General features: G+C 44.6%; 7 protein-coding genes and 2 long non-coding RNA genes across 18 annotated transcripts; 3 read left to right on the forward strand and 6 right to left on the reverse strand.

Annotated features, from left to right (window-relative positions):
• Nucleotides 1-260: 260 nt before the first annotated feature.
• Nucleotides 261-27,780, reverse strand: LPO (lactoperoxidase). Of its 5 annotated transcripts, none has more exons than XM_077852534.1 (13): nt 27,702-27,780; nt 22,796-22,873; nt 21,595-21,682; nt 16,990-17,150; nt 15,749-15,866; nt 14,931-15,060; nt 14,048-14,254; nt 12,305-12,629; nt 10,520-10,680; nt 3,350-3,602; nt 2,219-2,392; nt 1,099-1,336; nt 261-908 (listed from the first exon to the last, which is right to left on the reverse strand). In XM_077852534.1, the coding sequence occupies exons 2-13, from the start codon at nt 22,869-22,871 to the stop codon at nt 701-703; spliced, it is 2,139 nt and encodes a 712-aa protein (XP_077708660.1). In that variant the 5' UTR covers nt 22,872-22,873; nt 27,702-27,780; the 3' UTR covers nt 261-700. The 5 variants fall into 5 exon arrangements, with proteins under 5 accessions (XP_077708660.1, XP_077708661.1, XP_077708659.1 ...); XM_077852535.1 differs by lacking the exon at nt 27,702-27,780 and adding an exon at nt 26,706-26,918 and having other exon boundaries at nt 21,595-21,677; XM_077852533.1 differs by lacking the exon at nt 27,702-27,780 and adding an exon at nt 26,706-26,917.
• On the forward strand, nt 15,665-42,692 carry LOC144286282 (uncharacterized). Of its 3 annotated transcripts, XR_013354324.1 has the most exons (5): nt 15,665-16,026; nt 16,846-21,386; nt 24,188-24,346; nt 32,152-32,381; nt 41,549-42,692. It is a non-coding gene; the product is annotated as an uncharacterized LOC144286282 (long non-coding RNA). The 3 variants fall into 3 exon arrangements; XR_013354322.1 differs by lacking the exon at nt 16,846-21,386; XR_013354323.1 differs by lacking the exons at nt 16,846-21,386; nt 41,549-42,692 and adding an exon at nt 37,274-38,021.
• A 4,406-nt stretch (nt 42,693-47,098) lies between these two features.
• Nucleotides 47,099-64,154, forward strand: MKS1 (MKS transition zone complex subunit 1). 4 transcript variants are annotated; one of them, XM_077852541.1, is made up of 19 exons: nt 47,099-47,251; nt 47,637-47,746; nt 48,657-48,730; nt 49,377-49,532; nt 50,754-50,851; nt 51,042-51,170; nt 51,433-51,537; nt 52,184-52,292; nt 52,841-52,897; nt 54,844-54,886; nt 55,142-55,207; nt 56,803-56,873; nt 57,189-57,258; nt 57,352-57,459; nt 58,154-58,287; nt 58,790-58,872; nt 58,949-59,046; nt 59,158-59,219; nt 62,553-64,154. In XM_077852541.1, exons 1-19 carry the CDS (start codon nt 47,172-47,174, stop codon nt 62,643-62,645), a joined length of 1,746 nt encoding a protein of 581 aa, XP_077708667.1. In that variant the 5' UTR covers nt 47,099-47,171; the 3' UTR covers nt 62,646-64,154. The 4 variants fall into 4 exon arrangements, with proteins under 4 accessions (XP_077708667.1, XP_077708668.1, XP_077708669.1 ...); XM_077852542.1 differs by having other exon boundaries at nt 48,660-48,730; XM_077852543.1 differs by lacking the exon at nt 62,553-64,154 and having other exon boundaries at nt 59,158-59,818.
• EPX (eosinophil peroxidase) lies at nt 60,048-70,156 on the reverse strand. Its single transcript, XM_077852540.1, has 13 exons — nt 69,941-70,156; nt 69,740-69,833; nt 69,336-69,511; nt 69,048-69,165; nt 68,795-68,924; nt 67,786-67,992; nt 66,259-66,577; nt 65,446-65,606; nt 64,820-65,075; nt 64,021-64,191; nt 61,549-61,786; nt 60,759-60,971; nt 60,048-60,455 (listed from the first exon to the last, which is right to left on the reverse strand). Exons 1-12 carry the CDS (start codon nt 70,065-70,067, stop codon nt 60,770-60,772), a joined length of 2,199 nt encoding a protein of 732 aa, XP_077708666.1. The 5' UTR covers nt 70,068-70,156; the 3' UTR covers nt 60,048-60,455; nt 60,759-60,769.
• Nucleotides 70,157-76,739: 6,583 nt separating this feature from the next.
• Nucleotides 76,740-87,086, forward strand: LOC144285292 (uncharacterized). Its single transcript, XR_013353609.1, has 3 exons — nt 76,740-76,847; nt 86,114-86,200; nt 86,813-87,086. It is a non-coding gene; the product is annotated as an uncharacterized LOC144285292 (long non-coding RNA).
• LOC144285291 (olfactory receptor 4D2-like) lies at nt 84,326-85,506 on the reverse strand. Its single transcript, XM_077850434.1, has one exon. It carries the CDS (start codon nt 85,480-85,482, stop codon nt 84,538-84,540), a length of 945 nt encoding a protein of 314 aa, XP_077706560.1. The 5' UTR covers nt 85,483-85,506; the 3' UTR covers nt 84,326-84,537.
• An 8,677-nt stretch (nt 87,087-95,763) lies between the features above and the next one.
• On the reverse strand, nt 95,764-96,708 carry LOC144285293 (olfactory receptor 4D2). The gene has a single exon (XM_077850435.1). The coding sequence runs from the start codon at nt 96,706-96,708 to the stop codon at nt 95,764-95,766; it is 945 nt and encodes a 314-aa protein (XP_077706561.1).
• A 10,056-nt stretch (nt 96,709-106,764) lies between these two features.
• LOC144285294 (olfactory receptor 4D2-like) lies at nt 106,765-107,921 on the reverse strand. The gene has a single exon (XM_077850436.1). The coding sequence runs from the start codon at nt 107,919-107,921 to the stop codon at nt 106,977-106,979; it is 945 nt and encodes a 314-aa protein (XP_077706562.1). The 3' UTR covers nt 106,765-106,976.
• A 9,467-nt stretch (nt 107,922-117,388) lies between these two features.
• LOC144285295 (olfactory receptor 4D1) lies at nt 117,389-118,330 on the reverse strand. The gene has a single exon (XM_077850437.1). The coding sequence runs from the start codon at nt 118,328-118,330 to the stop codon at nt 117,389-117,391; it is 942 nt and encodes a 313-aa protein (XP_077706563.1).
• Between the last annotated feature and the right edge of the window lie 23,170 nt (nt 118,331-141,500).

The raw sequence follows: 141,500 nt of genomic DNA on the forward strand, positions 1-141,500 counted from the left end.
CCCTGTTTGATCCCTTATAGCACCCCACACCCTCTCCTTTGCCTCTCTATGGCCATCACTTCTTTCCCCAGGAGCTCTTTGCCTCCTCCTTTTCTTTGAGAACTCCAAAATCTCACCAAACCATGCCTTCTCAACCCACAGACCCATGCGCACAACATTTTAGTGGTAAGACATGTCTATATAAACATCTAGTGATTAGTTGGCAGTGGTCCCAAGGTCTGCCTTCTGGAAAGGAATGGTGTCATGGCCACCATTCTGAGTCAATCATTAGATGTTTATTGAGCACCTGCTGTGTATGTCATGCTGGGTGGCAAGGATACTCCAAAGCAGACTGAAGTTCCTGGCTCAGGGAGCTTACAATTTAGTTTGAAAGAAGAGGAGGAAAGATAAGAGTGCAAAGATCATGATGGCTTCAGCCAAGACTTGTTGCAGGGAGAGGATGGGTGACATCTGCAGACAGAGGGGATGGTATGGGAGCAGCAGGATTTGGGTGGAAGAGCTGGAAAGGCTGAGGCGCTGGCCTTGGGCTCAAGCGAGGTACGCATCTGGAGAGTATAAAGAAACTCGGCTGAAAAGAAGGGCCAGTGTGGGGAGTGGAGCTCTAAGGCACTGAGTCACTGAGCTTGCTCTTGCTTGAAATGACATCAAGGACCAAAGGGAGCACTACTGCACAGTGTGGGAGGTTGGGAAACCTGGGCCCCTAATCCTCCACCGAGGCCCAGGGTGAAAGGTCCAGCTTGTCAATGGCTGAGCAATCCACAAAGCCTTCGGGGTAGTTGTTGGCCTGGAATGGGTCCCGTGGGACCTTGGTGATGTGAGTGTTGTCGCAGACAAGGCGCGAGAAGGATATTTTCCGTAGAGCGTCCCGCTGCTTCTCCGTGAAGACCCCAGGGTTCTCCCACCAGAATCTGCAGAGACAGAAGCAGGGTCTGTCCACACAGCCCAGCTGGACCACCCCCATCCCCTTACTGTGCCACAGGGGAAGGAAGGAGGTCACTGGGAACACTCTGAGGTCTGGACTGGTTCTCACATGAGACTTTGGGACACCCATGGAGAAGGGTCAGCTCTTCCTGGCCCTCCTCATGACGTCTCACTTGCCTGTCTCCATCACGAATCTGCTGGAACTGCTTTCCCAGGAGGCAGGCCAGGAGAGATCCCACCCGGCCCCTCTCTACCTGGGGCTCAGCAACACCCCCAACCCAGATGTCGATGTTGTCAGGGGTCCCATAGAGATCCAGTAACTTCTCAGCCAGCCTCCTGTTCTTCAGTACAGCATCCAGCTCCTTCAGGGTCTGGGGCTGTGGGAGGTCACAGAAGCCTCTCCAGGAGTTGTACCCTAGGGCAGAGAGGTGGAAGCTGCCTCATTTCGGGGGCTTCTCATCCACAACCCCCCTAGTGGACATACTGCTCCAGCTCCATCAGTCCCAGAAAGTCTGGACTCGGGGCACCTGGGTGGCTCAGTGATTGAACATCTGCCTTTGCCTCAGGGCGTGATCCCAGGGTCCTGGAATCGAGTCCTGCATGGGGCTCCCCTCCGGAAGCCTGCTTCTCCTTCTGCCTACGTCTCTCCTCTCTCCGTGTCTCTCATGAATAAATAAATAAAATCTCAAAAAAAAAGAAAGTCTGGACTCATACCCTGGGACAGGGTAGGCAGGGCTCCATTGTTTTATACTTGTGGGACTTAAGGCTTGAGAGGGCTAGCAGGCTCTATGGTGTTTTCTATGGGTCCAGGCACTATTCTGAGCACTGTACAAATATGTAAACTGAAGAATAGAGATGTTAAGTAACTTGCCTAAGGTTACATAATTAGAAATGGCACAGCTGGGATTTGAACTCAGGCAGTATGGCTCTTAATTGTTACATTAAATTGCCTTTCGTGGGTATAAAAGGAAGGTCCAATAGTCATTGGTTTCTCTTTCTCTTCTCCTTTCTTAATGTTTATCTGGGCTTTTAAACTGGTTTTACAAGTCAGTTGTTGGCCCCCCATTCCTTTGAGGAGTTCCAAGATGGTTCTAGATATGTACTACTCTTATCCCTGCATTAGAGAGAATGGAAGAATTCCATTTCACAGACCAACAGAATGAATTTTTAAAAATTGGCATCTCTGTTTTCTGTTTTAGAATTGGTCAGATCCCCGGGGTTATCGAAGAGAGTCCCCAGGAACCCCAGAAAGTAACTAAAAGTTCCCTGAGCCAGGCAGGCCTGCAGGCCCTCTCACCAGGCATCCCATGGTCCCGGCAACGCTGGATGTTGATGGCGGCCAGGTCAAAGCCATGAATCTTGTGAGTTGGCTGGAAAAGTTTGTTGCGCAGCTCTCTTGTCATCATTTTATTCTGACTAATCAGCTTGGAATTCTTGGCTAGCAGGCCCCTGATCAGAGGGTCAATTCCACCTGCAAGGGAGACCCAGAGACCATCCTGGGGAGGTGGGTAGGGGGAGGCCATCTTCCACTGCTGGCTCCTTCCCCCACTAGAGGATTCCTCTCAAGCTGGGAGCCAAGAGAGAAGAGCCAGGGGCAGCCTGCAGGGAGCGCTGAGGTCGAGGGCAGTCTAGACTGCTGCGGAGTGGGGACGGGAAGAAAGGGGCATTCCTGGGACCTTGGCAGGAATAGAAGTAAGCTTCAGGAGTTTTTTTGAGCTCTAGCTCAGAGAGTCGGCTCCTTCTCTTTCCATATGTTCCCCTGAAGAACTCTGAAGCATGGGAAGAGGTAGCAGAAGTCTACAGAGAATGCCTGTGACTCATCAGGCCTTAAGTAAAGCCAGTTTCAACACAGCCTGGCCCAGGAAAAAGGGGGGCCCGGCCCAACCTCTGGCACTTGATGGAGGTGGAAGGACTTAGAGGAGGCAATTGCAAAAAAAAAACCCAATTTATTTACCAAACCCATGAATTCTTTCTGCAAGGGTCAGAGAAGCCTGTGGCGGGGAACACCCAGGTACCTTGGAGGTCAGAAGAGAAGAGAAAGAATAATAACTAAAATTTATTGACCACCTCCTGTGAGTTAGAAACCATTGTAGGGTGCTTTCCACATATACACCACTAGTGTGTATGGTATCATTGTACGCCCTAGTGTGATAGGTATCATTGTTGTCCCTGTTTTACAAATGAGGAAACTAAGGCTCAGTGAGGTGAATTCACTTGCCCCTAGTGTGATAGGTATCATACGCCCTAGTGTGATAGGTATCATTGTTGTCCCTGTTTTACAAATGAGGAAACTAAGGCTCAGTGAGGTGAATTCACTTGCCCCAGGTCACACGGGAAGTTCCTGGGGTCTGATTTCTATGGCAGGCTTCCCTAGAAGCAGGCCGCAGAGTGAGACACTAGGTGACAGTGCTTCCCTAAAAGCACGTACCGTCTTTGACTATCCTCCAGGTGTTAAAGAAGAGGGTGTGCAGGGGAAGCTCTGATTCTGGACCCCATGGTTGATAGTTCTCATCCAGGCGGGACAGAGTGGAGGGGACCTCCAAGTGGCCAAAGCGGAAGGCAAAGGTGAAGACATTGGAAATTCGGGGGTCAGCAGATTTGTTATAGCCTTGGTAAGGAGGGATCCACTTCTGCATCTCATCACCGAGCACCATGGGTAGGTAGTCCCTAAAGGTGGTAATCTGAGGGCAGAAACATGTCATGAGCAAAAGGTGTAAGAAACACTTAAATCTCTGCAGAGTGAGGTTGGAGGAAGCTTCAGTCAAGAGGGATGAGTAGCCAAAAATCTAGAAGGGCAAATGGATAGCATATGTGCCCATTTCCCTTCCTGTGACCATGGCAGACATTGGCTAATTGATCATGACATTCTTTCGGCTGGTTGGTCATCATTCATCTCAACACAGGCTTTACTGATCAGTCATTTGAATTGGCACTAGATTGTCATCTCTGCTCTAGGTTTATGACTTTGAAGCTAAAGTGACAGTCCTTGTATGTCACTTTAACATAACGATGTCACATCATTCAACTTCTCCTTGAGGTCCAGGGCAAAAGAAATGACAAACTACAGGAATGATTCACAGGGTAAATTCACCTAATCTCCAATTTTGAAACAAATGGTGCACCATGGAGAGAGCAGTTTGGGAGTCTGTTTTACTCAAAGAGATGAACTAACACACATAGAAAAAATTTTGAAAAAAATAATGGCACCACGTAACGCAGTAATTATATTAATTTTTTATTCTTTCTAATCTTTGTCTATACAATACATATCTTTACACACTTCTAATCCTAGAGAATATATACTTTTGTATTCTGCTTTTTCACTTAAAGTTTCTCATGTCTCTACCTAGCTCACAATTATTATGTAGTTAAACGTGCATAATATTTGATTGCATTCATGGATCCTTCTCTTACTGTTTTACTTTTAGGTTGCTTCCAATTTGTTCAGCAGCATAGACTGTGGAGATTTCCTCTGAGTTTCCTCAGAGACAGAAACTTGCCTCTGGCCATAGTGGACTGGCCCAGCTGCAGCACCAGACCAAGCTGGTTAGTCAGATCTCATGCTCAGGAATTCAGATTTTGGATGCAGCTATTCTAGACTGTGTCTGATGGTGCTTGGTCTGAAGGGACAGGTGGGGCCATATGGGTGATCGTTCCCTACCATTTGTAGAAAAGCAGAGAAAATCTGTCTGAAGACAGAGACAGAGAAACACAGAAAGAAGGAGAGAGAAAGAGAGAGAGAGAGAGAGAGAGAGAGAGAGGAACAACAGAGAGTGGAGAAAGGCATGGAGAAAGAGAGACAGAACTGCCCTAATTCCAGATGGTTTCCAGTCTCTGGCTCTACCCCTTACTTAGACCCAGCTATACTGCCTGCCCTGTGGTTCCAGGAGAAACCTGTATCTATTTGACATATGTATAGGATTGAACCAACACTAAACATCTGAACTAGCCTGAATGGGCATTTTTTTCTTATAGTCCAATAAGCCTTGTTATGGATGGAAGTGTGTCCCCTTCTAAAGTCATATGTTGAAGTCCTAACCCCCATTGTGATTGTATTTGGACATAGGACCTATAAAGAGGTATTTGAGGTTGAATGAGGTCATAAGGCTGGGGCCCTCATCCAATAGGCCTGGTGTCCTATAAGACGAGAGAGAGACACCAGGGAGCTGCACACACAAAGGAAAGACCATGTGAGGACACAGAGGAAAGGCGGCAGCCATCTGCAAACCAAGGGGAGAGGCCTCAGGAGAAACCAAAACTGCTGACACCCTGGTCTTGGACTTCTAGCCTCCAGGAGAAAATAAATTTCTGTTGTTTAAGCCACCCAGTATATGATATTTTATTGCGGCAGCCCAAGCAAACTAATATAAACCTTAATTCATATTATCTTTACTTTTCATACTTTTCATTCTTTGGATGATTTCCTACAAATATCTCCAGCAGCATGATTTCTAGGTTCAATTAAAAATAATTATTGAATTATGGAGATTTGGAGAAGAAATAGATGGAGATCTATCTCTTTGATGATTAAAACTATGTCCATGGGGCTTCTGGTTCTAGAACAAGATGGAGGAGACTCATTTTTCCCTAATCTTCTATGCTAAATATAAATACCCCCCCCCAGGAAATTATTTGATAGACAATATAAATAGACTTCCAAAGCTAGAAAGAAGGTGGATTTACTGGTGACCTCAGGGCATGAGGAATGATTGAGCTACCAAAACATTGAGCTTCTATTTGTCCCCAGACTGGGTACAGGAGAGGCTGGCAACCTGGAACCTTCAGTAGGAACAGACAAAAAGAGCCAAAGAAAGCCTATTCTTTCTCCCCAAAGGACTGGGACAGGAGGAGCCCAGCAGAGCCTCCGTGGAGAGCCCCCCAAATGACTCCACAACCCAAGCCCTTAGCCATTCCAGCCCTCGATCCACACCTCAAGCTGGCAGGTGGTCCAACATGACTACAACGGTGGTAGCAGTGAAACTCCATGTCTCTCTGTTCTTCAATCAACAGCATATAGAGACAAGTGCAATGGCCTCTGCTCCCCTAGAAGTTTGCCCAACAACAGAAGGCAGCCAGGAAAATGCCTTCCTGCCTTGTAGACAACATTAGTAGGCACTGAATGGGAACCCTAGAGGTACCAGAAAGAATGAAGCAGACCAGAATAGAATTGCAAGGACTCAGGAAACTAAACTGTCATTGGAACTAAAGCCCACAAAGGTAATTACTAAAATGTCTAGGATGTAATTGAAAATCACTCACCACCAAGAACCAGGAAAGCCACAGTTTGAATGAGAAAAGATAATTAACTAATGCCAATACCTACATGAATCAGGCACTGAGGTTATCTGATAAAGATTTTAATGCAGTTTCATAAAAATTCTTCAATAAATATGTCACCTTGAAACAAAAAACAGACCATGTCACCAAAAAAGTAGAATTTATAAAAAAGAAATGCTGAAATTATAGAACTGAAAAATACAAACTAAAATTAAAAACTTATTAGGAACACCCAGCAGTAGCATGGAGATAACAGGGTAGAATTGAAGATGGATCAATAAAATTTACTCAACCAAAGCAACTAGAGAAAATAAACAAAACAAACACTTCAAACAAACCAGAACCTCGGGGGTCTGTGGGACAATAACAAAAAGTCTAAAATTCCTATTAATGGAATCCCAGAAATAGAGGGGAAAGGAGTAGGGCTGAAAAAGTATTTGAAGAAATAATGCCTGGAAACATCCCCAAATTGGTGAAAGACATACACTTAGAGATTCAAGAGGATGAATGAATACCAAATATAATAAACCCAAAGAAATCTACTCCAAAATGCATTATAATTTCATTTCTCAAAACTAAACACAAGAGTCTTAAATACTGCCAAAAAGAAATGACACATTATCTATAAGTGAACACAATGTGAATAACGGGGAGCTTCTCATCTGAAACCATGGACACCAGAAGAAAGAGGCACAGCATTTTCCAAGTGCTGAAAGAAACCAGAAGGAAGAGCAAAGTAAACCCAAAGCAAGCAGAATAGGCTAAAGAAGAAAAGTCATATTAATGAAGACAGACCATTTGACAGAATTCAACATCTATTCATGATGAAAACTCTCCATACACTAGGAACAGAGCGGAATCTCCTCAACCTCATAAAGAGCATCCACACATCCACAGAAGATTTACAATGAACATTACACTTAATGGTGAAAGATTGAATGTCTTCCCTCTAAGATTAGAAAGATGAGGATGTCTGTTCTCACCACTCTTATTCAACACTATACTGGGAATTATAGCCACTGAAACAGGGCAAGAGAAAGGAATTTTTAAAACATGTAGATTACAAAAGGAGAAATACACCTGTCTTTATTTATGGATGACATGATTGTTTGTGTAGAAAACTCTAAGGAATCCACAGAAGAACTCTTAGAACTGAGTGAGTTCAGCAAGGTCAGGACACAGGATCAGCATACAAAAATCAATTACATTTTTATACACTGATGAACAAGTAGAAACTAAGTAAAAAATGTAATACCATTTATCACTCCTCCAAGGAAAATGAAATGCTCAGGTGTAAACCTAACAAAAGATGTACAAGGTCTGTATGATAAAAATTGCCAAATGCTGATGAAATACAGCAAAGAAAACCTGAACACCTAGACATACTGCATTTATAAATTGGAACACTCAACATTGTAAAGATGTCAGGTCTCCCTAAATTTTAATGCAATTCCTATCAAAATTTCAGCAAAGTTTTTTTTTTTTTTTTTGGTAGATGTAGATAAGCTTATTTTTAAAATATATAGGAAAAGGAAAAGACCTGGAATAGTCAAAACAATTTGGAAAAAGGATAAAGTGGGAAGAACCATGGCTCCCAGGATAAGTCTTACTGTGTAGCCATAGTAAATACTGGGGCTAGTATAGGAATAGACATATAGATTAATAGAACAGAATAGATAATTCAGAAATAAATTCATATAAAATGCCTAAACAAAAAAAAAATGCCTAAACACTTTATGATAAGGGAGCAAAAGCAATTCAATAGAGGAGGGATAGCCTTTTCAAAAAATGGTGCTGGAGCAGTTGGATATCCATAGGCCAAAGAAAAGGAGCCTCACCTTAAACCTTACACTTTATACAAAAATTAATCCCCAATGGATCATGGACTTAATTGGAAAACCTAAAACTATGAAGCCTCTAGGAAAAACTAGAGAAAAGATCTAGGACTAGAAAAAGAGTTCTGAGACTTGACACCGAAAGCACAACCCATGAAAGAATACCAAACACAATAAATCCAAAGAAGTCTACTCCAAGATGCATTATAATTAAATTTCTGAAAACTAAACACAGAAGTCTTAAGTACTGCCAGAGAGAACTGATGCATTATCTATAAATGAACACTAAAAAAGAAAAAAACGTATTAATTAGACCTCATCACCATTAAAAACTCTTATCCTACAACAGATTCTGTTAAGAGGATGAGAGATTGGGGACAGATATTTACAAGTCACATATGTGACAGAGGACTTGTAACTTGTATCTAGAGTATATAAAGAACCCTAAAAACTTAACATTAAAGGATAATACATTTGAAAAACATGAAAATACTGAAAATATATGAACAGATATTTTACTGAAGAAGATATACAGATGACAAATAAGCACAGGAAAATATGTTCGACGTGATTAGCCATCAGAGAAATGCAAATTAATACCACAATGAAGGGGTGCCCGGTGGCTCAGTCGGTTAAGTGTCTGCCTTCTGTTCAGCTCATGATCTCAGGGTCCTGGGATGGAGCCCGTGTCAGGCTCCCTGCTCAGTGGGGAGCCTGCTTCTCCCTTTACCCCTCTGCCCCTACTCTTACTCACTCTCTCCCTCTCCTCTCTCTCAAATAAAGAAATATTTTTAAAAACCCACAATGAATGTTGTTACTACATACCTATCAGTAAGAGTAAAAGAAAAACCAATATGAGGGGATGTCAGGGTGGCTCAGCAGTTGAGTGTCTGTCTTTGGCTCAGGTCGTGATCCCAAGGTCCTGGGATCAAGTCCCACATCTGGCTCCCCACAGGGAGCCTGGTTCTCCCTCTGCCTGGGTCTCTGCCTCTTTCTCTCTGTGTCTCTCATGAATATATAAACAAAATCTTTAAAACAAACAAACACAATGATGACAACAAACAATGGCCAGGTTGCAGAGACAACTGGGTCACTCATACACTGCTGGTGAGGACATAAAATGGTACAGATACTCAGGAAAATAGATTGGCAGTTCCTTTTATTTTTTTTATTTTTTTTTTAATTTTTATTTATTTATGATAGTCACACATAGAGAGAGAGAGAGAGAGAGAGAGAGAGAGGCAGAGACACAAGCAGATTCCATGCACCGGGAGCCCGATGTGGGACTCGATCCCGGGTCTCCAGGATCGTGCCCTGGGCCAAAGGCAGGCGCCAAACCACTGCACCACCCAGGGATCCCTGGCAGTTCCTTTTAAAACTAAAAATGGACTCTCGATATGACCCAGCAATTGCATTTGTGGGCACATATCCCAGAGAAAGAACAGCTTATTTTCATGTAGAAATGAATACACAAATGTCCACAGCAGCTTCATTCCTAATGGCCCCAAACTGGAAACAATTCAAATTTCCTTTAATGGGTGATGGTTAAATAAACTACAGAATACTACTCAGCAACAAAAAGGAAGGGACTTTACACCTGCAACAGCCTGGATGGACCTTGGGCAATTATGCCAAATGTAAGGAGCCAATCTCAAAAAGATACATATTGCATGGTTTCATCTACCTAACATTCGCGAAATAACATAACTGTGCAGATGTAGAGTAGATCAGTGATTGCCAAGGGATAGGGACCTGGAAGGGGAAGTGTGGATGTGGCTATAAGAAGGTAGAAGGAGAGAGTCTTGTGGTGATGGTGGAGTGAAGTATCTTTATTGTGGTGGTGGTGGTTACATGAAACTACCCAAGTGATGACACACACACATACACACAGACACACACTCACCCCCATACACACATACACATACACACGCATGTGCGCGATTGCATTTCTAACTGGTGAAATGCAAATAAGACCTATGGTCTGTGTCATTGTTAATGTCCTGCTTTTGATGTTGTACCAAAGTCATGCAAAACATTAGCACTGGGGGAGGCTGGGTGCATGTACTGTTTGTTTGCTTACAACTTCCTAAGAATCTGTACTTATTTCAAAATAAAATGCTTAAAGAATATGTGCATGGTTAATTTTAGTTAGTCAATCAGGCAATCTACTATAGCAATGGACTATGCCTGTGACATGGGGCTTAGGTGTAGAGAATTTATAAAGAAGCTAATCCAACCGAAATAACTCACCTAGCTGCTATGCAACATTCCCAGGAGTGATGGAGACTGATCAATATACAAATAATTCTCCAACACTCTGAATCCAGGGATTCATTTTGGGGCAGAGAAAAGCATGAGACAGTGGAGGAGGAGAAGGGGAAGTGGAGGTATGGAGAATAGAGAAGATAGCTAGAGGTGTGATGACAGGCAGAGCCAGGGGCGGCAGCCAGGTGGGCATGGGAGGCAGTGCTCCTGGGCTTCCATACCTGCACAAAGGCCCCCAGGATCTTCCGGGCTTCCTGATAGAGCTTCTCTCCATCCCACTGAGGATTGAGTCTCTTTAGTTCTATTACCAGCCGGTTGTGCTCCCGGAGAAAGAGAGTGTGGGAAGAGGCCAGCAAGATCTGCTCCGAGGCTCGGGAATCTCCTGAAAGCCCAGAAGGCAGGAAAGTTGGTTCCCCAGGAGCAGCCTCAGAACCCAGTAAGCTGCACAAAAAAATAGATGACAGTGTCCCCGAGGGGCCCTCCCCTAAGGCCTCCTTCCAGTTTACCTAAGGTGAATCAAGTGGAAAGGGATCGGGGTTGGGATTCATAGGTTTTAATCTCCGCTCCACACACACTATATTTTCAGCTGTGTCACTTTGGACAAGTTCCTTGGCACTTCTAAGCCTCAGTCTCTGTATCTGTGAGAATGGGGATAATAAGGCTGACCACACAAGATTGCACTAAAAACTAGAGATGACATTAAAAAGTAAAATTTTGCTAATTACAATCCCAACTGCCCTCTAAAGTGGGGCAGTAAAAAGAAAGAGGGCCTTTTTGTGTGGAGCAACTTTGAAAGTTTTAGGAATGCAAGTTTGAGGACAGGATCCTGGGTAGGGTCGAATTTCTCTGTGTAATAATGGAAGAAGAATCTAGAGACGGGGAGGGGGCCAATGTGAGAGAGAGGAAAAAGGGGAAGAACAGGGTCAGTTAACTGGCAGAAGAGCAGATATTTCACAAGGAGACATCTTGTGTCTTCTAATCTTCAGGAAAAGTCTATTATATTCACAAATGCTCGGCCTTAGTGGATACTTTTGTGGAAAACAGGAAAGGGTTCATTTTTGTATCTGGATTGATATGAGATATATGTGAACACAGAATCCAAGAGATCTACCCAAGAGATCTGAGCCTATGAACTGGCTTCCTGCCATGTCTGGGCTGGGCAAGGGGTTTGTCCTGCAGAGGAGATTTTTGGAAGAGGAAAGGTCTCCAGAAGCCGAAGGCATGAGGGCAGACCAGAAGGGCAAGGATATAGGCCCCCAGAATGAACAAAATTGGGGAGCTTTGGTTGTGCACAGGTTGTACGGAGTAGGGGCTTTGTGCTGAGTTTATGAAAAGCCTTAAAAATATGCATTCCTCTTAATCCAGAACTTCCTTCTCTAGCAAGTTATCTTAATAAAATCATTAAAAATGAGTGGAAAGATTCATCAAGAAGGATGTTCATTACCGAAAAAACCACAATAAATTACAGAAAAACTAGGAATGATTTAAATGCTTCCAAGTAGGGTTGATAAAATAAATTATGATAATATATGTCATGGAATACCAGGCAGCCAGTAAACATCATATTGTAGAAGAATAATTAACGATGTGATATATTAAGTGACATCAGGTTATAGAACATAACTGATAGTATAACCCCCCCATTACATAAAACAGTATAGAACTATAGCTATGATTTTTAAAAAATCCTGGAAAGATGGGCATTAAAAATGTTAAGAATGATTATCTGTGGGTGGTGGGGTTTTGCGGATTTTCTTATTTGTGTATCTCTGGACTTAATCTTTTTTTTTTTTTTTTTATAGGAACACATGTACTTAGATTTTGTATTCATCTGGGCCCTTCTGACAATCCTGGACCAGTGCCAGAGGCAGTGGGGGCTTGGTGTGCGTTTTTTTCCGGAAGACAAATGAGAAGAAGCAGTGGTAAAGCCTCCCTGGAAGCTGCCTAGTAGCCTCCTGAAGTTTTTCTGGTCTCTCTCTGCTCCTGTGGTCCCAGCCTAGACTCACCTGCCAGGAAGCAGGGCACTCGGGCAGTGGTGTTGATGAACTCACAGGGGCTTGGCTTCTTGACGTCAAAGGGCAGGTAAGCCAGCCCATGGTCATGGACCTCCTGATTCACAGCCATGAGGCCCAGGGGGCTGCTGAGGTTTCGAAGGCGGTTGGCCAGGCTGGGCTCAGGACCGTACACAAGGCTGGCATCCAGGAAGGAGGTCAGAGCGTTAATCTGATCTCGAGCCAGGGACTGGTAAGGTGGAGTGGGGCAGACGAACCCAGCTCGGAAGAAAGGCATGCACTTGCCTTGAGTCCTCAACTTGGGGTCATTGGGAGGGAACTGCGGAGAGATCAGGGGGTAGGTGACTGGGTGGAGGTGGCACAGTTGGAACCTGGCAACCTCCCCCTAGGGTGGGTCTGGATACAGCGGCAAAGATGCTGATGGAGCCCTCCTGGGACCCTGGGACCAGACACTGACTCCAGATGCCTCCTGCTGATGCTGTATATCCTGGACCACAATGCCCTGAAATTCATTACATCCTATTATGTAAAAGGGTTGAGGGGAATCATTCAGTCTTTCATAGCAAAAGTTCCACATTTTTGGTGAGGAGGGAGGCCTGAGATCCCTATTCAGGGAAGCAGGACGTGAGATAGGAAAGGCTTTGTTAGTAATTATTAACAGGGATCCCTGGGTGGCGCAGCGGTTTGGCGCCTGCCTTTGGCCCAGGGCACGATCCTGGAGACCCACGTCGGGCTCCCAGTGCATGGAGCCTGCTTCTCCCTCTGCCTGTGTCTCTGCCTCTCTCTCTCTCTCTGTGACTATCATAAATAAATAAAAATTAAAAAAAAAAACAGCTACCATTCACTTATTTTGGATCTAACATGTGCTGTGTGTTATCCATACCTTCTCTCTCTTTGGTCCTCAAAAATCGTGAGTTAGATAATTCAGTCCCATTCTACATGTGAGAAAATTGAGGCCTGGAAAGGTTAAGTAATTTTTCTAAGAACTTAGAAACTGGAAGGAAGATCTATGGGATTCAGATCTCGATGGACCTCAGTCCACAGCTCATGTTCTTTATACCACAGCACATAGCCCTGATTTGTTTCAGTGAATAAATCACTAATTGTAAAATCCACAAATAAGAAGAAAACAGGGCACCGTTGCATGTTCTCTCTATTCCTGCTGGAAATCCCCGCAAACCCCTGTTCTCACTCGGATTCATCCATCAAATTGCTGCTCTTTCTGGGAGTAGCCTTCCCAGACTTCAGGGTGACTTCCCAGACAGCAGTGTTTTACAAATTTCACTGTGTATAATACTAATCTCCTGGGGATCTTGATATAACATAGATTTTGTTTCCTAGTGTCAGGGATGAGGCTTGAGGTTTTACATTCCTAATAAGCCCCTAGGTGATGCCAATACTGCTGGGCCAGGCACATAGAGGATCCTCCCCAGAGTTTCCCAACTTTGCCATTAGTGATTACTTGTCCATTTCCTACACAGGCTCTTTGTCTTTGAGGGAAGGAATGGTGTCTTTGCCACCTTTGAAACCCCAGTGTTTAGTGCACTGCCTGGCATGAAGTAGATAATTAATGTCCATTTATGGAATAAATGGATGGGTGAATGAATGGATGGATGAGGTTCAGGAAGCTGTCAACTCAGCATTGGAGATCTCTCACGAGACCTTGGCTGCCCAGCTGGGAATGTCTGCTCCTTCGGGGAGGCATGGAGTTTGTCACTCACCACGGCAGGGGCCTACCATGATGGGGAAGCAGTTGTCTCCTTGGACACAGTACTTGTCACACTGTGCTTTGGAGTACTCGCTGCTCCCCAGCTCCGTGTCGGGGGCAAAGTCCAGGTCATGGTCCACAATTTGACCCCACTGCATGAAGAGCAAGGACCTGTTTTGGTCCAGAACACCCCTGTCATTCAGGGAGTCTATAATCTTGTTGGATACCTCACGGGCCTAAAGATGGAGAGAGAAGGGGAGGAAGGATTGGAGGAAAAAGTGCTTTGAGGAGTCATACTCGCCTGCGGTTTATTGTGTACCGAGGGTATAACAGGTACATTTAATCCTCATGACAAGTTTGTGAGGTGGGTGGCATTACCCGTATTCTGTAGGTGAGGACACCAAGTCCTTGAGAGGCCAAGCCAATTCCCAACAGTCGTGCAGCTACGAAAGGGGTAGGGATGGGCCTGAACGCGGGTCTCTGTGACTCGATGGCTTGCAAGGCCAGTGCCCTTTCCACCATGGATCCTTCTCAAGTGTCACCGTGTGCCAGGTGTCTGGCATTGGAGAGGGGCTCCGGGGAGAAGCTGCCAACTCAGATGAGGCCAACAGATAGGACCTCCGGGCAAACAGCAGCTGAAGCACCCCAGGGGCTGGGGCGGGGTAAGCGCGGGCCGGATGGGGCAGGGAGGCCATCTGCCCCGGAGACCCCAGGGTGTCTGGCCGCGACCGCCACGTGGCCGGCCTCGGGGCTCCGGGCTCCGGGCTCTGCTGCCCTCTAGTGGCACTTGGGGGAAATGTCCAAATGTCGCTCTCGCACCCCCGGGCCTCGCACCTACTTCGGCTCCGCTCCGAGAGCGCCCCCGCCCCTTCTGCTCGCGGCTCGCGCCCACCCCGGGCCGCGCGCGCTCACCAGCGGGAGGGGGAAGCCGTTCCGCGTCCTCCCCGGCGTCCACCCGAAGGGCAGGGAGAGCCCGTCCTCGTACTCCGCGGGCAGCCAGCGCGCCAGCGCCCTGTTGGCGGCGCCCAGCGCGGGCTTCCTCCTGAAACCCAGCAAGACCCGCGCTCAGCCTGGGCCGGCGCCGCGGGCTACGCTTCTCGGCCGAGCGGGTCCCGGCGGGGCGGGGGGTCCGGGGGGCACCGGGGGGAGGAGCGGAGGCCTCCGCCCGCGGGAAGGGGCGCGCAGGGGGCGCCTCTCAAATGTGGGGTTTCTGAACTGCGCGCGCTGTGAAGGCGCCGGGCCGCGCTGCGGGTGGGATCGGGGCCCTGCAGGGGATGCGGCAGTTGGCGGGGGCCGGTCGGTTACCGGCTGCCTGTGGTTCGGCTGTGGTCCTGGATCCGGGGATCCAGTCCCGCATCGGGCTCCCTGCTCAGTGGGGCGTGTGCCCCTCTCCCTCTCCTCCTCCCCCACTCATGCTCAAGTGCTCTGTCCCTCTCTCAAATAAATAAATAAAATCTTGGAGGAGGAGGAGGAGGAGGAGGAGGAGGAGGAGGAGGAAGAAGAAGTAGTTCCGGGAGGGTTCCGGGAGGGTTCGAACAGAACGGTTTCGGTGGGCCCCAAGCCCGGGAGGGTAAGGCAGTGGCAGTTCTGCCGGGAAGCCCCGGGAAGCCCGGAAGCCCCCCCCCCCGCCCCCAGCCCCCCCACCCCCACCCCCACCCCCCACCTCGGTTGGGTTGGACAGGGCTGGGTGAGCGGGTGGCTGCCCGCCGCACCTACTCATGCCCACTCACCTGTTATTACAATCTCCTGTGATGGTTCGGTAAGGACTGTCCTTGTCACATTGCACCACAGCAACAGGGGCACCACAGCCCACCTCCCAAGACAGTGCAGTCAAGTCCAGGTTGGGGTCTGAAACAGAAGGGGTTGAGTTCTTTCTCCATTCTGGGGCACTGGCGGGAGGCAGGAAACGGAAACCAGAGGTGAACTTAAATTTCTTGGAATACATGTCTCTGTTCTAGTTTAGCCAATTCTCAGGTGACGTCTTGTTCAATCCTGACGACTCATTAAGGTAAGAATTTTAATCCCCGTTTTACAGATGAGAAACTGAGACCACAGTGCTGGAGAGACTTGCCCAGGGCCATACAGATAGTAATTGTGAAAGTCCTCAGAATCGTAAATGATTCTTTGTTTATCAGGTCATTCAATTCATGAGATCTTTCTTTTAGAATGAAAATACCCCCTGAAAGGTTAAGCACCTGTTAGTATGAATTAGTTTGATAAGACAGATTTTCTTCTAAAGCTTCACTGGCATCTAAACTATCAAGCAAACAGGAATCTAAGGAAGATGTTGGGAAGGAACAGAGAATTTGCCCACGCAGGAATTTGCCCAAATCCTAGGGAGTTATCTTTCCCGACTTGATGTTTTCTCAGGGAGAACCTGCAGCCTCTTCCTCTGGTCTAGACCAAACCCCTTCCTTTCTGACCCTCCAGGAGCTGTGACATTTGGTAGGGGTGGGAGTGGAGGGGTTGGAGGAGGTCATGATCAATCCATTAGTTCATTGTTTCAGCTCCACATTACCCCAAACTAGATGGAAATCTCATCTCCTGTGACCTAATCCCAGTAAATCCCCCTGATACAGGTGGCTTAAATGTCTCCTTTATAGGCGGTAGTGGTGGCACTGTGGTTTGGGACAGGGAGCCCATGTTTATTGACTTTAGTACTTCCTCTGGACAGAGGCCTTACAGATGGCATTATACAAAGAGCATGAATATCTCCTCATTTGGATTTGGCAATGTGACCATGCTGGGCCTGCGTTCGTTTCTCTGCAAAAAAAAAAAAACGTCCCATGCTGGCACAGCTGTCCTCTCTGCCCTCCTTGCTCTACAGGTCTGCGATTCTGAGAAGGGAGAGCTGAGAGTGCCCATCCCAGGAGGTGCTCCTAATAGAGAATGCAGTTTTTGGAGGCCTCCATTCTCTCCTGCAGGGAGATGGCCCTTTCCTGCTGTCAGAGGGTCAGTGGGTTTTCTGTACCTGTGGCATTGGTCAAGGCCACAATCTGCCTTAGCCTCTTTAAGGACTCCTCCCACACCTGCCCGTTGCGGATGGCTGTACGTGCCCGGCCTTTGGCATGTTTGAGGTACTCCGAGAGCTGTCGAGTGGTGGGCCCTTCGGAGCTCATGGCAGTCTTCAGCCTGCAGTGGAGAGCAATGGGAGAGTCAGGACCAAGCCCTCCAGCTCCAACCCTGTGGAAGAGGTGTGAAGTGACAGGTGTCTGGGGAGGAGCCGCAGGTGTGTGTGTGTGGGGGGGGGCGGGGGGCAGCACGCAGGAGACAAGCACGCCCTGTGCTCTTTTCTCACTCTTCCCCCTAATGCCTCTGGAAAATCTCTTCTGGGAGGAGGAAACATCTTTATGTGTCTGGTTCTCAGGGCAGGCAGATGAAGGTGAGCACTTCCTGAATTAGAATCAGAGGCTTGGGGCTCCTGGATGGCTCAGCAGTTGAGCGTCTGCCTTTGGCTCAGGACATGATCCAGGGGTCCTGGGATTAAGTCCTGCATCACACTCCCCACAGGGAGCCTGCTTTTCCCCCTGCCTATGTCTCTGCCTCTTTTGGTGTGTCTCTCATGAATAAATAAATAAAGTCTTAAAAAAAATTGGAGGCTTGTAGCTGTGCTGGCCAGGTCAGAGTCAACTGGGGAAACTTAAAAACACCCAAGCCCTGGATATACTGATACAGACTAAGGAACTTCTAGAAATAACAGGCATAGTGGGCCTGTAGTTATTCCATTGGAAACATCCTTAATTTCATCTGGCCCTAGAATTAGCGTGAAGTTTGCTTAGATGTGGGCTGTAGCATCATGCCTCTTGCTGGCCATTTTTGGGGCAAGATGTTCAGCCTTTTTACTCTTAATTTCCAATGTGTAAAATGAGAAGCCCAAATCCCTGCTCCTAAGAAGTTTGTGACAACACAGAGTGCTTATTGCAAGTTGGTATCAGAAAAGTCCCCCCATGAGAATCCCCCACCCCATCCCTGTGCCTCAGTCTCCTTGGGTGGAAGAAGAAGGGTTCTGTGAGATTATGTCTATGGCTCTAGACTCTGAAATGTTGGAAGTGGCTCAAATTCTCACAAAATACAGCTCTATTTTGAGGGTACCATTCACTGGCTGCAATACCTGGCCTGTCACTATGGATCAGGTTCTTAGCTGTTCCAAGAGTGAGATGCATGATGTCTCAGCTAAGGGACTTCCTGGGCAAACGGGACAGGCATAAGGACGACTGTGATGATTGCGCTCCAATCAGCAGGCCTACCCCCAATCAGCCTTCCCCAACCACAATAAAAAAGAACCCAAGAAAAGAAACCAGACTGTCTTTTGGCTGCTGTTGCAAGAGACAGTATGGCCCAGTGGCCCAGAGCACTGTGCTGTCCAATATGATGACCGCTAACCAAGCATGGCTATTTAAATGGAACTTCATTAAAATGAAATTAAATTTAGTTCCTTATTGGAACGAGCCACATTTTAAGTGCTCAGTAACCATAGTTAGTGGTTCCTGTATTGGATGGCACAGATATAGAAAATTTTAGCATCACACAAAGTTCTATCAGCTAGCAGTGGCCTAGAGTTTGAGCTTAGTAAGCAAGACCGTACCCTGGCTGTTTTGACTCCTGCCACTTACTAGTTGTGTGCCTCTGCGCAAGTTACTCAACTTCTCTGTACCCAGTTTCCCTATCCATAAAATGAGGATAAGGACAGTAACCTTAGGTTGAACCAGGCTATTTGATCATTTCACCTCAACAACAAGCTATTTCATGTAGTTGGAGTCAGCACTTCATAGGATTTGGGGGAGGAAGAAATGTAAAGCAGCTAGAGCTGCATCTGGCATAGAATAAGCACTCAGGGTATGTTAGCATCAGCACCACCATCCTCATGAGCCAGCACCCAAAGGGTTCCCCACCCCATAAACAAGGTGAGTTGTTGGGCCTTGTAGGGCTCCATCTGGAAGGTCCCATGCAAGGTTTCTCATGCTGCCTTCTGTCCTTCTCTGCCCTGAGCTCTGTGTGGCTCTCCTGCCGGAATGCTGATTCCCTGGAGACTTACCTCCTACTTTGCTCAGGGTTCGGCTCCATGGGGGCAGTCAGGGTTTGGGAAGAGGTCTTTATCCATCTCCCTACCTCCACCCTCACGCTAGCCACCATCACCTCTCATTTAGACAGCTGCCACAGCCTCCTGACTGGGCCCTTGCCCTTATTCCCATTCCTTTCCCCATCTCCTGACCATGCCCCACACAGCTGCTGCGGTGAACTTTTTAGGAGAGGCAAACCATGCCACTCTGATTAAAACACTTCATCGACTCACCCTGGGACCTGGATGAATCCATCAGTTTACTGCACACATGCTCCTATGTGCCTTCACTGACTCTGTCTAGTTCCAAAACATTTTCATCACCCCCAAAGGAGACCGCATACCCATTAAGTAGTCATTTCCAATTTCTCCCCTGCTTCCCACCTCCTCCCCACACCCATCAACCACTAATCTGCTTTCTGACTCTATGGCCCTCAGGATCCATCTCTCTCTTTCACCTCTATGTGCTGCCCCTCGCCTACCACTTCCACCAGCATTGGCCTTCTTTCTGTTTCCCGAGCCCCCTAAGCTCTTTCCTGCCTTTGCACCTTTGCCTTTGCCCCTCCCAGACCCTGGGATGCTATCCCCCTGGCTCTCCTCACGGCTAGCTGTTTCTCATCCTCCACCAGGCTTCCTTGATCCCTGACCTAGAGTAACTGTTTGCTCTGTTTATTCTCTTCACTATCCTGTTCACAAACCATGACTCTTTGGATTGTTTGTGTCATGTAATGAGATGTTAATGTGTGATTCTTTATGTCTTTGTGAGGCCCCTAAGTCCAAGAACTAACCAGTGGGGATGAATTCCAAAGTGGGGCTGGTCATCCTGTACACAACCTGCAAAGGAGGTGATGAACACTAATTTTGTGGCTTTTACTGTATCCCCACCTTGGGGCTAGAAAAGGATTGAAGTTAAGGAGGGAAAGAGATTTTTCATTTGGAGATGGTTCCTGAAATGCCAGGCACTTCACTACTGCCACCATGGGGCTTCTTCTGTGCTTTAATTCTGGTGACAAGGATCTCAAAAGGAGGGCTTGATTGTGTGTCCTAGAGTCCTGGCCAGTGGTTGATATCTGCCCAAAGAGCCTAAAGAAGTGCTGTCTGGCACTATGCACCTGATAGAATTTGCCAGACAGGGCAGCCCTGGGCAAAATCCACATATCCTCTGGCAGCAGGGCCAAGCTTTTAGTCTTCTGAAGCCTGCTTAAAAGAGACCTGGCTCAAGAGGGTATAGGGAGGTGAGAGAGTAAGCCAGATACTTCTAGGCTAAGGGTTGGCAGTGTAAGCTACTGGCCAGAGACTTCTCTGGGTCAGGGAGCTGGCAGCAGAATCTCTGAGAGAGCTGACAAGTGCCCAAGGTGGGGAAGAGCTTCTGATTCCCACAAAGCACTGTTATGAGGTGACTTAGACCTTGCTCTCTGGTATCTCTCCTCCCTTCCCCAGCCTAACCCCTAAAGAATCAGAAGCCTGTGCTGAGGGAAAGGGAGCAGCCCAGGAAAGAAGGATGAGCCGACTGTGCTCCCTTTTCTCACTGAAGCCTAACATAGCTTTGAGCTGAGGGAGGCAAGAAACTCTGGGCTTTGCCTTCTTATGCTGACATTTGAATTCCTGAAAGGACACTGTTCTTTGGACTAGAAGTGACCAGAGCACATATTGTCATCTAAAAGTCAGGATAAACAGTTTTGGGACTGCTTAAGAGTTCATTCAAAGGCCAAGGAGGAAGGAAGCCTCCATTCTAGTGCAAAGGGACAGCAAGAGGAAGGAATAAGGCTGCCTTCTGCTCAACACAATGGTTATTCTTGTTTGTCTGGCTTTAGCTGGATGGGCTTCCTGAGGGCAGGGATGCAGTCTGCATTGCTTATTTTGGAGATCCCAACCCCTATATGTGATTGGACGGTGGCTCACTCTGCTGGTGACCCCTGTGGGGGTCACCAAGCACCCTTGGATCTTTTTATGGGGTTGGGGTGCTGTGTCCCTAGCTGCCCTGGATGCAGCTGCTGAGGACTCACACCTGAACCCTACTTGTGTGATTACTAGCCAATCCTTGCTTAACTTCCTCCTTCGACCTCTGCAACTCACCCCCTCACTTCATTTACAGCTTTCCTGAGAGCACTTCTTAATAAGTCACCTGCACATGAATCTACGTCTCAGTTTCTACTTCTAGGGAATTGGACCTAAGTCAGTCCATATGAGTTGAATGAATGGAGAAATTCTACCTACAAGCTTTTTGAGACTGAAACGCATGACCCCGGGAAACATTCGGCCACATGGAAGAAAGTGCTTATAGGATTAGATCAGACATCTTCTTCGAGGTGATTTACAGGCTACGGATTTTAGGACTTGTGGGATATTACTCTGAGGTGGGGTGGTGGTAGCACAGCTTGTATAACTGCTTTGCTCACTGGCTTGTCAAGGCTGGCCTAGATGTGCTTGTCATTAGCAGGAAGCCTAGGAAGGGAGGTATGCTCTGTGTGTGTGTGTGTGTGTGTGTGTGTGTGTGTGTGTGTGTGTGTCACATACCTGGTCCGGGATTCCAGGAAGGCCTTGTTGACTTCGACCTTGACCTGACTCACAGCATCAGAGATGGCAGCAATCTTGGTGGTCTGTGCTTGGAGGGGGAGGGACAAGGAGCAGAGTATCTGACACCCTTCCTTCGAGGTACTCTCTGCTTCTGTCTCCCTCTTTCTCAGCCATTCCCTCCACCTCTCAAATCTAAGCAGGCAGAAGATTGAGATTAGGACACATTCACAAAAATCTTCAAGGAGAAAAAGCACAGAATGGGAAGAATGCTCTCCGATCCTCCTTAAGATGTCAACATTGCTCCTCAGGAGTCCACTAGAATACCCAGGGATAGGATTAAGCTGTGTGACCATTCAGGTTGATTCGGGCTACTGGGCTGCAGGGATCTTTCTGGTTCTTGATGAGGTAGTTGCTTAAGCGAGTCCATCAAAGGGCTTAGCTGATCAGGGCCCTGAAGTAGAGAAGGGGATGGTATAGGGTGGAGGCAGGATTTCTTGCTTTCACTTGCATTGGAGTCTGGAGCATGGGGGAGAGGCAGGATACATTCTCTGAACAAAGGAAGTCTACTGGGTTAAATGGTGTCCCATCAAAATACATGTCCAGCCAGGACCTCAGAATGTGACCCTATTTGGAAATAGGGTCTTTGCAGATGTAATTAATTCATAGGAGGTCATAAAGGCACAGGATCAGCGTGAGCAAGAGGAGAGGACACACAGGATACACACAGAGAAGTGTGTGAAGACAGGCAGAGATTGGACTGATGCAGCCATAAGCCAAGGAGTGTCAAGAATTGCTGGGGCCACCAGAAGCTAAGAAGAGGCAAGGAAGGATTCTCCTCTAGAGCCTTCAGAAGAACAGGACCCTGCTGACACTTTGATTTTGAACTTCTAACCTCCCAAACAGTGGGAAAATAAATTTTTGTTGTCTTTTTTTTTGTTTTGTTTTTTAAGATTTGTTTATTCCAAAGAGGGTAGGGGGAGGGCCAGAGAGAGAGGGAGGAAAAAATCCTGAAGCAAAATTCCCACTGAGCATTGAGATCAACGCGGACTCTATCCCAGGACCTTAAGATCATGACCTGAGCCGAAATTGAGAGTCGGCCACTTAACCAACTGAGCCACCCTGGTGCCCCTAAATTTCTGTTGTCTTAAGCCACCCAGTTTGTTATAGTAGTCCCAGGAAACCTATACAGGGGGACACTTACCATTTGTGACCAGTGCTGCAGCCTGGAGCCAGGTCAGGGAAGCTAAAAGAGCTGGGAGATGGAGAAGGACCCGCATTGCTGAAATGAGACCCAGGATCATGTGTAAGCCTTGTAGAGCTCCAATGGGAGCTCTACAGAAAGGGATAGTAAAGCAGAGAAGGCCCAGGGAACAGCAGATGTCCTCATATTGGAGCAGAGAAGGGGAAACTACAATAACCAAGTCAGCATCTACCATCTGTGCAGACCCATGCTAGCTACTGGCAGATGTGTAAAGAGGCAGTGCTGGAAGGGAAAGAACTCAGGCTTCGGGGTCAAGAGGTCCTGAGGTGTAGTTCTGCATTTGCTATAATAATTAGCTCTGTGGCATCAGGCAGGTTACTTAACATCTCTTGTCCCCTGGCCTGTCAAGTGAGGGGGTCAGACCAAGTGATTCAGGATGTCTGATTCTGCCCTGACAGCCTGTGACCTGAAATCCTGCACCCATCTTGTCCCAGGTGTGAGAAATGCTGTTACCAGACCTGGAGCATGTCTTTGGAGTTCTCCTTCCTCCTTCCCCTGAGGATGTGTTGCATCAGACACTCATCTCCTCCCTTCAGAAACCAGCAGGAGCTTCCCACTTCCTCAAAGAGCCAATATGGGAGCACAGGAATGAAAGTTACAACAAAGCTCAGGGTTCCCCCGAGCCCACAGCTGTGTCCCAGTCTGCCAGGAGAGATTCCAGCACTTAGATTAACCACTTCATTGTGTGTTTTAACCCTGGGCCTAAATCATCAGACTAAAATTCGTGCAGCTTTTTTTGCTGATAAGAGGCTTTGGGGCTTAGAGTGTTCATGAGGTTTGGTGGAATAGAACCAAAATATCTTTTGAGGAGCTTCTACCTCCAACCCAGGGGAGCACCCATGGCATGCAGATGGAATGATCCTGTCTGTGCTTAGTCTGTGCTCTTGACAGACATAGGCTCTTGACACTTGTGAATCTCTTAGATTTCACAAGTGAGTACAGATTCTCCCTTCCGTATGCATTCACTGGTTGGATTCCAGAAACACCCCAAGAAGAACATCTCAGACTGGCTGTCCCCTCTGTATCTATTAGAAGCTTCCTAAGAGAAATTATGGTTCTGGATCTTTGCCTGAGAGGCCACCCAGGTGGTCTTCTGGACACCCTCCGGATACTCTCCCCTTGAATTAGGCCAGCCCAGAAGAGAACTGTGTATCTAGAGGTAATTTCAGTCCACACTCCCCCAGTCTTTCCCTCTGTCCTTTTATGATTCCCTTACCAACTTTTATCTTGTATGAATATATAGTTTGTAAGCTAACTTAGAAAAAAAAGGCAAAGTATAAATATATACCTTTCTGGCCAAGATTCTTCCTGGCACTTTTATTTTTTTTCCAGGAGGAGTTCTCAAATAATTGGCCCTCAGTGAGATCCTGTCTTACACTTCTATGACCCCAAGTAGAACCATAATCCTCCTCTTTGTGACTTGAGGAGACCATTGAGCCAGCAGAAATCTGCCCTTTCAGGAACACAAAGATGATGGCTTTGGAGTAAAAGGTATTTTTAAAAATTCTGGTAAAAGCTTCTAACATAAAATTTACTATCTTAACCATTTTTAACCATCCAGTACAGTAGGGACAAGTATATTCACATTGTTGTACAACAGATTTCTAGAACTATTTCATCTTGCAAAACTGAAACTTTATACCCACTGAAGACCAACTCCCTTTTCCCTCTTCTCCTAGCCCCTGGCAACCACCATATCATTGATTTTTAAAGAGGGCTGATGGCCGCACAAGTATTCATTATACTACTCTTTCAATGACTAATAATAGATTAAAAACAAAAAGTAAAACGTTAGTCTATGGAAAAAAGGCATCATCTGAGATAGATTGAGGAAGAAAAATATAGCTGAAGACATGACAGTTGAGAAATCTGAACAGGAGAAACAACTTTGATGTTCATTTGTCTTCTTTCCTTGGAATCCCCTTTATACTCCCCTCAGTGGGAAGTAGGAGAGGGACCTCAAGGCCAAAGCCAAATTATTTTCCATGTCTTGGCCAACTTCCCTGGTACATGTGAAGGAAGGATGTAGGACAGAAAGCAGAGCCAGGCAAGCAAGTTCATGCCACTGCCCTGGAAAAAAGGTGTGCTAAAAGATCCTGGAGGATCTTTGGACCTTGTGGGGACACTGTAGCTGGAGCCAAGCAGAGCAGAGAGTGGAGGACATTGGGCTTCAGAGTGTTAAGAGGCCAACAAAAGGTTTCTTTGATGTTTGGATATTTATCAACATTCTTATCATCATGCTAAATGAAGAAATCATTTTCCAAGCCCTTTGGAAGCCTGGAAACTTCCTTGTGGCATGAAGCATTATCTGGAGACAGAGTCACAGTCTCTGCCTCTCTGATGGCAGGCTGGTCCATAATTCCTTGCCTCCACTCACACTGTCTTATGCAGAGCCCTCCCTGCTTGATGTACTAGTCATTCTTCAACAACCAGGCCAAATGCCACCTTCTCTATGAAGTATAGCAGATTTCTCCAAGCAAAGTTAAGTCATTCATTTTCCTGTCCTGCCATAGTACTCTAGTCATATCACATATCACTGTTTTCATGTTCTATTCCCCTATCAGACCCTGAGCTCCCCAACAGCTATTTACTTTTGTTTTTTCCCATGCCCAAGCCTATTGTTGGTACATAATAGGTGTTGGGTATATGCTGAATGAATGAAACTCCAAAGGCAGAGAAGTTCAGCATCTGGAGGATGCAGAGGGTGAGGGTTGTGATAGTCCCTTAGCCCACACCTTAATGTGCCTGCTATTCACCTGGGACTTTGTTAAATGCACATTCTAACTCAGAAGGTCATAGAAGGGGCTGGAGAGCCTGTACTTCCAACAGGCTCCCAGGAGATGCTGATGCTGCTGGTCTGTAGACCACACTCTGAGTGCAAAGGCCTACCAGAGACTGGCTTTCAGATTTGCTGAGAAGTCACCAAGACAGGCTGCAGGAACACCTGAGAAGGAAAGGAATCAGTAGGATTCTTTTCCATAAGTGACAAGAGCTCTTTGAGGGTGGTGGGTGAGCCAGCAGGAAAACCAACAAACACACCATCATCCCTTGAGCAGCTCCAGGATCAAGAGGAAAATAGTGAACAGAAAATACTTATCAAGATCTTTTCAGAAGAAACAATCCCCCACCTCAGCCACAGGGTTTGGGACACCCAATCACATAAAACACAGTATGATTCAACCTTCATTCTTCCAATGTGAAACCCATCTAATATTGCTCCAATTCATATGTCTTATGGAGATTCAAGTGTCTGCAAGGGCACTGAAAACACCTGGGACTAGACATTCAGGGCTAACTAGATGTTCAGATATGCTATAAATAGCAGACATTCGATGCTGGAAACAAGATAAAAATCTGAGAGCCCTGGCTCAGCAAACCCTTAAAACACTGCAAAGTTTTCACTGTAGTTTAGAATAACATGATAGCACATTGGTCTCAAGAATGCCATATGGAGCATGTGGCATTCTTGAGATGTTACTATTCTGTTACTATTTATCTGTTACTATTTATCTGTTACTGTTACTATTTATCCCCAACTCTGTGTGTTATCTCTTAGGCTTCAGTTTCTAAATGGACGGATGAGAGGTCCATGGTACTTTCTAGCCCTAAGAGTTTATGATTCTGTGCCTGTTTTCAGACTCAGAAAAGCTGCCTTGCCCCTCAATGGATTTAATCACATTCTCTCTTATGCCAAACAGGGATGAATTGCCATAGTGGCAGCCAAATCTGGCACCAGAAAATAGCCAATGAAGACAAATTCAAATGCAGTAGCAAGATTCTGAGAAGCCTTTAGGAAATTTCATCATCAACTTTGCAGAAGTCAGGAAAGATTAAAGTTAATGAATCTTACCTGCCAAGTGCCTTGGCCTCTGGTGGCAGCCAGCAGAGTTGTTCTGCTTGGAGGAGCTGGTGTTTTATAGCTTCCACCAATAATTTATTTCTGGGAAAGGCCCAGAAGGAAAGATTTTGAGGGGCTAATGTGGCTAGGAGGAGACATTCAGGTTCAGCAGGAAACACCCTATGACTCCAGGCAAATGCACAAGGAAACTGCGGTGATTGGTTGATGCAATATCACTGACTGAGTAAGTAGAACCCCTTCTTCCCATTTGCAAGGTTAAATACATGGTCTGCTGTAGTCATGGAAGGCAAAACTCCAAACTCTGAGCATGCTTGTTCCTCTTAAGCCCTTTGTGGGATCTGAATAGCTCTTAAAATTAGGAACAATTGAATGGCTCTCTTCCCCATTCATTTATTCACTGCCCTTTGATCATTCCCTTACTTTTCATCCTACTTTGTAGGAGCAGATAGATTTGTCTTTTTGGATTTAAAGCAATTTTAAAATGCTGACTTTTTTTTTTTTTGTCAAAATTTCAAACTAGTGTCCCCTTTTTGGCCACCAAAGAGGTGAGAACTCTGGACTTGTTGCCAGAGTGGTAGATTAAGTCCCTGCTTCTGTCATTATATGGTTCTGGGCAAGTCATTCCATCTTCTGGTATGTCACATTCTCTAGTTACAAAATTTATAGTTGGTTTAGATGATTATTATGAGTCTATGACTTCATGTCTTCTATAGTGTGGCCCATTAAAAAATACCAATTATCTGAGATTCAAAGCCCAAATATGATATTATATACTACCCCTATCCCCAATGAGTTTGAAATTTCAAGTTCATTAGATCCACACAGGAAGGAAACAGGAAGGTTCGGAGAAAATAAAATTTCATCCCATTGTAGTTTACAGACAGACAATTTAAAACATAAGCTCTTTATGAAATTATACCTTGGGTTGAAACTACTTTGGGAGACTGTCAGAAATTCAACAACCAAACATCAAATCCCTGGGTTTACCTTCCAAAAACTGATATCCCTTTTCTCCAGCTGATGGAGTGTAGTCAAAAGCTGCTCCTCTTGTGATTTGCCCAGGCAAATGAACTGGGAATCTCAGAAAAAGGCAGCTGTCCAGGAAACATGAGTGAGGGACATCAGCCTCCTCTTGTTTTCTTTGAAAGACATTTCTGCTTCTCAGCCAAGCATTGCTTTCTTTTTCTTTTTCTTTTTCTTTTTCTTTTTCTTTTTCTTTTTCTTTTTCTTTTTTTTTTTGACCATTCTCTGAACTTTGGAACATGCTTCTTAAGGCTCTTGCTTCTGAGTTTTATGCTTTACGGGTTAACAAAGCAGTGTCTTTGGATGAATCCTGACCTAGTTGATTTTAATTGATTCGAGATGGAACTTTCTTCTAGAAAACCTGTGGGCTAACACCACTTTCCTATGTGCAATGTACAGTGAACTTCTGGAGTCAGGGTAATAGCACAAGTCAGATTTGACTATCTCTGGGCCTTTTTTTTTTTTTAAGCTTTTATTTATTTATTCATGAAAGACACACAGAAAGAGGAAGAGACACAGGCAGAGGGAGAAGCAGGATCCCTGCATAGAGCCTAATGCAGGACTTGATCCCAGGACCCCAAGATCACAACCAAAGCCAAAGGCAGACACTCACCACCGAGCCACCTAGGCACCCCTCTCCCTAGGTCTTGATCATCTTATGACAAGATATGATATGTCCTAGGCCTGACCTTTTTTGTAATGGGCAAGTATGGGGCAGTGTCAGCTACAGACCACTATGGTCCTTCCTTTGTTTTTGGCACAAAGTATACCTGGAGGCAGTCACAGTGGACATATAGCTGGCTTGTGGCTAATTTGTGTTTTTAGAACTTAGCTGACATGTGATGACATATTTTCATGGACTTATCTCAATCTAGGTAAATCTGTTTAGCAGAGTTAGTTATCTCCCTATTAGGGAATGGCAAACTGGACTGAGAAATGGAGACAGGAAGACAGGAAGTTTGGTAGAAAGCTAAAAAGGCCAACGATTCTCTTATATAAGCACAGAGATTCCAAGGTATTTTAGTAATAGAGCAGTAGCAGTTGGGAAATGAAGATAAAGTCCATCTGACCTCAGACATAGTTGGCTCTCCTTTATCACCTTCCAGAATTAGAATTCTGTTTTGTTTTTTTCATTTTAAAGATTTTATTTATTTATTTATAAGAGACATAGAGAGAAGGCAGAGACACAGGCATAGGGAAAAGCAGGCTCCCTGCAGGGAGCCCAATGTGGGACTCGATGCTGGAACTCCAGGATCACATCCTGAGCTGAAGGCAGATGCTCAACTGCTGAGCCACCCAGGCATCCCCAGAATTAGAATTCTGAAGGCTGCATACAAAATCTTTGGCTGACCAAAGGAACACTCATGGTCAGTGACAAAGTGGCCACTCTGTTTCTATGAGGTGATCATGGCCCTCACCCTGTCCCATGGCCTCCCCACATCCCTATGATTTCAGATACCACCTTCCTTGGAAGCCTAGCCAGTCCCTTCCTCAGCTGTCTGTTTGCACCCATCTCCCAGTGTCTTGGCTGTCATTCAGACCTGAGCAGGTTATTTTTTTTCTTTCTTGGCTAAAATGCATTTCCTTTTGTTATTTCTCAGAACACCAAACAGACTTCTTGTCCCCAGCATGGCTCTGTATGCGAATGTAAGTTTTTTTTTTTTTTAAGATTTATTTATTCATTTGAGAGAGAGAGAACACAGAGAGGAGGGGTAGAAGGAGAGGGAGAGAGAGGATCTCAAGCAGACTCCCTGCTGAGTATAGAGCATGATGCAGGGCTCTATCTCATGACCCCACGATTATGACTTGAGCTGAAATCAAATCTTAACCGACTGAGCCACCTAGGCACCCCTCCATATGCCAATGTTTACCCTGTCTGTGCCTCATCCATTTGTTCTGCCTTAGAGAAGGAGGAACCCAGGTACTCTGGTTTAAGCTATCCTGGCTTCTAGAGTGGGGTAGAGATGATTAAGCTTCTCTGAATGCTGTCTCTGGGCAGCATGGGCCCTTGGGAGGGATGGCACATTGTCAGGCAGCCCCCTTCAGAGCAAGGAGGGATTTGTGGAAGATAAAAATGTCTGGGATAATTTGTGTGCGTCCCTTAGCAGGCTTCATTGTCTCTCTAAGTATTTTGTAGTGGAGGATTCATTGGATTTTTGGTGGTTCCTGAGATTGACATAATATAACCCTGAATGGCAAACTTAGTATCAATGAGTTTTTCTAACTAGTCACAGCACAGCTGAGAACTAAAGGGCTGGGTCTTGTTCAGGGCCTTCCCAGGAATCTGGTGGAGTGGGAAGAATATTATCCCTTCTTTCTCTTCATCAAATGAAAATCCTTTTTTTCTTTTTCTGTCAAGGCCATTCTCCTATTTCCCACTAGTGTTCTATCTCTCCTTCCTTCCTCTTAATCTCTTGTCTTCTTGGATATTCATTGAGCACCTGGCCTTATGAATGTCTCAGTGTTTTTTTTTTCCTCTTCTTACTCTCAATCTTCTCTCTTCTTAGCTTGCAAATTATGAATTTTGGTAGGTTTGCTTGAGATGAAAAAGGCATCAGATCTGTTCCCTGCCTTGGCAGTGTAATGTAGGGATAAGGCTAGGAGAAACCATAGATCTAAGAGTTCAGCCAACTCAGTATGCCCCCAAATAAATCCAGTATGGTTGGGGTAGAGATGGGGAGATAAGCTAACTGTCATATATGTCATGAATAAACTCAGGATCAGGGCAGCCTGGGTGGCTCAGTGTTTTAGCACCACCTTCAGCCTAGGGCATGATCCTGGAGACTCGGGATCGAGTCCCGCATTGGGATCCCAGCATGGAGCCTGCTTCTCCCTCTGCCTGTGTCTCTGCCTCTCTCTCTCTCTCTCTCTGTGTGTGTGTGATAATCATAAATAAATAAAAATTAAAAAAATTAAAAAAAAGAACATGCACACACATACACGAAGCATGAAGGAACAAGTGGAAAAGTAAGGAGCACTGGAGTAAGACTCAGCAAGCCAGGTTCTAGTCTTAGCTTGTTGACCTTGGGGAAGTCACTCTTCATTTGCAGGCCTCAGTTTACTTATCTGAAAAGAGAGGTGGATCCACTCAATAACTGGTGCTTTCTGATGGCTCTGATGTTTAGCATTCCGTCATCAGATCCAGTAGGTCTTGGTACCAGTTTGCTTCTGCCCCTTTGTACAATCCTGTACAAATCCCAGATCCTCAGGTTCTCTTTGCACAAATAGGGGACCAGAATCCTATATTATTTACTTTCAGGGTCAGCTGGGAGGGGGTTTTCTTTAGTTCTGAGGAACAACCGAAATTAAAGAATGAGAGGAATCTTGTTGAGAAAGGGTAAGAAAATTTCTGCTGGGAATGTGGTCATTCTCTCAGTCACCCAAGTTAGAAACCAGAGAGTCCTAGGTGTTTTTACTCTTCTCCTCCTCCTCTTTCGGTTCTCCTCTCCCTCCTCCTCCTTTCCCTACTTCTCCTTCTCCTCCTCCTCCTTTTCTTTTTTTTTCTTTTCCTTCTGTCTCACATCTTGGTCACCAACTCTTATCCATTTGTCCTTCATAAATTTCTTGCATCTGTCACTTCCTTGCCTTCCTCACATTCTGGTTCTGCACTGAATTACCTGTTTTGCTCCAGTGTCACACCTTCTCACTGGTCTCCGTGCCACCCCTTCTCTCCATCCCCGCCCTCCTCTACACTAGAGTTTTCACCACAGAACTCCCACTACACAAAGGACAAAGTCTCAGGTTTTAGCCAAGTTTCTATCCTGCCTCCCCTTCTATCTTTCTCAGCCCATCACACATCACTCCTCTACCTAGGTTCTCCATTCCAACCAAACTCACCTACTCCTTTTCTCCAACATGCTATGCACATTCCTGCTCCTGTGCTTTTCCTTCGGCTGTCCTCCATGTCTCTTTTGTTCTCTCCCTTCTTGTCCAAGTCCAATGTTTAGCTCAAGCCCTATCTTTTCTATGAAGCCTTTCCTACCCGCCAAGCTCCCGAAAGCACTGCCAATTGGTTCTTTCCCCTTTGCTTTTCCTACTTATGATCTCTTTATGCATTTTTCTGTTGCCAAAATTAGATTATCAATATCTTACGAGCTCTAAATTATATTGGGAAATCATTAATATTTGTTTTGATTAGAAAGATGATGACAGTGATATGTAACTGTAAGTGGCTTACATTAGTCATTCAAGTTCAAGTTCTTGACTGTCAATCCTAAAGTTGGTGTCTGGAAACCATTTCCTGGCCTGATTCAAAGACTGTGACTATTTAAGGTGTAGCTTGAGGAAATCAATTCTGGGTTTTTCTCTTTTCTCCTTCACTTCCCCCAACTTAGAGCCCCACTGCCCATCCTAAGCTACACAGAAATAGAGCCAAATGATCATAAGGAACATCTGAGTCTTGGTCCTTTTATAGTTGGGAGAAAACAGCAGCTTGAATCCGTTTCTCAACTTTAAGGCGGAACTTCAACGCCTATTTCCCAGATGGCTGAAGAAACTTTCAGAAACAGCAGGACCCACGTGCCCCCAATCTTGCAGAGTTGCATCCGTAGGTGTCTGTGCTGGATGGAGGACATCTCTGAGAAGGCGCCGTGCTCCCCTGCTGACTAGCCCACCACTCGTGGGTGGTGCCTGCTGGGTGCCAAGGTGTGTACTTCCCAGACTAACTGTAAGTGGATGAGTTCTCACTACTTCTTGCTGGGGCCCCACCCAGATGATTTGGGGGTGTGCAAGGATACCATGCCCTGGAAGATTGTTGTAGAGGCTAGAATAGGGTGAGGTGCTTAAGCCAACTCTGTAATAGCATCCTTCCCACTCTGGTGGGAACCTGGGGTGGTGCCTGTCATTCTTCTTACAGTGTTAAAAGGGGACAGAGGTCTGGAGAGGGCAGTGAAAGAATCTTTACTGTTCTATCTTCTTGTTTTTCTCTCAAGAAATACAGACTTTTTGGGATGCTGTAGGATGTTCTTCTACTCTGCAAACAACAGGGCATGGGCAAGGCTTTTTATTTTTATCTTTTTATTTTTTTAAAGATTGTATTTATTTATTCATGAGAGACACACATAGAGAGAGAGAGAAGGAGAGAGGCAGGGACACAGGCAGAGGGAGAAGCAGGCTCCATGTAGGGAGTCCAATGTGGGACTCAATCCCGGGTCTCCAAGGACCACATCCTGGGCTGAAGGCAGCCCTAAACCGCCGAGCCACTGGGGCTGCCCGGGCAAGGCTTTTTAAACATCACCTCTGTGTACCTCAAACAAAATAGGACTTTGAGCAGGTACCCCTGGAAAAACCCGAGATCCTACAATTTCTTTAATAGTATCCCATTTTTAAATGGAATTTTTTAAGTTCTATTTTTTAAAAGATTTTTAAAAAAATTATTCATGAAAGACACACACACACAGAGGCAGAGACACAGGCAGAGGGAGAAGCAGGCTCCTTGCGGGGAGCCCAATGCAGGACTCGATCCCTGGATCCCGGGATCATGACCCCAGCCAAAGGCAGATGCTCAATCACTGAGCCACCCAGGTGCTCCTTTAATAGAATTTTTATTTCAGAACAGTTTTGGATTTACAGTATTACTGCAAAGATAGTACAAATTTCCATATACCCATCCTTATCCCCATACCCATACCCAGGATCCAGGATGTTACATCTTACGTCACTGTGGTACATTTGTCACAATTAATCAACCCATATGGTTACATTATTATGAACCAGAAGTTTGAGATCTTGCATTTTAACTTTAAAAAGCTTTCCTTTTGTGTCCTATTCCAGAAGTTAACTGTGTTGGTTTTTATATAAAAATTTTAAATTTACTTAACATCAAGCTGAAACAGACACCCCAATATGAGCCACATTAGCCTGTGCCCTATGTTCTCTGGGCTACTCTTGCTCCCCTGGAGAAGTGTCCAACTAGTTTGGGCAGTTGGAGTCACAGAGGTTGAGCTTGGAGTGGGATCAGAAGATCTCACTGAGTGGGTCCTAACAATCCAGGTCAGTAGCTGTCACTTGGTCACTTGGTCACTTGGCCTCTGAGCCTGGGCTACCTCCACTGGCAAAAGGGAGTGAAAGCAGCAGCCTGTATCATCGGGTGCTGCGAGGGACACCTGAGGTCATGTGTGCAGACACATAAAGCATGAATCACATGTACGAGATGGTTATCAAGATGAGTTCTTAGCCATGGTGGGTGAGCAGCCACTGCAGCGTGAGCTTGTCCTTGAGACATCACATTTTGTGCTCCCTTGGCATCTTCTAAATCTCCACTTATAATCCCTGGGTGGCGCAGCAGTTTAGTGCCTGCCTTTGGCCCAGGGGGCGATCCTGGAGACCCAGGATCGAGTCCCACGTCGGGCTCCCGGTGCATGGAGCCTGCTTCTCCCTCTGCCTGTGTCTCTGCCTCTCTCTCTCTGTGTGTGTGACTATCATAAATGAATAAAAATTAAAAAAAATAAATAAATAAATCTCCACTTATAGTCCCAAGGAGGGTCCAAAGCTGAAACTAAGAAAGGAAGCTGCTTAAATCCTGTGTCCTCATTGCTGAGTTGCATGTCACAGAGGTGAAAGAGGGAAATGGCAAAAAAATTTTTTTTTGGCTTTTACTGTTGGACTTCCTGTACGTCTTAGTGACTGTGGGGACACCCCCTCCCCAAATGGCCTGCCTACTGTCTGATGAGAAAGAGAGAGGTAAAGGGAACCAGGAGGACCATCCTGTCCCCCAAGAAGCCAGCTCTTGGTTTTGGGAGATGTGGATGTTCATGGCCTAGGGACAGCAGCTGGCCCAGATAGCTGCCCTTGAACCCAGCAACCTGGGCTAATGGCTCCCACCTCTCAGAAGTCCCTGTGGGCCTGGCTTCTGCAAAGCTGGTGATGCCTGTCTCCTGGAAAATAGCTTTGCAGGGTTTCCTAGCCTTACATCTTAAAACCAGCCTGCAATGCCAATAGCAACCTATGTTTTCTCTCTTCTCTTTTGACTGCAGACCCTATGAGGCCCACCTAAATCAAAATACCTGGGCCCCTGAGTTGATGGCCTCACCATTACCCTCTCCTGTTCAAACCCTGGAATTTCCCCCCTGGACTCTAGCCCACTCCCTGGGGCACTGCTACTCCTGATAATTTAATTCAGTTCAGTACAATTCAAATAATTATGCATTGAGCAATTGTTTGGGTTACCTGAGGATACAAAGATAAATTGAGTCTGGGTTCTTCCTCTTAGGAAGTTCACTGGTTAGTGGAGCAGAAAAACATATAAAAAGATAATTGTTCATTTATCGAGCAAGTGCCTACCATGTGCTGGGCTCTTAAGTTCTGGGGATGCTTTGTGACTCAAGATTGATAGGATTTCTACCTTCATGGAACTTGACAGTGATTTTTAAAAATTACACGTTAAAAAAAAAGATTTTATTTATCTATTTGAGGGTAAGAGAGAGCACAAATGGGGGGCCAAGGGGGAGGGAGGAGCAGGCTCCTCACTGAGCAGAGAGCCCAATGTGGGGCTCAATCCCAGGACCCCAGGACCATGACGTGAGCTGAAGGCAGATGCCCAACTGAGTGAGCAACTCAGGCACCTTTGTATCACACTTTTAATTGTGTAACTACAACTGTGAAAATGGCAGACAATAAGGGAACATATGCTCTGAAGGCATGTGGCAGGGGCCTAACATAGATGAGGGTAAAGGAAGCTGCCCTGAGCAAGGGGATGTTTGAGGCAAGTATGAAGGGAAGTGGGCTTAAGTAGGGACATAGAGGAGTAGAAGGAAGATGTCAGACAGAGGTGGCACACACTGAGAACAGCCTTGTGCATTAGGAAGACAGTGGAGGGACATATGACCCAGACTGATGGGACTGTAGGCAGATCACCCAGAAACAGCCGTCAATCTGCCTACTTTCTTCCTTTAGGCCTGTGCCCACCTGCCAAGACAACTGCCAGGGCCAATCTCACAGGCCTCCCCTAACACTGGCATCTTTCCAGGCTCTCATCAGTAGCGCATCATGGTCCTCACTAGATTTTGCTTCCTTCCTATTCACGGGCCCTTCTCTGATCCCCTGAAGTGCCATGAATGTCCAGGCTCTCTCCAGCCCCAAGGTCTAGGACCAAGTCTCTGCCATCTCCACAAACCCTTCCCTATGTGACTCTGTCACAAGAGAGGATATTGGTGATAAGCAGGTAAGAAAAACAGGAATCACTGTCTCTGATTCTATCCTCCTGGAATTTATTAAATCTACAAAATAAAACTCTATAGCCTCAGATTAGGGCTCTGCAACTCTTGCTCACAGCTGCATCCGGAGCAAGAGATCATGGCTCTAACAAGCCCAGTTTGGATTATTCATGTTTGTGGGATATTTTCAATGTGTCACACAAGCCTAGATTTCCTTGCTATTTTTGTCTTTTGGAAAATTCTCCAAGAAACCCATGGTGGAAGTTCCTCTTTTCAACATAATTATGTTGTAGCACAGTAGGTTGATGGAGCTCAAGAAATCAATAATGTAGCTATTTTTAGAGCACAATGGAAGTCACTCTGCAAAAGGATGGAAAGAAAATGCCAACTCCCTAGGAAAGGGAGTGAGTGTAAATGTAGACTCTTAAAACAGGGAAATGTTTTGACCTTGTGTTGTTTACCATGTAAACACAGTGGGAGAATCACTGTCAACCTGGCTTTGTCCCATCCTGATTTATATTTGTTGGACTCTTGAAAAAAAGGAAGCTTAGAGTTTGAAATACATTTAGGAAGCTTCTGTTCTGGTTCAGTAGTTCCCAAAGACTGTCTGATTTAGTGGGAAGCTTGTTAAAAATACACATGTCCAGGCCTTGCTTGCTTCTGATCTACAGAATTTGAATCTCTGGCATTGGAGCTAAAGAAGCCTTATTTCTAATAAATCTCCTGGGTGAGTCTGACATGCACCAGGTTTGGAAACGAATAACCTAGTTGAACTTTCTACCTATCATTGGATTTCCCACTGCATTCCGTATACTCAGAGTGTGGTCCAAGGACCTGCAGCACTGTAATCTTCTAGGAGCTGTTTATCAATACAGAATCCCAAGCCCTATCCCAAACTTACCAACTCAGAATCTTCATTTTTCACAAGATCATCAGGTAATACCTATTTACATCAAAGCTGGAGAAGCACCACTCTTCCTCATCCTTGACCATCCTTGATCATCCTTGATGGCCACCAAGTCACAGCTTAAAACCCCTGGGTTGGGGACCTCATTGCTTTACATAGCAACCTGCTTCTTTGCTGGGTGCTTCTCTCTTTTCCTTTTTTTTCAATTAAAGTTTAGTCGACAGATCAGCTGGTTCTAATTATTGAGCAGCTTTTTTTAAAATAGTGAGTTCTCATTCACCATTCACTTGTATTTTCTATAAATATGGATATGGGCACATTCTAAATATGGATATAAATATGGGCACATTCTAAAAAGGTGACCAAGATAGATACAATCACATTATTACAATTTCAGTTATTTCTTTATTGCAGTTCACAGAGTGAGAACCTTTCTTAACAGAAATGTATTTTCTTCTTTCTCTGTTTTCACACAGGCCAGTGTGAGGCTAAGAATGTCTTTCATATGGGACGCCTGGGTGGCCCAGCAGTTGAGCGTCTGTGTTTGGCATGATCTTGGGTTCAGGGATCAAGTCCCACATCGGGGTCCCTGTGATGAGCCTGCTTCTCCCTCTGCCTTTGTCTCTGCCTCTGTCTCTGTGTCTCTCATGAATAAATTAAAAAACCCTTAAAAAAAAAAAAAAAAAAAAGAATGTCCCTCATAAAACCCTACCCAGGGCTGTAAGTTGCTAACATAGTCCAACATCCTGAATTTTCTCCACCATCCTCCTGATGCAACAGCCTGCATGGTATATGGTCCCTCCTCAAGGGTATATTGGTTTAACTCCTTGCTGTTCAAAGTGTGGTCCATGGATCAGCAACACTGGCATCATCTGGGAGTTTGTTAAAACTGTAGACTCTTGGTCCCCCACCCTAGACCTACTGAATTGGAATCCTCATTTGAACAAGATCCCTAGATTTTTTAATTTCCCATTAAATTTCAAGAGGCAGATAAACCAAGTATATCACAACCACCCAAAAAGGATTGCTGACTTTCCAGCCCATGACCAAGCCCATCTCTTCAGATCAGCCAATTCCATCAGTTTAAGATCTGTTCATTGCAACAGTCATACTTATTGCCACCAAATTCTGCATTACCTAGCATGTATTTGCTGGGTCCAAGTCACCAAAAATCCAACTCAAGTTAGCCTAATTAATAGGGAAATTTTCAAGTTGGATGCTAGATACACAAGTAGCCATTATACTATTTGTTCCATATTTCTATTGTTGTAACTTTTTTCATTGAAGTAAAATACACTCAACATAAAATTTAACATTTTAATCTTTTAAGTGCACATTTCAGTATTATGTGCGTTTACATTATTTTGCAACCAATGTCTGTTCCGTACTTTTGATCATCTGAAATATATATATAAAAGAAAAAACTCTAACAGGAAGTCTAGAGATAAGACAGTCTTCAGGGTTGACTTAACTCAATGACTCTGACTTCCTTTACCCTTCCTTTGGAGATAAGATGGCACACAACCACATCCAGAGAAAGGCAGAGAATCTCACAGAAGAAAAAGAAGAGCTTTCCCAGAAATCTTGGCAAGACTCTTTTCACATGTCATTGATCTGAATTGGATCACATGCCAGTCTCTTAACTGGCAAAGAGATTTTAAACCTCATCAGATTATTGTCTTAGAAAGGTCACTCTAGTTTCAGTATGGAGAAGAATCGAGTGAGGACCAGAGACAGAGAGGTTGGGTGGTATCCAGTAGGCAAGAGCTACTGGATAGTGACCAGTGATCCTGGCAGTGGAGAGCCAGAACAAGATTCCAGAGATATTTATATGGCAGATTAACCTGACTGAGACCTTAACTCTATTTTCTTCTGTTGAAAGAATAAAAGTATTTTTCCCTCCACCCTCCCTCAAGAAAGCAATTAAAGCTTGTGTCTTGGTGGATTGAATTTTTCTTGCCTCCTGGGAAATTAACAACCCTTTGTTTTACACAAGGAAGCAAATAAGCCAACCATTCACCCACCCACCCACCAGGAGCAGCATTACCACCACCACCACCACCACCACTATACCCAACAAACCTAGCTCGCAAAGGTTAGGGAACTCCATTGAGGTACTCAGTGCAGAAGGGACAGTAGAGAGGAAATGGCTTGGATTCTTGAAGCTTGAAGGGCTGGAGGGATTGCTAGTCACCTGGGAGATGCAGGGCCCAGAAACAGGGAACTGTAACTCCCACTCAGCTTTCCCAGATGGCACAGGACTTCTGATGAGTTGGTACATGGATACCTGGGACTAATCCCAAAGGCTGGCCATCCTGGGGACCAAGTTAGTCATGAGGAAGATGGGCATGATGAGCACAAAGTAGCTCACTCCTGTGAGAGAGAAGGCCATGACTATCCCAGTAATGACGACAATGGAGTGGATGTCCTTCCAAGGCCCGGGGACATGACTCCAAGTCCAGCAAGCAGGAAGGGCTGCCAGTACCAGCTGACACTGGATTTCTCATCAGCTTTGCTGAGTGGAAACTTGGAGTGATCCAATTTAACCATGCACACTATTGTAATAATTCACATAATACAGTTGAGAATAAATATGATGTATACCATGCTCTACCACCCAGCTTCACACTGTTTCCTCTGCCTGGATGCTCATTCTCCAGATATCCACATTGCTTGCTCCATCACCATCTTCAGGTAGTTACTTAAATATCACAGTTTCAGTGAGTGTTTTTATGCTTTCCCTTAAAAAACATTTCAAACTCTTCTCTTGGCATTCTTACCATCTTTCCTTGCTTTAATTTTCTTCATGGAGCTGACCACTCTATATTGTACCATGTTTTACTTTTTTCTTTACTATCTACCTGGACCATAATGTAAATTCCATGAAGTCAGAGACTGTATGTCCCTGGGGCTTAACACAGTGCCCCACGCGTAGAAGACCAGCAATAAATATTTGTTAAGTTAATGAATGAATGAATTGATGAATTGTGGAATAAACTCATACCTACCACATTTTAGGGGCTTGGACAGCATTGCTAAGAATCCTTACTCAAAGCAAGTTGCATCACCCCCTAATTTCAACCCCAGTAGCTGTGGCCAAATGATTTTTTTGAGAGAATAGCCAAAAACTCAACTCAAAATTATTGTGTAGCTATGAATATAGACTTTCAAAAATTCATTGCTGATTCAAGGAAAGTCAGTGGGCTTTAATATGATTAAACTTGAAAGAAGCCTGCAGGTGGCAGAAAGTTCTGCTGCTTATTAGAATTTTTTGAAGACATTAATTTCTTTGCATTTCTAGGAGGATACCAAGAAAGAAAGGAGCATGGAAGGCGAATTTTAAAATCTCTATATTTCTAAAAATGGAAACTTCTTGGAGGGGGAGGGGCTGTAGAAGCTGATGTCATCAAGACTCCTACAATTCAGAACACTCCTATTGCTCCAAGCCTTGACACAACACTGAAGACCTGGGCTAACTTGTAGGGACTGTAGGGAAAATGGGGCTGCCCAAGATAAAAAGCAGTTAATAATCAAAAACTGAGTATATTTCTTGGGAAAAGGCATTTGAGATCTGACTAGGGCATATGAATGAACTGCTTCAGAAGCTGAGTACTGGGTACTGCTGACTTATCTTATTCTCTTACCAAGTCTGGTAATGTCAGTGTGCAAATAACCATGTGGTACCGCCTATTCCACCCATGGGTACACTGCCTGGAAGAGACTAGGGAAAGATAGGGATGGCCTGAGTAAGTTGGCCTAGGTTTAGCTCCACTCCCATACCAGTGTTTCTTAGGATCACCTCCCTCAAACTTAATTATAACGGATGCTGTTGGTGCCCTGCCCCGGTCCCCTTGACCAGCTGCTGAGCATATTGACTGTCAACTGCTTACATGCACACCTATCTCAGGATTGCTCTTGGCTGATGGGTGTTCCCTAGCCCAGAGGTGCCTAAGAAGTTCCATTTTGCTTCTTTCAGGGAGTCAATTCTTTAATGATCCCTGATTGCTTTGTAATACAGAATGGTATGGTAGTTAGAAACCAGGGTCTGGGTATGGGAATAACTAATTGGCCTATCTTCAAGTCTGTTGATTCCTTCTTCTGCTAGTGCTAATGTCCTACTGAGGCTCTCCAGTGAATTTTTCACTTCCTTTATTGTTCTCTCTGACCCCACCAACCCCAGAATTTATATTCTTTTAAAAAATAAGTTATATTTCTTTTTTTTAAGATTTTATTTATTTATTCATGATAGTCACACAGAGAGAGACAGAGAGGCAGAGACACAGGCAGAGGGAGAAGCAGGCTCCATGCAGGGAGCTCAATGTGGGATTCGATCCCGGGTCTCCAGGATCGCGCCCCAGGCCAAAGGCAGGCGCCAAACCGCTGCGCCACCCAGGGATCCCAATAAGTTATATTTCTTTATTGATAGTCTCTGTTTGGTGAGACATCATTCTCATACATGCCTTTAGTTCTTCAGACAGTTTAGTTCTTTGAACATATTTATATAAAAATTATTTTCATATAAACATTATACATATATGTCTATCTGTCTATCTATCTATCATCTTATATACATATATATAGATGAGAGATTCAGGAATCATGTCTTTCCTGGATATACACACCACCCTGCACATGTGTGTTGCCTTCTAGAATTCCAAGATCATACCACAGCTTTTGAAAAGTTTCATGAACATTTATCAGTCTCCAGTTTTTCCTTTCAAGTTTTTTAGTTAGTTTCTTGTTTGTTTCAGGTATTATCATCACCTCAAATGGCTGCAGTATTCAACAAGTGCAATACTGAACAAAAGCAATGTTGGTGCTTTTGACATTCCCCCTCAGGGAAAAGGCTGTTCACTGTAAGCTTGAGCTGAGGAGAGGAAAGAAGGAACAGGACAATTAAGATGCCACACATCTCATTGTTCCTACTGAAATTTGGCTGTTTTGCTTGAATAAATGCTCTTTGGATTATTGCATGCTTTTGGTTAATTTCCAGATTTCTAAAAAAGTTGATTTGGATAAATGTTGCCATTTACTGCTTTTATGAAGAAGTCGGTTTTTGAGATTCTTCCTCCACCATTCCAGAAGTAGTTTTTTTTTTTAAACTGTCTTTGTTTTCTATTTAACTGATTAATGCTCTTATATTTATTATTCTTTCCCTGCTTCTTACTTTGGTTTTAATTTTCTTCCTAGTAATTATTATTATTCCTAGTAATTATTATTTCAATCTAAATTGAAATTTAGATTACTGATTTGAAAGGTTTTTGCTTATAGAAGCATTTTGTTTTACATTTTAAAAAGACTGATTGATTGATTTGAGAGAGAGAGCACAAGCTGGCAGAGCAGCAGGCAGTGGGAAGGGAGAAGCAGGCTCCCCGCTGAGCTGGGAACCTGATGTGGGGCTCAATCTCAGGACTCTGGGATCATGACCTGAGCTGAAGGCAGACACTTAACTGACTAAGCCACTCATGAACCCCAGAAGCATTTTATGCTAAATTTCCCTTGAAGCATACCCAACATTTTGAGGCATTGTATTTTCATTTTTATTCAATCCAAGATATTTCCTAATTTCCATTATGGCTTCTTCCTTGAAAAATGGATTGTTTAGATGTTAAATACTAAATACTTGGAGTTTCCCAGATAACTTTGTTTTTGATTTCTAGTTTAATTCTGTTTTGGTATTGGAATGTATTTTATATGATTTTGATCCTTTAAAATTTATTAGACTTGTTTCATAGCCCAGAAATGGTCTTATTAGTCAATGTTTCATGTGCACTTGAAGAGAATATGCTTTCTGTTGCAGACTGAAATATTCTACAAATGTTGATTAGGTCAAATTGACTGATGATGTTGTTCAAGCCTTCTATAAACTTACTGGTTTTCTCCCCACATATTTTATTATTTACTAAGAAAAAAGTATTATATCTCTAACTATAATTGTGGATTTTCCTATTGCTCCTTTCATTTCTATCAATTTTTTGCTTCATGTACTTTGAAGCTCTGTTATTAAGTAGTACATAAACATTTAGATTTCCTATGTCTTCTTGATAAATTGCATTTATTAGTATATATTTACAAAATATATCTCTATCTCTGCTAATATTCCTCATTTTGAGGCCTATTTTGTCTGGTTTTTAAAAAATATTTTATTTATTTATTCATGAGAGACACACACACAGAGGCAGAGACACAGGCAGGGAGAGAAGCAGGCTCCACGCAGGGAGCCCGATGTGGGACTCGATCCCGGGTCTCCAGGATCACAACCTGAACTGAAGGTGGCGCTAGACCATTGAGCCACTCAGGTGCCCCTATTTTGTCTGTTATGAATATAGCCACAACAGCTTTCTTTTGATTAATTTGTATTGTAGATCTTTTTCCATCCTTTCAATTTTTTTATTTTTAGATTTTTTAAAAAAAATTATTTATTCATGAGAGACAGAGAGAGACAGAGAGAGAGAGAGAGACAGGCAGAGAGAGAAGCAGGCTCCATGCAGGGAGCCCGACATGGGACTCAATCCCGGGACTCCAGGATCATGCCCTGGGCTGAAGGCAGCGTTAAACCGCTGAGCCACCTGGGCTGCCCTCCTCTCAGTTTTAAACTATCTTTATATTCAAAGTGGGCTCCTTGTAGGCGGCATATAGTTGGATTTATTAAAATACTAATCTGACAGGGATCCCTGGGTGGCGCAGCGGTTTGGCGCCTGCCTTTGGCCCAGGGCACGATCCTGGAGACCCGGAATCGAATCCCACGTCGGGCTCCCGGTGCATGGAGCCTGCTTCTCCCTCTGCCTGTGTCTCTGCCTCTCTCTCTCTCTCTGTGTGACTATCATAAATAAATTAAAAAAGAAAAAAAAACTAATCTGACAATCTCTGATTTATAACGGAGTGTTTATACTTCACGACCCCTTCCTCCATTTTCAAAATTGGAGAGAGAAAGACTAAAGCAGAAGTTGGTCCTATTTTTCCTCATAAGATTGTTTCATTCAGGAGGATTTCTTCCTGGGACCAAGGTAAGTTCAAGGGATATTTTTTAGGCACAAAGTATGGACACTGTGGGACCCAGAAAAGTTATTGAAGAACTATAGAGATGTTCTTCTTCTTAATGTTTTCCTGAGGTCTTATAGTGAGGACAGCCCGAGTGAGCTATAAAGTACTAACTGGGGAAGGGAAAGGAAGAATGATGGGCTATTCTGATGTGGCTCAGAACTGCTCTGGTTTAGGAACGGAAAAATTAGGGAAGTGGTTGGGGCGGGAGAAGAGATCTAAGGAAGCTGCACAATTCGAAGGAGAGGCCATAGATTTGAGTCAGAACATCTACATAAAGTCCGGGCTCTCTGCTTCCTGGTCTTAAGACTGTGAGAAATTTGATTAACATCTTGGTTTATAAATGCATGAAATGGAGACGATAATACCCTTCATGATGGCTTCTACAAGTGCTTTCTAAATCAATTTCTCCAAATGATGATGTTATTTTAGGGAGAACACTGATGTCAGCTCTGAACCACCCTGGTTGGCAATGAGGGTGGTAGGGTTGCTGGTGACGGTTCAAAGGATATTGCCCTTTATACTGTATAATCCAAACTTATGACTCTTAGAAAGATGTCAGTATATAAGTGTGGTGGGGAGCACATCATTCTTGATATGACAGTATGAACTCCTTCAAGAATCAGATAAAAGCCATGAATTTGTTCCAGAAAATGCACCCCATGAAATTCTAGGGAAAGAATGAATAGATCCCTTGAACCTCACTCATGGACCACATTTTAAGAACCCTGATATACAGATACCAGTAAATAAAGAGAAAAGAAAAAACTTAGTTTATTAGTATAAAAATAATTCAGTTGGAACACCTGGGTAGCTCAGTTGGTTAAGTATCTGCCTTTTGCTCAGGTCATGATCCCATGGTCCTGGGACGGAGACCCATAGCAGTCCTGCTCAGTGGGAAGTCTGCTTCTCCCTCTGTCCCTCCTCCAGTTTGTCCTTTCTCTCTCTCTCAAATAAATAAATTTCTTTTAAAAAGTAATTTGATCATGGTTACTTTAATAATTTACATTTCCATACTATGTGGTATAGTACCTATTTTGCTTATAATTATGTCAGATTGACACTATAAGTTTGATTTGGCTATAAACTAAACTTTTTTAAAAAAAGATTTATTTATTTATGATAGACATAATTTGAAGGTTATCTAGGTAATTTGGTGGGGACAGGTTTGGAGACCCTACTCTTCTGCCATCTTGCCCCTCCTCCTCTATTTATGATAGACATAGAGAGAGAGAGAGGCAGAGACACAGGCAGAGGGAGAAGCAGGCTCCATGCCACGAGCCAGACGCGGGACTCAATCCCGGGACTCCAGGATCGTGCCCTGGGCCAAAGGCAGGCACTAAACCGCTGAGCCACCCAGGGATCCCTAAACAAAACTTTTGATTTCATGCTCTGCCTTTATCATTTGTTGTTCATGTGGCATAGTGTTGTCTATTTACAACTTTAAAAGGAAAAATTAGAGATATTTCTTTTTTTAAAAGATTTTATTTGTGGGGCACCTGGGTGGCTCAGTGGTTGAGCGTCTCCCTTTGGCTCGGGTCATGATCCTGGGATTGAGTCCCTTGTTGGGCTCCCCATGGGGAGCCTGCTTCTCCCTCTGCCTATGTCTCTGCCTCTGTCTCTCATGAATGAATAAATAAATAAAATCTTTGGGGCAGCCCGGGTGGCTCAGCAGTTTAGCACTGTCTTCAGCCCAGGGCGTGATCCTGGAGACCTGGGATCGAGTCCCACGTTGGGCTCCCTGCATGGAGCCTGCTTCTCCCTCTGCCTGTGTCTCTGCCTCTCTCTGTCTCTCTCTCTCCTCTCTGTGTATTCTCATGAATAAATAAATACCATCTTTTTAAAAAGAAATAAAATATTTAAAAAATATTTGACAGAGAGAGAGAAAAAAAAAAAAGCAGGGGGAACAGCAGGCAAAGGGAGAAGCTGAAGCATACTCCCCACTAGGCAGGGAGCCTGACGTGGGGCTTGATCCCAGAACCCTGAGATCAGGACCCTAGCCAAGGGCAGACATGTAACCAATTGAGCCACCTAGGCGCCCCTAAAGAGACCATTTCTTAAGAGCTAGTATTCGGTCTTCATAGCTTCATCTGTTGAAATAATTATTTCCCACGTTGGAAATTGTGTGCTCTTATGGAATAAACTGGTGGTGAGAGGCTGCAGGGCAGAGTGGAAGGTGTCAGGCTTCAAACACCAACCTGGGCTGGAATCCCAGCTCCTTCACCATTCAGAAGAGTTCAACCTTAGTAAGCCCTTTAAACCCTGGCCTTCAGGGACTTCATCCATTCAGAGGGAGTAACAATGCCTACTTAAGGGATTTTTATGAGAATCAGGCCAATGCAAACAGAGCGAGCAGGCTGAATTAGATTCTACATAAATGGCGCTATTATGGTGAGTCCTTGGTGTTAGACAACAGCGGCTACCCTGCCCAGGGCGCCCAATGCCAGGTAATCAAACTGGCATGAGATTCTGGAGTTCAGGGGACAACTGCTTACTCTCTCGGGAGGGTGGCAAACGTCCAACGCTGGTGACTGTTGACGTACCCCACGGTGCCGCACTCCAGCTCATGGTGCGTCTTCGCTTTGATAGTCCAACGAAGCATGATTTCTGAATAGCACTTTGCTGCCTTTTCAGGGGGCCGGTACAGTATCCTAAGGCGGCTTAAAAATCCGGAACTAACACATACAGGGGGGAAAACCAGTTCAATAATAACACATTTCCCTTCCTTACTGTTAGCTTCCTTGTTTCTTCTTTCTCTGGCTCAGTGAATACCAACACCAGGACTAACGACACTTCTGACACTTTTTTGTTTTCTTCCAAAAATACATTTTTCACGTCTGAGGAAGGGCCAACACCGTCCCCGCCTCCTCTGGGAAGAACGGGTGCCTTCTGTGAGGCACGTCCACCGATTTTCAGGAGAGAGTTCCCCCGCATTCAACGGAAGGCAGTGTGGTGTGGTGTGGTGTGGTGTGGTGAGACAAGTCGAAGTCGAGGGCTCAGGTCGCCTGGGTCTGGTCCCCATCGCCATTTCTGGATCTTTATGAAAGTGGCCAACGGCGCTGCTCTAGTGTCCTCACTGGTAAAGTGCGTCGATCCGACCTTGGGTGTGGGCGAGCCCTGTGGCCCACGTGGCTGGCGGTGACCCCGCACGTACCTCTACCCGACGGCGCCCAGGCCTTGCGCCCCGGCCGGGCCCGCTTCGCGCAGCGCCTCGCCGCGCACCGTAGGTTGCGCGCGCAGCACCCCAGCCGCCTCCTGAGCTCCGCGTCCCCGTTGCCAGGGGCGCTGGGGGCGGTGCGCTTTCCGGCGCTGTCGCGGCGAGTCGCAGCTGTCATGGCGGAGACGGTCTGGAACCCTGACACCGGGGAGGCTGTGTATCGCTCCCGGGACCCCGTGCTCAACTTGCGCCTCCGGTAGTCGCGTCGTCCCAGAGCCCTGTGCTTTTAATGCTCTCCGATAATTGGAGCCTGAACCTCACTTCTTGTTTGCTGAGTCCCCACTTGCGCTTTCAATCCTGATCTCTGTCTCCCTGGTCTCTCCGCGTCTCCCTCGCTACCCTCGGTCCCCTCCACTCACAGCCTCCGGGCCTACCCAAGCCCTTTCAAGGCTGCCCTCCTCAGATTCCATCCGCACTCTTCCCTTAAGACTCCCGGCCGCGCTCATGTGCACCTAGCCCACCTTGCTAGCCCCACCCTCTTTCTTTTGTCCCCCCACCCCCCCACCCCCATCTTTGCTCTGTGTTCATCATCACGTTATGTGTCTTGTAATGAGTATTCCGGGCTTTTCTTTTCCTCACAGAGTCCACCTGCAAAGAATCACATCCAGCAACTTCCTCCGTTACCAGCCCGTTGCCCAGCTTGGGAAGGACCTCATAGACTTGGCCACTTTTAGGCCTCACCCAACTGCCAGTGGGTGTATGGTGTTGATGCGGCTTCTGGGGGATCTGGGGAAGGGTCTGGGGCAGTAGTTAACTTTTAAGATAGAATAGGCCCAGATCTGTAATCTGAGAAAAGGCATAGAGAAGTTGGGTTCCTTGCCCAAGGTCACATGGCTGGTACATGTTGAAGCAAGGATTTGATCGCAAGCATTTTTAACTACTCCATTATGTTGTGTAAGAAAATCGGGTAAGACATGGTTCATGCCATCAAGAGCTGATCCGAATTGTGGTCAAATGTAGTTTTCCTTACCTCAGAAGCCAGAAGAGTGAGGGAGGGCGGTGTGTTTGTGTTAAATCACTAGTCTCTCTGCATTTGTTGTTATCTGTTCAGATATACTCCTGGGCAGGAGTATGAGTTGGTGGGTTATGAAGCATGTGTCTCAAAAAGGCATACTCAGCTAGCAGTGTATTCGATGTGGTTCTTTAAATAATAATTTATTTGCCTTTCCTCTTCTATTCTGGTACTTGGTCTCCTAAGGCTGCAGTGCTTGTGGTTCTAGACATATGGCCTCAAGAACAGCAAAGACAAGAACACCAGAGCTCCTTTCTAGCAAATGTTGACATTTGGAATTGAAGAAGAGCTAGCTAACTTATATTCTGAATTTAATTCCTGACACTGAATTAGATTAAGTAATTCCTGGGAGCCATGACTTCCTTTTATTCAAATTAGAGTAGTAATTAAGACTCTTTGGGTTCTAATCCTGGCTTCTACATATATTCACAGCCTCTCTAACCTTTGTTTACAGTGAGTGCTTAATAAATCCCCAAACTCCAGCTGGTTTTGTGGTAAATATTAGGGCAAGGACCTGGGTTATAACTACTCACAGAGCAAGAAGTAGTGCTGATTTGACTCAAACATTTGATTCACTCTGTGATCTTTGGAGGTGGACATCGCTCAGAGGAAGAGGAAGAGGAAGAGGTCGTGATTGGGTGGCAGGAGAAGCTCTTTAGCCAGGTGAGCCAGTGCCACTTATCCACTCAGTTTACCTCCACCTAGCTGGTCTTGGGGAAAGATTCTTGATATATATTACCTAACTGATTTCCAGAAAGTTATAGCAGCTTATACTTTCCCCCACTGTGTGTGTGTGTGTGTGGGGGGGGTGTTTAAAACTTTATCCATTTGAGAGACAAGAGAGGGAGAGAGCACGAACACAAGCAGGGGGATAGTCAGAGAGAGGGAGAAGCAGACCCCCCGCAGAGCAGGGAGCCCAACATGCGGCTCAATCCCAGGACCCCGAGATCATGACCTGAGCTGAAAGCAGACTGAACCAACCAGGTACCCCACTTCCCTGTTGTGTTTAAAGGGCAATATAACATAGTGAATGACTACTCAGTTTTATAATCCTGGGTAAAGTACTTTTCACCTCTGGGTGAAAGAAATCTGCCATCTATAATAGCAGAGTTGGATTAGACCATCACTCTGGCTCCTTTTAGCTTTAACATTCTTTGGATCTGCTACCCTCTGTTAGTTCAGATAAATGGAAGTTGGCTATGGAAACATGTCAAATTGCGTCGGCTCTATAGAACTGATATGACTAAACAGTTACAGGAACAAAAGTTTGACATATTCTGAGTAGATCTCTGTGTCCCTGTGACCTTAGTTTGAAGTAGATCTGTACCGAAATGAAGCAGCCTGTCAGAGCCCTTTGGATCATCAATACCGTCAAGAGATCCTGAAGCTGGAGGATTCTGGTGGCAGGAAGAACCGAAGGATTTTTACCTACACGGACTCTGATAGATACACCAACGTGGAGGAGGTATTGTTTTTTCTGGGGTCCCATAGCTTCCTTCTTTTCCTCCCCTCGCTTTCTGGCCTCACTGGGTCCTGTGCATTAAACCAGAAGCCTGTTAAGATAGACAGCCTAACTAGGAACTACCTTGTACTGCTGGCAGCCAGTCTGGAGTAGAGTGGACACAGTCTTCAAGTGGTGTGGCTGCTGCTCCTTGCCCACCTGCTGGAGGGCCTAGGGGAGCTGGCGCTGTATCTAATGATAGGCTTGCAGACTAGAGACCAGGAGAAGCAGCCCCGGGCTTGAGTTTTTCCATGCATCATGAGATGAGACAGGTGGGTGAAGTCTCGAACCATCTAGATAAAAGTCATCAGAGAATGCAGCCACAACTCTGTGTCTATGGGTCTGACGAGACAATCAGTACAGTTGTGGGTAGTGGCTTAGTGCAGTTTGCCTGTGCTCACACACCCTTACATTTGCCTTAGTCCCCGAATGACATGTTCTTTCTTCTCAGGGAGTTTTTAAACTCCTTGAGAATAGAGCCCATATTTTCTGATTTTTGTCTATGACCTTGTAGCTCTGCATGAAGCAAGTATTAAATGAGTATTTTTGAAAGATTAATGCTTAATGTTAAGAAAGCTCTGGGTTGGTAGCATGTAAAATTTGGGTTTTCTGTTTTAGAAAAGTAAATGAAATTACAGTTAGCGCTGAATTACCGATGGGAGGACTTTTCACACTATGCTTTGTATCCTATTTGGCATCTTCCAAGTACCTGGTAACATCAACATCTACCGGGCACACTCACCCAACTTTTTTTGTTTTTGTTTTTACCCAACTTTTGGTTGGTATGTACTCAGAAATTGGAGACTCATTTTAAAGATTTATTTATTTATTTGAGAGAGAGTGAGCGAGAACAGGGGGAGGGGGCTCAGAGAGAGGGAGAAATTCCAGGAGACTCCGTGCTGAGTCACCCAGGTGCCCCTACACACTCATTTAATGTTAGCATAAATAAACCCATTTCTGAAGGATAACATGCTGCTAAAATCTTGGAACAAACCAAGGCGTGGTAGGAATCTTCTTTGGCTTGTTTGTACCACTGCTCCCCTCCCCAACACATATAATTGTGAGATGGCTTTACCTCTTAGATTCAGGTCCCAGATGAGGTTTCAGAAGGAAGACTTGCCTTCAGTACCTGATCCCATGTGGCCCTGACCAGTTGGGTCACAGGGCACTGCTCTCTTTTCCTAGCACTGTCAGAAAATGACCACTGCAGCCCGGGAGGTACCATCATTTTTGGTTGAACGAATGGCCAATGTCAGGCGACGACGGCAGGACAGGCGAGGGATGTAAGTGCAAATGAGCACGGGGGCTGGGTGGAGGGGCCTTTGTAGTCCTTCTAGGCCAGTGTCTGGGTATGTCTACCAACTCGAGCTCCCCGTCCTGCATAGGCCTCGCCCCTGGCATGCTCTCCCAAGTGCGGGCTTCAGGCTCTTCAGGGGGTGCCTGGGAATTGACACTTCCTGTGGTGCCTTTCAGGGAAGGCGGCATCCTCAAGTCACGAATTGTCACCTGGGAACCCTCAGAAGAGTTTGTCAGGAACAACCATGTCATCAACACCCCTCTTCAGACAATGTACATCATGGCAGACCTTGGGCCGTATGGAAAGTGAGAGAAGTCCCTCACCACCCAGCTCAGATCCTCCTCTTTTCTCTCTATCCATCACCTATCCTGTTATAGTCACCTTGGGGTATGTAGGAGGGGGGGACTTTTTCTTTTTCTTCTTGATTGTGCTTAGAAGAAGGTATTTGACTATGATAATTCTCACTACAGCCTCTGTCCTCTCCCCTGGCATGGGCCGACTACCTCCTCCTCTCTGGTTGATGGGACCAGCGGTCCTGAACCTAGGTGTTGATTTCCTGGTTTCTAGACTTGGCTATAAGAAGTATGAACATGTCCTCTGTACTCTGAAGGTGGACAGCAATGGTGTGATCACAGTAAAACCTGATTTCACTGGCCTCAAAGGACCCTACAGGTGAGGAGAAGAAAAAACCGGGAGTGGGGACTGGCATTCATTCCTTCCCTTGGCTTCACTCCCCCTAGTTAAGGGGATTCTGAGAAAATCCTTCATCTGCCCTGATTTCTAAATTCCCAGCCAATAGTTCATATTCTGTCTTATAATAAATCCTTAAGATCCTGGGGACTCTGTTCTAGGAAAGTGTGCAGCTATACCAGTTTGAAAGGGCTGACTTCAATGGTGTAATTAAGTGAAAATAATTCTCTGTGCTGCTGCCTGTAGGACCAGCCAGAACAGGATGGGGTGAGCTCAGACAGATCGCTTCCTCTGGGCCTGACTATTCCTACCTCTATGTCTTACAATAAGAGAACTATACGTTAGAAATGATCAAGGTGAGAGAACTGGGTACCAGGATGTTGTGCTTTAGGGTTTCCCCATGACTTTGAGGCAGAAATGGGCCCCAAACCTATGCTGTGTGTCCACTTTAATGCCCCTTCTGCTTTTCCGCTTTGTTTCCCTCGCCTGCTCATCATTCTGGCCACTTTCATCCTCGTTTGCTTCAAGTGAGGCGTATGGCCAATGATGGGTCATCCCTGAGCTAGGTCTGGAGAGACACATTTCTTCTTACCATAGTTGGTCTTTTTGTGTGACTTTGACCCTACAGAATTGAGACTGAGGGGGAGAAGCAGGAGGTGTGGAAGTATACAGTGGACAATGCATCCTCCCTCGCACAGCCAGAGGAGGAAGAGCGGGAACAGCGTGTGTTCAAGGATGTAAGAGCGAGTTCATTCCAAGTGCAGGGATGAGCCTTGGTGCCTGAGAGCTGAAATCATGTTCGGGGTCAATGTTCATAGTTGCAGGGTCTTTCTTACTGGTCCTCTCCTGACATAGGAAGCATTGCTGACATATCAAGAACTTTTGATCATACTATAACATAATAATAATAACAATGACCATTTGTTTGAGTACTTATCGTGCTCTGCGAGGCCCTTCACATACTTTTTCATTGAGACTATACAACAACCCTCTGAGGCGAATGCTTTTATTATTACCATTTTTATAAACGAGGAAACTGAGATTGAAAAGCTAAGAAATCTGCCCAAGGTCATGGGGCTTGTAAGTGCAAGAGCCAAGGCTGGGTCCCAGACCAGCAGACTCCAGAGGCTCTGTACTTCACTTTAAAATGTCAGTGGCTTAGATGCTTCAGCTTCCAGTTGTCTGTGGCATTTCCCATTACAGCTTCTTTTCTCCCTCTCATTCAGAACTGACCCTGGTCTGGTTAGGGTTGCATTTTGAGTTTGAATATGGTTTGTTTCCTCAGCTTTATGGCCGGCACAAGGAGTATCTCAGCAGCCTTGTGGGCACGGACTTTGAGATGGTGAGTGGCCTGGCATCCCGCAGCACCATGAGCTGGGATTAGCCAGAGCATTTAGAATGTGGCTGAGTAATAGCATCTCTTTTAAAGGACATATTCTCTATGCCAGAAGGAAATCAGAGAATAGCATATAGAACAGAGTTCTTGTTATGTGTTACAAAATAAAGCAGAGGTGCCTGGGTGACTCAGTCAGTTAAGCATCTGATTCTTGATTTTGGGTCAGGTTATGATCTCAGGGTCATAAGATCAAGCCCCATGTCAGGCTCTGTGCTCAACATAGAGTCTGCTTGAGATCCTTTCCCTCAACCCCTTCCTCCCACCCCCCTTCAGAGAGCTTTCGCGGGCTCTCTCTCTCTAAAAAAGTAAAATAAAATAAAATATGGTATATTAAAAAAGAACTGTTAATGAAAAAGAAGATGTCAGTGAAAAAAGTCTAGAAGGGTACACACATGCTATGGGTGGCTTTCTCTGGGGTGGGGATAGGGGTGGGAAGGTAGATGGGTGTTGGGTAGTGAGAGGGATATGTCAGGGATGTTTACTTTTTATTCCCTAAACTTAGTGGTTTTAAAATTTTACCATTGGTAATGCATTCACATATTACTTTATAATTAATTTTTAAGATTAATAGAGGGGATCCCTGGGTGGCTCAGCGGTTTAGCACCTGCCTTTGGCCCAGGGCGCAATCCTGGAGTCCAGGGATCGAGTCCCGCGTCGGGCTCTCGGCATGGAGCCTGCTTCTCCCTCCTCCTGTGTCTCTGCCTCTCTCTCTCTCTCTCTCTCTCTCTCTCTCTCTCTCCTCTCTATGTCTATAATAAATAAATAAATAAATCTTTAAATAAAATAAAATTAAATTAAATTAAATTAAATTAATAGAAAGGGATCCCTGGGTGGCGCAGCGGTTTAGCGCCTGCCTTTGGCTCAGGGCATGATCCTGGAGAACTGGGATCGAATCCCACGTCGGGCTCCCAGTGCATGGAGCCTGCTTCTCCCTCTGGCTATGTCTCTGCCTCTCTCTAGCTCTCTCTTTGTGTAACTATCGTAAATAAATAAAAATTTAAAAAATAAAAAAATAAAATTAATAGAAAGATGAACAATGTCTTCCTCACTCTTCATGTGGATATTTTTCCTAAGTGCCCCATAGAGAAGGAATGGGCACCCTTTCTGTTTATCAAGTAGTTTAGCTTTTTTTTTTTTTTTTTTTAGATTCTATTTATTTATTTGAGAGAGAGTGAGAGTGAAAGAGATCACAGAGAGAGAGAGAGGGAGAGGAAGACGCAGTCTCCCTACTCAACAGGGAGCTTGAAGAAGCTGGGCTTAATCCCAGGACCCTGAGATCATGACCTGAGCCAAAGGCGGATGTTTGACCCACTGAGCCACCCAGGTGCTCCTAAATAGTTTAGCTCTTAAACAAACCAAACAAAATAGTTTATGTCAGTTATTCTGTGGTCCTGCTTTCTTATTCCACGAATTCCATTCCTAGATCAGGAAACAAGCGTAGGATTACCTAGCGGTTTCCCTCTCTGATTCTCTTTCTCCCTCTCCCTAAAAAAAATCGTTATTTTTATATTGCATCAGCAGCAGATGTTCAGTGTCCAAAAGTCAGATAAGAAATCACAAGTAATTAAAAAAGCAAACTCCCTAGTTCCTTGATCTCAGGCATCTAAAGGGAACAGGGGCCACCAGCTTCCCACTGTAAAGTGGCTATTCTTATAAGCTCTCCATGCTTCATTGCCCTCCTCACCCTTTAAATTATGTACTTTCTTTATTGTCACAAACTTTTAGAAATGAAGGAAAGAGAGAGGGGAAAGGTGGCAGAGCGGGGAGGAAGCGCAGTAGTGGTGCACTCAGATCTGGCAGCCCGTGTCAGGTCTCGGGGATTTGTGGATGCCCTGGAGGCGGAGTGCTGATTCCCCCAGACCTCTTATTTGTCCCTCTCCTCTCTCCCTTAGACTGCCCCAGGTGCCCTCCGGCTCTTTGTAAACGGAGAGGTAGGTAAGTGTCCTTCCAGACAGACATTCCCCTGCTGCTGTGCAAGTGCCCTGACAGCTGCAAGGTAACCCGCCCCACTGCAGGGGAGGCCCTGGGTTGTCTACGCTACTTGGGAAACTGAGTCATGAGTCTTTCCTGGAAGCACAGAGAGGTCCTGGCCCTCAAGGGACTTGCCTCCTGAAGTGTGCAGGCCCTTCAGGACTGTTGGGTGTTAAGGGAGATAAGAGAATAAGCTGAAATTGTATCTTGTTCTCTTAGTTTCAGCCCAAGGCTATGAGTATGACAATCTCTACATCCACTTCTTTGTGGAATTGCCAACCACTAGTAAGTAATATTCATGTCTCTTTTATACCCATTCTGACCATTTTCTAGAGGCATTCAGTCCGGCTTCCCCACTTTTTTCAAAGAAGTTGTTACTGTCCTTTTTAAGGTCATAAATCACTTCCAAGTTGTCAAATCTTCTGGTGACATCTCTGTATGCACCTTGCATGGCCTCTCAGAAGCATGTGGCACAGTTCACTGTTCCTCACTGAAACTCTGCTCTTGGCTTCTGGCTCCACATGCCTCTCTTCTCTCTTGGTGGTGGTTCGTCAGTCCCTTGGCTGTTTGCTCATCTGTTGGTCTCCAAGCTTTAGAGTGGCCAAGTCTGGGGCTGGGCCTTCTGTTACTGTCTCTCTAGAGTCTTTCTAGGTGGTCCCATCCATCCCATGGCTTGAATACTATATATATGTCTCTGACCCCTAGATTTCTCTCTAGCCTTGGCCTTTCGCCTGAATCCAGGCTCATATCCCATTGTCTGTTTGTCATTCCTGCTTAACAGGATCCAGAGAACTCTTGATTCTCCCTCCTGCCTCAAATGTGCTCTCATGGTCTTCCTTAAGGGACTTGGCAATGTCATTTACTTAGTTGCTGATGCCCAAAACCCAGGGATACCCTTGATTGCTCACTTTCTCTAGCTCCCTACAGCCGGTCATTCCATCACTGGGTCCGGTCGGCTTTGTCTTCAAATGATGTCCTGAACATCTCTCTTCTACCTACATCTGCCTGATGAATTAAATTTCTAACTTACCCTTTTGCTTCCTTTACAGTTCATTTGCACAGACACCATGGCCAAATTGAACCTTTGAAAATGTAAATTAGTTGTGTCTCTCTTGAGCTTTAAACCCCAACAGCTTCCCCTCCCACTTAGAGTAAAATCCCAGCTCCAACGCCTGAAATAGCTGGCCCCTGCCTATCTCCCTTACAGTATTCCCATCAGATTTTCTGTTCTTGAACATACCAAGTTCATTTCCACCTTAGGGCCTTTTGGGGATCATTTCCTTTGTCTGAAAACCTTTCGGTCATATCTTTGCATGACTGGTTCTTCTGAGTTTAGGTCTTGCCTAAGGGTCACTTCTGAGAGGTCCTCCCTCACCACCCGATCTAAGAGAGCCTGCTTGGGCAACCTGGGTGGCTCAGCGGTTTAGCGCCACCTTCAGCCCAGGGCGTGATCCTGGAGACCTGGGATCAGGTCCTATGTCGAGCTCCCTGCATGGAGCCTGCTTCTCCTTGTGCCTGTGTCTGTGCCTCTCTCTCTCTGTGTCTTTCATGAATAAATAAAATATTTTTAAAAAAATAAATAAAAGAGCCTGCTTTATTTTTAGAAAATAAATCTATCACTACCTAATAGCCTCTTGTTGGTTGATTTGTTGTCTGTCTCCCCTTCCAACTGGAATATTAGCTCTGTGAGAAACGGATCTCTCCTGTTTGCTCACCAATATATCGCCAATGACTGGTCCTAGCACATAGGAGACACTCAGTAAATGTTAAGTGGATGAGTGAGTGTGTGAGTGAATGAATGGATAAAGGAACTTTGTCTTTTTCTCAACTACTTACCTTCCTCCCAGGTCATCTTACTATATATGGTCTTTGGCTTTCAGATTGGTCAAGCCCAACATTCCAGCAGCTCTCAGGAATAACACAGACCTGTGCCACCAAATCCCTGGGAATGGTATGGAAAACAAGAGGGGTATCTGGAGAGGAAATTATGGGGCTGCCACCCTGGGAAGGATTCGGAGTTGGGTCTGGCCCTTCTCTGCAGGCTCTATAGGGCTTCCTGGTCCAGAGGTTCCCTCTCTGTTTTTCTGAGAATGGTAGTAGCTTGTATGTGGGTGCCCCTTCTTCTCTCAGCCTCTTATTTCCCACATGGGGTGATAGTTTTTCATTTTCCTTGCGAAGGTGTCAATGGCTTCAGGAAGAACAGATTCTCAGTGAGGCCTTGCCTACCCCATGACACTGAGTATAAAATAATACTTCTCTTCTTTAGGAGAAGGTGGCTTACTTCTCCTACCCATTCACATTTGAGGCCTCTTTCCTCCATGAAGACGAATCTACTGGTGAGTAGGTCCTAGGCTCGGGGTCTCCTCTGGTGGTGCCCTCTCTTCAGGAAGGCCTCCTGTGACCTGGCTGACTTCTCTCCCTTCTCCCAGATGCTCTCCCAGAGTGGCCTGTGCTCTACTGTGAGGTCCTCTCACTGGACTTCTGGCAGAGGTATCGTGTGGAAGGCTACGGGGCCATGGTGCTGCCTGCTACCCCAGGTGACGTCTGGTCCCCACCCTCCACTGGCCCACATGCCCTAGCTCCTAGGAACAAGACTAACACTTCTAAAAGATTTGGCCTCTTCCATGAGAAGGAGGGATACTTAGGAATTAGAAGCATTTAACTTGCAAGATTCCTTGCTCCTTTTGAGGAATTCTCCCCCCTGCATTAGGGACAACTGAATGAAGTTGCAACTAACTTTGAAGTGGTGCAGCCCGAGCATCTGTGGCATCTGCTTCATGCTCCTCTGTTTTGACATGCAGCCTTGACAGAGAAGCTCAGGCAGGGTGGGCACTTGGCATACATGTATTGAATGGATCATTCTTTGTTTTGAAACAATAGCCATTGTCTTCTGTTGGGTGCCAAGCGTTATACTAAGTGCTTCTCGTTTAATTCCACCAGCCACTCTGAGGCATAGGCCTTACCACTGCCACTTTCCTAGTAGGCAGAATGGGGCTCAGAGGGGTTAATAAACCTGTCTCAGGGACACAGGTCATAATTGGCAGGGCTAAAATTTGAATTTCTAGCTGATTGGTTTCCAAACAGGTGCCTCAGACCACCATGATCACCTCACTGGTGGTCAGGTTATCACCGGACAAGGTGTTTTAGTGGAGGCTAGGGCCTATGTCATTGCTGGGAGTCAGAGACCATGTGTCCTTTCTGGCTGCGGCCCCTCTCCCCTCTCTGGCACAGGCTCGCACACCCTGACCGTCTCCACGTGGAGGCCCATGGAGCTCGGCACGGTGGCTGAGCTGAGGAGGTTTTTCATTGGCGGCTCTCTGGAACTGGAGGACCTCACCTACGTGCGGATACCAGGAACCTTCAAGGTGACTTTTGTCTCTGGAGAGACTTTGTGCTGGGAGCTTAGGTTCCTGTCTCTTCTGGAGAAGGTGGGATTTCGGTTAAGGCCCCTTAATTGTTTCATTATTACTTAATCCCTTCCTTCCTGTACCTTAAGCTGGAGGTCATGGCCACATCTTGAACCAGGTGCAGACATCTACACTTCTATCCTAGGAGATCTCAGGAAATGAGTATACTTAGAGATTCCCTGGGTGCCGTCAGAGTTACTGGCCCCTCCTTCCAACCCATCACTGAGGCTTCAGTAATCAGAGGTGGGGAGGATTGGCAGGACACTTGTAAGACTGCTTAATCTCAAATGAGGTTGCGGCATCCCCTGATTTACAGTTGGGAGCCCAATGTTAGCCTTGAGGTGATGGAGTCTGTGGGAATGAGGTTTCCCCAGCAGATCTGTTCTGCGAAAATGGGAGTAAGAACGGGGGTGAGGTTAGCATGGTGCCCAGAAGCCTAACACTGAACTGCACTCCATAGGGGGAGCGTCTGAGCCGCTTTGGGTTCCGCACCGAGACCACAGGCAGTGTCACATTCCGCTTGCACTGTCTGCAGCAGTCCAGGTGAGTGACCCCGGCCCTCAGCCATACCCCTGAGGGCTGCAGAGCAACTGTGGCCACATGGTGGGCTTCTGTGCAGGGCCTTCATGGAGTCAAGCTTCCTCCGGAAAAGGATGCGGAGTGTGCTGGACCGTCTGGAAGGTTTCAGCCAGCAGAGTTCAGTTCACAGTGTGCTGGGTAGGTTTCCCTCCTCTTCGCAGCCAATCCCCCCTACCTCCCCCCACACCAGCCTGAGCCACGCTCCTGCCTGCGCCACAGTGGCTCACTGCTGTATCACTCTTCTCCCAGAGGCCTTCCGTCGTGCCCGGCGCCGCATGCAGGAGGCCCGAGAGAGCCTTCCCCAGGACCTGGTGAGCCCCTCGGGAACCATGGTTTCCTAGCTCACTGTGGCCCCGGTCCCCTGTGCAAGAGGACAAGACGGGTACCATCTGAGGCCAGTGCCCTCCCGCGTCTTCATCTTTCTCACAAGTGATCCCATTGGACTGCCGAGAACCAGAAGAGCTGAGCAAGTCCCAGGCCAGCCCCTCTGCCTAATCTTCAGCAGGGCCTCCCCACTGCTGGGTAGCAATAACGCTGGAGACCCTATGGTGCCCCTCTTCATATTTCCTTTCCTGCAAGTGGCTGTCACAACAAGGCAGGCCTATTGGGTTAGCCCAGTGTGGGGTTCTCTTTTCTGGCTTGTCTCACTGTCTCAAGAGCAGGGAGCTGCAGGTGCCTCCTGCTTCTCAGCCTGCCTTACATATGGAGGCTCAAGTAAGGGAAGAAGGAGAGATCTTGAATTCCTGCCTGAAAGCCTCAGCCTCCTTTCTAGGGTAGCCTTGTCCTGCTGCCTGGGGTTTGTTGGGTTTGAGATATGAGTAAGTGAAGGCTGAAGGCAGTGCCCTCTCTGCTAGCCAGGTAGTATCTTTTATTGTGCTTTTTGTACATAAGAACTTTTTATACTGACTGACATGTCGGCTGTTTTTGTATTCAGGTTGCTGGTGTGGCCAAAGTATTCTCCTGAACCTTCTCCCTTTCTGCCCTTTCCTACTCCAGAGTGTCTCTTTGGGTTAAGTCAGCCCGCAGGAGAAATTTAGGGGTTAGTGCTGGTGGTGTCCTGGCAGTGCTCCTCTTAAATATTTGGAGCAAAGCATGGGACTGTAGTTATGCCCTCCCCAGCCCAACGCAGAAACCAGCTCTTGGCCTCAGCAGTCCTTTATTGGTACAACCAGAGCACGCTGCCCAGCCTGCAGGCTCCAGCAGAGGATTCTGGGGCTGGGTGTGGTGTGGGCTGCAGTCATGGGTGGGGGATGGGGATAGGCTGGGAAATAGGAAAAAGAGACTGGAAACCATCCAGATAACTCTTCTTGCCTGAGCCTCAAGACCTCCTTACACTGGGAGCCAGCTGATGCCTGACCAAATACCTAGGAGGCTCCCAAGGTGGGAGGGTTCATTGCTGCCAAGAGCGCCAGCTGTCAGCCACGGAACCAGCTCTGAGCCATAGCCAGCAGAAGCGTCAGCAGATGTGGTTGCTCCAGGGTAAAAGGCAGCCTTGTGGTCTTCCTCAGGTTCCCTTGTGTATAAGGCTGGAGGCTTGGGATGGGCTCCTGTGGAAGAAGCACAAGTGGACAAGGAAGGAACTTGCTTGTATCCAGACAGAGCTCTTTTAGAGTCCCAAAGACTAAGCTGAAGCTAATTGGACACTTCCTAACTGCCCCCCAAAGTCCTAGGCTTTGGATTAACTATCCATCCTGAAGCTAGCATACCAGAAGCCACTAGGAAAGATTACCCTGCCTGTAGTGACAAGTATTGTCTCTGTTAGAGGTCTTAAGGGACTCAGCCACCTGGCCCAGGGGAAGATGCAAAGGCCTGGCCCCGCCCAGAGCCATTGGAGGAGGGCCTTCCCTTACCTGCAGAGGCCTCATCTGCCTCGCCAGGCTGACAGGTTCAACCTGGGGATGCGGCTGCAGCTCACAAAGCCCCGTGGGAAAACGTTGGCCCTGAAGATGTCCCTCGAAACGGTGGTGATGCCCGTATTGTCACACACAATTCGAGACAAGGAAATCTGGCGCAGGGCCTTGCGCTGTCTCTTGGTGAAAACACCCTTTTTTTCCCACCAGAACCTACCGAGATAAGTGGAGGGATGTGGGTGAAGGTTAGGGAGGAATTAACATAATAGGCATCTGCTGTATGCCAGGTACTTGACATCATTTCATTGAATTCTCCAGAATTCCTGCAAAATAGGTATTCCACTTTTATAAATGAAGAAACAGGTTCAGAGGTCAAGTAAATTGCTCAATATTAAACACAGTAATTTTAGTGGCCTGGGTTGGATTTGAACCCAAGTAAATGCCAAATCCAAATAAGGAGTCAGGTCTTAAGCCATAAGCTTTGTTGGAAGTAAATCAGATTTAGCCCTTCCTGCTCATGTTTTCTGGGATCCATTAGCGAGGAACAGCGAGGAACAAGTCTGCTTTGTGGGCTAAAGGTGCATGTAGCTCAGATGCCATCAGCCTTGCCTGGCCCATGGTCTCTCTTGCTCTGACTGACCTCTCCACAGAGAAATCTCCTGATCTCAGACCCTGTGAATTTGGAAGAAATGAATCTAAAAAGGGCACTATCCCCCTTACCGAGTCTTGACATGCTAGTGCTTTTCTGCCCTGCCTCTGGGGCTGGTCTTTTTAGGGGAGAGTCACTTACCTGTCACCACTTCGGGCTCTGTTAAACTGTTTTTCAAAAAGACAAGCCAGAAGAGGCCCCACTCGGGCCCCCGGCAAAAGAGGCTCTGCGATGGCCCCAATCCAGATGTCAATGTTGTCAGGTGTCCCATACAGATTTAGGAACTTCCTTGCCAAATCCTGGTTTCGTAGCACCCGGCTAAGCTGTGCCAGATTCCGGGGCTGGGAGAGGCTACAGAAGCGCCTCCAGGCATTGTACCCTGTAGGGAGAGGGGGCAGAGGCGGTTCAGTCTTACCCTGCTGCCTTCCCCTTAGCTTCTGCTTCTCCACAGCTTCTCCTGAGAGAGCTCTGTGGTCAGGAAATGTCAGGCAGAACAAGATCTCTGCTGACAGAAGAGGGCCAAAACTTGCAAAGATCAAACCACTGCCCTCTAATTTTCAAAGTGAGTGGACAACCATGCATCAACCAAGGAGTGTGTCCTAACATAAGAAGCTGCTGTAACTCAACAATCATAACCATAAAGACATTACTGGGCACCAATGCATCAGTTAGGTACAAATAAGATGGACCCTGTATCCTTTATTTGGACCCCAAATAAGAACATAAAAGACTCTTAATCAGGTTTTGAGAAGGCATGAATAAACACATAGGTGAACAAACCAAGAATTGAGTGTGGTTAAAGTTTACTCAGAAAAGGACCACATGTTATATGATTCCATTTACATGAAAGGTCCAGAATAGGCAATTATGTAGAGGTAGGTGCAAAGATCAGTGATTGTCAGGGGCTGGGGTGGGGACCAGGAGTGATGGTTGCTGTAAGGTTTCTTTGTTGTAAGGTAGTGATAAAAATTAGTAATGGTGACCAATGGGCCAAAGACCTTAACAGCCAAAAAGAAAAAAGTGATCAATCTACAACTCTAAATATACTAAAGTCATTGAATTGTATACTTCATATGGGTAAATTTTATGGTATGCTAATTATATTCCAGTAAAGCTGTTTGGAATTTCTTTTTTCACCTACTCAGAAACTTCCAAAGGCCGACCTTCTGACTTCTTGGCTGTTAGAGGATCCCACACCAAGACTAAGCCAGATGATGAGGTGGGGTCCATCGAGATAGGAGACAGGTTTGCCCTAACCTTGAAGAAACACCTGCACACGATTGTCCATTGAACTACAACTCACAAACACCCAACTTCCAACTGAGCAAAGGAAAACATTCTAATGCTTTACCTCACTCAGCACTGGTGTGTGATAATCTCTTAGGATCCTCACAACACCTTTGTGAGGCACTTTGTAGTCTCCAGTGTATCCATGGATGTTTGCTGAGCTTGAGCAAGTGTGACTTTCTTAAGGTCACTCCATTAAGTGGAGTCCAAACAAGCTCTTCCAATTCCAAATTTGGTTGTTGAACTTGGGAAGGGATTGTAGAAGACTGTCAGAGCTAGTATCAGGACAATATTTCTGGGACAGGGCAGAAGGAAAGGTATGGGGGCAGGGCGGCACAGAAACTGTGGCACTTGGTTGGCTGGCAATCTCGGTTCTCCAGCAGGGGGCGCCCACGGCTCTAGTTGTCTGGAGCCCCCAAGTGTAAGGAGGAAAGAAACAGGTTCTTGAGCCCCTGCTGTGTGCCTGCCAGGTGCTGTATCAGGCGGGGTGGAGATTGCCCCCACCCTGTTCTACACAGCCACAGATTAGCCGAGGCAGATGGCGCTTCGGGTTGTCTTTAGACAGGAAAGTAATAGGTCGGGAGGAGAGGGGAGCAAGGCAGTGACCAAAGCCTTCCCCTAACACTGTAGCTTGCACAGGGGGAAAGAAAGGAGAAATTTGAACTGGATTCAAATTTTACTATTTCCTAGTTCTGTGGCCTTGAGAAAATGACCTAGATGTCTCTGAGCTTATTTCCTCAGCTTCTCAAGGTCATTGGCAGAAAGAAATGATTAATAGCCATGAAAATTCCTGGCAAAATGCCAAAGTTTTCTTTCCTGGGATAAATTTTTCTTCTTTGCTGGGATTTTTGTATCTTCATGAAACAGCCAAGGCTGTCTTAAGTTCACTCCACCTGTTCCTGCCTCTCCGGCTCTTTGCCTTTCCATACTTAGAGGCAGGAGCTAGTTTCTATGTCCCCAGTACTTGCGTCTGCCTCCTTGGAACTCACCAGGGTAGAGGAGAATGGAGCGGTTCTTCCTTGCCCTTTGAACCTACTATTTTCTCCATCTGGAAAGTCCTGATCTGCTTTGTCCACTCCTGTGCCCAAGTCCCAGCCATAGTGTGAACCTACAGGTAAAGGCCCTGTAGTGGCTGGAGGAGATGTGGCAGGATGGCAAAAGGATGGTCCCGGGGCCGCTTTACTGCATCAAGCTCAGCCTTGCCTGCTCCTGAACCACAGCACATGGGGTTTAGTTCCAGCCAGAGAGGATGCACGGAAGATCTCTGACCAGCCCCCTCCCACACTGCCAGCAGAAGCAGCCCCGGGCCAAGCAAAGCCCCCTCACCTGGGAGGCCGTGGTCCCGGCTGCGTTGCATGTTGAGAGCTGCCAGGTCCAGCCCGATCCTTCTCACTTGCTGAAACAGCCGGTCCCTCAGCTCGTCCACTAACATGGAATCCTGACGGTTCAGCTTGGCAGGGGTGGCCATGAGGCCTCGGATGATGGGGTCGATGCCACCTGGTGGCAGGGAATGTGAGCAGCACAGATTGGGTCAGCCTCTGGGGAGCCCATGGGTCATCACTTGATGCCAAGCTAGCTCAGAGCTGGACAAGCCAGTGGCTTATATTCTGTAATAGTTGTATCAGGACACAAAGGCCTGCATAGACTTGAAGGGAGCTGGGGCCGGCAGGGAAAGAAGTCACCCTCACTTGTTAAAGAAGGAGAAGGCAAGCTCTTACTCGGCCCACAAGCCCCCCCCCCAATCTGACAGGAGTCTCCTCCCCTTTTGGAAATCCTCTATCCCCGAGGGGATGGGATGCCCAGGCCTGAGGGTCTTGGCCACCTGCTTTGTTTTCAGTGCCCTGGGAAGATGATTAGCAGTGGCCTGAGCAGCAGCCTGGCCTCCTGGCACTAAGCTTGGCCCCAGCCCCACTCCCATCTTCTGGGGCACCTGGTGGCTCAGCGGTTGAGCATCTGCCTTCAGCTCAGGTCGTGATATGGGGTCCTGGGATCAAGTCCCGCATCAGACTCCCTGCGGGGAACCTGCGTCTCCCTCTGCCTATGTCTCTGCCTCTCTCTATGTGTTTCTCATGGATAAATAAATACAATCTTTGAATAATAAAAAAATTAAATAAAACCTAGTCACCTTCATACACGACTCGCCAGCTGGCAAAGAAGCTAGTGCTAAGCGGGACACGAGAATTGGGTGCTGAGGCCCGGTACCGGCTGTCCAAGCGGAACATGAAGGGCTGGAGCATGGTGTGGCCAAAGCGGAAGGCCAGGGTGAAGACATTGGCAACACGAGGGTCCACATTGGAGGAATACCCCCGGTAGCACCCCAGGGTTCTCCTGGCTCGGGCCTCGCCCAGAACCAAGGGCAGAAAGTCTCGGTAGGTGATGATCTTCAAGAGAAGACAGGAGGAACATTACCTTAGCGGCCACCCACCCCATTCCCTTGCCTTTGCTTCCTGAAGGGCTGCTCAGACATCCTAATTCTTTACTGCCATCATGTCAACTGTGGAAATCTTAAGTTTCCCATTGGCTGAAGAGGATTTCAAAGCTCAGAGAGTGAGGTGACAAGGACAGGGTCACACAGTGAGCAGCAGAGTTTGGGGTACAGGTGAGATCTCAGGTAGACTCCCAGTCACCCAGACCTAGCTAATCTGAAGCATATCCCCAAAGGATGTATTAAGGAAAATGGCAGCCACTCTTTCAAATGGTGTCTCATGCCATATTATCTCCTAGGGGATACTTGGGCCTAGGGCTCCCTACCTGGACCATGGCCCCCACAATCTTTCGGGCCTCCTGGTACAGCTTCTCTCCACTCCACCGAGGATTCAGGCGTCTCAGCTCCGTAGCCAGCCGGTTATGCTCTCGCATAAAGAGGGTATGCATAGCTGCCAGTTTGGGGGTTTCCGATGATCGGGAGTCACCTTGAAAACCCCAAGTTCAGAGTCACCACAGCACGTCCCAGAGAAATGTCTTTCTGCCAAGATAGAGCTCTGGGGACTAGGAAGAGGTGGTAGCACTTTGTGACCTGGGCCAAGCTGCAGGCCCTTGCTGGACCTCCATCCCACAGCTCTGCTACAAGGCTCCTCACTGATTGCCACCCTCTGCCCCACACAGGAGGGGATCAGGAGGGGGACGACGGTGGGGTCTCAGACCCCAAATTACTGAAACAGGTTCAGGCAAGGTGGGAAAGCACAGAGCAGCTGCTGAACTTGGGCCTAATGATTCTATTCTACAAGTGACCAGGTCCATGGATCCCTGGTGGAGGGACCTGGCTGACTCCAGGAACCTTGACTTTGGGACTGTGAACCCATCTGTCGCACGACCTGCATCCATCAGCATTCTCCACTAAGGGCTAGACCTTTCCCCAGCTATGGAATTGGGGATCAGGCTGCTCTCCCCAGGGAGCCCAGGGGAAAGAGAGAGAGGATTGGGCAGAGCCAGTTCCTGTAGAGAGCTTCTCCTCAAGGCCAGGGAGGAAAGCAAATTCCTGAAGGGGGGCCTTACACACCGTCATTTGCTGGCTTTGAACTAAACTCTTTTGTACCAGGTCTTATTTACTCTTCTTTCACCGACCTGCCAGGAAGCAGGGGATACGTGCAGAGCGGTTGGTGAGGAGGCAGGGGTCGTCCCGCAGGTTGTCGAAGGGCAGCAGGGCCCGGCCGTTGTCCCTGAAGCGGGTGTTGACAGCCAGCAGCCCCAGCTGGTTGGTCAGGTTTCGAAGCCTAGTGGCCAGAGGGTCCTCGCTGCCGTACACCATGCTGGCGTCCACGAAGGAGGTGAGCGCGTTGAGCTGGTTTCGGACTTTGTTCCTGTTCTGGGGGCATGCGGGTGCCGAGCGGAAGAAGGGGATGCAGTCCCTCTGGTTCCTGATGCGGGGATCATTGGGCGGGATCTGAAGTGGAAGAGGAGCCAGTGACAAGGGGCCCCCCCAGGAACAAGCTCACTCTTCTGGATCATCCCTCACTTGCTTCAAAACCTTGCTTGAAACTCCTCTTCTCTAGGAAGCCCTCCTCCACTCACCCAGACTCGTGCTGCCCACCAGGTGGATCTGAGCATCCTTAGCACTTTGTATCAGAGTTATGAAAGGTGAGAAATGGATGAGGCCTTTGATCCTCACTTTACAGATGGGGAAACTGAGGCTCAGAGACAGGAAGTGACAACTAGATAGCAGGAGAAGAAGGATTAAGACCTAGTTCTCCTGACATTTGGGCCGGTGCCCCTCTCATTCCATTTAATCCTACAGACATTTCCTGAGCACCTTTCTATGCCAAGTGCTTTGGAGACCAACAAAAGTCAACAAAATCCAGCACAGGTTTCAGGAAGCTGGCATTCAGTGAAAACAGGTGCACACATAGAGAGTATAACTCTAAATTGAGGCGCTATTTGCTATGCTTGATCTAAAAGCCAAAAGTGAAAGGTATGCTAGGAAAATATGGGAAGATTCCCACGAGGAGCTACCCTTGAACCGGTGCTCAAGGAACGGGTAAGGTTGCACCAGGGAGGAGTCAGCTACGAGCCCTCACGTGTCGTGCCCCACGAATGTCGCCCTACCTGTTAGGGGTGAATGGATGTGGGAGTGTATGCACATGTGTCCCCCTCTATATCCCCAGAAAGGCTCTCCTTTCTGGAGTCTGTCTTTCTTCCCTAGTGCTCCACTCCATCCTTGCCTCTCAGCCTGAAGGATAGCACCCTGCTCACAACGCCATCCCAGGAATTGGGAATTGGTGAAAGCTGCAGGACCCTTGGACTGCTTCAGGAAGGAGAGGAAGACAAGAGCTAAGAGACCCTAAAGGCTCTCAAGAGCAGCAGCCCAGAGGCTTCTCCTGTTGGGATCCAACCCATGTGTCAAGGGTAGTCAGTGAAGCCAGCCCGAAACCTGCCTGCAGACTGCCCCACCCCCAGCCCCACCCCCAGCCCCACCCCGAGGACATGCACAGAACCGGGGCGTCTGTGCAGGGGCCGTGCTCCTCTCCTTTGTCTGATACTCCAGCATCACAGACAGCTCTTTAAGGAGGGCGCTTCAGTCTTACAGACCCCCACCCCCAGCTCTTGGCCTGGAGCGGAGGCCATAGCTGGGACCTGGGGGACCGGTGGGGATACCTTGATGGGGAAGCAGGGAGGCAGCTGGGCACAGGTCTTCTCACAGTCCACACCTGCAGTGAAGGCCACTCTGGCTGGGGACTCGGGGGCAAAGTCCAAGTCATGGTCAATGAACTGGCCCCACTGCATGAACATAAGGGCCCTGCCCCGGTCGGAGGTCAGCCTCTCATTGGGGAAGCGCACAATCTGGTTGGAGACGGCCCGGACCTGGTGGAGAGATGGTCAACATGGGGCATGGGGCCGCAGACCAGCCATGCTGGAGTGAACACAGTCTCTCCTCCTCTCCTGCCCTCCCCTCCCTACTCCTACCTTGTCCCACCCACTGCATGGCTGTCATGTGTAGGAGGATGGCCCCCCGTGTGGCTCCTGAGGATTCCAGGAGTAGAGAAGGGGAAAGGCCAGGTTGGCTGGCTGGAATCCTACAGCTCTTCCAAAGAGGTAAATAGATCAAACCAATAGATCAATCCATATATAGACTAACGGGTACCTAGATGACAGAAGTGACTTGTATACATGAACCAGTTGGTACATTATAATAAATACAGAGAGAACTGGATAGATAGATGGAGGAAGAATTAATAAATAGATGTCAGTGGATAAACAGGTGGCTGTTATATTGACATATGAATAGAAGAATGATAAACCAATACACATGAAATCACTTAGATCAATAGACATAAAATAAGACATACAGCTCTTTATATTAGCTAAGATACTTTTTGACACTAATTCTTTCAGAAAAAGCAATACTATAATGGCTAAGGTTACTAGATCACATCCTACATAGATGTTTATACTAAAACCCTTATTTAATATACACACAAGCAATATGAGGTGGCTTTTACTGCCATTTTACAGCTGGGGAAACTGAGTCTCAGCTGTATGACTTGCTCAGAGTCACCTAGCTGGCAAGCGGAGAGCCCGGACCCCAGCTGGCTCTGGGCTGTGCTCTTACTCCCCATGATGAGAAGTAGTGGAACCTCCTCCCGAACCTTCAGCCCCCACTCACAAGAGGGAGGAGGAAACCATGACGCCTCTTGTTGGGTGTCCAACCGAAGGGAAGTGACAGCCCGTCCTCATACTCAGCTGCTAGCCAGCGGGCCAGGGGCTGGTTGGAGGCCCCCAGGAAGGGTCTTCTCCTGCAACAGTGGGTAGGCTTTGGTCAGCAAGGGTTCTGGACCCAGAGACCACTCAGCATGGGGTGAGGGCGTGGGGGAGGGAAAGGAGGGACCCTTGGGTCAGGAGTGGCCTCTGGCACACACCTGTTGTTGCATTTCCCAGTGATGGTCCGATACTTGTTGCTGCACTTCTCCTTCTGGTCCTGGGGAGCACAGCCACTGGCCTGGGACAGCAGCCGAAGCTGGGATTCTGTCAGCACATCTGGGGTTGGGGCAGAGGGCAGAGTCCTGGGTCCAGGGTCCTAGCTCCTTCCCAACTGGATCTGTTCCATACCTCCCATGCCTTTACCCCTTCCCTCCTGACAGCCCAGGCTGTGTACCCCACCTTCCCAGGCCAGAGAAGACCCTGGGGCTCAGTGGGGAGCACAGTACCAGTGACATTGAAGGAACTTGACCCCTGGAGTTGTAGCTTCTCCTCCAGCAGATCCAAGGCCAGATGCATATAATCGGCGGCCCGAACCACTGTTCTGGTGCCTCCTAATGGTTGCTTGAAGTAGGACAGGAGGTCCAAGGGGCTGGCCAGGCCACTACGGAGGCGCTCCTTGATGCTGCACAAGGAGAGCGAGGACTGGAGAAAGGAAGCAGAGCCCCCCAGCAGAAGCCCCCAGCAGAGCCCCAGCCTGGGGGTGGACAGTCAGGGCAGTATGAGAAGGCAGGATGGATGGAAGGGAGGCTCTCTGCTGACATGGCACTGCCCCAAGGTGCCCGGGGGCAGGGTGATGGCAGACATGACCGTGGCTGGAGCCCACCAACCTCGTTGACCCTCCCAGACCCACCTCCTCTGAGTCTGATTGTAGGCAGCATCCACCAGTAACTTGGCCTCTGTTATGCAGCCCCGAAGGACCGAGGTCTCCACTGTCCTAGGGGAGGCTGTTCAAAAGGAGGGGGCTCAGAGTCCAGAGGAGCCACGGGCTTCCCCAGACCCAAACACCTCCCCCTCCACTGCCCTCCTCCTTGGCTGTCCAAAGGGATGTTACCTGCGCCAGTGCCCTCACACAGTGGGGCCAGAATGAGTGTGGCTAGGACCCCTGCCAGGGCCAGGAACAGCTTCATCTTGGCGATGAGGCACCCAGCCATACCGGGGCAAGGGATCGACACCCACATCCTGCACACAGGTGGGTCCCCTGCTCTCTTCTCACCCGGAGGTCTCTAAGCTGACCTCTCACCTCCTCCTCTTTTCTGGAAGTGTCTGGAAAGGGACTTTTATATCTTGTCCCAGGGTGGGGGAGGGGAAGCCCAGCCTCTTGAGGTGGAGCCCTGGAACTTCCCTCTCATTTTCAGGGGAGTTGTGAAACTGAAGCACCCCACTCCCACCCTCTTCGCTACTGAGTGCACTGGTATTTCCCTCCACGTGCAGGGCAGTGCCTGGAACACAGGCAATCCTCAATGAATAGTTGCTGGAAGATTAAGGAGCCACGTGCCTCGAAGATTAAGGAGCCACGTGCCTCAGAAGGTTGGGCCTGGGCCTGCCACTAACCAAGTTGTATGGTCTTGGGCAAGTGTCTTGCCCTCTCCAGAACTGACTTTCCATGACCCTAAAGTAGGACTTGGACCAGACTGTTGGAAAGGCTCCTCTCCTCCCCCAACTGGGCAGAAACTGGGGGGGCCTTACTCTTGTATCTCCCCAGACACCTCAGCGCAAGGCTGGGCGTTCAGTAGGGCCTCAGTAAGTGTTCATGGAGCGCAGGAATGATGTCAGGTCAGTGATTCGGACCCCTCTCCCTTACTGCTTGTCCCTGCCAGCTCCTTGCAAGATGCCAAGGAGACCGTGAGGGGATGGCTGAGGCAGAGCTGGGTGGTGAAAATAAGGGGCTGTGTCGGGGGCCCCCCGGGGTGTCACAGGGAAAGCACCTGCAGAGGGGCGGTAGCACGCGGAGAGTCCTCCCCCCAAGCGGACTCCGGGTTTCCTCCGGTGCCTCAGTGGTTAGCGCTGAGCAGTGGGCCTGGGTCTGGACTGGCTCAGTCACTCCCTGTGCGACCCTGTCCGGGCCTCCATTTCCACATCAGAAGGGTAGAAGGCCCCCAAGGGCCGCGCATCCTCCTACCCCTGCTTTTCCTCCCAGGGCGTCCCCAGCCGCTGGTCCTTGGCTGGTCCCCATCATATTCCGCCCCCGGAGTAGGGTGCCAGCTGCTGCTGCGCTCCAGATTCCTCACCCCGTCCCATCCCATCCCACCCCCGGCGCCCCACAGCCTGCCTGTCCTTGCTCCTGCTCCAGGGTCATCCCTTCCCCGGTGCCACTAGCACCTGCTCCGAGCCCCATTCTCCCCATCATCTGCAGCCCCGCCTCCCACCCCAGTGCCCCCAGCCCTGGCGGCGGTTGCCCTTGAGACACCCCTTAAGCAACGTCTTTCACAAGCTCCAGTTGAAGGCAGGAGCCCTGCGGATCTTATCTCCCTTTCTTAACCAGGTGCCAGTCTCCTGTGACAAGGCAGCCTGGATGGAAAGTCACTGTGTAGTGGCTAAAAGCACACCGAGTTCCTCCTTGCTGTCCCCCTGTGTGACCTGGGGTAAATCACATGGCTTCTTGGGCCTCAGCTTTCATACCTGTGAGATGGGGACAGTGAGCCTCAGGAAGCAGAGATTTTTAAAATTGTAGAGTGCTCCTCAAATGCACCTCACCTCTTCTGCCCACAGGGAGCCAGCTGCCTCAGAAGACTGGCAACCAAGGTGGGGTATCCGTACCCTGGGTTGCCCTCTTCCCAGGATGCCTCCTAAAGAGGACTTGGCATGAGTTTTGCTCTCCCCTCAGAGAGGACTCTAATTCTTCAGCAGGGGTGAGTTGTTCAGGGGGGTTGCCATAGCTGCGGGCTGCTGTCTCTAGCCTCAGCCCTGCCACGTTGGCTGGTCTCAGGGAGGGGGGGGGGTGGCCCATTGACTGTTGGAGGTGGGGATGAGAGGCAAGCAGATAGAAAGGGACCACCGAGGGGCCCTGAACAAGCCATCTATGGAGGGCCCGCTCCCAGGGGACGTGGCCAGGGATGGGCTGGCAGGCAAAGGTTCAGGCAAGGAGACCCAAGGAAAAGCTAGGTCTGCCCTGTGGTTCTGCTGCCCCTTTGGCCTGCTCTCTGCCACCCTGCCACAGACCCTGCCTCTAAGCTCCAGAGGCCCAACCCTCCATGGATGACTCCCCCATACCCCTGCTTCCAGGTCTGAGTCTCCAGGAAACCTCCCTCCAAGAATCACAGTCCTGAGCCTTTAGGAGCTCATTGACTGTCATCCACTCAGGCAAGCTGCTCCGCCCCTGAGCCCACTCCATCACTGTCAAATGGAGGTCATTACTATGTCTACCTTACAGGAATCCATGTAAAATGGCACCACAGTGCCTGGCACACAGCGCTACTCAGTAATGCTGTATAGGCCTTGTTGTTTGGCCTCCACGTGCTTCCTTTATTGAGCTCACTCCAGGCTCTCCCACAAGGGGAGCAACTATCATCAGGGTGAAGGCAGGAGGCAGTGTAGACCATCCAGGCCCTGGCACCTGGAAGAAAGCAAGAAAGGCCAGGGAGGGAGGCTGGCCTCTAAAGTTAGGGTTGTTCTGGATCTGGCTCTCTGAGCCCTCCTCCTCATGTCAGAGAGGCCATTGCAGGTGCCAGTTTCTGGGCCACTGGAAACCGAGTGGGCTGACAGTGATGGAGGGAGAAGCCCTCTAGGGCCTCCCCAGTTTGGGTACCTGCACCCTTCTGCAGCTGTGACCTTTACTGGGAGGCAGGTCAGGCCACGTGGGGTCCTTGGCAGGTCTCACAGTGGTTTGCTTTGACCCGTGCTTTTTTCTGCAGTCAGGGCAAAAACACACAGAGACCAGAAGAGGGGCCACAAGCCTCACATACTCCCCCCATGGGCCTTTCATGACGCCCACTGGAACCTCACTGGAGGGATTTTAGACTTTCCTTGGGGCTAAGTGTTGCCCAGTGGCAACCCAAGAGTACCTGATACCGGGAGCAGATTGTTTTTTGATATCCTCTCCTTTACATAACAAAATTATTTCCAATAATACTCATTCAATGAAACAAGTAATGATAATGGTTCAAAAGTAATGTGTGGATGTTCCCGTGACATCATACCAATGAAGAAATAAAGACAAAATATTAAAACATAAAAAGGAAAAGAGTATCAGATTAAAACTTTTTAATTTTGTGACTGTGTTTTATTTATTTTTAAGATTTTATTTATTTATTCATGAGAGACACACAGAGGGAGAGGCAGAGACACAGGCAGAGGGAGAAGTAGGCTCCATGCAGGGAGCCTGATGTGGGATTTGATCCCAGGACTCCAGGATCACACCCTGGGCCAAAGGCAGGCGCCAAACTGCTGAGCCACACAGGAATCCCCTGCGACTGTGTTTTAAATAAAGGGGGAAAGCTACCTACATATTGGTGGTTTTATTATAATAGTTAATATATTATCACTGTTCCTATTTTCCCAATTTGTTTTTTAGTCTTAAAACAAATAACTTGAAATTTTAAAAGAAGAATTGATCTCAGTGGTAAAGATATCCACATTCAGTAAACTCTTCACGTTATGAAGTAAAATTTGCACTTTAAACCCACTGTACTTTGCAGTTCACCCTGTTTCACTGTTTCAAAAATTTTTTTAAAGAATTTATTTATTTATTCATGAGAGAGACACACACACAGAAAGAGAGGTGGAGACAGAGGCAGAGGGAGAAGCAGGCTCCATGCAGGGAGCCCGACGTGGGACTTGATCCCAGACCTCCAGGATTAGGCCCGGGCTGAAGGCAGTGCTAAACCGCTGAGCCACCCGGGCTGCCCTGTTTCAAATGTTTAATGCAAATTATGACTCCAAATGGTCACAGAAAGTGACGGAATTGAAGGAAATCGAGTTCTATCTCTTCATCTTTGCAGTCACCATGTCCCTGCTGTCGCCTCAAACCCATTGTCTAAAAATAAGAGGCTCCTTCCACAGTCTGGCTATTGTGGACGTTGCTGCTATAGACATTGGGATGCAGAGTCCTGGCGTTTCACCGCGTCTGTATCTTTGGGGTATGTCCCCAGCAGTGCAATTGCTGGGTCGTAGGGCAGGTCTATTTTTGTTTTTTTTATTTTTTATTTTTTTAATTATTTTTTTTATCGGAGTTCGATTTGCCAACATATAGCATAACACCCAGTGCTCATCCCGTCCAGTGCCCCCCTCAGTGCCCGTCACCCAGTCACCCCAACCCCCCACCCACCTCCCTTTCCACCACCCCTTGTTTGTTTCCCAGAGTTAGGAGTCTCTCATGTTCTGTTTCCCTCTCTGATATTTTCCACTCATTTTCTCTCCTTTCCCCTTTATTCCCTTTCACTAATTTTTATATTCCCCAAATGAATGAGACCATACAATGTTTGTCCTTCTCCAACTGACTTACTTCACTCAGCATAATACCCTCCAGTTCCATCCACGTCGAAGCAAATGGTGGGTATTTGTCATTTCTAATGTCTGAGTAATATCCCATTGTATACATAGACCACATCTTCTTTATCCATTCATCTTTCGATGGACTCCGAGGCTCCTTTGGAGAAGGACAAACATTATATGGTCTCATTCATTTGGGGAATATAAAAAATGATGAAAGGGAGTAAAGGGGAAAGGAGAGAAAATGAGTGGGAAGTATCAGAGAAGGAGACAGAACATGAGAGACTCCTAACTCTGGGAAATGAACTAGGGGTGGTGGAAGGGGAGGTGGGCGGGGGGTTGGGGTGACTGGGTGACGGGCATTGAGGGGGGCACTTGACAGGATGAGCACTGGGTGATATGCTATATGTTGACAAATTGAACTCCAATAAAAAAATATACAAAAGAGGGCAGCCCCAGTAGCCCAGTGGTTTAGCACTGCCTTCAGCTGGGGTGTGATCCTGGAGTCCCGGGATTGAGTCCCACGTCGGGCTCCCTGCATGGAGCCTGCTTTTCCCTCTGCCTGTGCCTCTGCCTCTCTCTCTCTCTGTGTGTCTCTCATGAATAAATAAATGAAATCTCTAAAAAATATATATGAATAAAAATATGTATATTAAAAAACCCCAAATTTTTAACAATGATGCTGGAGGAAAGATGATCTTTCTTTCCTCTCCTTAGAAAATAAAATGATACCAAAAATTGTTGTCACATAAGGAGACAAAGTATTTGTAGCCAGAAAAATGTAAGAAAAAGTATTATAGTTGCGTTAAGCAGTTAATTCACAGAAATAGGATACTCTATTTTTCTGAATTTGATATTTGTAATATTTGTCAACTTTTGTCAACATGAAATTTTGTGGTTGCTTCTCAGATTCAAAATAAATATTTTCAAAAATAAATAAAAATAAATAAAAATAAAAGCAAGAGTATGCAGCACTAGCAGGGGACGGAAGGAGCCAAGCGCAGCCGCAGCCCTTGCCCTGACTGAACCGTCCGGATGGATGCACGCAGGCAGCCAGGGAAGCCACGCAGAGCGAGAACCCTCCCACATGAGCTCCAGGGAGAACGCGGTGCTCATTAAAGGATAAGCAATAAGGACACATTCATTTGAAGCTTATGCATGTTATTAAAGCAACAATAATTGCAACAGTTGTGTAGCATCGAGACCGGCAGAAGATGTCTTTGGGGACAGGTCTTCGTCACTGACAGTGATGCACGGTGGTGGGTCATCAGGAGCAGCCCACCCTTCTGTGTTATTAGAATTTCCCACATTTCCTACAGACGGTGCACCCCTTCTTGCCTGCATGGAGGTGACTGCATCCTCTGCCCTGTCCTTGGTGCTGGTGCTTTGCCCTTCCACTTGCCCTTGACAAAAGACAAGTCAAGAGGCTTTCATTTGCAAGTCCCTCCTCACACACCCCAAGTTTGGGTGCCTGGAGGAGGGCAGAGGGGGAGCATGGGGCTCTGAGCACTGAGGAGTGGGGAAGAGGCTGCTTATGTGCTGTACTGGGGATGCACCTGGCCCGGGGTCATGGTCTCTGGGAGTCTGCACAGCAGCCCAGGGAAGCCCAAATCCCTCCACACTTCCAGGCCCTGCAGGACCTCTCCAGCCTCCACTCACCCTTCTCCACCTGCTCACCACACTCCAACTTTGGTCTCCATGGTGCGTTCTGAAAGCGCTATGTGCTCCCTCATGTCTCGGTCCTTGTAATGGTCCCTTTGCCTGACTAACTTCTCCTCAACCGCACAACCTAGCTAAGAAGTCACCTCCTCCAGGGAGCTTTCCTTCATCCCTTTCCTATTCACCCTCCAACACAGTCCGGGTTATATCAGCAGAGCACTGATGCTTTTCTCAGCACATATCAGGCTGTGAACCGAAGGCCACACTCTCACCATGTCCACCTCCTGGGCTGGCCCCTGAGTCCTTTGGGGGCCCCACACCTGATCTCATTTACAGCTGTGTACCTAGCACCTTGCACTGGCCGGGCCCGTGGCCAGTGTTCAGAAATGTTCGTGGAACACGAGTGAACTGTGTTGTGTCCCAGCTTAACTCCATACCCTCTTCCACCCTGGAAAGGAGGACATGTCCCCTCCCCCACCCAGTGGGGGTCTCTCCTTCCTGCTCCAGGTGGCAGTCTGGCACTCCCAGGATCTTGAGCCTGATAGGCCAGTTAGTTGGGGTGTGGCAGGGGTTAGGGAACCACACTGGCAGTGATATAGAGCCTTAGGTGGGTGCTAGGTGGGCCCCATGACTATTCCCAGTATGAGCCTGGGAGGGCAGGAACCTGTGCTGGGGGCAGTTGGAGTGGGTACATCAAAGGACATGAGGATGGACAGCCAACTAAGCATGGAGGCCACTTGCAGAGGATGTCACAGTGGGATGCCCCACCCACCTACACCCAGGGTTGGGTGTTTGGGAAGCTTGGCTCCCTCCAAGGCATGGGTGAGTTCTTCCCTCCGTATGTGGAGTCCAGAACTCGCTGCTGGGGATGGGTAAGGCTCTTTACAGGCTGCGGCCTCCTTGGACCTAGAGACTGGGGACTTATGCAGGAGAGCTCTTCCTCTGAAAATGAAATGGGCAACATGAGAGCCTAAGACTGAGCCACACAGGAGGGAGGGATTTGTTTGAGACTCACCAAAGAGACATCCTGGGGTGACGGGAGGAGAGGCTGGTGGGGACTGGGAAGAAGGGGGCCAGAGCAAGGGTAAGGGTATCCTGTGGGTCAGCCCTTCACCTGCTCCCCCTCCCTCCCTGACGGCCATGGGAGTATGAGGCTCCTGGGGGACTTGGCACCACTGGTCCCGTAAGCATTCTGTCCCCTTTGCTGACTTGTCTTGGACCTCCATATGCCGTCCCCTAAGGAAAGGAGCCCCCGGGCTCACACGGTCAGGCTCCTGCCACCTCCCCCCACCCCCGGAGCCCTATCTCCTCTATTCTTTACCCTCTAAACCCACTGGCTTCCTGCTCCTACAGCAGGCCTGTGTCTACCTGCTGTGGGTTTCAACCATGAAGGCCCTTCTTTTGTGTCTGGTGATTCCTACTGACCCTCAGGTCCCACCTATAGGGAGCCTTGCCTGCCATGGCCCCACCGGCCAGGACTCAGGTGGCTGGGCTGTCCTGTTTCCTGCTCTTACAGTTCCTTTCATAGAACGTGACATCATTGTAACTACACGTGTATTTTTGTGGTTGGATCTGATTAAGCTCCAACTCCCTAAAGGTCTGTGTGTGCCTGTTCTGTTGCTCACTGTAGCCACAGCACCTAACACAATGCCTGGTATAAAGCCTTAATAATAAGTGTTTGTGGAATGGAGGGATCAGCTGTGACCTTGCCCGTCATAGCTCTTGGGCCAGGGAATGGATCTGCTCCTCTTCATCTTTTAGGACCTGGTACCCCTGGTCAGTGGCATTGGTCTCCCTGGGCTGGGCCAGCTCTGGGTTACTGGGTGCTGTTGTGGCCCAGACCCTGGACCAGAAAGGAGCCTTCCCTCTCTGGCACCTTTTAGCTACAATAATACCCAAGAACCTTCCCACCCACCCTCCCCTGGCCATCTCAAAACCTCAAGATTCTGCAAGCACTTTCATAAGAACCGTCCACCAGCTATGATGGAGCTGCTGGCCACAGGCCTGATTGGATCTCTTTATCTGCTCAGCCCCAACGGCCCCCATGGAAACAGCTGCTGTGGAACAGGGCTTGGGGCCTGCTGGGCCTGCTCCTGTTCCCAGGGGTTTCTGGGAATGGGGTCTTTGGTCCTATTCTCATGATAAGAACACAGGTCTGCAGGGTGCAGGGCTTGACTCAAACTGTAGTGGCTCCACACTGCGCCAGAGGCCAGGTCAGGCCAGGAGTATGTGCACGTGCATATACGTGTGCTCCAGAGCTGAAGACTGTCCTGGACAAGGCTGGAGAAAACTCACTGTGGGGCCTTGGAGAGCTAGCCTGGAGGCCTGCTTCACACTGGCTCTGTGACCTTGAGTGAGGGCTTGATCTCTCTGATCTTCTAGTAAAGTCAGCAATAAGGGGGAATGTTCAGAAGACAGGAGCAATCTCTGGTGAGCGCTTGGGAGATGCGTGGGTCCAGATTAGGGGGCGGGGGTCAGCCGAGGGCCAGCGCTCTTCCTTTCTCTTTCCTGCCTTGGCATTATGTGTGTGGGAGCTGTACCTCACCTCCTCCATTGGACTGAAAACTCCCAGGGGCAAGGGCTGCGGGCAGGGAAGAAGGATTGTGGACTTTCAGACAAAGCAGACCCTGCTTTGAATCAGCAATATAGTGAGTGAGAGGGCTCAGTGGGGCATATGACCCGCAGAGCTCTGCCACTTGTGCAGTCACTGAGGCTAGGAAGTACCAGTTCCAGAGGGAGGACTACAGCTGGCGTAGTATGGTTTATTGTCCTTGTCATTTGCCAGCCTGGGCTCTGTGCTTTACTATGCTCACTTGAGTCTTCGCTATAGCCCTATGAGGCAGGTGCTGCCTCTAAGAACTCAGTTTTATTGTTGAAGTAGAGAGAAAACTTGTCATGGTCTTGGAGCCAGGGAGGGGATCTCAATCTGGGTCTTACTCTACCAGCTGCTTCCTTCTTTCCCGAGCTTCTAAGGGCACAGGTGTGACAGACTGTGAAGGTGACCTGCGCCTGAGCACACAGGCAGGCCTGGTGGCCCCTGAGTAGGACTTGAGGACAGTCTGACAGGCCAGGCTGGCTGCCCACCTGTACTGACCAGGCTCCCTGCTGGGTGAAGCTGCTGTGGTGGCTGCCCCAATGTGTGGGAGGAATGGAAGCCACTCTGGAGTAAGGGGGGGCAGGGAGGAGCACAGAAAGAGGTAGGGGCTGGCTCCCAGAGCCTAAGAGGGAGGGCTGCACACTCCCTCAGCCCCCTTGGCCTCACACTGTAAATAAAAACCCAAAACAGTCTCTCCACAAAAAAGGGCCCACACTGATCCATTTTTGCATCTTGGCATCTCAATACCTCTAGAAAGAATAAATGCCTGAAAGTTGTAGAAATTTAGACACCCTGTTGAATGCAATAGTCTCTTGCTTGGGACATTTATAATTTAGAAGTTTTAAAAATGCAAACAATGACTTGGGTGGCACCTGGCTGGCTCCGTGGTAGAGCATCTGATTCTTGATCTCCAGGTTGTGGGTTTGAGTCCCATGCTGGGTGTTGAGATTACTTAAAAAAAAAAAAAATTTTTTTTTAAACGCAAACAACAACTTGTAAGACTGTGCAGATTTTACCCCTACCCTCCCCGTCACAGCCTTCCCAGCATCTTTGGTGGGGGTGATGAGCCTGGGGGTGGTTCCAGTCCTTGGCAGCACTGGAAGTGGCTAGAACCAGCACCCAATGTCCAGGGCAGAAAGCCTACTAGCCAAACCCTTTCTTCTTTTTTTTTTAAAAATAAGGTAATAGTTTTATTTTAAATATTGAAAGCACCTATTTGTTTGTTTTGCCAGATGGTAATGAGTACATGACTATTAATAGGGGCAACCAGAAGCCCTGTTCTGGTCTTTCCTTGGCTGTTTCTTATTTTTCCATTTTTGAAATTGAAGTTCGATTTGCCAACATATATACAACACCAAGTGCTCATGCCATCAAGTGCCCTCCTCAGTGCCTGTCACCCAGCTACCCCATACCCTGCCCACCTCCCCTTCCACTATCCTTGTTCATTTCCCACAGTTGAGAGTCTCTCATGTTTTGTCATCCTTTCTAATTTTTCCCACTCATTTTCCCTCCTTTCCCTTGTAATCCCTTTCACTATTTCTTCTATTCCCCGTATGAGTGAATCATCAGATTGTCCCTCTCTGATTGACTTACTTCACTCAGCGTAATACCTTCCAGTTCCATCCCTGTTGAAGCAAATGGTGGGTATTCGTCCTTTCTAATTAGCCAGAAGAGATGGAGTCAGATGTTCTCCCAGTGTTCCTCCCTGACACAGCTCTATTGCTGAGGGGGTATTGGGTTGGTGGATAAACTCCAGAACCAGAAGGTCAGAGAGATCTGCTGCCAAGGACCAATATTTACGATATTATTTGCTCATTTATTCTTTCAACAAATATTTGTGGCGAGCCTTCCCATGCTAGGTCCTGTGCGAGGCCCTAGGGTTATATGGTGGTGAGCAAAAACAGGAGAGACATGAAACAAACATTGCCCCCTGCAGGTCTGAGGAAGGAAAAGCCCTAGCTAGGTACACCCTCATGGAAATGTGAAAGGGTACTCCTAAGTCCTTTGTTAGACTTTCCTAAGGAGACAGCTAGTTAGTGCAGAACTTGAACTTGAATTGGTCTCTTTTCTACACATTGAATTTTTAACCTCCTCTACCAGGTCTGACCTCTATAACTCATTCTCTGCCTGGCAGCCAACATGACCTTTTTTTAAAAAAAAATTATTTATTTATTCATGAGGGGCACAGAGAGAGGCAGAGACATAAGCAGAGGGAGAAGCAGACTCTCCACAGGTAGCTTGACACAGGACTGGATCCCAGGACCATGGGATCATGACCTGAGCCAAAGGCAGATGCTCAACCACTGAGCCACCCAGGTGCTCCTCAACATGACCTTTTAAAATATAAATTAGATCATGCTACCACCCCAACCTCCATTCAAACCTTCCAAAGACTTACTGCATTTAGAATACAATTCAGGCTCTCTCCTTATCTGGCTCTTATCTACGCATCCATAGTAACTTAAAAATATATCTACAAATTCTTTGACACTCCTCATTCAAAAGATAGAATTTAATTCCCTCCTTGGAACGTGGACTGCCCTGGGTGGCTTACTTCTGTCTAAGAGAATGTGGTAGAGATGCTCTGTGACTTCTGAGACTACATGGTAGAAAGGCTACCACTTCCACCTGGCTGTCTGTCCCAGGACACATGTCCTTGGAACCTAGCTACCATGTTGTGAGAGAGCCCAGGTTACATGGGTAGGCCAGTCAACTGCCCCACCCAGGTACCCAACTGACACCAACATCAACAGCCAGACATGGGAGAGAGTGAAACTCAAATGATTCTACCCTTCACCTTTTAGTCTTGCAGCCAAGGCCCAAGAAACAAAGTTAAGTTGCCTCTGCCATGGCTTTCCAGAACTCCTCGCCCCATGGAACTTGTGAGAGATAATACAGGACTACGAGTTTCAAGCTGCTGGGTTTGGGGTTGATTTGTTATGCAGCAGTAGATAATTAATACAACATCTAAGAGCTCCTCTCCTACCAAGATCCTCTGTTCATCACACTCCACTTACACTCTCTTTTATTTTCCCTTTGGCCACCAAGTTCATTTTTACCTCAGGACCTTTGCATTCACTGTTTCTTCTATCTAGAATGCTTGCCCATCACCTGGATCTGGCCTGACTGGCTCCTCACTATCCAGATCTTTGCTCAAATGTCCCCTTCTCAGAGATTCCTCCTCAACCACATCTTATAATATTGCCCCCCCCCACCAGTCACAGTACTCCATGAATTTCCTTTATAGTCTCTATTCATAAGATTATTTATTTGTCCATTTATTACTTATCTACCTCCTTACACTCCTTCCTTCCTCTTTCCAACACCTCCTGTGGAGAGGAGGAAATGACGTGTCTTTTCCTTATGAGAGTTCTCACTGCAAGGCAGTGGGTCTCCTGGTCTTTGTGGCTCCTCTGTCCATTCATACCATAGGACAAACCCAGGGGCCTGTGGGCCCCATATCCACATTCTTGGGAGGGCTGCAAGAGGCTTCCTGAGGCACATTCCCTGTCATGGGAGACAGGGTTACAGTTCGACCTCTTCTTCCCCCCCTGACCTTCATCTCAGAGGTCATCCCCACAGCCTTGCTGTTTTATTGACATCAGTACAGAATCAGAGAGAGCATGAGGTCCTCTCTTTTCACTGCTCACACTCTCCTCCATAAGGCCACTGATTTCTCACCTCTTTAGTTCTTAATTCTTTCCCCACTTTTCAGGGTCCCCCCCATATCTCATGCACACACACACACCCCAGTTTCATGAAGGGCAGGGTGTTGGGAATAACCCACTTGGCAGGGAGAATTTTAGCTTTGATATTGTTTAAAGTTGCCCAGGCATGGTACTTACTGAAGCACCTTTAGTCAGTTTTATGGTTTTAACTTTTCCACTGAGAAAGAATGACGTATGGCCTGATTGGGCATGCTCTTCCCTTTCCTTGGTGTGGCCCAGCATCCAGGAGATGCAGGAGACATGGCTATAGGGAGCTCTATGGGTTGCATCATTGTCCTTCATGGCCCACCTGCTTCCTCTCCCACTTTTAGCTCTCCCTCAATCTCAGCTCCCTCAGCAACTAGTTGTTCCTGGTTCCTATTGCATTGGACACATGCAAAGACTATTGCATACTCTTCTGAGGACTCCCTGCATCCTCATGGTCCTGTCCTTTCTTCTCTTGGTTCAACCAAAACGAAGTCAGTTTTCCTAAGAACCTAGGGATACAGAGGGCAGGTGGGACAGAAAAACTAAATTGGAAACACTCAGTAAATACTTGTTTAATGGTTGTTTAATGGATGAACAAAAACATGAATGTCTAGACATAAATAATTACAAGTTCCTTGGATGGTGTCATTTAAGGAATACTCTGCTTGGGCCTTTTATGGCAAACATATCTGGGAGGGGAATCTGTCCACCCACGTGCTCCTTCTCTGGGAACAACTCTCAACCACAATATCTGCTGGAGGGATGGACCTCAATGCCCATGCTTATGTCACATGACCAGCACATCCTCTCAGCCACATGTGACCCAACCTCAGCCCATCAGATTATTTTCATAGGGCTTTGGAATTTGAACCTGAGACACTGAGCTAGTTGACTGCAGAAGGCAGAATGGGAAGGTCTGGTTTTCAGGCTGAGGCTCTGAGTCATATACAAGGTGACTCTTAAGGACAAAAGGAAGGCAGAAAAGAGGAGAGACCAGCTGTGTCTGTCTGACAGCTTCTTATTCCCACAATACACGACTTCAGGGAGGACTTTAAACCTCCTCTTTTTATTGAAAGTGGCAAAGGTCACAGCCCCTTGCAACTGTTACCATAACCTTTCTCATCAAGTCTCCTGAACAACCTGACCCCAAAGCCCCAGCATGAGAATGAAGGAAATACATGATAGATGTGTGGCAATGAGGTCCAGGAAGAGAGAAAGCAAGGAACACCAGTAAACTGGCCCACGTGGATGGAAAGACTGAACTGGCAGAAATCAACGTAGGGAGGGAGAGAGGGAAAAAGAGGTGGGGATAAAGAGAAATAGCACACTGCTAGAGAGCACGGTCTACACACAAAGTACTACAGCAGGCCTCAAATGTATGTATACAAAAATGAATAAATGAGTAAATGATCAGATCTTCCCCACTCAATTTGCAAGAAGTGTGCAGTCTGAAAATCGGGTTAGGAGGTAGAGATTGCAGTAAGCTATTAGGGCCTTGCAGACATGCCCCTGAATCTATGTTCACTCTCTGTTCTCTATTTTACTCTTGGGCATGTTACATGGCCCTCACACCCTCCCCAGGCCTCCCTCACTGACTGAGGAATTGCCACCAAACACTCCCAAAACACTACCCATTCGATGAGAGAAGAAATGTCAGGCAGAATGATAACAATGACAATAATCCTTACCTAGGTTCTATGTAAGGTTTATAAAATATTCGTACACATTTTTTTGGAATCTTGTAACAAATCTGTGAGATTGTTGGGACAGATATTGCTTCATGCCAGTCCTGTGCAGAGGAATCCACAAGTTCAAGAGAGGCCAGGTGGCCTCTCCGAGGTCACCAGTCTGGTGACAAATGGGCCAGGGGCTCCCAGTTTAGGGCTAAGTCTTCAAAGGCCTGTGCTTTCTCTAACATGTTTGGACACAGACCAAAAGTGGCTGGGAAAACACGTAAACTAGAACTGCTCTCACTGGGGAAATACCTTTCTTGTAAGGGGAAACCATCCACCAAGGAGAAAAGAAGGGTGGCTTTCTGGAGCCATGAGAACTTCTCACTGTAGCAGGAGTTTTAGAACTCCAGCATAAACCTTAGCCACCAAACAGGACTTGTTCCTTTTTCCGAAGAATCAGAGTAAGGTGCTTAGTTTCAGAACTCAGTCACTTCTGTGATGACCTCCACAACGTATCCACAAGCTGTGAAGACAGCAGGAACAGTAGCTCTCCCTCCATTTCACAAATGGAAAAGCAAGCCAGGGAGAAGTGACCTACTCATTGTCCAAGATCCCTTTTACAAAGCAGCCGGCGCCTCCCTAGTCTCCTCACTGCTGCCTGCACCTCCTGGTTCCTCAGCGTGTAGATCATGGGGTTGAGCATGGGGGTCATGACCGTTTGGCTGATGGACACAGCCTTGTCCATGGAGAAGGGGGTGAAGGGCCGAGCATAGAGGTAAATGCTTGGAATGAAAACCATAGACACAACGACGATGTGGGTGGTACAGGTGGAAGCTGCCTTCCTCCTCGCCTGCCCAGAGTGGGACCTCAGCATCACCAGGATGACAGAGTAGGAGGCCAGGAGGAGAAAGAACCAGATGATATCCAACAGCCCACTGTTGGAGATCATGAGGAACTCCAGAAGGGATGTGTCAGTGCAGGCAAGTCTCAGCACTTGTGGCACATCGCAGTAGAAGTTATCCAGGATGTTGGGGCCACAGAAAGGCAGCGGGAGCATCAGAGCCAGTTGGGAAATGGAATGCACAAATCCCCCTACCCAAGCAGCAACCACCAGTCGGACACAGAGCTGAGTGTTCATGATGGTGACATAGTGGAGGGGCCGGGAGATGGCAACGAGGCGGTCATAGGCCATCACAGAGAGGAAGAAGACCATGGCACCTCCCAGAAAGTGAAAGAAGAAGATCTGGGCCATGCAGCCCTGGTAGGAGATGGTCTTCTTCTCAGAGAGGAAGTCCACCAGCATCTTTGGGGCAGTGACAGAGGAGAAACAGAGGTCCAGCACAGCCAGATTTCGGAGCAGAAAGTACATGGGTGTGTGGAGTCGGGTGTCTGAGGTCACCGTGACCATGATGAGGAGGTTTCCCACGACAGTGGTGGTGTAGACAAACAAGAACACCAGAAACAGGAAAAGCTGGAGCTCTCGAGTCTGGGAGAGTCCCAAGAAGACAAATTCTGATACCCACGTGAGGTTCTCTGGCTCCATGGTGGTATGGAGAAGTCCATACACCTAAAGAATCTGAACCACAGGCATTGATGCAAGAAGTCACTACTTGCCTTTTTTTAGTGCTCTGGAGCTCAGAACTGAGTTGTCCAGGTCTATATGATGGGCATCTTGTGTGTAGACCATATCACTATGTGCTGATTAAATGGCCTTGTCTGTAGAGAGCTTACAAGTTGGTGGTATAATATACATTCTTGAGATATCTTAAAGCCATCCAGAGACCTATCCAACCTGCTCTTCAAAGACTTGGTGTGACATAGTGGGTACGGGACACTCAGAGGCCAACAGAACATCAGTCAAATTTCAGGTCTTCCATTTCCTTAAGATTTGACCTTAAATATACTTAATCTCTCTGGCCTGTGTCATTATCTGAGTTAGGATGGAAAATACATTATGGGACTTTGTGAGGGCTAAGTAGAATGATACCTACAAAGTTTCTAGAACAGTGTCTGGAAATAAATGATAATCACTTTCTGTGTCATCTCCTCCTCTAAAGACATCCTTCCTTCTTCCAGTCTCAAATTTTTCTACCGGTCCCTCTTCACACAATATTTAACACATCATATAATGTTAATGAACTTTTTATGTTGTCTGTTTTCCCTCCACAATACAGCCCTGTATGATCCTACGGACATACGGTCTCAATTTCACAACGTATCTGTGCCTCTCCATGGCCCTCCTTGCTCGCAGTCGGTGCTTAGTAAGTACCTGGTGTTGACTGCTGGGTTGGGTGAGTGGCTACAGGGTGGGCAGGGTGGTGCAGTGAGCCTCTGGGAGCCCCTGGGACATGGTTAGGTGCGGGGGATATCCAGTTTTCTCCACCCCTTAGTGTAGGTGTTCCCTTACTTGGTGAGGCTCCCCAGAACATAGGCGACCCAAGAAGCAGAGGAATACGGGACTCCCATTACATTGAGTAACAGATGATGAAGATATTGTTTGAAGAAGATGCAACTCTTCCAAAAGGAAGTACTGCAATTTCAGAAGATGGTACTGAATCCACAGGCAGAGGAGAAAGGAAAATGTTGCAGAAATAGATGGGGAAATTGAGGAGGAACTAAAGGAAGAAGAGGGAGGGAGGGGGAGGAACAGAGCAGGTGAAGGAAGGGAAATGGGAGGGGGCGGGCAGGGGAGGGAGAGAAAGAGCCAAAGCTGGAGAAGGAGGTGATGGAGTAGGAGAAATGGAGGGGGACAGGGTTCGGGGGTCAGGGGGTGGGGGCAGCCTCTCCCATCCTCTCTCACCTGCCGCTGCAGCCCACTATCCAATAGAGGTCTCTCTCTTCTTATGTCTCACATCCATTTGCTCTCCCTCCAGTCCACCTTCTGCACGGCTGTCCCGGAGGCCTACCTGGACCTGGTCAGGGGCCTCTCCCGTTCTCGCAGTGGGGCTCCGCGCGCTCGCTAGCGTTCCTTAGGAGCCAAACACTTTGTAGATCCCGTCATAGTGGAAACACCTGCTTGCATTTGTGCATACAGCATGCACTCAGCCTGTCCTGTGGGCCGTCAAAACAAAGCCTGTGCCTGCCTTTCTAATCAGGATCTCTGCCCCTGAGGACCACTGGCTCTTTAACGGACTGTAGTTTCTTAAACATGCCACCTATTTGCTTATTTCCATGTGCGGTTCGTCGAATTCTGTTTGCTACCTTCTCTGACTTAGAAAATACTTGGACCTCACCCTGTCTGGCGCTCATCTAGCCCCTTCTGCCCTACAGAACTAATTCCCATTTCTTGGGCTTCTTGTAATATTTTAAAACACCTCGGTTATAGGTTTATCATCATTTATTTGTTCCATCTTCTCCCATCAACCGACATTATAATTTCCATATATTAGTAACCCCAGAACCAGATACAGCCACTCTGATACACATATCTCAATGACTGTTGTCAAAGTACCGTATCAAGAAGTAATTGATTACATGGAGAGTTTTCGAGTGACGTTACTCATCCCCAGCCCCTACCTCAGAAGGCTGGTTCTATGTCCAGTTGCTAAAATTACTGAGTCTTACATGTAACCGGAAGCTGCTGTTTTAACAGCAACTTCCCCCTGAATTACTTCCAGGGGGTCTCCTCACACTTTAGATTTACTACCTTCAAGTCTGTCACCTATTTATCCTGGCCACCACCCCCACCCTGCGCCCCCCGCTCCGCAGGTGTTTTCAAGAACCCAATTACTGCTGACCTATCAGCAGGTGAGGAGACCATCAGTCTCCTCACATGCGTCCTCATCCTCATGGGCATGACCCTGGGGAAGAGGGCCTATCCTCAGGGAGAAACTATTGGATGGGCTGAGGAAGCAGAACTGGAATGATCCCCTCTGGGGGCAACGGAGCAATGGGAGTTGTTAAGAAGTCGCTAAGTCTTTCAAAACACTGTTTGAGAGATCTGCCTTGGGTGCAATACACAAACAGAAACCCTACCAAGGACACTGAAAATTGGAGAGATTCGTGACATATAGGATTAGGAGGCCAAGATGAGAAATGACAGAGTCCCTTCAAAAGAACTCAAATTTCTGGGATTTTTGGAAGGACCCATTTCATGGAACAGTGGTTCACATACTTGAGCATGCATTAGAACCACGTGCAGGGCATGTTGAAACTCAGAAGCCCCATACAGAAGGCTTGATTTAGTAGGTCTTGCGTGGCACCTGAGAATTGGCACTTCTAAGAAGGTTTCAGATGATGCTGATGTTGCTTCTCTGGGGCCAGTTTGAGAACCACTTCAAGTTTGTCAGCACAGCACATGGATGGTTCTCTCCCACAGCATCACCAACACCACTGGTTTGATATCTCAAAAAATAATTTTAATTGATCCTAACTTGGGCAAGTCATAGGTAGGAAAATGTATACTACCTTGGAAAGCGGAACCCTGTAAACTGTGTCTCTTATTTGCCAACCAGACCACAAAGTTGATTCCCCATTCATATCCAATTCTACTGGACCATCTATGAAATTCTAGTACTCCATATATATGAGTATTATTCAGTAAGATCTTTCCTCCTATACAAGGACTAGTATAGGAAGTCCATATGTTTTCTTATTATGATGAACTGGTCAGAATTGGAATTACCTGGCTTTGTAACTTTGGTATACTATAAAAACTGTGATTTCTTAGAGCTCTCTGTTCTACATGAGATTTCCAGATTGGTTTGAGTTCTCCAGTGCAAATATTTATACTTAACAAAATGAAGTCCCTCTGGCATATAAAAACACCACACGAAGCTTTGGTTGTTTTCCCCATATAAGAGCTATAGATTTCAAAAGCTCATTCTTTCCAATATTTAGCGTTTTAGTCCATTTTAAAATCCAGCCACTTGTAGAAATAGTCTGGGTTAATGCTGGGGAAGGCAATAGGTTTTACCAATCTCATTAACTATCAGACGTCACTAATTGTAACATTATTAACAGTAATTAAATTACCTAGATTGATTTCTTATGACTCTGATCTAGCTCTCAATAATAGAGCCCATGTACATTCTAGTTTATATAGTTCTCCTCTCAAGGAACATAAATGTCTGTAAAATGTCTACTAAACCACATCTCTACCCCAAAGTCGACTCCTCAGTGTGAGATTGTGGATAATTTATGTTTTAAAAATTGAGAAAATAAAAATAAAATTGATCACACTGTGGCTTATTGTTTTTGAGTTTTGTAGCTGGCCCATTGTGAAAACTCAGAAAGATTGTTAGCATGAGCGGAAGCTATCTTCTCTGAAGAGCAGGAGGGCACAGACAGCATGTTTGGGTGCGCAGGGCACCTCTATGCACAGTGCTGGTGATACCAAAATAAGACCTACATTTTGCTTTCAACAAACACACAGTCTAGTGGGGAAAACAGACCCAGAAACACATGAATGCACTCATTTCAAAGAGGAAACAGCTCTATCAGGAGAAAGCTCAAAGGCTAAAGGGCTGAGCAGCTAGCATTTCCTGGGAACGAGGGGAAAGCTTCCCAGAGGAGGTGACATTTGAACAAAGGGGCAGTTTACACATGTTGGCAGAAGTGTGTTCCTGGCAGGAAGAACAGCAGCCCAGAGTGAAATGGCACAGCATACGCTCCAGGAACCCTGAGTGCCTCAGCAAGGCCAGAGCACGGGGCAAGTGGTGGGGGTGAGGCTAGAGAGAAGGCAGGGATCAGACTCTAGAGAGCTTTGAGAACCCAGGTTAACAAATTTAGAGTTAATCTGACAGGACATGAGAAGCCAGTGGAGGACATGAGCAGGAGGGTGGCCTACAGATGAAGGCCTCCCTGGCCACAGGAGGAGGGGAGATGGGAGGTGGGGAGAACAGACAGAGGGGAAGCCATTCCTTTGTTTCTTTGCACCCCATCTTGCTTCATAAAAGACTTAATGAGGGTAGTTAAGGGCCTGTAACTTCACCTGTGTTCTTGAGTCATCCCATCCCAGCTTCAAACACCCTTAAAGATGTGAAGAGGGTGAAGAGAAGAGAGGAGAAGGGAAAGGAGATGGAAGCCAAGAAAAGAAAGAGGAGGATATAAAGGTAATTCAAAAAAATCAGGGAGTCAAAGCCAATGAGCCAGCTGGGATCCACGGCCCAATGATATCAAGATACTGCTTCAGTGACTCTGTGATGCTCTTAGCTTTTCCGTCATGAGCCAAGATGGACTCCATGGCTTCATTCATCCTGTATGTCCTCATACACTCTCATTCAAAGGCTAGAGGTGAGGAAAGGGATGCGGGCAGTTTCTTTCTCCTTCTGCCTTTGATCTCTTGGCTTTAATCATAGAGGAAAAATCTTTTCCAGAAGCTCCCTGGCAAACACATTTTTTGTTGTATTTGTCCTTCCTGGATCATAAGAACATGTGGGCATTCCTAGCTTTTAAGTCTTCTGGCAAAGTGAACACCTCTGTTAGGGGACCATCACGGGGGAAGTGGTTGGGGATGACCATTGGGTGGGCCCCCAAGAGCAATGCTATGTTCTTATAAAGCACCTGGGAACAGGAATGAATGTAATGGGCCAGAGGCAAGAGAATCTTGGCAATGATGCAAAGTTTCTCTGACGGAAAATTCATAATAGCAAAGGTCACAAACTCAAATGCGAGTAATATAAATGAGAGAGGGAGGTCAGGTAGGAATCTCTCTATCCAAAGAGGTACTGAGGCTCATCACCCACCTCTGTGTAGTGCAGAATTCTTGCATCTGAGCCAGAGACAGGAAATCAAGATTTTTTTTCTCTAGAGAAAAATCTTCAGAAAAATAAATCTTTATGTGTTGACACTTGGGGGTCCTTCAGCAAATAGCGAGTTTCTACCTGAACCCTAAAGCGAAGTCTGAAAGCTTTACCTATACATGGAGGAAGCAATTAGCATTGTATTGCCTTACTCTTCCTGTAGATAAATGAAGGTCACCAGGAGTTTAAGAAAGACCACCAACACAAAGAGCAAACATGAAGTAAATAGAAAATGAATGAGAAGAAAACAGAAATGGCCTGGGAAGCAGAAAAAAACTTTTAAAAAATCTCCTGTTTCTATAATTAGCATCCTTTGAGAGAAGCAAGAATATATAAGAACCATAAAATAAGAACAGGACAAGAAAGAGCTCTCAAAAATCAAAATATATTGACAGACATGAAAACTATAATGGAGGAATTGGAAAATTGAGTTGAGAGAATCGCTTCTGATATAGACTGAAAACGTAGTTTGAATAGGGTTTCCACAGGATGGGGCTCAGTGTGGATTGTCAAAGCCTGGGTGTCCCCTCCTGGCAGCTCCCCTTTGTGGGCGTTCAAGCAAGGTGAGCACAATGTCTCCATGGGGAGACAGCTCAGTGCACGGAGCCAGTTTAAAGGGATAAGAAATATGTTTGTGTAGAGGTCTGACACAGGTGTTGGAGACCAAGCAGCGTGAGGATGGGGTCCACCTGGCGGGGATGGATGTTGGGATGTGAGGTTTGGGAGCATGAGTAGGATAAGAAAGCTGCCTGCCTTGGGGGCTGCCCTGCAGTGTGATACCAAAGCCCATATGGAGGGAGAAAATGGAACTGATATGGGAGATTGGTTGTATAGAGGGCAATGAATCGAATAGGTTAGTAAATTAAGAACAGAGTGATATCAGAGAAAATGGTGGAATGGAGAACTCCAAGGGTCCATCCCTCCATAGAAACACTTTGATATATATATATATATATATATATATATTATATATATATATAATCAAAGAATAGAATTGAGAGTCCAGGCATAAATCCATAAATTTATGGTCAATTAATTTTCAAAAGACTCTTAGATGGGGGGGGGGGGGGACTAGTCTCTTCAACAAATGGTGCTGGGGCAAGTGGATATCCCATGAAAAGAAAAAAGCCGGACTACTACCTCAGACCATATGTGAAAATTAACTCAAAATGGATCGGAGATCGAAAACGTAAAAGCTAAAGCTATAAAACTCTTAGAAAAAAAAATAGCAGTGAGCATGCCCAGCACCCAAACAGTGAATGGCTCCTAAAAGCCATTCTTCAGCAAAAAGAATCAGGACTGTTTAGAGAAATACTTGATTCCAGAGCTGGAAGGGGAAACTGCAAGATAAGCGTGGGCATGTCACTGGGGCAGAGAAAGTAAGGATGTGCTCAAAGAAGAAAAAGAACACAGGAGCCAGCTAAGAGAGACTTCAACTAGCTATAATAGATTATAACTCAATTGATTTAAAAAAGGAAACTATAAGTCCACACAGATAGAAATAAACAAAAGAATAAATCAGAAATTTGCTAAGGAACCAGATATTGCATAGTCTCAAAGTACCTCCCGACAAAATATTTGCTATTTTTAAAGATAGTTATAACGAACGTGAGAAGTCTAACAAGTAATCAAAGTGATGGGATGATTGTAATGGGACAAAGTGAAATCACTCGCACCTTATAAGATGCAATAAGAACACAGCATGACTCCTAGGAAGTCCCTGAAAAAGTCACGAAAGTGCATTGCCTGGATCTAATCACCATGAAACATCAGACAAATCCAAATTAAGGCACATTGTACAAAATCACTGGCCCCTTATCTTTGAAAGTGCTAAAAATCACCAAATTCAAGGAGAAGCTCTTCCAGACTCAAGGACCCTAAAAAGACACGAGAACGAAATGCAACATGCACTTTTGAATCAGATTCTTTTTCCATATGACTTGACTGGGACGTTTGACAAAGACTGGATTCTAGCAATGTGTTGTTATGGCATTAATGTTAATGACTGTATGGCAGTATCATAGGAAAATGTGTTTGTAGAAAATGCATGTTGGTGTATTAAGGAATGGTGGGCATCATGTTGGATACTTACCCTCAAGCCGTCAGGAAATAGAGTCCTTTATACTATACTTGGAACTTTTCTGTAAGTTTGAAATTTTTCAAGAAATTTTTTAAAAATTTTAAATATTTATTTTCGAAAGAGAGTGCACTTGTGAGTAGGGGGAGGGGCAGAAGGAGAAGGAGAGGAGCAGACTTCCTGCTGAGTGAGCAGCCTGACAGGAGGCTCCAACTCTGGACCAAGATCATGACCTGAGCCTATATCAAGGGTCAATTGCTTAAAATCAATTTTAAGAGTCATCCAGGCACCCCCCAAAATTTTTAGGTTAAATAAATGTTTAAGTAAAAAAAAAAAATACATAGGATATCTTTCTATCCTCTGGGTGAGAAACAATTTTTTTTAATTAGGTATCAGTAAGAGTTAATATTAAAATGAAAGGCTGATACATTGACTACGTTAAAATTAACATCACATATAGAGAAGATATTGCAATGATACAACTGACAACAGAGCAGTAATCAGGTGATAATGAGAATTCCTACATTCACTAGAAAAGAGTCAAAAGAAAAATTAACAAAAGGTATCCATGGGAGAAGTGAATGCAATAAAAACATAGAAAGAAACATCAGGGAGGAAAGAAATGCAAATTTCTATAGACTACAGAGAAATATTTTTTACCTACTAAACTGGCAAAAATTCTGGATGTTATACACAGCTGATAAATTACTGAACACTACATCTGAAACTAATGATGTACTAGATGTAGGCTAATTGGATTTATATAAAATTAATATAAAATAAATTGGCAAAAATTAACAGCTCTGACAATATCAACTGTTAGAAGAATGTGAATCTATGGGAATACTTAAGACACCACTTAAGACCGTGTAATCTGGCACAAAAATTTTGGAAAACAACTTGGTACTATTTTGTAAAGTTATAGCTTTGGAAACCTCAAAACTTAGCAATCCCATTACAAAGTATATAACCCATAGCTCCTCAACATAGCAACTGAGGACAAATAGAGGAATATTCAAAATAGCACTGTTGGCAATAGCAAAAAAACAAAAACAAAAACAAAAAATAAAAAACAACAACAAAAGAACCCCACAACAAACCAGAAACAACTCAAGTAAGATTAAAAATAGAATGTTGAGAAGAAAAAAAAAAAAAACAATTCCCAGTTTATTATGTATACAGTAGGATATTTTCAGGGAGCTCAAAAAAAGCAAAACGAAACAATATACTAATAATTATGTGAAAAAGTGATAAAAGTGTTTTATAAGCAGTAAGACGGCAAATGCAAAATTCAAGAAAATGGGGCAACCCGGGGGGCTCAGCGGTTTAGCGCCAACTTCAGCTCAGGGCATGATCCTGGAGTCCCAGGATCGAGTCCCACATCAGACTTCCTGCATGGAGCCTGCTTCTCCCTCTGCTTGTGTCTCTGCCTCTCTCTCTCTCTCTCTCTCTCTCTCTCTCTCTCACTCTGTGTGTGTGTGTGTGTCTCATGAATAAATAAATAAAATATTTAAAAAAATTCAAGAAAATGGTTTCATTGGGGGAGGAATGAATGAATGTGAGGAAGAGGACCCTGTGGGTAGGTATCAGTTACTGGTAACTTCTATTTCTTGAATCAAGTAGTCTTTATGGGAGCTTTCATAATGCTATAATGATTTATAACTCACATGCACTTTACACATAATCTTTTTTGTAACAATTATTACACTACACTGAAAATGGAAAGAGGAAATACTCTGAACGTTCATTAGATTTTCAAATTTGAAAATAAAAAGCCTCGAAAAAAGACTGAAAGAAAAAAACTAGTTACATGGTTTGCCCGATGTTATATCACATGATTTTTATATTTGATTCTTACAATAAATGTGTGAGGTTTGGAGGTCAGATAATAATTTAAGCAAGTTCATTGAAGAAGAAGTCATGAGGCCAAGTGCTTCATCCCAGGTCATCATCAATTTGGTAAGTGATGGGTTAGGGCTCTCATTTAAAGATTAACCTTGAAATCTTGTACTGTTTCCAACAATCCAGACTCACACCAAAACAGAGTATTGGAAAATAGATAGGCAGTAGATAGCTCTTATGGAGGAATGGTGTCATCACAACCGGGAACCGTCCACCAGGAAGGCAGAAATTAGAGTGTGGTTTTCCAGAAAGCTTCCATGAGATTACATCTTATTGTCATAGAAGAGCTCAAATCATCCATCATGAATAAAAATAAGAACATTTTCTTGCAGACATGCCCCTGAATCTATGTTCACTCTCTGTTCTCTGTTTCACTCTTGGGCATGTTGCATGGCCCTCCCACCCTCCCCAGGCCCCCCTCACTGACTGAGGAATTGCCACCAAACACTCCCAAAACACTACCCATCGGATGAGAGAAGAATTGTCAGGCAGAATGATAACAATGACAATAATCCTTACCTAGGTTCTATGTAAGGTTTATAAAATATTCGTACACATTTTTTTGGAATCTTGTAACAAGTCTGTGAGATTGTTGGGACAGATATTGCTTCATGCCAGTCCTGTGCAGAGGAATCCACGAGTTCAAGAGAGGCCAGGTGGCCTCTCCGAGGTCACCAGTCTGGTGACAAATGGGCCAGGCGCTCCCAGTTTAGGGCTAAGTCTTCAAAGGCCTGTGCTTTCTCTAACATGTTTGGACACAGACCAAAAGTGGCTGGGAAAACACGTAAACTAGAACTGCTCTCACTGGGGATATACCTTTCTTGTAAGGGGAAACCATCCACCAAGGAGAAAAGAAGGGTGGCTTTCTGGAGCCATGAGAACTTCTCACTGTAGCAGGAGTTTTAGAACTCCAGCATAAACCTTAGCCACCAAACAGGACTTGTTCCTTTTTCCGAAGAATCAGAGTAAGGTGCTTAGTTTCAGAACTCAGTCACTTCTGTGATGACCTCCACAACGTATCCACAAGCTGTGAAGACAGCAGGAACAGTAGCTCTCCCTCCATTTCACAAATGGAAAAGCAAGCCAGGGAGAAGTGACCTACTCATTGTCCAAGATCTCTTTTACAAAGCAGCCGGCGCCTCCCTAGTCTCCTCACTGCTGCCTGCACCTCCTGGTTCCTCAGCGTGTAGATCATGGGGTTGAGCATGGGGGTCATGACCGTGTGGCTGATGGACACAGCCTTGTCCATGGAGAAGGGGGTGAAGGGCCGAGCATAGAGGTAAATGCTTGGAATGAAAACCATAGACACAACGACGATGTGGGTGGTACAGGTGGAAGCTGCCTTCCTCCTCGCCTGCCCAGAGTGGGACCTCAGCATCACCAGGATGACAGAGTAGGAGGTCAGGAGGAGAAAGAACCAGATGATATCCAACAGCCCACTGTTGGAGATCATGAGGAACTCCAGAAGGGACGTGTCAGTGCAGGCAAGTCTCAGCACTTGTGGCACATCGCAGTAGAAGTTATCCAGGATGTTGGGGCCACAGAAAGGCAGCGGGAGCATCAGAGCCAGTTGGGAAATGGAATGCACAAATCCCCCTACCCAAGCAGCAACCACCAGTCGGACACAGAGCTGAGTGTTCATGATGGTGACATAGTGGAGGGGCCGGGAGATGGCAACGAGGCGGTCATAGGCCATCACAGAGAGGAAGAAGACCATGGCACCTCCCAGAAAGTGAAAGAAGAAGATCTGGGCCATGCAGCCCTGGTAGGAGATGGTCTTCTTCTCAGAGAGAAAGTCCACCAGCATCTTTGGGGCAGTGACAGAGGAGAAACAGAGGTCCAGCACAGCCAGATTTCGGAGCAGAAAGTACATGGGTGTGTGGAGTCGGGTGTCTGAGGTCACCGTGACCATGATGAGGAGGTTTCCCACGACAGTGGTGGTGTAGACAAACAAGAACACCAGAAACAGGAAAAGCTGGAGCTCTTGAGTCTGGGAGAGTCCCAAGAAGACAAATTCTGATACCCACGTGAGGTTCTCTGGCTCCATGGTGGTATGGAGAAGTCCATACACCTAAAGAATCTGAACCACAGGCATTGATGCAAGAAGTCACTACTTGCCTTTTTTTAGTGCTCTGGAGCTCAGAACTGAGTTGTCCAGGTCTATATGATGGGCATCTTGTGTGTAGACCATATCACTATGTGCTGATTAAATGGCCTTGTCTGTAGAGAGCTTACAAGTTGGTGGTATAATATACATTCTTGAGATATCTTAAAGCCATCCAGAGACCTATCCAACCTGCTCTTCAAAGACTTGGTGTGACATAGTGGGTACGGGACACTCAGAGGCCAACAGAACATCAGTCAAATTTCAGGTCTTCCATTTCCTTAAGATTTGACCTTAAATTTACTTAATCTCTCTGGCCTGTGTCATTATCTGAGTTAGGACGGAAAATACATTATGGGACTTTGTGAGGGCTAAGTAGAATGATACCTACAAAGTTTCTAGAACAGTGTCTGGAAATAAATGATAATCACTTTCTGTGTCATCTCCTCCTCTAAAGACATCCTTCCTTCTTCCAGTCTCAAATTTTTCTACCGGTCCCTCTTCACACAATATTTAACACATCATATAACGTTAATGAACTTTTTATGTTGTCTGTTTTCCCTCCACAATACAGCCCTGTATGATCCTACGGACATACGGTCTCAATTTCACAACGTATCTGTGCCTCTTCATGGCCCTCCTTGCTCGCAGTCAGTGCTTACTAAGTACCTGGTGTTGACTGCTGGGTTGGGTGAGTGGCTACAGGGTGGGCAGGGTGGTGCAGTGAGCCTCTGGGAGCCCCTGGGACATGGTTAGGTGCGGGGGATATCCAGTTTTCTCCACCCCTTAGTGTAGGTGTTCCCTTACTTGGTGAGGCTCCCCAGAACATAGGCGACCCAAGAAGCAGAGGAATACGGGACTCTCATTACATTGAGTAACAGATGATGAAGATATTGTTTGAAGAAGATGCAACTCTTCCAAAAGGAAGTACTGCAGTTTCAGAAGATGGTACTGAATCCACAGGCAGAGGAGAAAGGAAAATGTTGCAGAAATAGATGGGGAAATTGAGGAGGAACTAAAGGAAGAAGAGGGACGGAGGGGGAGGAACAGAGCAGGTGAAGGAAGGGAAATGGGAGGGGGCGGGCAGGGGAGGGAGAGAAAGAGCCAAAGCTGGAGAAGAAGGTGATGGAGTAGGAGAAATGGAGGGGGACAGGGTTCGGGGGTCAGGGGGTGGGGGCAGCCTCTCCCATCCTCTCTCACCTGCCGCTGCAGCCCACTATCCAATAGAGGTCTCTCTCTTCTTATGTCTCACATCCATTTGCTCTCCCTCCAGTCGACCTTCTGCACAGCTGTCCCGGAGGCCTTCCCGGACCTGGTCAGGGGCCTCTCCCGTTCTCGCAGTGGGGCTCCGCGCGCTCGCTAGCGTTCCTTAGGAGCCAAACACTTTGTAGATCCCGTCATAGTGGAAACACCTGCTTGCATTTGTGCATACAGCATGCACTCAGCCTGTCCTGTGGGCCGTCAAAACAAAGCCTGTGCCTGCCTTTCTAATCAGGATCTCTGCCCCTGAGGACCACTGGCTCTTTAACGGACTGTAGTTTCTTAAACATGCCACCTATTTGCTTATTTCCATGTGTGGTTCGTCGAATTCTGTTTGCTACCTTCTCTGACTTAGAAAATACTTGGACCTCACCCTCTCTGGCGCTCATCTAGCCCCTTCTGCCCTACAGAACTAATTCCCATTTCTTGGGCTTCTTGTAATATTTTAAAACACCTCGGTTATAGGTTTATCATCATTTATTTGTTCCATCTTCTCCCATCAACCGACATTATAATTTCCATATATTAGTAACCCCAGAACCAGATACAGCCACTCTGATACACATATCTCAATGACTGTTGTCAAAGTACCGTATCAAGAAGTAATTGATTACATGGAGAGTTTTCGAGTAACGTTACTCATCCCCAGCCCCTACCTCAGAAGGCTGGTTCTATGTCCAGTTGCTAAAATTACTGAGTCTTACATGTAACCTGAAGCTGCTGTTTTAACAGCAACTTCCCCCTGAATTACTTCCAGGGGGTCTCCTCACACTTTAGATTTACTACCTTCAAGTCTGTCACCTATTTATCCTGGCCACCACCCCCACCCTCCCCCTACCCGCCGCGCAGGTGTTTTCAAGAACCCAATTACTGCTGACCTATCAGCAGGTGAGGAGACCATCAGTCTCCTCACATGCGTCCTCATCCTCATGGGCATGACCCTGGGGAAGAGGGCCTATCCTCAGGGAGAAACTATTGGATGGGCTGAGGAAGCAGAACTGGAATGATCCCCTCTGGGGGCAACGGAGCAATGGGAGTTGTTAAGAAGTCGCTAAGTCTTTCAAAACACTGTTTGAGAGGTCTGCCTTGGGTGCAATACACAAACAGAAACCCTAACAAGGACACTGAAAATTGGAGAGATTCGTGACATATAGGATTAGGAGGCCAAGATGAGAAATGACAGAGTCCCTTCAAAAGAACTCAAATTTCTGGGATTTTTGGAAGGACCCATTTCATGGAACAGTGGTTCACATACTTGAGCATGCATTAGAACCACGTGCAGGGCATGTTGAAACTCAGAAGCCCCATACAGAAGGCTTGATTTAGTAGGTCTTGCGTGGCACCTGAGAATTGGCACTTCTAAGAAGGTTTCAGATGATGCTGATGTTGCTTCTCTGGGGCCAGTTTGAGAACCACTTCAAGTTTGTCAGCACAGCACATGGATGGTTCTCTCCCACAGCATCACCAACACCACTGGTTTGATATCTCAAAAAATAATTTTAATTGATCCTAACTTGGGCAAGTCATAGGTAGGAAAATGTATACTACCTTGGAAAGCGGAACCCTGTAAACTGTGTCTCTTATTTGCCAACCAGACCACAAAGTTGATTCCCCATTCATATCCAATTCTACTGGACCATCTATGAAATTCTAGTACTCCATATATATGAGTATTATTCAGTAAGATCTTTCCTCCTATACAAGGACTAGTATAGGAAGTCCATATGTTTTCTTATTATGATGAACTGGTCAGAATTGGAATTACCTGGCTTTGTAACTTTGGTATACTATAAAAACTGTGATTTCTTAGAGCTCTCTGTTCTACATGAGATTTCCAGATTGGTTTGAGTTCTCCAGTGCAAATATTTATACTTAACAAAATGAAGTCCCTCTGGCATATAAAAACACCACACGAAGCTTTGGTTGTTTTCCCCATATAAGAGCTATAGATTTCAAAAGCTCATTCTTTCCAATATTTAGCGTTTTAGTCCATTTTAAAATCCAGCCACTTGTAGAAATAGTCTGGGTTAATGCTGGGGAAGGCAATAGGTTTTACCAATCTCATTAACTATCAGACGTCACTAATTGTAACATTATTAACAGTAATTAAATTACCTAGATTGATTTCTTATGACTCTGATCTAGCTCTCAATAATAGAGCCCATGTACATTCTAGTTTATATAGTTCTCCTCTCAAGGAACATAAATGTCTGTAAAATGTCTACTAAACCACATCTCTACCCCAAAGTCGACTCCTCAGTGTGAGATTGTGGATAATTTATGTTTTAAAAATTGAGAAAATAAAAATAAAATTGATCACACTGTGGCTTATTGTTTTTGAGTTTTGTAGCTGGCCCATTGTGAAAACTCAGAAAGATTGTTAGCATGAGCGGAAGCTATCTTCTCTGAAGAGCAGGAGGGCACAGACAGCATGTTTGGGTGCGCAGGGCACCTCTATGCACAGTGCTGGTGATACCAAAATAAGACCTACATTTTGCTTTCAACAAACACACAGTCTAGTGGGGAAAACAGACCCAGAAACACATGAATGCACTCATTTCAAAGAGGAAACAGCTCTATCAGGAGAAAGCTCAAAGGCTAAAGGGCTGAGCAGCTAGCATTTCCTGGGAACGAGGGGAAAGCTTCCCAGAGGAGGTGACATTTGAACAAAGGGGCAGTTTACACATGTTGGCAGAAGTGTGTTCCTGGCAGGAAGAACAGCAGCCCAGAGTGAAATGGCACAGCATACGCTCCAGGAACCCTGAGTACCTCAGCAAGGCCAGAGCACGGGGCAAGTGGTGGGGGTGAGGCTGGAGAGAAGGCAGGGATCAGACTCTGGAGAGCTTTGAGAACCCAGGTTAACAAATTTAGAGTTAATCTGACAGGACATGAGAAGCCAGTGGAGGACATGAGCAGGAGGGTGGCCTACAGATGAAGGCCTCCCTGGCCACAGGAGGAGGGGAGATGGGAGGTGGGGAGAACAGACAGAGGGGAAGCCATTCCTTTGTTTCTTTACACCCCATCTTGCTTCATAAAAGACTTAATGAGGGTAGTTAAGGGCCTATAACTTCACCTGTGTTCTTGAGTCATCCCATCCCAGCTTCAAAAACCCTTAAAGATGTGAAGAGGGTGAAGAGAAGAGAGGAGAAGGGAAAGGAGATGGAAGCCAAGAAAAGAAAGAGGAGGATATAAAGGTAATTCAAAAAAATCAGGGAGTCAAAGCTAATGAGCCAGCTGGGATCCACGGCCCAATGATATCAAGATACTGCTTCAGTGACTCTGTGATGCTCTTAGCTTTTCCGTCATGAGCCAAGATGGACTCCATGGCTTCATTCATCCTGTATGTCCTCATACACTCTCATTCAAAGGCTAGAGGTGAGGAAAGGGATGCGGGCAGTTTCTTTCTCCTTCTGCCTTTGATCTCTTGGCTTTAATCATAGAGGAAAAATCTTTTCCAGAAGCTCCCTGGCAAACACATTTTTTGTTGTATTTGTCCTTCCTGGATCATAAGAACATGTGGGCATCCCTAGCTTTTAAGTCTTCTGGCAAAGTGAACACCTCTGTTAGGGGACCATCACGGGGGAAGTGGTTGGGGATGACCGTTGGGTGGGCCCTCAAGAGCAATGCTATGTTCTTATAAAGCACCTGGGAACAGGAATGAATGTAATGGGCCAGAGGCAAGAGAATCTTGGCGAAGATGCAAAGTTTCTCTGACGGAAAATTCATAATAGCAAAGGTCACAAACTCAAATGCGAGTAATATAAATGAGAGAGGGAGGTCAGGTAGGAATCTCTCTATCCAAAGAGGTACTGAGGCTCATCACCCACCTCTGTGTAGTGCAGAATTCTTGCATCTGAGCCAGAGACAGGAAATCAAGATTTTTTTTCTCTAGAGAAAAATCTTCAGAAAAATAAATCTTTATGTGTTGACACTTGGGGGTCCTTCAGCAAATAGTGAGTTTCTACCTGAACCCTAAAGCGAAGTCTGAAAGCTTTACCTATACATGGAGGAAGCAATTAGCATTGTGTTGCCTTACTCTTCCTGTAGATAAATGAAGGTCACCAGGAGTTTAAGAAAGACCACCAACACAAAGAGCAAACATGAGGTAAATAGAAGAATGAATGAGAAGAAAACAGAAATGGCCTGGGAAGCAGAAAAAAACTTTTAAAAAATCTCCTGTTTCTATAATTAGCATCCTTTGAGAGAAGCAAGAATATATAAGAACCATAAAATAAGAACAGGACAAGAAAGAGCTCTCAAAAATCAAAATATATTGACAGACATGAAAACTATAATGGAGGAATTGGAAAATTGAGTTGAGAGAATCGCCTCTGATATAGACTGAAAACGTAGTTTGAATAGGGTTTCCACAGGATGGGGCTCAGTGTGGATTGTCAAAGCCTGGGTGTCCCCTCCTGGCAGCTCCCCTTTGTGGGCGTTCAAGCAAGGTGAGCATAATGTCTCCATGGGGAGACAGCTCAGTGCAGGGAGCCAGTTTAAAGGGATAAGAAATATGTTTGTGTAGAGGTCTGACACAGGTGTTGGAGACCAAGCAGCGTGAGGATGGGGTCCACCTGGCGGGGATGGATGTTGGGATGTGAGGTTTGGGAGCATGAGTAGGATAAGAAAGCTGCCTGCCTTGGGGGCTGCCCTGCAGTGTGATACCAAAGCCCATATGGAGGGAGAAAATGGAACTGATATGGGAGATTGGTTGTATAGAGGGCAATGAATCGAATAGGTTAGTAAATTAAGAACAGAGTGATATCAGAGAAAATGGTGGAATGGAGAACTCCAAGGGTCCATCCCTCCATAGAAACACTTTGATATATATATATATATATATATTATATATATATATAATCAAAGAATAGAATTGAGAGTCCAGGCATAAATCCATAAATTTATGGTCAATTAATTTTCAAAAGACTCTTAGATGGGGGGGGGGGACTAGTCTCTTCAACAAATGGTGCTGGGGCAAGTGGATATCCCATGAAAAGAAAAAAGCCGGACTACTACCTCAGACCATATGTGAAAATTAACTCAAAATGGATCGGAGATCGAAAACGTAAAAGCTAAAGCTATAAAACTCTTAGAAAAAAAAATAGCAGTGAGCATGCCCAGCACCCAAACAGTGAATGGCTCCTAAAAGCCATTCTTCAGCAAAAAGAATCAGGACTGTTTAGAGAAATACTTGATTCCAGAGCTGGAAGGGGAAACTGCAAGATAAGCGTGGGCATGTCACTGGGGCAGAGAAAGTAAGGATGTGCTCAAAGAAGAAAAAGAACACAGGAGCCAGCTAAGAGAGACTTCAACTAGCTATAATAGATTATAACTCAATTGATTTAAAAAAGGAAACTATAAGTCCACACAGATAGAAATAAACAAAAGAATAAATCAGAAATTTGCTAAGGAACCAGATATTGCATAGTCTCAAAGTACCTCCCGACAAAATATTTGCTATTTTTAAAGATAGTTATAACGAACGTGAGAAGTCTAACAAGTAATCAAAGTGATGGGATGATTGTAATGGGACAAAGTGAAATCACTCGCACCTTATAAGATGCAATAAGAACACAGCATGACTCCTAGGAAGTCCCTGAAAAAGTCACGAAAGTGCATTGCCTGGATCTAATCACCATGAAACATCAGAAAAATCCAAATTAAGGCACATTGTACAAAATCACTGGCCCCTTATCTTTGAAAGTGCTAAAAATCACCAAATTCAAGGAGAAGCTCTTCCAGACTCAAGGACCCTAAAAAGACACGAGAACGAAATGCAACATGCACTTTTGAATCAGATTCTTTTTCCATATGACTTGACTGGGACGTTTGACAAAGACTGGATTCTAGCAATGTGTTGTTATGGCATTAATGTTAATGACTGTATGGCAGTATCATAGGAAAATGTGTTTGTAGAAAATGCATGTTGGTGTATTAAGGAATGGTGGGCATCATGTTGGATACTTACCCTCAAGCCGTCAGGAAATAGAGTCCTTTATACTATACTTGGAACTTTTCTGTAAGTTTGAAATTTTTCAAGAAATTTTTTAAAAATTTTAAATATTTATTTTCGAAAGAGAGTGCACTTGTGAGTAGGGGGAGGGGCAGAAGGAGAAGGAGAGGAGCAGACTTCCTGCTGAGTGAGCAGCCTGACAGGAGGCTCCAACTCTGGACCAAGATCATGACCTGAGCCTATATCAAGGGTCAGTTGCTTAACCGACAGTCATCCAGGCACCCCCCAAAATTTTTAGGTTAAATAAATGTTTAAGTTAAAGTAAAAAAAAAAATACAGAGGATATCTTTCTATCCTCTGGGTGAGAAACAATTTTTTTTAATTAGGTATCAATAAGAGTTAATATTAAAATGAAAGGCTGATACATTGACTACGTTAAAATTAACATCACATATAGAGAAGATATTGCAATGATACAACTGACAACAGAGCAGTAATCAGGTGATAATGAGAATTCCTACATTCACTAGAAAAAAGTCAAAAGAAAAATTAACAAAAGGTATCCATGGGAGAAGTGAATGCAATAAAAACATAGAAAGAAACATCAGGGAGGAAAGAAATGCAAATTTCTATAGACTACAGAGAAATATTTTTTACCTACTAAACTGGCAAAAATTCTGGATGTTATACACAGCTGATAAATTACTGAACACTACATCTGAAACTAATGATGTACTAGATGTAGGCTAATTGGATTTATATAAAATTAAAATAAAATAAATTGGCAAAAATTAACAGCTCTGACAATATCAACTGTTAGAAGAATGTGAATCTATGGGAATACTTAAGACACCACTTAAGACCGTGTAATCTGGCACCAAAATTTTGGAAAACAACTTGGTACTATTCTGTAAAGTTATAGCTTTGGAAACCTCAAAACTTAGCAATCCCATTACAAAGTATATAACCCATAGCTCCTCAACATAGCAACTGAGGACAAATAGAGGAATATTCAAAATAGCACTGTTGGCAATAGCAAAAAAACAAAAACAAAAACAAAAAATAAAAAACAACAACAAAAGAACCCCACAACAAACCAGAAACAACTCAAGTAAGATTAAAAATAGAATGTTGAGTGGAAAAAAAAAAAAACAATTCCCAGTTTATTATGTATACAGTAGGATATTTTCAGGGAGCTCAAAAAAAGCAAAACGAAACAATATACTAATTTTTATGTGAAAAAGTGATAAAAGTGTTTTATAAGCAGTAAGACGGCAAATGCAAAATTCAAGAAAATGGGGCAACCCGGGGGGCTCAGCGGTTTAGCGCCAACTTCAGCTCAGGGCATGATCCTGGAGTCCCAGGATCGAGTCCCACATCAGACTTCCTGCATGGAGCCTGCTTCTCCCTCTGCTTGTGTCTCTGCCTCTCTCTCTCTCTCTCTCTCTCTCTCTCACTCTGTGTGTGTGTATGTGTGTGTCTCATGAATAAATAAATAAAATATTTTAAAAAATTCAAGAAAATGGTTTCATTGGGGGAGGAATGAATGAATGTGAGGAAGAGGACCCTGTGGGTAGGTATCAGTTACTGGTAACTTCTATTTCTTGAATCAAGTAGTCTTTATGGGAGCTTTCATAATGCTATAATGATTTATAACTCACATGCACTTTACACATAATCTTTTTTGTAACAATTATTACACTACACTGAAAATGGAAAGAGGAAATACTCTGAACGTTCATTAGATTTTCAAATTTGAAAATAAAAAGCCTCGAAAAAAGACTGAAAGAAAAAAACTAGTTACATGGTTTGCCCGATGTTATATCACATGATTTTTATATTTGATTCTTACAATAAATGTGTTAGGTTTGGAGGTCAGATAATAATTTAAGCAAGTTCATTGAAGAAGAAGTCATGAGGCCAAGTGCTTCATCCCAGGTCATCATCAATTTGGTAAGTGATGGGTTAGGGCTCTCATTTAAAGATTAACCTTGAAATCTTGTACTGTTTCCAACAATCCAGACTCACACCAAAACAGAGTATTGGAAAATAGATAGGCAGTAGATAGCTCTTATGGAGGAATGGTGTCATCATAACCGGGAACCATCCACCAGGAAGGCAGAAATTAGAGTGTGGTTTTCCAGAAAGCTTCCATGAGATTACATCTTATTGTCATAGAAGAGCTCAAATCATCCATCATGAATAAAAATAAGAACATTTTCTTGCAGACATGCCCCTGAATCTATGTTCACTCTCTGTTCTCTGTTTCACTCTTGGGCATGTTGCATGGCCCTCCCACCCTCCCCAGGCCCCCCTCACTGACTGAGGAATTGCCACCAAACACTCCCAAAACACTACCTATCCGATGAGAGAAGAAATGTCAGGCAGAATGATAACAATGACAATAATCCTTACCTAGGTTCTATGTAAGGTTTATAAAATATTCGTACACATTTTTTTGGAATCTTGTAACAAGTCTGTGAGATTGTTGGGACAGATATTGCTTCATGCCAGTCCTGTGCAGAGGAATCCACAAGTTCAAGAGAGGCCAGGTGGCCTCTCCGAGGTCACCAGTCTGGTGACAAATGGGCCAGGGGCTCCCAGTTTAGGGCTAAGTCTTCAAAGGCCTGTGCTTTCTCTAACATGTTTGGACATAGACCAAAAGTGGCTGGGAAAACACGTAAACTAGAACTGCTCTCACTGGGGATATACCTTTCTTGTAAGGGGAAACCATCCACCAAGGAGAAAAGAAGGGTGGCTTTCTGGAGCCATGAGAACTTCTCACTGTAGCAGGAGTTTTAGAACTCCAGCATAAACCTTAGCCACCAAACAGGACTTGTTCCTTTTTCCGAAGAATCAGAGTAAGGTGCTTAGTTTCAGAACTCAGTCACTTCTGTGATGACCTCCACAACGTATCCACAAGCTGTGAAGACAGCAGGAACAGTAGCTCTCCCTCCATTTCACAAATGGAAAAGCAAGCCAGGGAGAAGTGACCTACTCATTGTCCAAGATCCCTTTTACAAAGCAGCCGGCGCCTCCCTAGTCTCCTCACTGCTGCCTGCACCTCCTGGTTCCTCAGCGTGTAGATCATGGGGTTGAGCATGGGGGTCATGACCGTGTGGCTGATGGACACAGCCTTGTCCATGGAGAAGGGGGTGAAGGGCCGAGCATAGAGGTAAATGCTTGGAATGAAAACCATAGACACAACGACGATGTGGGTGGTACAGGTGGAAGCTGCCTTCCTCCTCGCCTGCCCAGAGTGGGACCTCAGCATCACCAGGATGACAGAGTAGGAGGTCAGGAGGAGAAAGAACCAGATGATATCCAACAGCCCACTGTTGGAGATCATTAGGAACTCCAGAAGGGACGTGTCAGTACAGGCAAGTCTCAGCACTTGTGGGACATCGCAGTAGAAGTTATCCAGGATGTTGGGGCCACAGAAAGGTAGCGGGAGCATCAGAGCCAGTTGGGCAATGGAATGCACAAAACCTACCATCCAGGCTGTCACTACCAGCTGGACACAGAGCTGAGTGTTCATGATGGTGACATAGTGGAGGGGCCGGGAGATGGCAACGAGGCGGTCATAGGCCATCACAGAGAGGAAGAAGACCATGGCACCTCCCAGAAAGTGAAAGAAGAAGATCTGGGCCATGCAGCCCTGGTAGGAGATGGTCTTCTTCTCAGAGAGAAAGTCCACCAGCATCTTTGGGGCAGTGACAGAGGAGAAACAGAGGTCCAGCACAGCCAGATTTCGGAGCAGAAAGTACATGGGTGTGTGGAGTCGGGTGTCTGAGGTCACCGTGACCATGATGAGGAGGTTTCCCACGACAGTGGTGGTGTAGACAAACAAGAACACCAGAAACAGGAAAAGCTGGAGCTCTCGAGTCTGGGAGAACCCCAAGAAGACAAATTCTGATACCCACGTGAGGTTCTCTGGCTCCATGGCATCTTGTCCATATACCTAAAGAAACTGAACCACAGGCATTGATGCATGAAGTCGCTTTTAGTGCTAGGGACTCAAACCGAGTTTCCAGGCCTAGATGATGGATCCTCTTGTGCAGACCATATCACCAGGTGCTGATTAATTGGGCTTACCTTGGACAATTTACAAGTTGGTGCTGTAATATACATTCATGAGATATCTTAAAGCCATCCGGAGCCACATGCAACCTGTCTTTCAAAGATTACATGGGATATTTGGGTGGGGAGACAGTTGGAGTTCAACATACCAGCAGTCAAGTTCAGGGTTTCTACTTCCTTGAGATCTGACCTTGATTAAACTACTTAATTTCTCTGAGCCTCAGTTTCCACGTCTGTAAGATAGGAATAAAAACATTTCTTTATAGAACCATTTAGGAGATGAAATAAAATGACACATCAAGTTCCTAGAACAGCCTGGAAATAAATCATTCTGGCAATCACTTCTTCTGGATATTCCCCTCCTCTAAAGACATCCTCCCTTCTACTAGTCTCAAATAAATTTTTCTAATAACCAGTTTTCAATCAATATTTAATACGTCTTCCTGTTAATGAGCTTTTCCTGTGACTATGTTTTTCCTCCACAATTTAACTGAAAGCTCCCAGAGGCAGAGACATGGATCTTTATTTTGCCCCCTCCTCCTGCTCTGCCCTGTGCCCATCTTTGTGGATAGTCAACGTTCCAAAAGCAGGTAGTGTTCACTGCTGTGTGGAGGAGGAACTGTGGGGTGCAGCCCCTTACCTCCTGAGGCCTGAAATATATGGATGTGTGCTGAGACAAGAGAGAGTCTCTGGATTAAGAAATAGATGATGGATATTGCATGATGGGGACTCAGAGAGCTCTACTGAGAGGAAACAAGAAGTTTAGAAGATGTTACTGGTGTAAAGGGAGAAGATGAAGGAAGATGTTGAGATAGGAGCAATAGGAACAGACAAAGGAATCGAGGCAGGAGAGGAAGAGGATGGGAGAGGGAAGAAGAGAGCAGGTGAAGGAAGGGAAAATGGTTGCAGTGGGGAAGGAGAGGGAATGGGGCAAAACTGGAGAAGGAGGTGGAGGGGAAGAGGTAAGGGGTGTGGGGTTCGGGCTAGGGGCCTCTCCCACTCCTCCTGCCCTGTCTCAGTCCCATCCTCTCTCATGAGCTTTCTGCAGTCTAGATAGATTAAAGGTCATGTTAATCTCATTCTTTGGCTTCCATTTGCTTCCAATGACTGTTTAGTGCCCCTAGATTAAAACTCAAACTCTTCCATGCTGCTCAACATGCTTTGTGCATTTGTACAGAGTTGAAACACATGCTTACATATGTGCATGCAACTCCCTCTCAGCGAGTCACACAAGGCTATAAAATATAGCCTTCACCTACCTTTGTATCCCTGTCACCCAGGAACTGATTGCCATTTAAGAAATTCATAGCTTCTCATATGTGCCATAAACTCGTTTTTTTCTGTAGCCTTGGTAATGAGTTCTGTTTCCTGAAATGCCTTTTACTACCTTCTCACCCTACAAGGACTGGGATATCACCTGCTCTGTGACTCCTCCCCCATCTCTTGCATGCAGAATTAATCTCTTTCTCTGGGTGCCAACAAGGTTTTATAAATAGCTCCCTTAGAGCATTTTTCCCTTTCTTCTCTTGTCCCTCTCTCTTAACTAGAGTGTAAATTCGGTGACTCAATAGCTTCAGCACCTAGAACAGAAATGCTGATTTAGCAGTTGCTCCAAACATGTTTGCTAACCAATGGATTAGTAATAGGTAATTCTGTGACCTTGTTTTCTGGGTCTAGGTGGGGATTTTGTGGTGTATTTCCTCACACTCTGCTCTCAGCACCCTCCGTTCCTGCTTGGTTGTTAAAAGCCTGGGTTTTCGGGGATCCCTGGGTGGCTCAGTGGTTTGGTGCTTGCCTTTGGCCCAGGGTGCGATCCTGGAGTCCCAGGATCGAGTCCCAGGATCGAGTCCCACATCGGGCTCCCGGCATGGAGCCTGCTTCTCTCTCCTCCTGTGTCTCTGCCTCTCTCTCTCTCTGTCTATCATAAATAAATAAATAAACAAACAAACAAATAAATAAATCTTAAAAAAAAAAAAAAGCCTGGATTTTCACATGCAACCTGAGGCATCTGTTTTCAATGTCACATTTCCCCTGAATTCCTTCCTGAGACTCTCTTCATAGTTCAGACTTACTACCATCCAGTCTATGTCACTTGTTTATGTTTATTCTCCCCTACGTTCCAGTAAGTGTTTTGGGTCCTTCTGGCAGCTGATTTATCTACAAGGAAGAAAACCTTGGTGTCTTACCTTCCTCCAGCCCAGAACCAAAGAATGGCTTCAGGTCTCACATAATCTTGAAGAGCCTTTTCCTGCAGCATCAGTTCCCTGGCCACTGCCCACAGATCACCTATGACGGCAGGGGTGACCCTAGGGAAAGAGGGCATATCCTTGGGGACACACTATTGGACTGGGCTCACCTCTGGAAGCAGAGCTAGGGTGATTCCACACCCACCCCCCCACCATCACTGATTCCCCCTGGAGGCCAGGGAACAATGGGAGTTGTTAAAAGAGTTTCTAAATGTCTCAAAAACATATACTCTCTGAGAGGTCTTCCTTGGGGGCCAAAGTACCAAGGACATTGAAAACTTTAGAGATTTGCAGGATGTAGGATTCTAAGACCATGATCCGAAAGCACAAGAGTCTCTTCCAAGGAAACAGACTCTGAGAGTTTTAGACAAACCCATTTATTAGATCAGTGACTCTTACCCTTAAAAGAATCACCTGGAGAGCTTAAGACAGTGTGTCCCCAGCCCCAGACTTTCTCATTCAGTTGGGCTATAATAGGGCCAAAAATTTGCATTTGGAACAAGTTCTCAGATAATTCTGTTGCTCCTGTTCCTGGGCTACACATTTAGCACCGCTGACTGTTTTCTCTCTCTCTCTCTCTCTCTCTCTCTCTCTCTCTCTCATGCGCATGTGCAGAATATTCAAGCTAACATTTCTTCCTTTTTTCTTCTCCTTTCCTCCTCCTTCTTCTCTTTCTTCCTCCTTCTGCTTTTAAACTTAATTGATCTTTATTTAGGGAAAGTCGTATGTGGGAAAATGTTTCTATACTACAATGGAAACTCATGAAAAATCTTGTCCTTGGGGCAGCCTGGGGGCGGGGGGGGGGGGCTCAGTGGTTTAGCGCCACTTTCAGTCCAGGTGTGATCCTGGAGACCCAGGTTGGAGTCCCACGTCAGGGTCCCTGCATGGAGCCTGCTTCTCCCTCTGCCCGTGTCTCTGCCTCTCTCTTGTGTCTCTCATGAATAAATAAAATCTTAAAAAAAAAAAAATCTTGTCTTTTATTTTACCAACCAGAACCACAGTGTTGATTTACCAACTGTATCCAGGTCTACTCATACTATTTATAAAATGGTAGAATTTTTTTAAATTGTAATTAAATTCAATTAATTATAACATAGTGTACTATAAATTTCTGAGGTAGAGTTTAGTGATTCATCAGGTGTGTATAACACCCAGTACTCATTACATCAAGTGCGCTCCTTAATGCCCATCACCCAGTTACCCCATCTTCCAACCCACCCCCCTTTAGCAACCCTCAGTTGGTTTCCTATAGTTAGGAGTCTCATATGGTTTGTCTCCCTTTCTGCTTTTATCTTATTTTATTTTTACCTCCCTTCTTCTATGATCCTCTGTTTTGTTTCTTAAACTCCACACATGAGTGAAATCATATAATTGTCTTTCTCTGATGGACTTATCTCCCTTGACATATTACCCTCTAGTTCCATCTATGTTGTTGCCAATGGTAAGATTTCAGTTTTTCAGTTTTATATGCCATTGCATATAAAATGCTAGCGTTTTATATGTGAACTATTACTGATTCTAGCACACTGATTGCTACAAGAAACTCTTAAAATGTCTCCTTATGAGAAAGCGATCAAAACCAAAATTCACTGCCACTGTAAGCTTGATGTGTTGTAAAATCTGATTTTTTAAGTCTCTTTGATCTACATAGCATTTCCAGGTTGGTCTATATTCTTGCATTGGACATGTTTACAGTTGGCCTAATAGGGTATCTCTGGCAGATAAGAATACAATGTGAAGATTTTCCACATACAGGAAATGTAGATTAAAAGAGAAACCAACCACTAACTCTTGTTTAGAACTTCAGTCCAATTTAAAATTTAATCACTTGAAACCAAGTGGTCTGGATTGATTCTGGGGAAAGGGACAGGGCTTGTACATTTTGTTGATGATCATGTGGCTGATTTTTGAGTTCTGATTCTGACTTAGCTTTCACTAAGAGAAAACTGAGATATTTCAGTTAATGTATTTCCCCTGTCAAGACACTTGTGGGTCTGTAGAATGTCCACCAAACCTCATCTGTTCACTGCATCCACTGGCCAACATAATGAATTCCCAACACCAGAATGGCAGGAAAGGAGTAATCATGCTAAAGACCCAGTCATGGAAAACTGAACTGAGAAAATGATTTCCCCATGTACCATATATCTAAGAAAATAAATATTTGTCAGGCTTAACTGTTGTTACCACCTCAAACTTGTATGGATGCAAGATAAATCTGGAAGGAACTTCATCTATATTCTCATTAAGGGTGCCTAGCATCACTGATAGTAATAATTCTCCTGTTATGATGGCTGGTTTCATATGTCAACTTGATGAGTCTATAGTTCCCAGTTATTCAACCAAACACTAATCTAAGTGTTGCCATGAAGGTACTTCACACTTGTGACTGCTACCTAATCAGTTGATTTTAAGTAAAAGAGAATTTCCTACATAACCTGGATGTGCGTGAGTCGGTGACTTAAAAAGCCTTGAGGGCAAGACTGAGGTTTCCTTGAAGAAGGTGACATTCTGGATTGTGGCTTCAGAGCCCCTGCCTGCCCTTCCTGATGCCTGTCCTATGCACTTCTACTGGCTCAGGGGTCAGTCTCACAATCATGTAGGCCAATTCCTTGTAATAAATCTCTTAATATATTCATATTATCTGGTTATGCAACTGGTTCTGTTGCTCTGGTGGAACTCTGACCGATACACCACCTTGTATGGATCAAATGTAAAACTAACTCCTAGGCAGGGCTAATTGAGGTCTTCTCCTCCTCATACCTCAGTCATCCCTGAACTTGATCATAAATGCAACTGGAATGGCAAGATTTGCAGATTAATGAGGCTAAGACATGGAGTATTCTCTGAGCCAGAATCAAACTATCACTGAGCATAACGTATAAAGAAGTTGAATTACTATGTTGTACACCTGAAAGTAATGTACCGTTGTGTGTCAGCTGAGTATAATTACACTCAAACAAAATATCGTTTTAACCTGCTACTACTGAAATAACGTACAGCCTTCCATCAACAACTTCTGAGAGCGCTGTTTTCACTAATCCTATATAAATAAAATGACAAAAGACCATTACTTGACTAGACCTGATTGTTTAGACCCTAAAGAACCAGATGACTATCTCTTTTATTTAGATTATTTATTTACTTATTCATGAGAGACAGAATGAGAGAGAGAGAGAGAGAGAGAGGCAGAGACACAGGTAGAGGGAGAAGCAGGCTCCATGCAGGGAGCCCAACGTGGGACTCCATCTTGGGTCTCCAGGATCAGGCCCTGGGCTGAAGGTGGCGCTAAACCACTGAGCCACTCAGGCTGCCCTAACTATCTTGATTTAACTTAAAAGTGTTGTTGAGAAGATTTCAACTTATACTACGAAGCTCAAGTAATCAAAACAATATGGTACTGGCACAGAAATAGACACAAACACCAAAGGAATAGAATAGAAAACCCAGAAGTGAATCCACAATTATATGGCCAATTAATCTTTAACAAAGCAGGAAAGAATATCCAATGGGAAAAACAAGTGTCTTCAACAAATGGTCTTGGGAAAACTGGACAGCTACATGCAAAAGAATGAAGCTGGACCACTTTCTTACACTATACACAAAATTAACTGGAAGTGGATTAAAGACCTAAATGTGAGATCTGAAACCATAAAAATCCTAGAAGAGAGTATAGGCAGTAATGTCTCTCCAGCAGCCATAGAAACATTTTTTGTGGAAATGTCTCCTGAGGCAAGGGAAATAAGAGCAAAAATGAAATATGGGACCACATCAAAATAAAAACCTTCTGCAGAGTAAAAGAAACAATCAACAACACAGATAACCTGCTGAAATGCAGAAGATATTTGCAAATGACATACCCAACAGAGTTAGTATTCAAAAGATATAAGGAACTTCTACAACTCAACAGCAGAAAACAAGAAATCCAATTTAAATCCAGGGGTACCTGGGTGGCTCAGTCAGATAAGGGTCTGCCTTCAATTCAGATCACGATCTGGGGTCTTGGGATTGAACCCAACATCAGGCTCTCCACTTAGCAGAGTCTGCTTCTCTCTTTCTCTCTCTCTCCTTATGTTTGCTCTTTCTAAATTAATTAATTAATTAATTAATTTTAAAAATCTTTTTTTAAAAAAAGGGAGTGAGGTGCTTAGGTGGCTCAGTCAGTTGAGCATCTGCCTTTGGCTCAAGTCATGATTTCAGCATCCTGGGGTTGACCCCAAGTCAGGCTCCCTGTCATCAGTGAGTTGCTTCTCCCTCTTCCTCTCCCTCTGTGATCTCCCTCTCTCTCTCAATTAAATTTTAAAAAAATTTTAATGGGCAGAAGACATGAACATACACTTCTCCAAAGAAGACATCCAGAAGGCCAAAAGACATGAGAAAACACTCAAGTTACTCATCATCAGGAAAATGTAAATCAAAACCACAATGAGACATAACCTCACACCTGTCAGAAAGGTTAAACTCAAAAACACAGGAAATAACAAGTCCTGAAGAGGATGTGGAGAAAATGGAATCCTCAAGCACTTGGTGGGAATGCTAACTGATGAAGTCACTGTGGAAAACAGTATGGAGATACCTCAAAAAATTAAAAACAAAAGTACTCCATGATCCAGTATTGCACTACTCTATATTTACCCAAAGAATAGGAAAACATTAATTTGAAAGGATATATGCACCCATAGGTTTACTGAGTCATTATTTACAATAGCCCAATTATGGAAACAGTCCAAGAGTCCATTGATAGATGAATGGATAAAGAAAATGTGATATATGTACACAATGGAATATTAGTCATATAAAAGAATGAAATTTTGCCATTTGCAACAACATACTAGAGAGTATAATGCTAAGTGATATAAGTCAGAGAAAGACAAGTATCATATGATTTCACTCATATGTGGAATTTAGGAAACAAAACAAATAAAGGGAAAAAAGAGACAAACCAGATAATGAGCCAACATAGGGGAGGTAGTTGGGGGATAGGTGAACTAGGTAAAGGACTTTTTTAAAGATCTTATTTATTTATTCATGAGAGACACACAGAGAGAGGCAGAGACATAGGCAGAGGCAGAAGCAGGTTCCCTGTGGGGATCCCAATGTGGGACTCGATCCCAAGACCCCAGGATCACGACTTAAGCCAAAGGTAGACACTCAACCATTGAGCCATCCAGGCACCCCTAGGTGAAGGAAGTTAAGAGTACACTTACCTTGATGAGGACTGAGTAATACATGGAATTATTGAATCACTATATTTTACATGTGAAACCAATTTAACACTGTATATGAATGATACTGGAAATGAAATTTAAGAGAAAGTATTGATGGGAAGTAAAAAATAATTATAAATGGGAATGGGTGGAGGAACTAACATTAATTGAATGCCTACTATATGCCAAGTCCTGTGCTGGATGTTTTCCATTTACCCCACTGACCCACACAACACTGTGAGCAATTATGTAAATTTTATAGCTAAAGAAGTAGAAATTCAATGATGTCCAAGAGGAACACAACTAACAAGAGCTGGAGCCCAGATTGAGAGCCTTGGCCACAAATCCTGTTAGTGTCTCACTATACAATTAAAGACAGCATCAGAACGTGGGGAATGTTTTTAATTTAAACTATTTTATGAACAACTTTTTTTTTTTTTTTGAGATTCATTCATTTACTTTAGAGAGAGGGGGGCGGAGAGGGAGAGGGAAAGCCCATGAGTGGGTGGATCAGCTGAGGGAGAGAATCTTCAAGAAGACTCCCTGCTGAGCACGGAGCCTGACCTGAGGCTAATCCCAGGACTCCTGAGATTATGTCCCTGGCCAAAACCAAGAGTTGGATGTCCAATCAACTGAGCCACACATGTACCCCATGAACAACTTATTTTAAACTTTTTCTGTACAGCCTTTGTCATGAAAGACATTGCACTAACCCATTTAAGGTTAATAAATTTGGATCTGAATCACATTTATATCATAAACATAGCATAGCCTCAGTAAGAGATGTCTTAAATTCTTAGGTCTACAGCTGTGTCCTTCTAAAGGAGGTATTTCTCAACAAATTCAGTTCAGAGGGCAGCCCTGGTGGCTCAGCGGTTTAGCGCCGCCTTCAGCCCAGGACCTGATCCTGGGGACCCCAGATCAATTCCCACATCAGGCTCCCTGCATGGGGTCTGCTTCTCCCTCTGCTTGTGTCTCTGCCTCTCTCTCTCTCTCTCTCTCTCTCTCTCCGTGTCTCTCATGAATAAATAAATAAAGTCTTTAAAAAAAATTCAGTTCAGAATTGAGTATCTCATGTTGTGAGACCACATGTTAAGATACATCTGAGGAAATGTCTCCCATTTCTCTCCTTTAAGTCAATGTTATAGATTATAATTAGCATTTCTATGCTTCCTTCCATCCTTAGAATTGATATTCTGGATCACATAAGTAAAATTTTCATAAATTAAAAAAGGGACTCAAGATAATTTTAAAAAAAATTAAACCAGTAAGTGACTTCTGGTCATTCTGTCATTTACAAATGGAGTCAATAGATTTAAAGGGCACAAGAAAATTGACAACCACCAGTGAATGCAAAGACATAGCTGAGTAACGTTACAGAACTCCAAAGATAAAGAAAGAAGACTAAAAGCAGAAAGCAGAAAAGATTGTGATTGTTCCAGAGGTAAGATGAAATTGTTCTCCAGTCACCACAGATATTCACCCATAGCTGAGGAACTCTCTAGGTTTTCCTTTGTGTTTGTGGGAGACCTTGAGTTTCACATCCCACCCATAGCCCTTGTCTCTAAACTTGAAGTCAGAGGATCCAAGTCCCAGCCAAGCTCTGCCACATACTTGCAGGTCACCATTAAGTAAGTCACTTCTCTCTGAGTTTTCTCATTTGTTAAAGTGTTTAACATAAAATAATATAACCACTGTCCATTTTATGAGGATGAGATAAAAGTGAGAAGCGCCTGACACAGTACCTGACACGGGAGTAGGTCCATAGAAATATCGATTTAATCTCAAATGTCACACTCTATAAAGACTTCTTTCCACTTTTCACATAGTAAAACAAAGGTTTAGAGGCAGGGCTTGTCATTTAAAGCCAAGATATTTTAAGTCCACTCTCTGTTACATACCATGAGGCGCTTGCCTAATCTCTTCATGGCTGCCTGCATCTCCTGATTCCTCAGGGTATAGATCATGGGGTTGAGCATGGGGGTCATAACTGTGTAGCTGATGGACACAGCCTTGTCCATGGGGAAAGGAGTGAAGGGCCGGGAGTAGATATAGATACAGGGAATGAAGATCATAGACACCACAATGATGTGAGTGGTACATGTGGAAGCTGCCTTCTTCTTGGCTTGCCCTGAGTGGGACCTCAGCATCACCAGGATGACTGTGTAAGATATCAGAAGGAGAAGGAACCAGATGAGAACTAACATCCCACTGTTGGAGATCATGAGGAACTCCAGAAGGGAGGTATCAGTACAGGCGAGTCTCAGCAGTTGTGGGACATCACAGTAGAAGTTATCCAGGATGTTGGGGCCACAAAAAGGTAACGGGAGCATCAGAGCAAGCTGGACAATGGAGTGAACAAATCCCCCTACCCAAGCAGCCACCACCAGCCCCACACACAATCGAGGGTTCATGATGGTGACATAGTGGAGGGGCCGGGAGATGGCTATGTAGCGGTCATAGGCCATTACTGAAAGGAAGAAGACAGTCCCACCACCCAAGAGGTGAAAGAAGAAGATCTGGGCCATGCAGCCCTGGTAGGAGATGGTCCGGACCTCATGAAAGAAGTCCACCAGCATCTTTGGAGAAGTGACTGTGGAATAGCAGAGATCTATGACAGCCAGATTTCGGAGCAGAAAATACATGGGCGTGTGGAGCCGAGAATCAGAAGTCACTGTAACTATGATAAGGATGTTTCCCACAATGGTGGTGACATAGACAAATAAGAACACCAGGAACAGGAATTTCTGGAGCTCCTGGGTCTGTGAAAATCCTAAAAGGACAAACTGGAACACTTGTGTGATGTTCTGTGCTTCCATGTGATCTTCACCACATGCCTAAAGAATAATCATGCAAAGCAAAAAAAGTCATGAAAATTCCATCATTTTCCTTTGGAGAGTCAGGAATAAGTTAACCAAGGTCATTGTTAAATATATTCCAAGATGCAGCTTAGGAGAACCTTCCATGGAGATAAATACATTTTCAAGGCTCTCACAGACTTCTTTCCTTAACCACACCCTACATTGTATCACAGGCGTTTATTTATAAGTCTTTCCCCCTTTGTATCCCTCTGTCCTTGTCCACAGGTTTCATGTCTGATTCATACCTGAGGTGCCCAACATAGTGCCCTGTGAAATACAGGTTCCACAAATATGGTAGAATTAAAAAAAAAACAATTAATAAACATGTCATCAAGTACACGTGACCACAAATATCAGCATCATCTCAAAAATCTTGAGAGGATATAGAGACTAATGATTTTAGATAAACAAATAGATGCTTCTTCATGGCAAAGGTTTGACTAGCTGCATATGATTCATTGCCGAAGGAAGAGAGGTGTGGATGAGAAGAAATTGTCATGCCCTAATTTGGAACCAGATGTAAAGCCAACAAGCAGATGATCTTGGCTGAAGGTGGGATGATTAGTACTTCTCAGACTTTTCTACATAAATACCTCTCTAATGGCATTGTTGCCATTGGGCCGTCTGCAAAGGTAACTCAAAACAGCGCGGGACAAATGCAAAATTTCCTTGAATTCTCAAGCTTTATATTTTAAAAACTATGTGAACTTTCTATTATACACCTATCTCTAGACAATCTTTGAGGGGCTTTTTAAAAAATAAGTATTGTGGCTCATAAACCTCAATTGCTTAGATCAAGGAGTTATAGAAAACATAAAATAGAGAAGAAACGTTTCTTTAGTTCAGTAAGTGAAAGTTCTAAAAGACATTCACTTGAAAAATAAAGGGAGTTCTTTAATGTTAAAACTCATCCCCTTGTGTTACACCTTTCGAAAATTGTTTTCTCTAATCATTCAGGAAAATTTGCCCTGAGGCTTGACCCTGTGAAGATAATAGAACATAAAAAGATTTTTCTTCCCTGAGTCCCACCTGATATATGGGAAGAACAACAGCAATTGCACTAAAGTAGTTTTCATAGAGAATTGAAAAGTGTAAAAAGATTTATATCAACAAATATTAAACAGAATGATCTCTGAAATTATCTGTGAGGTGTTTCAGTACTTAAAACAGTATCATGTTTATCTTATCTAAAATTCACGTGTACCCCAATGTTTGTGTAAAAATGGTGTTCTGGGAAGATGCACTTTATTCTGTGGCTTCACCAACTTCTAGCATAAGACTATTTGAAAAGCATCCCTATGGACAATCGAGAACCTCTGTAAGCCTTTTGGTGGGAAATGACATGATGAAACAGTTAAAATAGGCTTATCCCAGCACACTAGGGTAGAAAGCCCCGAGACAGGCAGGAGTGGAGCAGATACTCCAAGCGCATTGTCGGAGCAACCCCAACAGAGGATAACACATCTTTGTCTCTAGCTCTGTGTCCTTGCTCTAGCACATGGTGCCAAGGTTAGACTGGGTGGGCAGCATCTTAAATGGCCTGGTTTGGCCTCTCTGTGAAAGCCCTTGATCCTTAGCACTTTATCCTCAATTCCAACCTTCCCACTTAATTACTGATTGCTAAAATGCAAATAGCATTATTTTCTTATCTCTATCCCTATAAAGATTTCAACTATCTCACACTTTTATATGCCTTTATCAGTCAGAGATGCACACTATGTAATGTCAACTTCCTAAAAGATATTTTTCCTCTAAATCAAAACTTTTGGGGCTCCTGGGTGGCTCAGTGGTTGAGTATCTCCCTTTAGCTCAGGTCATGATCCCAGGGTCCTGGGATCGAGTCCCACATCAGGCTCCCCGCAAGGAGCCTGCTTCTCCCTCTGCTTATGTCTCTGCTTCTCTCTGTGTATCTCTCATGAATAAATATATAAAAATTTAAAAATAAATAAATAAAAACTTTAAAAAATTCTTCATTGCCTGAAAGAAAGAATTCACACTTAGATGGTCTTTCAAGGGCTCCTACCTTTCTTTGCAGATCCACCTGCCACTTAGCAGTTATTGAAGTAGTAAACATTTCTTGTAGTTTTAGCAGTAATTGCTGTCATTGTAGGAGTAGACATTTATTGAGTGTTCACTATGTGCTAGGCACTATGCTAAGCAATTTATAAATATTAGCTTGTTTGATTATCATATAGTATTTGCATGCTTATAAAATATAGTATTATTAGTTATCCCCACTTTACAGATAAATAAGCTGGGGCTTAAAGAAGTTAAATAATTTGTCCCAGGTCACACTGAGAGTGAGTAGCAGAACTGGGACTCTCACTCATGTCTGATTAGTCTCAGAATATGCACTCTTAACTACTATTCTCTTTTTACTTGCTTCTTGCTAAGAACCCTTGGCTTCAACCAAATGGATCCCCTGTTCAGTTCTTTATGCATCAGGAGCTTTCATCAGGCCAGCGCCCCACCTGGATTGCCTTCCCATCCTGTTCATCTATCTGAATCCTACCCCTCCTTCAAGGCCCGAGAGTAATGAGCTATTCCCTAACATTAACATGGACTGGTATTTTCCCACAAAGATGGCTCTATCTCCTCACTTGTGTTTGTAATTTCAGTGCAAGTCTGATATGTTGAGTGCTACACAGTTCCTAGGACATGCATAGCCTTTCTCATAGATGGTTCCCAAGAGAGTGCTTGATGGCTTGATGGTGGGCAGAGTACTGGGATGGGCCAGACCACTGTGAGAGGTCAGAAGAGAGCAAGTCACCGCCAAATTCAAGGGAACCCCAAATCCTAATTCCCAGCATCATCAGGTTTACAAATCTAAAAGCATCATCTTAGCATGGTCAGCATGCTTTGCACAAACTTGTAAGAATCTTTAGAAATGATTCTTCCACCTACATGCAAAAAAGAATAGATTTAGATTGGAAAGCAAAATAAAGAGACATACTGAGAGGCATAGATATGAATAGGGAAAGAGAAGGATCCTAGACCCTTTCCTGTTATTGCTCAACCTTGTGTCCCATCCACTTTGCTTGTAGGAAATTTGTCCATGCAGGACCGAGAAAGGGGTGGGGAAGGGGGAACAAGTGGTTCCAAAAATAAGGGTAAATATAGTCTGTGGTCAGCTTGGAAGTATTAATGGATCTTATTAAGACAAGACATAGATGAAGAGAGGATGGAGGTACAGCTGTAGAGAAGGAATGGAGACTTGGAGTGGGAGAGCAGTGGGTAGGAGGAGGAAGAACAGAGGATTAAAAGGGAAACATTAGAGGGTGGGATGTGTGAGAGAAAGACCTGGTGTGTTTTCTTCTAGGTGTGGGAAGAAGCTGGAGTATGTGGGTGGGAGATGGGGGAGAAACCAGCTGTGTCTCTCTTCTGCTCTCCCTCCCACCCTCTGTCCTGAATTCCACACAACACATAAGCCAGTACAGACAAAAGTCTTAGTTCCAGATAAAATCAACTGTTCCCCCAATCCCCGTCCCCCAGCATTCTTGCCCAGTGACTTCTCCATACCCTCACTCTACCCCATGCTTGTCTTACAATAGGCTTTGCAGGAGCCTTCTCAGTGCTGGCTTGTCCATGGGAAGGACACTGTGGCCATCACTGACCTCCAGCCCAAAATGGCCACAGGGACTTAGAATCTTCACCCTCCAAGCTACCCTTCTCCTGCAGCTCCATTCTTCTCCTGGCCTCTGTCAGACCAAGAACACACAGAGGATTGGCCTTAAGGGAAAGGACACTCCTCAGGGAAAGAAAAAAAAAAAAAAACGGCTTAATGCACGCAATGAAGCTTGGCTGAGGCTGCCAGGGGCAGGAGCAATGGGAGTTATTAAAAAAAAAGTCTGTGAGCTGTTGCATCAGATGTACATTATCATTGAAAAGCCGTCTTGGGTTCCAACACTCCAGGGGCACTGATCATAGGACCAAGATGAAGAAGAGGAAGAACCCTTATGGGAAATGAATTCCTGAGGAGGTTTAGAAGCACCAAATCCTTGGAGGTCAGCACCATGGGCAGTGCAAGGCCTCCACCCTCTGCTTCCACCACTCTAGTTGAAAAAGTGAGTTCTATTCCAGGACATGGTCCAGGTCATGCCTTTGGTAGAGTCAACTCCAAAGCCTTTTTCACATGTCCATTTGTTAAAGCATATCTCACCCCAACCTCTGACCTGCTCTCCTCACAGCCAGCGTGACCATCTCACTACAAATTGGCTAAGTTTATTCTCCAGGTGTAACTCACATGCCATCAAATTCACGATTTTAAAGTGCACAGTTCAGTGGGTTTTCACGTATTCACAGGTTTGTGTAACCACCACCAGCCATGATCTAACTCCAGAGCACGTTCCTCACTCTATTTTTATATGTATATTTTTATTGGAGTTTGATTTGCCAACATACAGTATAACACCTAGTGCTCATCCCACCAAGTGCCTCCCTCAGTGCTCACACCCAGTCACCCCATTCCCCCCACCCACCTCCCCTTCCACTATCCCTTGTTCATTTCCCCGAGTTAGGTGTCTCTCATGTTTTGTCATGATTTTTCCCACTCATTTTCTCTCCTTTCCCCTGTAATCCCTTTCACTATTTTTTATATTCCCTGTATGAGTGAAACCATACAATGATTGTCCTTCTCGATTGACTCACTTCACTCAGCATAATACCCTTCAGTTCCATCCACGTCGAAGCAAATGGTGGGTATTTTTCGTTTCTAATGGCTGAGTAATATTCCATTGTATACATAGACCACATCTTCTTTATCCATTCATCTTTCAATGGACACCTAGTCTCCTTCCACAGTTTGGCTATTGTGGACATTGCTGCTATAAACATTGGGGTGCAGGTGTACTGCCATTTCACTGCACCTGTATTTTTGGGGTAAATCCCCAGTAGTGCAAATGCTGGGTCGTAGGTAGCTCTATTTTGAACTCTTTGAGGAATCTCCACAGTTTTCCAGAGTGGCTGTACAAGTTCACATTCCCACCGACAGTGCAAGAGGGCTCCCCTTTCTCCACATCCTCTCCAACATTTGTTGTTATTTCCTGTCTTATTAATTTTCCCCGTTCTCACTGGTGTGAGGTGGTATCTCATTGTGGTTTTGGTTTGTATTTCCCTGATGGCAAGTGATGTGGAGCATTTTCTCATGTGTTTGTTGGCCATGTGTATTTCTTCTTTGGTGAAATTTCTGTTCATGTCTTTTGCCCATTTCATGATTGGATTGTTGTTTTCTTTGCTGTTGAGTTTAATATAGATCTTTATAGATCTCCAGGATCTTTATAGATCTTGGATACTAGCCCTTTATCTGATACGTCATTTGCAAATATCTTCTTCCATTCTGTGATTGTCTTTTAGTTTTGTTGACTGTTTCTTTTGATGTCCAGAAGCTTTTTATCTTGATTATGTCCCAATAGTTCATTTTGGTTTTTGTTTCTCTTGCCCTCATAGATGTATCTTGCAAGAAGTTGCTGTGGCCAAGTTCAAAAAGGGTGTTGCCTGTGTTTTTCTGTCTTGATGGTCACAGCTTTGTAGTACAACTTGAAATCCAGCATTGTGATGCCCCCGGCTTTGGTTTTCAATATTCCCCTGGCTATTCGGGGTCTTTTCTGATTCTACACAAATCGTAAGATTATTTGTTCCAACTCTCTGAAGAAAATCCATAGAGCAACCTCCTATTCTCTAGCACGACTCCTCAGTCTAGTCTATCACCAGGCCCTGGGAACCACTAATCACTAATCTACTTTTTATCTCTGAGGATTTGCCCATTCTGGACATTTCCTGTAAATGGAGGCATATAACATGTTGTCTTCTTGCTTCTTTCTTCTTTCTCCAAGCATGTTTCCAAAGTTCCTCTCTTAGTTCTGCATTCCTCTTTACAACTGCATAATATTCTGGGGTCTCTGGATGGCTCAGTGGTTTAGTGCCTGCTTTCGGGCCAGGGCGTGGTCTTGGGGTCTCGGGATCGAGTCCCGCATTGGGCTCCCTGCATGGAGCCTGCTTCTCTCTCTGCCTGTGTCTCTGCCTCTCTCTCTCTCTCTCTCTCTGTGTGTGTGTCTCTCATGAGTAAATAAATAAAATATTTTTTAAAAACAACTGCATAATACTCCATTGTGTGGAAATACCATTTTTGTTTACCATAATCAGTTCTTGGATGTTTGGCTTGTTTCTATTTCTTGGCTATTATGAATAACATTGCTATAATGTAACATTTGCACACATGTTTTTGTGTGAACATACGTTTTCAATTAATATATAATTGAATATTTACATACCTTTAATATATACCTGGAAGTTGAAATACTGCGTCATATAAAATTCTATGTTTAATCTTTTAAGGAGCTGCCAGTCTGTTTTTCAGCAGCTGCATCATTTTGTATTCCCACCAGCAGTGTATGAGCAGTCACAGTTTCTCCACCAACATTTATCATCTGTCTTTTTTTTTAATAACCATCCTAGTGGGAGTGAAGTATTTTTGTGGTTTTGTTTTAATTTTAATTCCAGTATAGTTAACATACAGTGTTGTATTAGTTTCAAGTGTACAATACAGTGATGCAACAATTCCATACATCACCCGGTGCTTATTACAAGAGGTGCCCTCTTTAATCCCCATCACCTATTTCGCCCCCCCCCCCCTTGTAACCATCAGTTTGTTCTCTATAGTTAAAGGTCTATTTCTTTCTCTCTCTCTCTTTTTAAGAATTTACTTTTAAGTAATCTCTACACCCACCATGGGGCTTGAATTTATAATCCCGAGATCAAGTTGCATGCTCTACTGACTGAGCCAGCCAGGTGCCCCAAGAATCTATTTCTTGGTTTGTCTCTCTCTCTCTTTTTCCCTTTGCCCATTTATTTTGTTTCTTAAATTCCGCATTTGAGTGAAATCATATGATATTTTTCTTTCTCTAACTGACTTATTTCACTTAGCATTACACTCTCTAGCTTCATTCATGTTGTTGCAAATGGTAAAATTTCATTCTTTTTATCGCTGAATAATATTCCATTGTATACATATACCACATCTTCTTTATCCATTCATCTATCAATGGGCACTTGGGCTGTTTCCACAATTTGGCTTTTGCAAATAATTTAAGAAACACATGGGTGCATATATCCTTTCGAATAAGTGTTTTCCTATTCTTTGGGTGAATATGGAATAGTGCAATACTAGTTCATGGAGTAGTTTTATGGAGGAATCTCCATACTGTTTTCCACAGTCGCTTCACCAGTTTGCATTCCCACCAAAGTGCATGAGGGTTCTTTTTTTCCCCAAACCCTCATCAGCACTTGCTGTTTCTTGTGTTTTTTATTTTAGCCATTCTGACAGGTGTGAGGTGATGTCTCATTGTGATTTTGGTTTATGTTTCCCTGATAATAAGTGATGTGAATGTCTTTTCATGTGTATTTTGGCCATCTGGATGTCTTCTTTGGAGAAATGTGTGTTCATGTCTTCTGCCCATTTTTAAATTGGATTGTTTGTTGTGTTGTAGAAGTTCCTTTTATCTTCTGGATACTAACCCTTTGTTGGATATGTCACTTGTAAATATCCTCACCTGTTCAGTAGGTTCTCTTGTGGTTTTGTTGATTGTTTCCTTCGCTGTACAGAAACTTTTTATTTTGATGTGGTCCCATATTTCATTTTTGCTTTTATTTATCTTGCTTCAAGAGACACATCTACAAAAATGTTGCTACCAACATTACTGCCTGTGCTCTCTTCAGGATTTTTATGGTTTCAGGTCTCACATTTAGGTCTTAATCCATTTCAAGTTTATTTTTGTGTATGAAGGAAGAAAGTGGTCTAGTTCCATTTTTTTTTTTGCATGTAACTGTCCAGTTTTCTCAACATTTGTTGAAGAGACTGTCTTTTTCCCATTGGATATTCTTTCCTGCTTTGTCAATGATTAATTGATCATAAAATTGTGGGTCTATTTCTGGGTCTTCTATTGGGTTCCATTGATCTATGTGTCTATTTTTGTGCCAGGACCACCATATTGTTTTGATTACTTGAGCTTTGTGATATAACTTGAAGTCTGGAATTGTGATATCTCCAGTTTTGCTTTTCTTTTTCAAAATTGTTTTAGCTATTCAGAGTCTTTTGTGGTTCCATATAAATTTCAGTATTTTTGTTCTAATTCTGTGAAAAATGCTGTTGGTATTTTGATAGGGATTACATTATATTGGTAGATTGCTTTGGCTATAGACATTTTAACAATATTTGTTTGTCCAGTCCATGAGCATAGAATGTCTTTCCATTTCTTTGTGTCATCTTCAATTTTTTCATCAATGTTTTATAGTTTTCAGAGTACAAGTCTTTCATCTTTTTGGTTAGCTTTATCCCTTGGCATCTTATTACTTTTGGCATATCATAAATGGGATTGTTTTCTTAATTTCTCTTTCTGCTATTTCACTATTTATGTATAGAAATGCAACAGATTTCTGTACATTGATTTTGGTATCTTGTGACTTTACTGAGTTCATTCATCAGTTCTAGTAGCTTTTTCGTGGAGTCTTTAGGGGTTTTGATATATAGTATCATATCATCTGCAAGTAGTGAAAATTTTACTTTTTCCTTACCAATTTGGATGCCTTTTACTTATTTTGTTGTTTAATTGCTGTGGTTAGGACTTCTAGTACTATGTTGAATAAAAGTGGTGAGAGTGGACATCCTTGTCTTCCTCTCATTATGGTTTTGATTTACATTTCCTAATGATCGATGATGTTGAACATATTTTCATGGGCTAATTGGACATTTGTATATCTTCTTTGGAGAAATGTCTATTCAAATCCTTTGTCCTTTTTTATTTGAGTTATCATCTTTTTTGAGTTATTTTGATGCTTTGTATATTCTAGATATTAAACTCTTATAAGATGTGTGATACACAAATATCATCTCCCATTCTGTAGGTTATTTTGTCATATTTTTGATAATGTATTTGATGCCCAAAAGATTTTAGTTTTTATGAAGTCTAATGCATCTATTATTTCTTAAGTTGCTCGTGTTTTTAGTGTCAAATTTTAAAATCCATTGACAAATTTGAGGTCATAAACTTTACTCTTATGTTTTTGTTTAATGATTTTATGGTTTTAGCTCTTTTATGTAGTAGTTGATTCGTGTTAATTTTTATGTGTAGAATGAAGTAGGAGTCCAACTTCATCGTTTTGCATACAGTTATCCAGTTGTCCCAACACCATTTTTGAAAAGACTATCTTATCTCCACTGAACATCTTTGGCACTATTGGCCATAGATGGTATGGTTTATTTCTGGTCACTCACTTCTCTTCCGTTGGCCTAGATGTCTATCCTTGTACCTTAATGCTTCCATATCCTTAACGCTACCATAGCGTTTTGATTACTATAGCTTTGTAGTAAGTTTTGAAATTAAGAGCTGTGAATCCTCCTGTTTTGTTTTTCTTTTTCAATGTTGCTTAAGCTATAAACCTATATGTTTAATGCTTAAGCTTAAACCTATATGTTTAAGTTGCATATGAATTTGAAAAAAAAATTTCTGGCTTACTATTTATTTAAATGCCTCAGATGTGTTTCTTGTTCATTAAGCTTTTCCTAGTATAGGTTTCCAAAATGTTCAACAAAAACATTCCCCCAATGCTGAGAAAACATGTTTTTGAAAATAAGGAAATGCTCCACTGTTGTCTTCAAATGAATTTGAAAACTGTGTATTCTACTTCTGAAAAAAAAAAAGCCCATTGGAATTTTGATGGGAATTACATTGATTCTGTAGACCAATACCCCGGAGGGTATTGCCATTTTAATATTGAGCCTTCCAATTTATGAACATGGGATGTCTTTTAATTTATTTAAATCCTCATTAATTTTTTCCAGCAATGTTTTTCATTTTTCAGTGTACAAGTCTTTCACCTCCTGGGATAAATTTTTCCTAAGGATTTTATTCTTTTGAATGGTATTGTTAATGTTTTCTTAACCTCTTTTTCTGATTGGTTTTTACTAGTTTAGAGAAAAAAAACACAACTAGTTTTGATCTTGCACTCTGCAACTCTGCTGAATTTATTTCTTAGTTCTAATATTTTTTTGTGGATTCTATGGGTTTTTCCACATATGGAACCATGTCATCTGCAAACACAATTATTTTTACTTCTTCCTTCTTTTCTTCCTGCCTTTTATTTCCCTTCCTTGCCTATTTGCTCTGGGTAGAACTTCCAATACTGTATTGAATAGCAGTGGCGAAAGTGGGCATCTTTTTCTTGTTCCTGATCTTAGTGAGCAGAAAGTTTTCAGGTTTTCACCAGTGAGTTTGATATTAGCTATGAGTTTCATAAATGTCCCCCTTCTTGGGGCACCTGGGTGGCTCATTTGGTTAGGCATCCTGTTCTTGATTTCAGCTCAAGACATGATCTCAGGGTCATGGTGTTGAGCCCCCACATTGGGGTCTGTGCTCAATGCAGAGTCTGCTTGCTCTTCTCCGTCTGTGTCTCACCCCCAACTCTCTCTCTCAAATAAATAAATAAATAAATAAATAAATAAATAAATAAATAAATTTTTAAATTTCTCCCTTCTATTCCTAATTTTGTGAGTGTTTTTATCATAAAAGGGTGTTTAATGCATCTATTGACATTATAATGTGGGGTATTACTTCATTTTATTAATGTGATGTCTTACATTGATTTATTTTCTTATGGTGAACTATATTTACATTCCTGGGATAAATCCCACATGGTTGTGGTGTAAATTCTTTTAACATACTGTTGGATTTGGTTTGCTAGTATTTTGTTGAGGATTTTTGCTTCTATATTTATAAAGAATATTGGCCTGAAGTTTTATTTTCTAGTGTTACCTTTGTTTGACTTTGTATCAGGGTAATGATCACTTTATACAATGCCCTAGAAAGCATTCCTTTTTCTTTTCTTTCTTTCTTTCTTTCTTTCTTTCTTTCTTTCTTTCTTCTTCTTTCTTCTTCTTCTTCTTCTTGGAAACATTTGAGTTGTTAATTCTCCTTTAAATGTTTGATAGAATTCAGTGAAGCCATCTGCTCCTGGGCTTTTCTTTGTTAGGAAGTTTTTTATTTTTTAAAGATTTTATTTATTTATTCATGATAGACACACAGAGAGAGGCAGAGACATAGGCAGAGGGATAAGCAGGCTCCCCACTGGGAGCTCAATATGGGACTCAATCCCAGGACCCCAGGATCACAGCTTGAGCCAAAAGCAGATGCTCAACCACTGAGCCACCCAGGTGCCCCTGTTAGGAGGTTTTTAAATACTAATTCAATCTTCTTTACTTGTATAAGTCTGTTGAGATTTTTCTATTTCTTCTTGAGCAATACTTTTGTAATTTGTGTTTCCAAAAAATTGTCCATTTAATAAGGATCATCTAATTTGTTTGTATATAATTGCTCAGAGTATTCTATTTAATCCTTTTCATTTCTATAAGATTGGTAATATGTTTTATTGTAGCAAATTTTCATTCCATAAGCTTGATTTCTCTTTCTGATTTTATTTATATGCATCTTCTCTCTATTTTTCTTAGTTTAGAAAATGGTTTCTAAAGTTTGTTCATCTTTTCAAAGTATCAACTTTTGATTTTGTTGATTCTTTCTATTTTTTTTATATCCACTATTTCATTTGTCTTGCTCTAATTTTTATTATTTCCTTCCTTCTGCTGGCTTTGGGTTTAGTTTACTTTTGTTTGTCTAGTTCTTTAAAGTATGAAGTTGGATTGCTGATTTTAGATTTTTCTTTTTTTCTTTTAGATTTTTAAAAAGTAATCTCTACATCCAATGTCAGGCTTGAACTCAACCCTGAGATCAAGAGTCACACATCCTACTGACTGAAGCAGTCCAGCACCCTTCTTCTTTTTAAATGGAGGCATGTAAGTTATAAACTTCCCTCTAAATACTGCTTTTACTGCATCTCATAAGTTTTAGTGTGTTGTGTTTTTGTTTCACTGACCTCTAATTTCCCTAGTGATTTCTTCTTCTATCCATTTGCTGTTTAAGAATGTTATTTAATTTCCAAATACTTGAAATTTTTCCAGCTTTCCTTTTATTAATTTCCAGCCTCTTTCTATTGTCAGAGAAGATACTTTGTACGATTTCAATCTTTTAAAACATCCAGCAATATCTTGGATGAGATCTTACACTATAATTTTTCAAAGCACTACCACTGGAAGAAATTGTGGAAAACGTATAAGAAATCTCTATTATTTCTTACAATTGTGTATCAATCTACAATATTTAGTTAACAACAACAAAACACTGGACCAGGATCCAGAAGACATATGCTATAGTATTAACTCCAGGACAAATTAACAGTATGTCCTTTGGAATATTACTTAAGCTTTCTCAACTTCTATTCTGTATCTCCAAAATAAAAGAATTAGGAAAATAACAGCAGAGTGATAGATAGCAAAGTAAATATCCATGGACAACATTTACAATAAAATTATATAACAAGACCCACTGACCCCAACAAGCAAGTGAGGAAAATCCCTGCACAAGAGCTGCATGGTCTTAGAATCTGTGAAAGAGGAAGCAGAGGGAAGCAACAAAATGCCTAATAGACCTGAAAGGAAGAAAATAAAAATAACCAGCAAGTATTCTATGGAAAGTATGGCAGGTCAATTCAATTACAGCAGCTAAAACAGTGTGGTTCTTCCAAATGGGGTAGAAAGTAAATGCAAGAAGTTTGGAGTCAAATCTCTGAGAACTGATAAACCAGAGAGCCTCTTTCCAGCACATACCCTACATGGAAGAGAAGCTGCTGGAGATGAGCTCAAAACTGATCCAGAGGAGACAAAGAGACAAAAGAAATAGAAGGTACACATAACAATGGTGGTGTGGACAGAGCTAGTTCTAACAGAGCTAGTAGATCTCAGAAAGCAGGAAACCATATTTTCAGATACTACATAAAAACAACAGAAGAGAAGATGCATGAATCATGCCCTTTTCCAAAAGGGCATGTAAAACTACTGAGCAAAAGCTCAGCAAAACTACTTTCACATAAAAAATAAGCCACAGGAAAAAAAATTTAAGGGAAAATCCCATACAAAGTTGTTATAAGAAATAAAAGACTAAAGAGATAAAAACCTAAAGAGCAGAATAATAGCCCAAGGACAATATGATCACACCAGAAGGACATGTCCACTAAACAAATAAAAAATACAATGTAGAGATTCTAAAACACCATCCAACTTCTCCCATTTATTACAGATAAAAACTAAAATCTGTCACCAAACAGAAAACAACAGCAGGCAGCTTGGGAAGGAAAGTCAAACCTTGAATATCGATCAATATGGTAGCTGGTTCCCTGATTTGTTTTTTCCTTCCATAGCTATTGCCTTAGACTCTAGAGTCCCAGAAATGTACAGTGGATGTGTACCAAAAAACATCTAAGAAAAGCCCTCTCTTTATGGTCAGAGGACTGGGAAAAGGGCCACTACAGAACTGAGAATACATGGGGAAATCAACATTTTTCCTTTTTCTCTTTTTCTTCTCCTGGCCCTATCCTAAGGAGAGCCTGGTCATAGAAATACAATTTTGCAGCAACTGCACAGACACTTAAAACTCTGACCAAAAACCTTCTCTTGCAAGAGGACCTGAATAAACTGACTCACAATGTCCAAATAATGGGGCTGGGGGAAGGAATAGGGAAGCCTCATGATTTCTTCTCTCTCTCTCTCTCTCTCTCTCATTCTCTCTCTTTCTCTCTCTCTTCACCACTTTGTTCCAAGACAAATTTAGTCATAGGACTTTCAAGACAGCACAGGGATGTGAAAACCCTGGTTTTGTAATCCAAAGCACCAGGAAAAGGAGTCCCTAGGAGCCCGATGGCATAAATTATGGAAAGAAAGGGATCCTTACATCTGTGTATCAGCAGCACTGATGTGAAGTAGCATAGCAAAGGCTTTAGGAACTGAGGTATAGCGTGCACCACCAACGGGGTCCCAGCCTGGCTCCTAGGAGGCACATAGTACTGACCCAAAATAGCACTGCAAAGGCTTTGAGGTCCGCTGACATTGGAAGTACACCTCACACAAGACAGGTCAGGACTAAAGGGTTAACTGACAGCTAAACAAACAAAATTCTCCGGAGGGTGTTGACAGACTCAAGGTCTCACAATGTAATATTTCCAGGATACAATCCAAAATTATTCAACATTAAAAGAAAAAAAAATGGGCAACTCTCCACAACTTGCAAGGAAAAGACAACAAACACTGACTCTACCATGATGCTGATGTGAAATTATTAAACAGAGACTTTAAAGTAGCTATTATCACCATGTTCCCTGAGGTAAAAGTGAATATCCTTGAAACACATGGAAAGACAGCAGTTTTCAGCAAAGAAATGACCACTGTAGAAAAAGAACCAAATGGAAATTTTTGAACTGAAAAATACAGCAACAGAAATAAAATATTCACTGAAGGGACCCAACAGAGATGACAGAGGGAATTGATCTTAAAGGTAGAGCAATGGACATTATCTAATCTGAAAATAGAGAAAAAAAGATCACAAACAGGGCAGAGTTCACACATAGTGAGAGTTTGCCTGAGAGGTGAGATTGTCTGGGCCTGATGATATGGATTTACCATCTTTCCACATTTGCAGGGTCTCATTTCCATGTGTATGCATGTGTGTTCCTGTTCTCTTTCTGCTTTAAAAATCACCCCGTTGCTAAAGTGAAAGGAAGTTAACAGGAGCTCAAGAGTTCTGTGGTGTCTCTGGTTTCCTGGGCAATTCTGGATTTGTTTTCCTTATCCAAAGTCTCAGCTCATTACTGCTTTAACCTTGAGGCTATTTTATAGATTCACAAAGCTTCCACATCTTCCCTTGGTTAGATGCTTCTCCCGTCTCTCCTGCCATACATTATCTTTCAGAGGTATCTCTGCTCATGGAATCAGACTTTTTTTTTTAAGTAAACACTGCCCCTGGTGTAGAGTTCAAACTCATGACCCTAAGATCACGAGTTGCATGTTCTACTGACTGAGCCAGCTAGGTGCCCTAGAATCAGATTTATTTTTATCCCACTATTTTAAAAGCTGCCTTACTCAAGATTGAAGATATGTAACTGAGTTTCATTCCTTTCCTCCTCAAAATGCTTCAAAAATTGGCTTGACCACTGTCCCCCAAGATTTCCACTACTTATACCCTGGATTACTCTTCCTTATAGCCCAGATTTAAGTGCAAAGTATTACATCTCTGTTCTTTCTTTACTTTATCTATGCTCTCAGCTCACCCAACCCCCTCCTTGTTTCTTCCCTCCTGCCAAATCTTTCTACATCAACAATGGATGGAGGCAGAGGATAGAAGCCACAGCATCCGCTCATTCTGGAGGAAATTCTCATGGAGGAACTCAGATTATTTTGTGGTTTGATTGGATAAGCACTGGACCAGAAGCCAAAAACCCTGGATTTTTGACATGGTTCTGCTACAAACAAGCCATGTAACTAAATTCAGGGGAGGAAAAAGTTTTTCTCTACCCTTCCAGGTCTTCCAGCAGGACTAAGAATTAAATTAATATGAGATTGATTAAGAGGAGAAAAAAATAACACATGGTTTTATTATGTGTGTACTGAGGCCCAACAATGAAACTGAAACTTAAAGAAATAACCAGGGCAAATAGTTTTTATAATTTTTATTTTTTTAAGGGTGATTCTTTTTTTTTTAAGATTTTATTTATTTATTTGACAGAGAGAGAAAGTGAGCAGAAGCAGAGGGAACAGCAGGCAGAAGGAGAGAAAGAAGCAGACTCCCTGTTGAGCAGGGACTCCCGATGCAGGGCTCAATCCCAGGACCCCCAGATCATGACCTGAGCTGAAGGCAGACTCCCAGCTGACTGAGCCACCCAGGCACCCCTGACAATATATCTGTGAGGCATTGATGGGACAAAGAAAACAACTTTGTGAGCTTCAGTTAGTAAGGAATTCTAAACAGAATTTGGGCTGGGGGAGTAAATTAGTAAAAGTAACTTGATTATACTGCCTTTTTGGCTTTAAATTTCCTGCCTCTGGTGATAAGGGTGTCTTTTAACCTCCTGGTACAGGGAGGGTACATTTCATATGGGAGACTGATTTCCTGTTTTCAGGGGGACAGAGGAGGATCCAAGTGTCCTTCTTGCACAGGATACCTCTCAAGTAACTTTGATTAAAATAATCAATCAATTATTTAAGATAAACAAAGTGGCAAATTTTGAGGAAGCCTGCCCTTTGGCCCCTACATAACCTGGAATAGCACAAAAAGTCATGGAATTTTGAAGCTATGTGAAGCCTTGAGAAGTCATTTCACAAATGCAGAAACCGAGGCCTAGAGACATGATAAAACCTGATTGGCTAATGGCATAGTGGTTCTTTTTTTTTTTTTTTTTTTTAAGATGTATTTATTTATTCATGATAGACATGGGGCGGGGCAGAGACACAGGAGGAGGGAGAAGCAGGCTCCATGCCGGGAGCCCGACGTGGGACTTGATCTCCGGACTCCAGGATCGCGCCCTGGGCTAAAGGCAGGCGCTAAACCGCTGAGCCACCCAGGGATCCCCCATAGTGGTTCTTATACATAGCACTATTATGCCAATGCTCTTTCCATCACCCCTTGCTGAGCACCTCTATTTCCTCATCTGCACAGTGGGCACAGTGAGGGTTATAGATGAGAGCAAATGAACTACCACTACTGTAGGACTATGAAAAATAGAAAGTATATTCAAATGATAGGTTATCAACCTCATTGACAATCCCCACTAGAAAATGACTCACTGATGGGCCCCAGTGGAAGGTCAGAACCCACGGGAGGGCTAAGCTGGCTCGTCCACCTCTCCTGAGGCCTGTAAACTTTTAATGGAAGCACCGGGAAGAGATCCACGGCCACTGCAGCTAATAAGGCTCACTGGAACCACTTTAAAAGTTGGTTTGTTCAAAAATACCTGCAGTAAATACCCAAATCCCAACAACAAATGTGTTAAGGGATGTAGGGCTATGGATGGTTAATCCTCTTCTTTTCTCTATTTTACAAATTAATTATAATGTGATTATTTTGGTATATCGTACCTGGTCTATTGTGAGCATTCAGCAAACTTTTGTTAAGTATGGTATTCATAATTTGAAATGAAATGTCTTGAAGTGTTAAAAAGCAAGAGGCATGTCTGGTTAAACCTCCATGCTCAGTGCTGGGGATACCAAAATAAGACATATATTTTGCTTTCAACAAACTCACAGTCTAGTGGGGAAAACAGACCCAGAAACACATGAATGCACTTACTTCAAAGAGGAAACAGCTCTATCAGGAGAAAGCTCAAAGGCTAAAGGGCTAAGTGGCTAGCCATGCCTGGGAACGAGGGGAAAGCTTCCCAGAGGAGGTGACATTTGAACAAAGGGGCAGTTCATGCATGTGGGCAAAAGTGCGTTCCTGACAGGAAGAACAGAAGCCCAGAGATGAAATGGCACAGCATACGCTCCAGGAACCCTGAGTGCCTCAGCAAGGCCAGAGCACAGGGCAAGTGGTGGGGGATGAGGCTGGAGAGGAGGCAGGGATCAGACCCCAGAGAGCTTTGAGAAATCAGGTTAACAAATTTAGAGTTAATCTGACAGGACATGAGAAGCCAGTGGAGGACATGAGCAGGAGGGTGACCTACAGATGAAGGCCTCCTTGGCCACAGGAGGAGGGGAGATGGGGGAGAAAGACAGAGGGGAAGCCATTCCTTTGTTTCTTTGTACCCCATCTTGTTTCATAAAAGACTTAATGAGGGCAGCAGTTAAGGGTCTGTAGCTTTGCCTGAGTCCTTGACCCATCCCATCCCAGGTTCAAAAACCCTTAAAGATGTGAGGAGGGTGAAGAGAAGAGAGGAGGATGGAAAGGAGATGAGAGATAAGAGAAGAAAGAGGAGGATAAAAAGGTAATTCAGCAAAATCAGGGAGTCAAAACCAGTGAGCCAATTGGGATCCATAGCCCAATATCAAGACACTACTTCAGTGACTCTGTGATGCTCTTGGCCTTTCCATCATGAGCCAAGATGGACTCCATTGCTTCAATCCTCACACACTCTAATTCAAAGACTGGAAGTGAGGAAAATGATGTGGAACAGTTTCTTGCTCTTCCTATATCTCTTGCCTTTAATCATGTAGGAAAAAAAAAATCCCCAAACTCCCCAGGGAGTAGCCCTACATCTTATTGGTCATTACTAGGTTAGTCACATGACTACTCCTGGCCACTAAGTAGTCTGGGAACATAAATACTTGGCTTTTTCAACTACTTTGGTAGGAGTCAGCAAAGAGAGCAGGCACTTGGAATGGCTGCTGAGTAGGCAACTTGCAGTCTCTGCCATGTTGTTGTAAAGTATCTAGCAATAAGAATGAACATGGTGGGCGAAAAACAAGAGAATTTTGAGAATGGCACTAAGCCTACCTTGTACAGAAAAATTCTTACAATGCTATGGTTCACAAACTAAAATGTAGGTAATATAAATGAAAGAATGTGGGTGGGAACTTCCCTGACTAACTGAAAACTTAGTTTCATCTCACTCCTTAACCCAGTGTAAGACTCTAGCATAGCATCTAACTAAAAGGTGAAAAAAAAAAAAAAAAAAACAAGATTTTTCTTTGGAGAATCAATAACCCCAGAAATGTAAGCCTCAATATGCTGGTACTTGGAGGTCTTCTAGTGAATTACTGATTTCCCACTTGATCCCTTAAAGGCAACTCTATCAATATAAAAGCTCCCCCTATGCATAGAGGTCTCAGTCAACATTTCAGTGTCTTACTCCTAAGTGAATATAGACAATCAAGGATCAACAGGAAAAAAAAAAAGGATCAACAGGCATTTTAAGGAAGGCTTTCAAGACAAAACAAATAGAAAAATGAATAAGAAGTAAACAAAATGGTGCAGGTAACATAAGATACCTTTAAGAAAAATCCCTAGTTCATATAATTAGCATCTTTAGAGAGAAGCAAGAAGATATAATACTTCTAAGAATAAGAAAGGGACACTGGGTGGCTCAGTTGGCTGAGCATCTGATTCTTAATTTTGGCTCAGATCATGATCTCTGGGTCATGAGATTGAGCCCCACATTGGACTCAGATGCTAAGCTCAGCGTCTGCTTGTCCCTCTCCCTTGTCCCTCTCCGTGCACTCACTCTCTCGTTCTCTCTCTCAAATAAATAAATAAATAGATATCTTTAAAAAATAAGAATAGAAAAAATAGAAAACAAGAAACAGCTCTTAAAAATTCAAATATATTTATAGACATAAAATCTTCAATAGAGGTCTTAGAAGATAAAGTTGAAATTACCTCTGAATATAGGATAAAAAACTAAGAGGTGGAAAAAAACTATTGAAGAAATAATACAAGAAATTTCCTAAATTGTAAAGGTCCACCAAATATCAGCAGAAGAAATAAAACCCACACTAAACACTTTCTTGTAAAATTTCAGGACACTAAAGACAAAAAGGAGGTTTTAAAAGGATAAGAATAAGAGGTAAGTAATGGGCTATCACAAGAGAACAAGCAGAACACCTTCAGATTCCTCAGAGCAAGCTGGATGCTCTGCAATGGATTGAAAGTTTGAGTTACCCCCAAAATTCGTATGTTGAAGTCCTAGACCCAACATGGTGGTATCAGGAAGGAGGGCCTTTGGGAGATAATAAGGTCATGAGGGTAGAGCCCTCGAGAATGGGATTAAATCCTTATAAAAGGAACCCCAGAGAATTCTCTCACCCTCCTTCCATTATGTAAGGACATAGTGAAAAGACAGCCATCTACAAACCAAGAAGTGGACCTCACCAGACGCTAAGTCAGCTGGCATCTGGATCTTAGACTGTCCAGCCTCCAGAACTATGAAAAATAAATGTCTGTTGTTTATAAGCCATCGAGTCTATAGTATTCTGTTAAAACAGCTCAAACTGACTAAGAAAGACTTCTATTGCCCTTTTTCCTCAAATGTTTAATAATTCCTGCTTAGGCATTTATTAAGATGCTGTGAGAATTGAAAAAAAGCAAGAATGCTCATTTTCACTACTCCTATTCAACATCATACTGGAATTCCCTGCCAGCAAATTAAAGCAATAGAAAGGAATTTAAAAATCACACAGATTGTCCCTATTCTCAGGAAACGTCATTGTCTATACAGAAAATCCATAGAATGGGACACCTGGGTGGCTCAGCAGTTGCGTGTCTACCTTTGGCTCAGGGCAAGTGATTCTGGAGTCCCAGGATCGAGTCCCACATCAGGCTTCCTGCATAAAGCCTGCTTTCTCCCTCTGCCTGTGTCTCTGCCTCTCTCTCTGTGTCTCTCATGAATAAATAAATAAAATCTTTAAAAAGAAAAGAAAAGAAACCCTCACCTCAAAACACTTCCTCAAAAAAACAAAAACAAAAACAAAAAAACAAAGCAAAACAAAACAAAGAATCTACTAAGGTACTGAATGAGTTTAGCAGTATATTAGCAGTGAACAATCAAAAACCAAAATGTAAAGAAGAGCATTTAAAATAGCTCTGAAAATGAAGAGCTTAGGTATAAATCTAATAAAATGTTGATCAAAAAAATCAAAGAAGATCTAAAAAAATGAAGAGACATACTCTGTTCATAGACCAAAAGTCTCAGTATTGTTAAGATGTTAATCATCCCCCAATTGATGTATAGAATCAATGTAAACACAATAAAAATCCCAGCAGGTTTTTTTAGTAGATATTGACAAAGTGATTGTAAAATACACATGGAGGGGCACCTGGGTGGCTCAGTGGTTGGGCGTCTGCCTTCGGCTCAGGTTGTGATCCCAGGGTTCTAGGATCGAGTCCCGCATCAGGGTCCCCACAGGGAGCCTGCTTCTCCCTCTGCCAATGTTTCTGCGCCTCTCTGTGTCTCTCATGAATAAATAAATAAAATATTTTTTAAAAATTTAAAACATTAAATATACACGGAAAGGCAAAAGATCTAGAATACCCAAAACAATTTTGAAAAGGATAAAGTTAGAGGAATCACACTACCTGATTTTAAGGCTTACTATAAAGTCAAGTAACCAAGATAGTGTGTATATTGATAAAAAGATAGACACAGAGATTAATGAAATAGAGTAGAGCCTAAAAATAGATCCACACAAATATGGCCAATTGATTCTTGACAAAGATGCAAAGACAATTCAGGGAGAAATGATATTCTTTCAACAAATGATATTGGAACAATTGGACATCCATATACAGGTAGATGAACTTAGTCCTAACCTTCACACCTTATACAAAAATATATTCAAAATGATCTATAAGTCTAAATGTAAAATTATAAATCTTTTAAAAGGAAACATAGAAGAAAATCTTTGTGACCTGGAATTAAACAAAGAGTTTTTAGACATGATAAAAAAAAAATATATATATATATATATAAAAAGGAAAGCTTGGGGGGAAAAAGAATTTTTAGACATGACACCAAAAGCATGATCCATATAAGAAAAAAATTGTAAGTTGACCTTTATCAAAACTAAAATTTTGCCCTGTGAAAAACACCAGTAAGAAAATGAAAAGACTATCTCACACTGGAATATACTGCTTGTAAGTCACATGTCCAACAAAGGATTTATAATAAAACAAACGTACAAAACTCAACGGTAAGAAAACAATCCAAGTTTAAGATGATTAAAAGACATTTCACCAAAGAGGATTTACAGTTGGTCAATAAGCACATGAAAAAGGGCGCCTGGGTGGCTTAGTGGTTGAGTGTCTGCCTTTGGCTCAGATGGTGATCTTGAGGTCCTGGGATCAAGTCCTGCATCAGGCTCTGCAAGAGGGAACCTGCTTCTCCCTCTGCCTGTTTCTCTGCCCCTCTCTCTCTCTCTCTCTCATGAATAAATAAATAAAATCTTTAAAATATATAAGCACATGAAAAGATGCTCAATATCATTAACCATTAAGGAAATGCAAAGTAAATCACAATGAGATTCTACTACCCACCTATTAGAAAGGCTAAAATAAATAAATAACCTGACAACACCAAATGTTGACAAGGATATCAAGCTCAAACATTGCTGATGGGAATATAAAATGACATTGTCACTCAGAATAACAGTTTGGCAGTCTTATAAAGTCAAGCATATACTTCCATATAACTTGGCAAATCCAATCCTAAGCATTGATCCTGGAGGGGGGAATCTGTTCATACAAAGTCTATGAATAAAGATTTGTAACAATTCTACCTGGAATAAAAAAGAGCTGGAAATGGGGTGCCTGAGTAGCTCAGTCAGTTGAACATCTGACTCTTGGTTTTGGCTCAGGTCTTGTTTTCAGGGTCCTGGGATCAAGCCTCACATCAGGCTCCCCACTAAGCAGGGGGTCTGCTTGTCTTCTTCCTATGCCCCTCCCCCTGCTCACTCATGCTCTCTCTCTCTCTTAAATGAATGAATAAATCCTTTTTTTTAAAAAAAGAGCTGGAAACAATGCAAATATCCTTTATAGATGAATGGATAAACAAATGCATTACATCCATATAATAGAATACTGCTCAGTATTCAGAGTATGAACTACTGATATATGCAGCTACTTGAATGAATCTCAAAGGCACTATGCTGAGTGAAAGAAGCCAGTCTCAAAAGATTACATACTGTGTGATTTCATTTACATGAAACTCTGAAAAAAACAAAAAAAAACTATGGTGATAAAGAACATATCAGTGGTTGTCAGGGTTCAGGGGTTGGGGGAAAGTGTAACTACAAAGGGTAACAACATCAGGGAGTTTTTTTAGGTGATGAACCTGTTCTATAGCATGTGGATGCTCAATCTCTCTCTGTGTCTCTCATGAATAAATAAATAAAATCTTAAAAAAAAAAAAAAGAAAGAATTACAAAACCAGAAGAACTAAGAATGGAAAAGCCAGTGTAAAAAGACTGGGCAGCCAGCTTTAGATACATTTAATTATATAATCTGGAAATTGTAATTACAGAACAGAATATGAAATATAAACCCCGATGAAAGGAAAAGCAGCAGAAGTAACCAAATTGGGAGATTGGTAAAGAGAGGAATTATAAATGAGCTAACCACAGCACCTTTTATAGCAAAGAATCAATCCATACTGTCTCAAATTGAAATGTGAGGTTTGAAAAATCAATGACTCTAACCTCTTTCTGGTTTTTATGGTTTTCATAATCATTTTTTCTTAACCTTGGGGAGATCTTTTGGTAATTAATATCTCC

The sequence above is a fragment of the Canis aureus genome, chromosome 16, assembly GCF_053574225.1.
Source record: "Canis aureus isolate CA01 chromosome 16, VMU_Caureus_v.1.0, whole genome shotgun sequence".
In the NCBI taxonomy this organism is placed as follows: domain Eukaryota; kingdom Metazoa; phylum Chordata; class Mammalia; order Carnivora; family Canidae; genus Canis; species Canis aureus.

Excerpts from the sequence above, each read along its gene's own strand:
- LPO (XM_077852531.1), bottom strand. The coding sequence starts at position 21,947 with ATGGTCACACAGCTTAATCCTATCCCTGGGTATTCTAGTGGACTCCTG. Across the intron at positions 15,061-15,748 it reads ACAGGAGATTGTAATAACAG|GAGGAAGCCCGCGCTGGGCG; the intron begins GTGAGTGGGCAT and ends GCTGGGTTTCAG. Across the intron at positions 2,393-3,349 it reads CTGGAGGATAGTCAAAGACG|GTGGAATTGACCCTCTGATC; the intron begins GTACGTGCTTTT and ends TCTCCCTTGCAG.
- LOC144285295 (XM_077850437.1), bottom strand. The coding sequence starts at position 118,330 with ATGGAAGCACAGAACATCACACAAGTGTTCCAGTTTGTCCTTTTAGGA.
- MKS1 (XM_077852541.1), top strand. The coding sequence starts at position 47,172 with ATGGCGGAGACGGTCTGGAACCCTGACACCGGGGAGGCTGTGTATCGC. Across the intron at positions 51,171-51,432 it reads GACCTTGGGCCGTATGGAAA|ACTTGGCTATAAGAAGTATG; the intron begins GTGAGAGAAGTC and ends CCTGGTTTCTAG. Across the intron at positions 52,898-54,843 it reads TGGGCACGGACTTTGAGATG|ACTGCCCCAGGTGCCCTCCG; the intron begins GTGAGTGGCCTG and ends TCTCTCCCTTAG.
- LOC144285291 (XM_077850434.1), bottom strand. The coding sequence starts at position 85,482 with ATGGAGCCAGAGAACCTCACGTGGGTATCAGAATTTGTCTTCTTGGGA.
- LOC144285293 (XM_077850435.1), bottom strand. The coding sequence starts at position 96,708 with ATGGAGCCAGAGAACCTCACGTGGGTATCAGAATTTGTCTTCTTGGGA.
- EPX (XM_077852540.1), bottom strand. The coding sequence starts at position 70,067 with ATGTGGGTGTCGATCCCTTGCCCCGGTATGGCTGGGTGCCTCATCGCC. Across the intron at positions 66,578-67,785 it reads CTCCCTGCTTCCCCATCAAG|ATCCCGCCCAATGATCCCCG; the intron begins GTATCCCCACCG and ends CTTCCACTTCAG. Across the intron at positions 65,607-66,258 it reads TATCCCCTGCTTCCTGGCAG|GTGACTCCCGATCATCGGAA; the intron begins GTCGGTGAAAGA and ends GGGGTTTTCAAG.
- LOC144285294 (XM_077850436.1), bottom strand. The coding sequence starts at position 107,921 with ATGGAGCCAGAGAACCTCACGTGGGTATCAGAATTTGTCTTCTTGGGG.